The sequence below is a fragment of the Episyrphus balteatus genome, chromosome 3 (genome assembly GCF_945859705.1).
Source record: "Episyrphus balteatus chromosome 3, idEpiBalt1.1, whole genome shotgun sequence".
NCBI lineage: Eukaryota > Metazoa > Arthropoda > Insecta > Diptera > Syrphidae > Episyrphus > Episyrphus balteatus.
In genome coordinates this window covers 43854694-43976589 of record NC_079136.1, presented here as the reverse complement: position 1 = coordinate 43976589, position 121896 = coordinate 43854694, and the positions used below count along the sequence as shown (strand labels likewise).

The 121896-nt window shown below is 30.1% G+C and overlaps 3 protein-coding genes across 3 annotated transcripts; 1 reads left to right on the top strand and 2 right to left on the bottom strand.

The window, feature by feature from the left end:
- Positions 1–248: 248 nt before the first annotated feature.
- On the bottom strand, positions 249–1708 carry LOC129917132 (60S ribosomal protein L15). The gene is made up of 3 exons (XM_055997498.1): positions 1580–1708; positions 848–1185; positions 249–646 (listed from the first exon to the last, which is right to left on the bottom strand). Exons 2-3 carry the CDS (start codon positions 1154–1156, stop codon positions 341–343), a joined length of 615 nt encoding a protein of 204 aa, XP_055853473.1. The 5' UTR covers positions 1157–1185; positions 1580–1708; the 3' UTR covers positions 249–340.
- A 4188-nt stretch (positions 1709–5896) lies between these two features.
- LOC129917130 (pinin) lies at positions 5897–11213 on the top strand. The gene is made up of 3 exons (XM_055997496.1): positions 5897–6187; positions 6265–7259; positions 10909–11213. Exons 1-3 carry the CDS (start codon positions 6057–6059, stop codon positions 11028–11030), a joined length of 1248 nt encoding a protein of 415 aa, XP_055853471.1. The 5' UTR covers positions 5897–6056; the 3' UTR covers positions 11031–11213.
- A 7313-nt stretch (positions 11214–18526) lies between these two features.
- Positions 18527–79810, bottom strand: LOC129917133 (uncharacterized). The gene is made up of 2 exons (XM_055997499.1): positions 79340–79810; positions 18527–18720 (listed from the first exon to the last, which is right to left on the bottom strand). Exons 1-2 carry the CDS (start codon positions 79721–79723, stop codon positions 18712–18714), a joined length of 393 nt encoding a protein of 130 aa, XP_055853474.1. The 5' UTR covers positions 79724–79810; the 3' UTR covers positions 18527–18711.
- Positions 79811–121896: the final 42086 nt, after the last annotated feature.

The window sequence follows — 121896 nt, the reverse complement described above, 5'->3', positions numbered from 1 at the left end:
GACCATTTATTGCTTTCTGGAGGAAAAACCGAAGAATTTTTCGTTTCGTATTTTGCGCTAACGACGGATTCTTCGGCCTATGGAAGTTAGTTAGCAATTCATCTCTATATACGAATTGTACGTGAATGCATATCACCTCAAAAGCAAGTTTCCTTCCCAACAATTTTAATGTGTCTTTCACCAAGTTTCAATTCTTCAAACCATTTAAAAGATAGCATTTTTCTAAAAGTTCAATCAAAACACAAGTATTTTTTTTTTAGATTTTTTCAACTTTTTTTTTTATTATACTACCACTATCAAGAGGTAAAAATATAAAACACCAATTTTATCATCAAACAGCTTATCGCTTCCTGCGCAAGTGCAGACGATTCTTGCGCTTCCAGGCAGCGCGACGTGAACCACCAATGGTCTGAGAGTACCTGTAGCCTTTTCCAATGCCACGGGAGCTCTTGCCAGCTGAAGTAAGTCCACGCAATTCACGATGCTTGTGCACGTGCTTGCAGATCCAGTTGATTTTAGGATCACGACGAACGGCATTGTGATGGGTATCGATCAAGATGACTTCGAAATATTTGTACGAAGCATCTTGAGCGATCCAGTAAGAGTTGAGTACTCTCAATCCACCGAGTCTGCGACCAACACGTTCCTGTTGTAGAAATATGGATTAATTATATTGCAAAGGAAAGGCATTTGTATATTTTAAAGAGAAAGCTTTTCAGACATCTAAGGAAGGTTGATAGATGGTCAGCATGGTGTCCTAAGCTACCATACAGTTTTATCATCAGACAGACGGGGTAACAGGAGCAACAAGCACATGCTGCTTTATAATAGAACAAGAAAAACTCACCTCAGCAATAGATTGCAAGCAACGAGTAGGCTTCAATTCGTTAACACCATGGCTCTTGGGTTTACCATAAGTGCAACCCTTTGGCACTGGACGTTTACGACCTCCACGGCGAACACGGATACGGTAGATGACGAATCCTTGTTTGTTCTTGTATCCCAGACGACGTGCCTTATCTGGGCGAGTTGACCTCGGCGAGCGGTGCAATTTAGTCAATTGACGATATTGCCACACGCGAATACGGAGCAAGTAGCGCATAACATCGCTCTGCTTCTTGCGATAAAGTTCTTGCATATAACGATACGCACCCATTTTTGCGACCTTTCACGACGGCGATAGACCTAGTAACAAAATAGTTTTTGAAGGGTTAATTGATATAAATAATATCAATAACTGTCACATCATCGGTCTATCGTTTTACGGATATTGAACCGACATCTTGTGGAAGTCATTTTCTTTTAGGTTTTTTTTTTTTTTTTCTTTTTCTAGAAATAAACAAATTTAGTTTATAATAAAGAAAAAAGAAATTTTATAGAAAACAACAAATAAAATGGAAAATCGTAAGTTTCGTTTTCAGCTAGCCAAATCGACATCGTATATTAAGAGTGGTGCATGGCGATAACAAAAGGATATCATCATATGAAACACGATTTTCACATTTTTATTTTACTTCCTTTTATAAACTTCTTGGATGATAAGAAGTTTTGATAGATTCACTCAAATTTTAATAATTACCTCTTGGGAAAATTCGCCTGCAAAGAAGAAACATTTTATTAGTATTGTAATGTATTAGGTAAACTACACTTGATTTAATTTGAAACTTTGTAAAATATATAATGATCTCAGAAATAATATGAAATTTAATTTAAGAGAGGTTTCTTAAAACACACCTTCACTCCACAAAGTTAAAGTGAAAAAGAACGGAAGTTGATGAAGTATTCCGCAAGTCAAGTCGAATTTTTTTTATGTTCGAAAATATGGCGGACTGGAAAGTGTCAAAATTGTTTTTAAGGTGTAGACACAAGGAGTGTTCGAAATTGGAAGGCTTAATACCACGTACACACTTTAATAGTATATTTTTAGGGGCACAACACACCATCAATGTTGTTTGACACCAAGTCTCGATTGAAGTAAAATTAATCATTTTATCAATAAGTCAGCTATTACATGAAGCCTCAAGAGGCGCGCCTCTTTTGAAACGTAATGAGTGCAAAAGAGAAAAAAGATGAAACAAAAAATTATCCGACCAGAGAGTCGTGGGTCGGAATTCTGAGACTCTTTTTTGACGTTTCTTTTTCCACTTATCTTTTTTTTCAACATTCTCTTTCATTTCTTTTTGCTTCTTGGTGCAATACAACAACAACAAATTTTAAATCAAAAGAGAAATGTCAAATTTGAGTCCTGGACTCAAGAGGCATCGTGTAATAGTACGCGCCTCACAGAATGATTATCAAAAGAAAATTAGAAAAAAGAGTCAAGCCTCTTGAGGCTTCATGTAATAGCTGACTAAGCGTGTTTTTTTTTATCCATGTGGATCTAGTTCAAGACCAATTTTACACGTAAAAAAAATACAAAATTTAATCCTACTTTCATCGGGATCATTTCTATTTTGATAACAAGATGCCTTTTGTACATCGTCGGAAGAGGGAAAAATAAGAGATGGAGCAGAAATTGGATAATAATAACAAACATGAGCGAAAAAGTAATGAATATACAAATCTGCATCCATATTGATCCAGATCGTTTTATCTTTGTATATAAAATCTGTAGTATAATATAATGCAGTAAGATTTTTTAGTTTGTTCGTTAGCAGAGTGGTCGCGAGGGTGCTTAGATCGATTTCAATAATGGGAGTAAAGAGATGAGATATACATTTCTGCTTTAAATTTGACATATTTTTTAGTTCGTTCGTTATGCCGACTTTTCAAGAGTCGAGTTTTGCCGTGCGGTGAAGCTTTTCGGCTCGTGTGAACGTAAGTCGCAGGTGAATAAAGTGACAATCTCCATAAAAAAAAAATCATAGTCGACTTAAGCCGTGTGACATATCGTGCGGCTAAAATCAACTCGTGAAAAGTCTTTTTTCTCCATGATAGTACTACAAATTTTATAATACAAAGGTTTTTTTTTGCAATCATGACGTATTAGTCTGCTTTTACATGAAGACGCAAGAGTCAAGATTCAATGAAGAGTAAGGGAGAAAGAAAGTTCGAAAAAGAGGGATGGAAGATTTTTTACCCTGTGAGTCTCCGGTCGAAAATTTTGAGACTCATTTTGACGTCTCTCTTTGATCTTGTTCTTTTTTTTGCTGTTTTGCTTTAATTGATTTCGTCGGTGGCAGAGTTCGCTTCGTCGGATGTATATTATTTGGGTGTATACTAACTTTTATTAATTTATTTAAATGTTTTTGTTGCACATAGAGCCCCCTGATGTTGTTTTTTGTATATTTTGGTGCTTTTTTTTTTAAATAAAAATAGATACGAAAACGAGAACAAGATAAAATAAAAAAAATAGCTGTCAAATTTGCGTCTTATAAAAATTACTAAGTGTAGAAGCGCGCGACCTACCGAAGGGAAAATCAAAAGGAAATTCGAAGATAATTTCTGCGCCTTGCGTCTTCATGTAAAAGCAGACTTATGGATCATTGGTCATAATAAAACACAGCCATTGACATAAAAAGTGAAAAAATAAAATAGTGAACATTTTCAAACTGATTTTGTTATGATTTCCCGAAATTAAAAATTTACAAAAACGATGCAGAGAGATTATTTTATGGTTTAAAAAACAATTTGTATTCGCTGTCTTACAAACAAATTGCGCTAGCAAGAAAAAAAATATTTTCAGTGACCAAATTGAATACTTAAGCATAGTACGCAGCTGAAGCGAAACGCAATTTTCCATACAAAAATAGCATAACGAAATCTTGAACGAAAAATTTGTTTTGCTTTTCGTTTTTCAGTACGCATTTCTAGCGAAATATTGGAGAGTTTTGACTCATTTGTCACTTAAGCCCTGGTACGCTGCTCGCGCTAAATTTTAGCCAAGATAAAATTCCCATACAAGTTATCGATAATTTGTATGGGACTCATTTTTGCTCGGCTAAAATTTTTCGATAATTTGTATGGAAGCTAAAATTTAGCGCAAGCTGCTTACCAGGCTTTACTTTTTACTGTCCTGTGCATTTTTCTTGACTCCAAGAGCGATATGTTGATGGTTTTTTCATTTTTAATTAATTTATTATTTTTTTTTTGTTTTTTCTTGATTTTAAATTAATTTTTTATTTTTTTTGACTTTGACGTTGTCGACTTTGGAGACTTAAAAATTTTTCGAAAAATTTTCTAGTCTCCAAAGTCGACAACGAAAATGCTAACGAAAAAATATCATCGAGTATTCTGTCAAAGTCAAATAAAAAAATTCCCTTGTCTTAAAATTTTTTTTTTTGTTTTTCTTGATTTTAAATAAATTTGGAATTTTTTTATTTTGACTTTGACAGAATACTCGATGATATTTTTTCGTTAGCATTTTCGTTGTCGACTTAAAAAATTTTCTAGGCATAGCGGAAGGAATATTCCTTCCTCTATGTACAATGGTACTTGGCTTAAGTTAAGTACGCAGCTAAAGCGAAACGAAGTTTTTCATACAAAAATAGCACAACGAAATTTAATTTTTTTGTTTTTGTTTTTAAAATTATTTTCTGATATTTTTTCATGAATTTTGTTATTTGTATTTCTATAATTTTGACTTTGACATAATACTCGATGGCACGAAAAATTTCGAAGTCTCCAAAGTCAACAGCGAACATGTTAACGAAAAAATACCATCGGATATTATAGCAAAGTAAAAATAATAAAAATAAAGGCTTGGCCACACCGGAGAGGTACGGGTAGAGGTAACGGTACTTGTATGAAAAAAATTCCAAACTGACATATCAACGTTCAGATGTGGAACTTTTTTCATACAAATATCGTTACCGCTACCCGTACCGCTACCGCATACCCTCCGGTGTGGCCAAGCCTTAAAAATAAAAAAATTCAAGAAAAAACATCAGAAAATTAGTTTTAAAGCAGTTTTTTTATTTAAAGTTTTTTTTATTATTTCTTTTGATTTTTTCTGTTTTGCATTTTCTACATATTATTTTATTTAATTTAATGTTAGTAGGGTATGCATACTTTCAGGTGAAAACATTGCATACCCTACTAACAATTTTGCTTCTATAATGCTTTACAGAAGCAAAAATTGCATCTGTAAATCTTTATAGAACCAAAATTGTTTGTCGGGTACTTACAAGAACCTCTTGGAACAGGTCTTATAGGGGCCTTCTGTCACATGAAAATACAAGGCTTCTTTAGAACGGTTCAAACAGGTCTTATAAAGGTCTTCCTGACTGATATTTACAAGGCTTCTTCTAAAAGGCTTGGCCACACCGGAGGGTATGCGGTATAGCGGTAACGATATTTGTACTAACAAAATTCCACACCTGAACGTTGATGTGTCAGTTTGGAATTTTTTTCATACAAGTACCCTCACCCCTACCCGTACCGCTACCGCATACCCTCCAGTGTGGCCTTAGCCTTAAGGAAACCTCCTTTCTTTCCAAAATGGATGACTTGCGTAAGTAAGCCTTAAACTAAACCTATACAAACTATAGCTTGTCGAATCGGACAAAATGGACCTTATGCAAGTAAAATTGTTACTTGGGAGGGAAAATAAACTCAGAGTGGTCAGGGGTCGAATTACGGCATACGTTCGTTAACGTATGGTTGCTATGTGTCCCTATCTTTTTCTTCTAATTAAATAGAGACAGAAATAGTCAAAAAGTTAACGTATGCGGTAATTCGACCCCAGGACTTTTGATTTGAAACGACCTATAGCTACGTATTAAGCCTAGTTCCAAATTTCCATTCATATAAATGGACCATTAATAAATATTTAATGTGCACTCACCCTCAAAAATATTCCAATACTCGAAAACTCAACTTTCCAACGAGTCTCGTGTGTCCTAAAATCATTTCTTGTCCCAAGAAACAATTTGTGTGACATTTCGGGCTCACACATAAAAAATGACAGCTGCTACTTTTTTTTTTAGCCTACACTTTTGACTTCGCCATAGTAAATATTTTTCTTAAAACGCTGTGTTTTTTTGAATTAAAAAACTAAAATAAAGTGAACCAAAATTTAGAAGAAAAACTTGAAATTTTTGTAAATAATATATAAAATGGGAACTGATGTAATTAAATCTTATGATTCACTCCAACAAGAGCTAGATCGTGCTAAGAATACACTCGTCTCGTTAAATGACAATATTCGGCGCATCATAGGCCGCGACCCAAAAGAAACTAATTTAAGGTTAGTGATTTTATTTTTTTTTAATTATATTTTTTGGAAACATTTTTAACATTTCTTTGATGTTTACTAACTTAAAGAGGTGATAGAAAACGCCACTTAAACGACAGTCGTCGCTCCTCCAACGATCGACCGAAAAACCGAGACATTGGCGGCGGGAGTCCTCCGCCCGCTAAACGGCGCATTCAAGACGCCAAATCAGTGTTCAGCCGATTGTCTGGACCGCCTCCGATATCTCCGTCATCGCGTGACGACGACCAGCCAGTCAAACCACGTATATTCTCACGAGTCATTCGCGAGCTTCCGTCTCGCGAAGAAATCGTGACTGCACAAGGCCCCGATGCCGAATCGCGTGCTCGCAATCGTCGAATGTTTGGCTCATTGCTCGGCACTTTACACAAATTTTGCCAAGAAGAGTCTCGCCTTAAAAAGAAGGAAGATCAAAAGGCGATGGTTGAGAAGAAAGTCGAAGAACAAGAAATCAAAGAACGCGCCAATCTTAAAAAAGAACGCGAATCCTTGTTCATGGATCGCAAGCGTAAACAATTGGAAATTCGCAAGCTAGAATTAAAAATGCATCGTGTCAAAGATTTTAAAGCTTGGGAAAAATCCAAAAAAGATTTGGTTCATTTTATTCGAACCAAATCAAAACCACACATTTATTTCCGACCGAAAGTACTCAATAAAAAAACAGAGAAACTTCTCGCCGAAAATCGAGCTGCAATTGAAAAAGAAATTGAAAAGAAACGAGCTGCTTTTAATGAGGAAATTATAGAAATTGATAATCGTTTTAAAATGCGCGAAGATAACCAAGATTATGAGCCACATAATAATGGTGGATCGTTGAGGAATTCCAGCAAACATGATCGTCAGAAATCGAATAATACACGAGATGATGATGACGACGATGAGGATGATGATGATGAGGATGATGATGATGATATTGAGGAGACAGAACAACAGAAAGTACAAGAAATTGATAGCGATCATGAGGAGCAGAGGGAAGTTAGTCGTGTTATTAGTAGTAGCAACAATCACGAGGAGCTGTCATCTATACAAATTAAGATTCAGAATGGTAAGCTTGTTGAGATGTTCATATTTTTAATAAATCTATGCATTTGTCCTTGAACAGGTTGTTAGGTAAATTAGCCCTCTTTGTTGATTGTTGAAATATTTTCTCAGTTTGCAGTGGCCTGTAAGGAACCCTGTTATTGTTTTCAGGTTGTTGCTGCTCAGATTGTTTTTTTTTTTTTTTTTGTTTTAATTCCAAAGTATGTAATAATTTTGCCCTCTTGAGCTCAAAAGTATCATTCTAAATGTTTATTCTTTTGACCTCATAATTTTTTATCATTTGTTTGATCATGTTGTCTCCAATACCGCAAAATTGTTCTGCACCCAATCGAATTTCTATAGTGCCTGCCTTTGCTAAGGGGTATGTTAGTTCGTTTTCCGTAATTGCAGCATGACCAGGGACCCATTAGCGTGTTATGCTATTAAAATTGCAAAGATTTGTTTAGCTTCTTCACAGATTTCCATAGGAGTTTGGAGTTGACATTATAAGAGTTTATTTCTTTCAATGCCGCTTGGATATCTTATGGAAATGTTTTGGTTTTTGTACTTTCTTTCGAGATTTCGTTTAGCACATTTATCAAAAGCGTTTATTTCTGCTTGAAATATGATACGATACTATCTTATTGAAATGTAAAGTTTGGTTCTAGGTCCCAATATTCCTGCTCCAGTTCCATCAGTGGTTCTCGATCTACCTGTGTTCCAGTTGAAGGCGTTTTCATTGAGAGTGAGGTTTGTGGATTCACTTACGCACTCAAGTTTGAAAGTTTTTCTCGAAATTGTATTTCTTTTTCATGCAATCTCTTGGGATATCAAGGAGGGTTTTAACTGTGGTTTTCGATATCGAGTCCCTCTCTCAGAGACCTGTACATTTGTAACTACCAGTTGACTACCTAATGATTGCTTCTATAGCAGTACATATGTACATACTTTTTAATTCTTTATGTAATAATTTCAACATTGCTGCCGTAAGGCAAGTTCTCATTTAAACCGTAATACATATGCAATCTTGCTAGTTTCTAAACTTTGTTTAGTGCCTGTTTGGTTCTTTTGAGCCATATAACAGCCCCATCGGTGATAATGGGTATCACCATCATGATATACATCCACCTAAGGATATTTGGCTTGCATCCTCACGATTTATTTGATAATCTTAGGCATATCATCATGGCCTTCGTAGATCTCCCGACTGTTATTTCGAAGTTTTTATTCCAGAAGAGTTTACTGTCTAGATAATTCTTTGCCGCCGGGTACAAAGGAGTTAAGTCATAAAATTGCACTTTCCGGGTTTCGATGAAATAAGAATAACCTCTTTTTTCTCTTTTATTTGGTATCAAAAACATAAATTTAGAACAACTCTTTTCTATAAAAATAAGAGGATCAATGCTCAAAAGTTCATCGATTAGCTCAACTTCACATTTTCAGGCAAACTATCAATTATGACTTAACCCCTTTGTACCCGGCGGCAGAGAATTTACCTCCCTATTCAGTTCTACAACATTAAAAGTGGACTGGGTAGGCTTTATGTGAGGCAAAAGCCTTTTCCTACTATAAAGTAAAAACTGTTTTTTTCTTTAACCAACGGATTAACACTATTAATTTGTAATATCGTCGCCTAAATGCAAGAATCAGCTAATTTGATTTTCGTAGTTTTGAGAAAAATGCAAAACAACGTATTAACCTGCTAGACAGACTCCTTTTTTCCTGAAAATATTAACTAATAAAAGAATACTATAACACTAAGTTCGGAAAATTAGTTATCTTATACAAGACTCAACAACAAGGGTGATAGTACTCCTCCTTTTTGAGAGCCTAATGTTAAAATTTTCTGTGTTGTTTCACCTGTAGTTGCCTCTGCCATTCTTGTGAGCAGCATTTTCTCAATGCTTTTTGCTATGGTGAGGGCTACGCACTTTCTTAAAAGAGCTTTAGTTAATGATTCATGGGAGATGTCATCGAAGACTACCTCAAGGAAAGCACATAGTGTAGTTTCTTTAGTTACCTAATGCTGATTGTAGGGGTTCGTTAAATTCCTATACGCTGAAGATTTTTCTGAGACACTTTTATACGTACTTGTGTAGTTCAGTTCTATCATCCTCTCCTATTTTGTGAACGAAGATATCTTTTGCTCTTCTCCAGAGATTTGCTATGTACCCAGGTGCGATGCTGCTTCGAGGGATATAATGAAATATGGCAAATTTTTCTTGAAAAATTTGTAGCTATGTCATATACTGCTGGCGATTTAAAGGTTTGTAAGGTACTTATTTCCCATTCAATACTATTTTCTAAACAGATTGCTGAAGGTGTCTTACAGTCTGATATTTTAGGTTTAGCAGGTATTCTCTCTACTAAGGGGAATAGCTTTCCGGAAAAGTTTGGACAACAGACAATAATGCCTTCCATTATTTATTCAAATGTAATTGAAAAAATCCATAAAGAAGTTGACTTGTTTTCCCATAAATTAGGGTTTTAAACACCAAATTTTTTCATTTATTAACTATGAATTGAAGCGTTGAGAAAAGATAGGGGTTAAGTGACATTTTTGTGTTTTTTTTTTTTAAATTATTTTCAGCGGATAAATATGTCGAATGACAACTTAAATTTCAATGTTATCGGCATACATCTAGTGTCAATAGTTTAGAAGTCAGCTTTAGATTTTTGTATCTCTCTCATTTCCTTACAAAAAGTAATACTCAAAACTACAAATTTGGCACTTACTTCTTCATCTCAACGTTTCAATTGATAGCTATCAACTATCGCAATACGGGTGTTACATTCTGTAGAAAGCTTCTGTTAGGTTGGATGAAGTATCTGTCGATTTTTATGGTTTTTGCTTCGTCATAGTCCCGTGGTGTTAAAGAGTTTATTTCGCATTGCATTTCTGTGCAGATAGACTAGATCGTGATAAAATATTTGATAACCTGCTTGTAAAAAAAAAGCTTTGTATTTTAGCAGTTGCTTTTTTCGCGTTATTGGGTGAATTGGTTGGAAATTGAATAGAAGAGGAGCATTGCTGCCCATGCACTCCCATAGCAATCTTTGTTCATATGGAACAGTTCGTCCTTGTACCTTCTTCTCTAATCCAATCAGCACCAATGCAGACGGGACCAAAAATTGCTTAAAAAAATCTTCCTCTCCAGACAACGTAAAGGGTTTTCTTCCACATTTAGTCATTGCCTTTATTTGTTCGACAGAGAGCCTTCCTGGTTAATTGCCTTCTCACACCAAATAAGCAGTGGCTGGCAAAGTGGCAAGAGTAATGATTTCAGCGCTGGTGTCGTTATTGCTTGAAATTTAGCATTTTTTTGTGAGATCTGGGGGAAATAACCGAAACAATTTAAGGTTAAAATAACGGTAAAACATTTTTGATTTCCATCAATTAACTTTTCACTTTGGGAATTAGGGCAATGGACTGGCATGCCATTATCAAAACTACACAGACTTTTTAGAATTTTACTCTTCTTGTTCAGTATTGGTAGCCTTTGATCACATAACTATAGAAAAGTATAAAGAATGTTAATTTCGAAATGAAATTTATTAGTATGGTAGTTTTAGTTTTTAATTATTCATTGTTCCTAAACGAATAAAAATACTAACATTAAAATAAAATAATAACATATCTGATAATAACTTTTAATTTTTGTTGTTTAATACAGACATAAAACAAGAAGACATAGATCCAACCGAAGAAATCGAGGAAAGAGATAATTCGAATGAAAGAACTCTGCCAAGCAGCATCATAATTCCCAATAAGGAGATAAAACGATCGTTAGATTGATATTCTCTGTATGGTGAAGCAAAATCACGTTGATGACCAAAATTATGTAAAGTTAAATCGAAATCCAAGATTTACCATCATTTATCTAGTATTTTACAAAAAATAAACTTGTATAATTGAATTGCTGTTTCAATAGAGTAACCAATTAAGAAAGAAAAAAAAAAAGAACAAAATATTAAAAAATAAACATCAAAAATTTGGAAAAAAAATCTGTTTTTGTTTTTACTTTTAATGTTGCATATTATTTTGCAATAATGTCATTTTCCATTTGCTTTGCAGATTTTTGTGTAAAATTCCCAATTTTTTTTTGAAATAATCTTGTTTTGTATTTTGTGTACGATATCTGTTAATTAAAAAAAAAAACTCATAAAAATCAGTTTTTTTGACTATTTTGGAAATCAGCTATTTTCGGATCCAAGACTTTTTAAATTCGGTTCCTTACCTCTAAATATTCTGGTTATACTGAGCTTACAATAAGTAAGAATCAAAAATTCAATATTCAAAAAAAAAAAAAAAAATTAAAAAAAAATCCGAAAACAGGGCAACAGGGAAATTTCTTTCGGTTTTAGGGATTCAATATCACTGTGCTTAAAATGCACATATTTTTTAGAAAAAAAAACGTGTTATTGATTATTTGCTAAACGTAAAACTTTAGTTTTAACCATTTAAAATTAGTCTTCTCTAGTATGGAGAAATCACTAAATATACATATGTATTTTAATTACGGTTCTTCACGGCTTATCTCCAATATAATTAATTATATTTTTTTAATTTTGTTAAAGATTAACATTATCAACTATATGCGACATTAATTTAAATAACTACAAAAATATAGGTATACAATTTAATATGAAGCACCTGCAGCTGCATACTTAATTTTTAATAAATTTAATTGAAAAAATATCACACTTCATAATTTTTGTCCTTTAAATAAAACAAACGAATTTATTGCTTGTATCATCATTTCTGGCTGTATTGGGATTGTGAATTTTTTCCAAGATTTACCCTGACACTATCATTATATTATCCTTAATTAAAAAACAACAAACAACAAAACATAATATTATATTCATCGTCGCACAGGTTTTTAAAGCAGGGACCCTGAATGCAGCTAATTGTTTAAAAGGTATGTAATTTCATGTTTCTGCCATATAAATAAAGTATCTACATTGGGAAATTTTGTATTCAAAGTTAGCCAATTTCTTTAAAATTTCAATGAACTTCTAGTTCAATCGCAAAGTTCACCAGATTAACCTGTTTAGATTAGTTCTTAATTTTTGAATTATTAAAAAAGTTAAGTATTTTATAATTTCAAATTTACAAGGCATTGGATGATACGCATACAAAAAACAAAATTAAGCATTCGAAAGAAAATGGATAGATTCTACAGTGCCGTAGACATAAATAAGGTTTAAACATACGAATACGAAAGTTGGTTTTCTGTAAAAAAAAAAAAACCAAAAAAGATAAAAGTTCATTGAGCCCACGAGAAATTTGAATACTATATTTTGGGTTAAACTATACCTACAACACGCTCCACTTAAAAAAAGAACTTTTAATTTCAGAGCCTTTTTTTTATTTTGAAGCTGCTAACATAATAGTCGACAAAGGTCACCTCTGAATAGTCGCTCGAAAATATAAAAAAAATGTATTAACCGTTAATAGTTAAAAATAATACGCATACGCTACAGTGACCCTGATAGGTTATTCTAAGTAAATAATTAAACTATTTGACCTTTTTGACTGAACAGTTTAAAATTACAGCAACATGCTTTGGTATAAGGGGTTCAATTTTATTTTCAGAGACACTTTTTGTGTGCATGGACCTATGCGAATGTGGAAAAAAGCTATCCGACGAGCTGTCAATAATTGTCAAACAAAAAAAAAATTGCGAAATATTTTTTCCGATTTAAAATTTAATTTTAGCCACTTATAAAAGTTCTAATAACAACGAAGAAATAAGATATTAAAAACAAAACGCTGAAACCCTGAGTAAAAATAGAATCCCGCCGATCATTCTGGTTTGGAGCCGTTTGCTCTAACAAAACTAGAGTAAAAATTCAACATTAGCGTAATTAGGCGTTTATGTTCAATTTAATGTTTTGAGCAGCAAACGACACTTACTTATGTATTTATTTGATCACGTCAAATTGTTGGATATCACAATCAGCCTTGCTCATCTTTTTTTTTTTTTACACTCAAAATGGTCACCCTATGAAGGTTTTTCATGTGCCGTGACTACAAATCTTAATTTTTCTCATTTTTACTTGCGATATAGGTACCTACTATATATCAAGTTATGCATTCGTACCAAAAAAAAAGTTGAGATAACATTTTTTCATGACATTACGATGGTAGAGAATGCCAAAAAAAAGGGTCCCGGAAGTCCGTCTGTCTGTCTGTCTGTCAGTCTGTCTGTCTGTATAAGGAGCTACAGCTTAAACGGATGGGCCGATTGACTTCAAACTTGGTATGTAGCATTTTTTGGAGACTCTCCAGAGGGAATTTTGGAATTAATTTTTTTGGACCAAAAATAACGGTACTTGTCATATACCGATTTTAGTAAAGTTGAAATTGCTCAAAAACGGCTCTAACGATTTTGTTTAAAAAATTCAAATGTTAGTTTTAAGACAAGGTCTATCTTTCAATGAAAAAATTTTTTTTTGAAAATCATTATTAACGGTACCTGCCATAGAACCGTTTTTTTTTCAAATCCGATTATCTCCGAAACTGCTTATTCGATTTCAACGAAACTTTTTGTGAAGTAGCATACATATAATTTAAATGTAAGGCAAAAATAAAATATTGAAAAAAATTATTTTTGGATTTTTAAAAAAAATTTGAATTTTTTTTTTGAAAAATCAAATTTTCGAAAACGGGACATTGAATTTTTTTGAAATTTTGTGTGTAGATGTTGATTAGTGGTTTCTACATAATGGCATACCAATTTTATTTAAAAACTTTTTTTCCAAGAAATTATTTATAAAAAATTAGTTTTTTAAAAAACGGCTCTAACGATTTTGAAAGTTTTTTTTCTAAAAATGCATCTTAATATATCAATCAAAACTGCATACTTGTTTCGGGGGGCAATTTGATTTCAGATTTTATATTATTTTTTTAAAAACCGAATTTTATTTTTTTTTTTCTATACCCATGTAGTAGGTACCTACATTTTAAAAATTTCTATATAAAAAGTCTTAAAAATGTAAGCAACTTGAACTCTAAGAGCAAGTTCGTGCGACCCAGTCGTGCATTTTATTTTTCTTTTGTTACGGAACCTTGAATAACCCTGCTACCAACTAAGTACTAAAAATTTTTACATGACTCTAATTCAATGAACCGTAGCATACAAAAAATACAACTACGATGTTTCGGCAAGTTACCTTAAAAGTTGGTGTGTTCAATTCTCTTTTCAAAATGGTATAACATTGTTGAAAATATTCCATAAATAACAGAGATAAAATTTATTTTCTTAAGAAATCCGACTTTTTTATTAGGTAATTTTTAAATATTATTTAAGTGTTTGTATTCTGAAAGGTTCTGAAATGTATCTACGTTTGAAAAATTTATGGTTACTATATGTAGATATAAATTTTAAATACTATTATTTTTTCTTGCCCATGATAACATGGGCCCACAAAAAAAAAAAATGCCAATACTTTTGATCGGATCTGCCTATCTTTATGTATTTTGACGTGCTGAATCCGAATCTGAAGTCAGTTTTGTCAAAATACCCTCAAAATTATGAGTAAATTGCAGAAATACCCAATTTTATTGCGTTTTTTTACCTATTTTTTTTTGCACCGTTTAAGTTCATCAGCTCAGCTAAGGACCTTGATCCTATTTTAAGGAATTTCTAAATTTAAGCATTTGTTTTAGGCAGATTCGTATATATAACTGATTAAAATTTGGCCTAATAAACTTGATCACATATTCCAAAGTATAAATTGCCAAAGAGCCATTGCACGGCAGCAATCAGCCCAATCCTCCCATATTTAAGGTAGCATATCACTATGGCGCGGGTTAATTGTTAAGGATGTAATTAAAAATGAATAATGTGAGCTGGGTTGATGCAGTTATCTTTCTACTTTAGAAAGGATATAATGAATGTGTAGCTTTGTATACCTACATATTTTCATAATGTGTATACCAACACATGTACAACACAAAAAAAAAAAACCGAAATAATAATTTAATTTTACTGGCCCGAAGCGAATTTAAACACTTTTACTCATTTTTTTTTTTAAATACCCCATCATAGCCCATTTATATGAGGGCATAAGTAAGTAGGTATACGTACAAATAAATTAATTTCCACGTATACAAAATATAAGGGCAATATCCTCATAATGCCACAATGATTCTCTTTTATCCTGGTCAGATATCCATATACTTACCTTACTTTAAAAAAAAATGTTGTTTTTATGCCCGTCAAAAGAGACCATCGGTCGAATGAACACGAACAGCGAACAGCCCTTCATTACAGGATTATAAATAATTAAAAAATATGTGTGCCAAAATTACTGGGATAAAAATATTAATCAATTTGTGAGGTCTAATTACTAAAATATTTAACAAATTAGCATGTTTTATATACGAAAATATACCGACGTTTTGGTGGAGACAACAATACCATATTCAGTATGAATGAAGGGTGCGACACGCAATAACGGTGTTTATTTCATAAATAATGCTTTTTTAAGTACGAGCAACAATATTCGTTTGAAGAGTATAGAGGCGAACCTACTCTCCAATCGATATACCAGATCTAATTATGAAAATTCTATTAAGTCCTCTGTGCTACCAAAAATTGTACATATAAAATTTATACTCTGTCTGTATCTTTTTATGTTTACCATATTGAATATATTTATATATATGTATTGGTTTTGTGGCTTGTGCTTCCAGATAAATGAGTTAATTATTTAATTTAAACATACAATTAGGGCATTTATATGAGTGTTGATTCGATTCAATCATCAATGATGATGATGATGGGATCGAATTTAACTTTATTATGCGGCAAATTCAAACATTTATTTTATGTAATTTTGTTTTTTTTTTTTGTATGTTAACATTATCTTGGTAATTAAAGTACAACGTAAAATGGAGTATAGAATTAGTAGAGTTCAGGCGAAATTTTTTTCCTATTTATTTTTTATATCCAAGTGCCTACTTCAAATTTAATATTTTTAGTTGTTTTTTTTTTGTCACATGTATTATCTATACACCATTTTTATCTAATAACAATTAAGAAAAATTACTCTTAACAAAAAAAAAATATAATGCACGTTTTTCAAATTTTGATAATGTAAAAGGCAAATAAACTTAACATTTTCTAGCAAAATCTAGCAATAAATTTCAATAATGAGTTTTCGACACTTTAATCCCAACAACTGTAAAAAAGAAGCTAATTCTCTAAGTTTTGAACTAAGTGTAGCACAAAACAAGCCTGTTCATTTGAGCTAGAAATTCTATAGAATTCTAAGATTTTTTTTTTTAATTTCTATCGATTTAATTTTGATATTCATTTGGCAATTTTTATTAAATTACCTTTTATTAGCTGCGTTCCTTTGGAAATATTTATTTACTTTTTAGTACTTAAAACTACTTTGAACTACTTTGCTATATTGAAAAAGTAGTTCAAAGCAGTTTTAAGTACTAAAAAGTAGATAAATATTTCCAAAGGAACGCAGCTAATTTAAGTTTTCTCTTGTTGCGATATTGTAGAATTTTTAATGTATGACTTTTTGACACATTAAATAAATGAAATAAAAAAATATGTGCGATGGATTGTCACACCCGAAGTTCTGGTTTCAAATCCATCCTCACCTCACAAAGAATATACAGTAAAACCCGGATAAGTGCCTCTCGCTTAAGTGCCTAACCCGCATAAGTACCTTTGTTTTTTTAGAACCAAAATTTTAAGGATTTTTTCCATATAAAATTCATCTTTTAAGTACCTTTCGCTTAACTGCCTTCCCCGCTAAATTGCCTGGCTTTTCAAATACTTATAATTGAATTTACTTGCAAAACATTCTTTTAAGTACACATTTGAAACAAGTTTGAACTGTAAGAAAAACTTCGTTTCCTAAACCGCTTTAAATTCAAAAATTCTACTAAAGGTAGAAATTAACTAGTTAGCTATTTTGAACTTTCAAAGTAATTTTGTTTTGTGAAGATTATGTTTTTAGTCATCAAATTTTTTTTTTTTTATTATTTAATAAATATAGAGATAAGTGCCTATAAGCACTTAAGCGGGTTCTTGTAAGTACCTTACCCGCTTTAGTGCCTGTCAAAATGGTGCATTTAAGGTGAGGTACTTATCCGGGTTTTACTGTATATCATTGTTACACCGAAAAAAAAACCAATATCAATTTAACATTTTTTAAATATCAAATTAACATTTTTTAAATATCAGCCAAAAATGCTCTATAAAATGTGTTTTATGATATTTAAAATGTTAAAACAACATTTTTATTATCAGGATGATATTTAAATGTCAAATTTTGGAAATTTTTTTTGATATTTTATTATCATTTTTTCATATCAATTTCTCATTCCAAATTATTGAAAAATATTAAATAAAAAATTCTTAATGTGTACTTATTTAAAGGCGCTTTGTGTTTTTTCGAAGTAAAATGTATGATTTACTGAGATAATTTGATCGGCACTAAGATTTTACTTCACATAGTTTGGGAGAAAATAACAAAACAATTATATCACCTATAATTACGGTGACCATATTTCTGAAAGCCAAACCCGGGACGGCTAAAAAAAATTCGTTGGATCGTTTTGAAAATATTGATTTTTCAAAAAAAAATTAAAATATTTTTAAATGAGTTTTCATAGTTTTTCCTTTTTTTGATATTAAGATTTCCTAAACGATTTTATGGGAGCGTTTTTGTTGAAATCATTTAAGGCGTTTACGAAATCAGAAATCAAGAAAATGGTTTTTTAAAAATATTTTTTAGTCAAAATCGGAAGATCTGTTTTTTAACATTTTTATATAAAAAATGGTTTTGAAATTCTACCTTAAGAAAACTTTTAACATGTCCTTAAAAGTTTTGAAACTTATTTTTATATAAAAAATGGTTTTGAAATTCTACCTTAAGAAAACTTTTAACATGTCCTTAGTTTTGAAACTTATATGGGTTCTTTACTCTTCCATTATGTTGTTCTTTATTCGAAAACATTTTTCCTGGTGTACTAACCTGACAAACAGAAGCTGGAACTAAATAATTGACGAACATTTAAAAAAAAAACTAAAACCTTAAACTAGAGGCAAAACGAAAATTTTCATAAAAAACCAGCACAACGAAATCGTAAACGAAAATTTTGCTTTTCGTTGCACAGTACGCAGCTTAGGCAACGAAATTCTTACCTGTGCTAGAATATATAAAGAGTTTTTAATCGGTTTTTTTACTTTGGAGACTTAGAAAATTTTTCGTTTTGCTTCAGCAGCGTACTAGAAAAAATTTAATTTCCAACCACTGTTTTCTTGTTTTCCGTACAAAGTTTTTAAAATATTGTATACAAAAATCAGAGAATGTGCAAATACGGGACAATCACGGGACAAATTACAAAATACGGGACACTTATACGTCCCGGGTTTCTTAAATAAAAACCCGGGACAAGCTGTAGAAATACGGGACAGTCCCGGGTAAACCGGGACGGATGGTCACCGTACCTATAATAGAAAAAATAATATCACCATTATTTTGTAAAGAATATTCCCTTTTAGTAATGTTTTGAAAAAAAGAAAGAAAATTCTTAAAATAATAAAAATAATAAAAATGAAAAGGAAAGAAATAGGTTTCATTATAATAAACTAAAACGTAAAATCTAGTCAACATTGATATTTTAATTGTCAAAGTGAAATTTTCACTATCCACTTAAACTTAAAAAAATGTCAAAATGATATTTTGATTGTCAAAGTGAAATTTTCACTATCCCACCTGAAATTAAAAAATGTCAAAATGATATGATAAAATATCAAAATTGATATTTTAATTGTTGGACGACTTTTGTCACTGAAAAATGTTAATTTGATAGCTGTTATTATCAAATTTTTTTTTTCGGTGTAGGAATACATAGTAAGTGCATCTCTTAAGAAGTTCAAACTTACAGACCGCCTTCATTCTTGGAAATGATTTACACGCACACAAAAATCATAGAGGAAGGAATACCTAGAGACGCGACTTCGGTTGGTTTTTCTCTTCCACCCTACAAGCTGCAATGAGAGGAAAAACTCCACAGTGCTTATATGTGGTAGTTTTCCCGTGCATTTTAAATGGCACCAACACATTCAACTGTGGAGTTGAGCTCAAAACAATTAAAAACAATTTAAGTGCTCAGTAGGAAATAAATTCATAAAAAAATAATATAATAAACTCAAAACACGAACCTTTTTTTTTATTTATGTACATATTTATTGAAAGGTGGGTGTCTGGAGTGAGCTATTTGAGCTATTCAAGTTCATGTACAAACCAAAATCATGTTTAAATTCAAAATTTGTGAGGACATCTACTGGTGAAAGGAAGGTATTAAACGAATTGTACTTTTCACACGTATTCACAGATAGGAAAACAAGAGAAAAATAAGAGAGATTATCTGAAATTAAATTTGCGGGTGTTTTAGGTAAGGGGGGTACGAGTCGGCTCTCTAGGTATTCCTTCCTCTATGGATTCATCTAGCATCAAATTTATTTGTTTATTAACTTAAAAAATATCAGAAATGGTAGTTACTCAAATTATATATTGATGATAAATATGAACAATGAACGAAATGGTAACGGAGTTATGAATACCATAGTTATGAGCGACAAAGTTACGCGCGTTCAGTTTTTGGCTGTCCAAAAACATACAGTACGTTACTTTTGGCGTAACCGTTGATTTTAAATATTTTTTTCCATATTAAGTAATTTTTTTAGGAAATCCCCCCTCCCGGCTAAATGGAGGGGAATAGACACCCCCGTCCCATAAAATTTTGTTCTTGCCAACCCAAAAACCACGTTTCATTGCTTTGGTGGTTTTTCATAATTTAGGTGTTTCATAACTTCGGTCTTTCATAGCTTCGGCTTTTCGTAACTTCGGTTTTGCGTAACTTTGACGCGTGTAACTCTGTCGCTCATAACTCTGGTATTCATAACTTCGTCGGTTTCTCACAATGAACATGTACATTATTGAATTATCCTTAAATATTCAAGCAATGGCTTGGAGTTTAGAGTTGGTTTTTCTATTATACAACTGCTACATGCACTCCTCGTCCTTAAAAACAATAAATAAAAGAGGAAACTGTGTAGCTACGTACAAACAATAAAATAAACATATTTGGAGGTCACTGTGGCGTATACGTACTATTTAAAAATATTCTGTTTTTATGAATTATGAAGTATCTATAGTTTTTAATATTTTCAACAATTATTGATAAAAAGTAATTATTAATTAGGAGAACGAAATACAAGAAGGATGTTTTTTTTTTCAGATCTGAAAAAAGTGTGTTAGAAAAGCTTAAATCCTGGTTATTTTAATTTTGTATTTTATTAGTTTTTGGCTTTGTTCTCAGTCCATAATTTTTTGTCACCATAAAATTTGAATAATTTAAACTTTCCAAAAGTTTGGTACACTTTTTAAGTCCAAAGTAAGGGAACTTTGATACGTTTGAAGAATATTATATGGTTTTTTCCTTATCAGATCGTGTTAGTTGGTAAAAAACAGGTATGTATGGAAGAGGGGTAGTTTAAAAAAAAATTCTTAAAATACCAAACAAATAATACAAAAATACCAACACCTACAATATTGGGCTTAATCCTTTTTTTAAACCAAAAACCCATTCTTTAATGTTCTTCTTTAGTTATACTTCTGTATCTTATTTAAAATGGCTTTAAAATTCTTTGGTTTATTTTTTTTTTGTGCTTGCTTAAAGTTTATCAAGTTGAAAATATGCTAAACCACAACAGTATTACCAACCAAAAAAAGATGAACCAAATTTAGCAATTCAAGGTCTGAAAACTGATATTAAAATAATTTTTGTTTTTTAAAAAATAAAATTTAAATAAATGGAAGTAAGTGACAGTTCTTTCCAATACGGCACGTTCAGGAAATATTAGGGACTAGATATTTAGGCAACATCATTTTCTGAACGGAAATTTGAGAAAATTGACTAAATTAGTTTGGATACGCCATTATTGTCAAGTTTTGAAATTTACTTGAGAGTTTTACAGATCATGTGGGGCAGACAATAAATTTCACTTTACTTTAATTAATAAATATTATTAATTATAACCGATAATGCACTTTTTACACGTTTATGACACAAATAGATTAAATTCTGTTGTAATTAAAAACAATCATCTGTCATGTTGACAAAAAAAACTTTCCTAAATTTTTAGGGAAAATTTTCTTGCCTAACTTTCCAGTAAAATTACCTAAATTGGAAGGTTTTTTTTTGACAGTTGACCAATCAGAGGCCGATAAATTACCTAAATATTTAGTCCCTAACGTTTCTGAACCTGCCCATTAGGAACTAAATATTTAGGTAACGTCATTTTCTGAACGGAAATTTGAGTAAATTGACTAAATAAGTTTGGATACGCCATTATTGTTAAATTTCGAAATTTACTCGAGAATTTAAGAGATCGTATGCGGCAGACACCAAATAATAATAAATAAATAATATTAATTATAACCGATAATGCACTTTTTACACGTTTTTCACACAAATAAATTTAATTCTGCTACCGTAATTCTTTAATTAAAAACAATCAGCTGTTATGTTGACAAAAAAACTTTCCTAATTTGTTAGGGACAAATTTCTTGCCTAACTTTCCAGTCAGCCTTCCAATAAAATTACCTAAATTGGAAGGATTTTTTTTTGACAGTTGACCAATCAGAGGAAGAGAAATTACCTAAATATTTAGTCCCTAACGTTTCTGAACCTGCCCATTGTCTCCTCTAGCGCATATGGCAACTTGGAGTCGTCGTTTCGTTCCACGAATTAACTTGTGAAGATTTTGATGTATCTTTTCAGTTGATCAAGACAGCTTGGAGGTGGATTTCGGTCGCGAATGCATCTCCTCAACATTTCCTAGACATGTTCTGTTGAATTTAAGTCCGGATTTCTGTGTGGTCTGGTCAATCCAAAGCTGGCATGTTAAAATCTTGAAGATATTCTCAAACCACTCTAGCATGCATTATCGTGCATCAGACTAAACTGTGTACCAAATCTGGTGGTGATTGGAACCGCATGCTGTTCGAGGTAGGTCTATAGGAGAGCTGTAAAATTAACTAATATGATTTCAATTCAACAATAACTCTCTCTTAAGACGCTTTTCCAACACCAGCAAATTAAATATTTTCAAGAATGCCCCCATATAATTTCTCCTGCACCCTCATAACATAAGGCAACGTTTGTCGATAAGATGTTCGTTTTGCATTCCCTCAACTATCTACACATCTTCACAGATAAGGACAAATAAAAGAAGAAGACTTTTGAATTCCAAAACTCGAAACTAATTTGATAGCCCAGGAGAATTAAACATTTCAAATGGAAAAAATTAGATCGTGCAATTTTTTTTCATAGGACGGTAGAGGGGATCACTGAGAGCTTAAAACCAGTTTTTCGGGAAAATCGACCTTGTGCTTAAGCCGCCATCTTGGATTAAAGGTAAAACACGTTTTAGTGAATAACTCGGCCATTTTTGATTATTGACAAAAATTATATATATAAAACTTGTAGAAAATTTTATTTTCTATAACTTTTGTCTTAATAAATTTTTCTATATGACCCATATATTTCGAGTTAATTTGAAAAAACTATACCCCTACTCAGCTTAAACTTTATACCCGCTTTGATTATAGATTTTAAGATCAACGCAATATGGGAGTGTTTTTATATGTTTTTGGGGATGATAAATCTAGCTGCAATGTTAGTTTTTACAAATCCATAAAATTTTATAAACAAAAGGAACTATCTCAAAATCGGTAAGTGTCGTTTTAAACAAAATTAGTAAATATTATAATTGATGTCTAGCAAGACAAGCAAGTCTTTGAATTTTTCAGATCGGTTCATTAATGCCTGAGATATGACCAATTGTTTATAATAAAAGCTTAAAAGAGAGAGAGTGAGTTATAAACAATTGGTCATATCTCAGGCATTAATGAACCGATCTGAAAAATTCAAAGACTTGCTTGTCTTGCTAGACATCAATTATAATATTTACTAATTTTGTTTAAAACGACACTTACCGATTTTGAGATAGTTCCTTTTGTTTATAAAATTTTATGGATTTGTAAAAACTAACATTGCAGCTAGATTTATCATCCCCAAAAACATATAAAAACACTCCCATATTGCGTTGATCTTAAAATCTATAATCAAAGCGGGTATAAAGTTTAAGCTGAGTAGGGGTATAGTTTTTTCAAATTAACTCGAAATATATGGGTCATATAGAAAAATTTATTAAGACAAAAGTTATAGAAAATAAAATTTTCTACAAGTTTTACATATATAATTTTTGTCAAAAATCAAAAATGGCCGAGTTATTCACTAAAACGTGTTTTACCTTTAATCCAAGATGGCGGCTTAAGCACAAGGTCGATTTTCCCGAAAAACTGGTTTTAAGCTCTCAGTGATCCCCTCTACCGTCCTATGAAAAAAAATTGCACGATCTAATTATTTCCATTTCAGCTTAATTTTTTGTACATCCCGACTGGGCTATGATCCGACTTTTGTGGGTAACAGAACTAGAGAGAAGAGGGCGGTGTTGTAGCACTGGCAGGTAGGTGACGACAAAAAGAACATGTTTCATTTAAAGTTGAATCGATAAGTTCTAAGGAAACCCTTTTATCCTTTTATCCTTATTTTATTTTATTTTTTTTTTCGTTTTCTTGTGGTGAACATGAAGCATCCCTCTCAAAAGATGTCGTGTTCTTGAAAGTCGAAGCACTCGTTTTCGACATCTTCTCTCTCTCTGGCAGTCAAATTAGATTTAAAAGTTTTGTGGCAATGGAGTGTTCGACAGAGTTTCCTTTAACCGGCAAAATGTCATATAATTAGATTTCTGCGGTAAGCAAAAGGTTTATTATTTATGAGAGGCTTGTACTCTGCACACTATACCAAACCATCCACATCACCACACCGCAACATACCATGCCATTGCTATCATATAGAAATGTAGAATATGTTGCATTTCGCTATGGCTACCAATATATACATGATGATGATGATGACGACATCGGTGGTAAAGAAGGACGATGAAGTAGAAGACGATGACGACGATGAGAAGCGTGAGAATCAAACATGCATGCTCGGATACTGTGAGATGCGATGAGGAATGCTTGGATGCATCTGAAAATTCCTTGAAAAGGTTTCATTTGAATAGGATTAAAGTTGTAGTCTGTGGAGAGGAACTCGAGGCATCAAGATCAGGATGATGATGGGAATGATGATGATGATGATGATGATGAAGAAGATGATGATGATGATGGTGGTGGTGGGAGAAAAGGAGAACTTTGAGGTTGGTCTCATTCAGATTTGCTTAAATTAGTTCGTGAAAGCGAGTAATGAAACTTTGGCGGACACATTTTCTTGTAAGAAGATCTCAAGAGAGAGAAAGAGAGTGAGAGAGGGAGTATGGCTGAGTGGATGGATATATAATTAAGATGATTCAAAGGGACAAAGTTTCAAAATTGCCTTTAATTGAGCCTTGTAAATTTGTGACATAACTAAATGCTTCGTTGGCTCTCAGAAATGTTCAATTCGATTTAAAATACAGTTTAAGTTTATGAGGATTACGTTAATAAAGCAGCTCACACCGCGCGCCGCTCGCTCATTTGAATAGATAATACGATTATGTATTTTGACAGTGCATCATATAGGTATTATATCAGCTATTGAGAATATGACATAGAGATATCGCAAAACGGAAAGGGGAAACACTTGTGTTTATGGGATTAAATAGTTTGATATTATTTGTTTAATTAACATAATAATAAGGTAATTTTTTGTTGAACTTTAAACTATTTTTTTCAATCATAATTAAGGGTTTGAAAAGTAAAAAAAAAATCTAACTCTGAGATGGCAGGATCTTAGGTAAATGTCTCCTATCACCGAATCCAAATCTGCCGGTTCTTTTTTGCATAATAGGTACGCAAAGAGTGTTAAAAAAAAAAGATTTTACAAAGTGTTTTTGAACGACAAGTTGAATTGTATAAACAAAAGCCTTGAAGTATTAGAGCATCACGAAGTAAAAACAGTGACTTCTTTAAGTTAAGAGTTTCCTTGGGTAGAGATTTTGGGATTTTAAAAGTTTATATGAAGTAGGTATTTGAACTTGACGAAGCGAAAAGTGTTACTTCTTTGAGTCAAAAGGCTTCATTGAAGATAGCACAGGAATATTAAAGCTTTATGATTCTGTTTTTGTCGGGATCAAAGAAATGATTGCCATCGAATAAAAGTATATTGGAATGGACTATAGGTTAATCTTAGGATAGTATTGAAGTCCTTCAAATCGTTTTTAAATAAGATACATACTGCCCCGATTCTCACAAAACGTGGTCAGAAAGCCAAAGTTAAAAAGCGGTTGTCTGTAAAGTCAGTTTACGGAAGATAATTTTACTTGATAACGTGATAAGAAAACAGGTTGTGTGCTTTTGTTAAAAAATAGATCTTAAAATTATTTATTTGTAAATTTTCTTGTACAAAAATAATATGATAATAAATCTTATAGGTACTAAAGTAGGTACTTAGGCTAAAGATTTAAACCTTACATATTTACATATATCTGTTTGTAGAAAACCGGAAAAACTTTTTGAATCCTATCATAAATTATGCTAAAAAATACCTATTTTTACTTGCTCAATAGGGCAAGTATTGGTTTCGTGTCAAAAAAAAAATTCGAGGTTTTAATCAAAACTAACATTACGATGATGGAGAAGTCCAAAAAAGTGGGTTTCATCATGACGTCCGTCGGTCTGTGCGTCCGTGCGTCCATCTGTACAAGTAGCTACAGCCTAAACGGGTTGATGGATTTTCTTGAAATTTGGTATGGATGTTTATTTCGTAATTTCCAAGGTTGGTTTTTTTTTGTTTTTTAATATCTCGCTTAGAACGTATACCCCCCATACAAAATTTTCGAGTTATTGCAAATTTCTCGAAAACGGCTCTAACGATTTTGATTGAATTTAACACACGTAATGCTGTATATAGTTCTAACATAACTGCGTTTTTAGTTTTTCTCAAAAAATACGGATAGTGGAAATATGGTCATTATATTTTTTTTAAATCGCGGATGTCGGCTCTTCCGTACATCATTATGGAGTTATTGCAATTTTCTCAAAAATGGCTCTAATGATTTTGATAAAATTTTGCATACGTAATATTCAAAGTAATTGCAGTAAAATTGCATTCTTAGTTTTTCTCAAAAAAGTTAAGTCAAATAAAAAAAAAATTATTTAACTAACTAACTAATTTATTTAACCTCCATGCCGGCTCTTCCCCTACATCAATCAAATTTCTTAAAAATGTATATAGAGGCAGCTCTTATAATCTACAAGTAAGCTAACATAAAAGTGCTTTGAACTGCAAGAGCAAGTACGTGCGGCCCCAGTCGTGCATTTTATTTTTCTCATTATACCAATTTTTTATATGATTTTTTTCACTTTTTCTTGAAAAATGAATGTTTTCAATAAATTATTTTTAAACCCTTTACGCATTGTAAAAATTTAAATATGGCTTTATTCTTTTAAAAAATATTATACTTTTTTAAGTATCTATAATATTTTTTTTGAAAGAATAAATCCATACTTATTGAAAAAATCAAACTTTTTTTCTTCTAACACCATTAAATCCATTTTTTATATGAGTACTTGTTATAAATTTTATATCATCTGAAAGTTTATTATTTCACCTTTTATATGACGCTTCAATCATATTTCTACGATGCCTAAAAAAAAAATTAGAATTTTTTAAAGCCAACCATGTCGAAATTTCGAACTCTCCACAGGTATTTTGAGATATTTCTGAAGTTTTAAAATTTTACATTGTGTATGTAGCTTGTAGTAAAACACAGTTATTTTCAAGAAATCAAGTAAAACTTGTTTAAATCTTTGAGACCTTTGTGTTTTTTTTTGCTGCTTAGTTAAAGTTACTTTTAGTTTTCAACGAAAAAGTGCAGAAAAAACATGATCCTTAAGAGTACAATGGTTGAAGCTATATAAGTGCTACGGACTGTATGTAGATCTTAAGCACTTTTTGAAGGTTGGTTATTTTGTCATCGTCAAAGTGGAATGAATTTTTCTGCCTAGCACCGGAATGTAATCTATCATCGGTACCTAATTATTAGCTTGGCGCATTTTTCTTTTCAGAATCACTGATTGACAAACTGCATATATAAATACCCTTTTTTACGCCATCTAAAATCTAATAAAGTTTTCAAACCTTACTTTTGGCACAGATAATCTCATTAGTACCGATCGGATCGCTTGTCCCTTCTTTTCTGTTTTAATATTTTTAGAGCTCACGGACTCCTGTTTCAGTACTTATGTCTGCACATGGCCGTTTTTCTGGCCATATCATTCGACACCGATGTGGATTATAACAAGGCACATAAAATGAGATTGTATTAATATACTTAAAAACTGCTGAGTTGCTAACATTCGGATAAGTCTAGAAAATCTATAGGTCTTGCAAAGTAGAAGACACTAAAAATTAATATAATCCCATTAGATTACCATTTCAGCACACAGTTTTCGGTCATAAATAAATGGAATTTACCTATTTGATTTGTATTCTCTGATTTTAAAGGTATTCCTTTAAAAACTAAGCCATAAGCCATACATTTACCAAACATTCAACTTATCCTCGATTGTCCCAAAACTATTGTAGACACACTCGTTTGCAATCAAAGCAAAATTTTTAAGCCGTGGTAGCTTTTGTGGTCACATCTGCATAAAGTTTGAGGCCCTAACACGCAGAGAATAAAATCTAGGGGCTGTGTATTAACGCGTTCCACAATATTTATGTATAGTATAGAATCCACCCCAATAGCAACTATACTTGCAAGTTGCAACTGGGTTCTAACTAAACCAAGCTAAATAAAATTTTCTATCCATATCCAAGCCATTTATCTACGTTACTATTACACACATACTTCTAGCGAAGCAAATAATAAATTTCTGTAGTGAAAGTTTTCGTGAAACTACAAAATTTATGGAGCTTCTTCTTCTCTGTATACCAATTCCTCATCCCTTAGAGCTTCTCGAGAAGAGAACATGTTATCATGAGAGGACAAACTAAACTAACTAGAGAATACGCATAAGTTTACTAAAAACCAACACACTTACACACAAACTCATTTATATAACATAAACGGAAGAAACAGTGGTAAACTACCTGTGTTTTCAATGTTTTACCAGTTAATAGTACCGGGGTCCGGGAATCCTACAAGCTCTCCTGTTTTGCGGTATGTATGAGAAACTATATGGATTCCACATTATATAGACATGCGAGTTTGCAAAACCTTAAATAGATGCTAGATAGGATGTTTAGAAAAGTATGTGTGTAACGAATGTGCTTCTGCTGCTCTGTTCATATAAGAAAACTCTATTCGGTTCTTAGGAAAAGTTTCTACCAGCAGCATAGGATCCAGGAATGAAATACTTTAGAGTAGGATAATACATTCTCGAAGTTAATTTGCTTAGTTGCATATTTTAGGGACTCCCGGAAGCCTTAATTAAGTAATAACACAATTTTAATGTTTCAAATATTATATGCTGTTGGGCGTAAGTGTGTTGTGGAGGCCTTAAACAGAAAATAGGAGTAGAAGTATAAAAGTTTTTAAGGGAAATGGGTAAGGAGTTGGATATAGGTGAAGCACTTCGGATGTTATAAATGCGAACGAGCTTAAAACCAACTTGTGCTTGTAATGTGGAAAATGAAGTGTTTCCAAATAAAAACTTCCATTGAGAAAGGATTAAACGTACGTACGCATTATTTTAGTTACGAAAGGTCTTTTTAAGGACTAATTAAGATAAGATTTAAAATTCGTGGTTGAAAGTTTGGATTTTTTGTAAGTGAAATAGAAATAATATCCCCAGCATAGAGTCATTATTCAATATAATCAATATAGAAGGAGAATCAATAAATTGTTTTTTACTCATTTTTAAAACTGTAATATTTTGTTTTGCCCTGATGGGAAAACTCTTTGTAATTTAAATGGCTTAGAATTCTAATCTAGCTGAACTATAGGTTTTGACCCAAGTTATTCGTTTACAGAAATAACATGAGGCTGCCAGACTTTAAGTTTTTCAAATTAAAAAAAAAAAAAAAAAATAGTACGTATACGCCACGGTGTCCCACATTTTCAATACACTACCTGATACCTACATTTTCTACTTAAAAAAGGTCAAATTTTCAAATAAATACGGAAAAATAAATTTTAAACATCATATAACTGACCCTTTTCGTTTCAAAAAAATATTATATTATAGTAGGGGAGAGGGGAATACCTTAGGACACTTTTTACAAAAGTCTTCGTGTGTTTTGTCTTTTATTTTCGACATTTAACCTTGAATAACTTTTTATGCACACATAGGATTTTCGACATTTTACTTTTATCGATATTTCAATACTCTGTGTAAGTTTTCAGCTGTATGCGATTTTGTTCCAGGCTTTACGATACACTTAACTGTTTACGGATAAAATACAAAATACGTGATTTTTTTGTATAGACCTCCCTCTGAAAGCTAATATCTTCTAAACGATGGCAGCTATGAAAAAGTACCTACATCTTAGTCTTTTTTATGGAAAACATTATGAAATAAATTTAAAATATTTTTCAAAAACTGCCCTTTTAGAAGAGTTTATTATAAAAAACTGATATTTTTGATTTATGTCCAAATGAAAAAAAAATTGAAATATATATAATACAGTCAAATAATGTGAAAAAAGGGGTGAACCTCGGAATGAATGCTAATAGAAATTTTTTTGCTCAATATCTTCGTTTTGGCATTCTATAACATACCTCAAGAGTCTAGAAAAATCTCATGTCCGCAAGTCACGATTTAAGGCTCAAACCGCGAAATTTAGATTTTCGAAATAAACAATAAAAGACAATGGTATTATATGCACATATGGTACATGATTTCGAAGTATTTTTTAATGCTGATTCCAAAAAATCAAGGCAATCTGACGTCTATGAAAAAAGTTGTACCTGTTTTTCATCTGTCAACCCATATTATTATAACAGTTGCAAACTTACTACCGAAAAACCCTTTATAGTTTTGGTAGAGCAACCAAATTTTGCATGAAGGTTTTCATATCCATTATCATTAAGAATCAAAACAATGCAATGAAAAAAAAAATCCGTATCTATAAAAAAATGGTATTTTTTGATAGTTATAGTCATATTATAGAAGCTATGTACACAAATTGGCAATTTTTGAATTTTGACCAAATCAAAAATTTTTGTTTCTTTTTGAAAGACTACTTTAACAAAAAACAAAACATTTAATAATATAGAGAAGCACATTATCTACCAGTTTTTCAAAGACATCATTTGGATAGGACTCATAGTTTAAGAGTAATAGGTAAAAAACAAATATTTTCGACATTTGACACGTTTTAAAACCACGATATCAAACCATATCTCGTAGAAAAAAAAGTATCACAACATTTTTTATAGGGAATTGCAAAACCTACAAGTCATCCATATACTTTTTTTTTATAGCTTTTCCCGTTTCAACGTTAAATACGAAAAATCTAAATTTTCGACATTAAAACTTGAATAGCTTTTTATGCACTCATGGGACTTCTGGGGACTTTTGACATTTTACTTTAATCGACATTTAAATGCTGTGTACCAATTTTTCTGGGTTGAATGTCTAATTTGTCTGGGCTATAGTTATTAAGTGGTTCCCTTCAAAAGGTGAAATCGTTCCTATTTATGCACAAATGCTACTTGGAAATTGACCTAAAAAAATCTTGAAATTGTAAAAGTTTCTGTTCTCAAATTCTTAAAAACGTGCCACCTTAGTGTGACCTAAATCCAAAATTTCACTATGGACTTTTGTTCTACTTAAATAGTATGTATAAGTCTATAATTTTTGTGTTCACAGAGGGACATAAATACACAATTATAGCTCAATTGAAAAAAAAAGTTTGCAAATGAAGTTGAAAACATTTTAAAGGTTAATTATGCGTAAACGATGAGATTCGTATGGGCATTGCCCATATTTTTTTAACTTTGTCCTCGAACATGTTTCAAATGGTTACATATATTAATGAAAAAAGTTTATAAGACCTTTTTTTCGAAAAATCTGTTTCCTACAAGAATATGTCTTGTCCTTTTGATTATTATAACTTTTAAATTTGTTACAAAATAAGAACAAAAACTAATTTTTAAAGATTTTCTCAATTTTTGGACCTCAAATACATATCTTTTAAACGGTTAGATAAACGAAAAAAGCGTTTAAGGCCCTTTTTGTAGAGCGTTCAATTTCCTACAAGAACATGAAAAGAAATTTGCTAAAAAGTCGATTTATAAAAAACTGATTTTCGATTGTTTTTGAAGCACCCTAATGGGCAAGCTACACATTTTCAACCTCCCCACTTTGCTTCGCAATTCGACGTTATTTTGATCGTCATTTTTTTGTTTGCTTACACATTTCTTTAAATTAAAAAAATCCTAAAAAAAAACAAACTTTTTCAAGCTCCTAGAGTGGACTAATCCTTTAATTGATCATTATTTTCGTTATAAAGATTGAAAAGTTATAGGTTACAACTTAACAAACACGCACACCTAATAAAGACAGAAAAATAGTACACCACCCTTGACCTTAACAACGATTCAATCATAAACCCAACATTAAATACTATATAAGCCTCTCTTAACTTTGATTTTTATTTGATGACATTTTGTGTTTTTCTTTTTTTTTTCGTTCTTGAACTTGATTGAGTCTATAATCTCATTTCCTTGAAAAAAAAAAAAAAACTAGAAGAGAGCACTATTAGTTTTCATATAATCTAACAACAACTAATATCAACTTTTCTGCCACATTTGAAGGTAATGCATGTGAATGCTATATAACCCTTAGGCCTATAGAGGGTAGTTAAGGTATTTCCCATGGTTGGCATTAGAGATTGGAGAAGAAAATGTAACCAAATTGTTTCTTGTTCCAATTCTCTATGAATAAGCCTTAAAGGTTCAAAGTTTGTAGATAGGTAGAGAGTAGAAGTTGAGTTGAATATATACCAAAAAAGAACAAATGTATCTAACAAAGTGTATCTAAGTTAGAAATGAGTTTTATTCCAATTGCTATTATGGAATACGACACTCATTTGGAATTCACGCAATAAATGGATAAAAAGAGGACGTTGATTTGAAGAGTTTTGTGTGTCAAAATGATGAAAATTTGTTCTTTTGGGCTATTTTTGTCTTCTTGTTATATTTTTTTTTTTTTTCTTGAAGGCAATCCAATTTTCTTTTTAAACGGCTTTAGCAAGAATAGTTGACCTTTGACTCAGTCAAACAAGAAGTAAGTGGATAGGGTAAGAAAAGAAGTCCTTCAGGGAACTCATTACCTTTATTACTACAGGAAACCAAGTGAAAAAAAGTTGAAGCTTTATTCTATGAGAAGACTTTTGAAAGATCTATAAATAACTAGTCAGGATGTAAACGATGTTTTTTGTGCAAAATGGAAGCTAACAAAATAGAAATGGGGGTTGTAAAACGGACATTGAGAATTACAATGAAGTAAAAAGTAAAATAATAATTCAATTGAGGATGGAAAGTCCAATTTAATGTGGTAAACATGAAAAGGGTAAGTGAAGTAGTTGAAATAAATACAAATATTTTATATCGAACTATAATAACTACAAGGTCGCATTTTGCGAAGTTGTTCAATTATCAAAACATCTCTATTAAAAAATCGATAAATTCATAAAAATAAATATTATAAATATTTCGAAATGCAACCAATTTTAAGATTTTTGTTAAAATATTCGAGCCTAAATTAAGTTTGGCCTTATCTCAAAAAATTAGTCTGAGCAAATCAAATGTAGGTAGGTATACGATTAACAAATTCTTTTTGATTGCATTGGCATTGATTTTACTGTTATAACAATTTTTTTTTAATAAGATACATGGGGTTAGGGTAAAAACTCTGCAGGATCAGGAGCGCGCTTTTAAACATTTTCCAAACCTTTTTTTAATTTTTTGCAGAATTTTGTAAAATCATCTCCTCGATGCTTATTTGATAACTTACTCACTTTGTCAAGGGCAAGTTTAGGATTCGTAAAAAAAATCGAACTCGAGATAACAATTTTACATGACATTACGATGATGGAGAATGCCAAAAAAGTGGGTCCGGCAATTCTGTCTGTCTGTCTGTCTGTCTGTCTGTCTCTATCTGAAGCTGCAGCCTAAACGAGTGAAGTGATTTTCTTCAAACTTGGTAGTTAGCAGTTTTTGGTGATTCCCTAGAGGGGAAATTGAAATTTTTTTTTTATGACCAAAACTAACGGTACCTGCCATATAACGGAAATAGAAAAGTTAATTTTTTTCAAAAACGGCTCTATCGATTTTGATTAAAATTTTTGTGTTTAGTACTACACATAAGAGCCAACTTTTTAAATAAAAAAAATGTTTTTTGTACCGTTATTAACGGTACCTGTCATAGAACGGTTTTTTCGTTTCTGAATATCTCGTACAACATTAACCCGATTTAAATGAAAATTTTTATACAAATGTGTGTAAGTAAAGATAATATTAAAAATTTAGAAAATTTTCAAAAAACGCATTTTTGGATTTTTAAAAAATATTTCAAAATTTTTTTTTGAAAAATCAATTTTTTGAAAACGGATCAATGAAAAATTTTGAAATTTAGTTTTTATGTGTAAATTAATTATTTCTTCAAAATGGCATACCAACTTTTTTTTTGAAAAATGTTCAAAAATTTTTATACATAAAAAATTATTTTTTTAAAAAACGGCTCCTACAATTTTCGAAAATTTTTTTCTAAAAATACCTTTTTATACAACAAATAAAATGGCATATTTGTTTTTTTTTTAAGATAATTTAAAATGGAGTTTAATTAATTATAAAAACAAATTTAATTTTTTTATACAACTTATGAAATTTCTTCAAAATATCAAATTTTAAATTTCTTGAATAAAAAGCTTTAACGTTATAGTTACTTTAAGCATAAGAGCAAGTACGTGCGACCCCAGTCGTGCAATTTATTTTAAAAGGATTTCTTAATGAGGCAATTTATAGATTGAGGTTAATTATTGTCTATGAGGAATAGATATTTTTTGTTTTTCAAGGACATTTATTTTAAAATACAAAAATCTTCGGATATCAAATTGTAGGTATCTTTTTGATTAACTTGAGTCTGTTTTTTAAGGACAGACAAACCATTAAATATCTGTAAAATTGTAAAATTATTTCATTACATCAGTCAAATAAGGATTTAACCTCGTGATGAATGCTAAAAAGTTAAGTAATTTAAGTTTGGAGTTTTGCGAAAACAAATATTGTTCACAAGTTGCGATTCTTAAGGTCCAACCGACCGAGATGCCGGCTCATCTCATACTAATAGAAAGTATTTTCCTCCAAAAAGTTTTTTTCTTTGACAAGTTTTTTTTTTCCATCTTAAATACTGAACATTTGTACTTAATTCCGTTAAAGGTCCCAAAACGAAGTATAGTTTTAAAATTTTCGAATAAACGTTTTATATCTCATGGAAACTAAAAATTAAATGTGTCCTTCAATGAAAGGCTGTTTTTACTTGCGATATAGGTACTATATATCAAGTTATGTATTAGTAAAAATAAAAAGTTGAGATAACACTTTTCCATGACATTACGATGGTAGACAATGCCAAAAAAGTGGGTCCCGGAAGTCCGTCTGTTTGTCAGTCTGTCTGTCTGTCTGTATACAAACCTACAGCCTAAACGGATGGACCGATTTATGTCAAACTTGGTATGTAGCCTTATTTGGCGACTCTCCAGAGGGATTTTTGGAATTAATTTTTTTGGACCAAAATTAACGGTACTTGTCATATACCGATTTTAGTAAAATTGAAATATCTCGAAAACGGCCCAACGATTTTGTTAAAAAAATTCAAATGATAGTTTTAAACTAAGGTCTATCTTTTAATGAAATTTTTTTTTTGAAAATCATTATTAACGGTACCTGCCATAGAACCGTTTTTTTCAAATCCGATTTTCTCCGAAACTGCTTATTCGATTTCAACGAAACTTTTTGTGAAGAAGCATTTCTATAATTTAAATATAAACCAGGAATAAAATTTTCAAAAAAATAATTTTTCGATTTTTAAAAAAATTTTGAAAAATCAAATTTTCGAAAACGGGACATTGAATTTTTTTGAAATTTTGTTTTTAGATTTTTTTTCCAAAAAATTATTTATAAAAAATTAGTTTTTAAAAAAACGGCTCTAACGATTTTGAACATTTTTTTTCTGAAAATGCATCTTAATATATCAATATATATATATATATATATCAATATATAATATATATTATTTCATTTTTTTAAAACGAATTTTATTTTTTTTCCAAATTTCTATATAAAAAGTCGTAAAAATTTAAGCAACTTTAACTCTAAGAGCAAGTTCGTGCGACCCAGCCGTGCATTTTATTTATTAAATAAATGTTCACAATAAATTAAAAAAATATTAAGAAAAGGTTTTTAATGTTAAATAATTTCGAAAAGTTATTAGAAATTTATCAATTTATCAAATAAAAATGAATGTTCGAAAAATTGATTAAGAAAGGGATATTTCTTTTAAGTTTCTAATAGTTTTCTACGGTTTATAGATGTGAATTATAAGAAAGTCAGTCAATGCATTATTAAAAATATTTGTGATAGTTACGCAAAAACAGTTAGGAAAGTAGTAAATTACATTAACGGATTAATGAGACGTATATTTTGAAAAACATAATTTTTGTTAAGAAAAGCAGAATTTTGAAAAACAGAATTTTTGTCTTCTATCTTAATTTAAAAAAAAAAACTATATTAAATGGCTTATTTTTGTCATTGTTTTCGCAACACCAGGCATAACTCAAATTCCTCTCCAGTTTTTACATTTTATCAGATCTCATTTTTTGGAAACTTTACAATCAACGTGTGGTTATGGCTTATCTGAGGCGTAGTGTCGGTTTCGTTAGCAAGATTTTATAGGCACTCAACAACTAACCAATTAGGTCAACAAAAATAGTTAGTTTGTTTCAAATTATGAATGGTTTTTAAGCTCTTTTAGTCCAAGCGGCGAGCGACCGTCCTAAGAGTTTAAAATTGGTGCCGAATGAAAGAACTTCTATATGGCAACCCTATATGGCAACACTAAATAAATAAAAAATAATTTTAAGTTTCAAAGTGTATACAAAAATACAAAATAAATTTTTTTTTTGAATACAAAAGTATGATATTTTTTATTTAAAGATTTTATTTTGTGATCTTTTTTACATTTGAATAGGGCTGCCATATTTTTAGGCCCATATTCCTTACATTATTAATTTTATAAATTGTTTGGGACTTTATTTGGTATTTTAAATTTGTTTTTATTTGATCAAACTTATACATGACCAACTTAGTTTTAAATAGGGTTGCCAGATAGAAATTCCCATTTTAAAAGTGGCAACCCTATTTTTTTTATTTTCAGTACCAACTTATCTGACACCAATTTTAACCCCTTACCTTATGAGCTAAGTAACTCGATAGTAGTCGCCTCTCTGACTATTTTGAAAAATCTAAAGGTGGACGTGGTTTGGACTACCACTAGTAGTAGGGGAGCCCGAGATGCTAAATTTGCAGTTACTCGAGCGCCATGGGGACCTATTGGATTGCGAAGATTAGGTTCTAAAACGAAAAAAAGTATATGGAAGTTTTCCATTTAAGTGGGGATAAGAGCTTATAAACACGTTTAGGAAATGTAAAAAAAAACTGTCGCATTGAAATACTCGAGCGCGTCAGATATTAATAGGGTATACTCGCATTGGCTTTGTGATAACCGATATATATTAATCTGACGATAAGACAGTGGTGGGTGGCTACAAAAAGCGGTAGAAAAAATTAAAAAAAAAAAGTTATTCGAGCGTGTCAGATTTTGAGAGGGTACGTTCAGTAAACTCCAAATAGTGTTCAATTTGAATAACTGACGATTTGGACGTGGCCTACACTTATAAATTATTTTTGAAAATGTAAAAAAAAATTGTTAACTTAAGTTACTCGAGCGCGTCAGATTTTTCTACTGTAGGTTCAGCTCGATGTCAGAGTCACCCTAAATGATAATCTGACAATTATCTTAAGGTGTATTGCTAATCTGACAATTTGAAAAAAAAAAATTAGACAGTTTTTGAATATAAAACAATATTTTCGTTTCTTCTGGTTATTACCTACTGGATGTTACACAAAATTTATATTATATACATATTATATACAAAGGTAAATCAATAATTTAATATTGATAATAACTGGATTCGTTTTCCAGGTTGTTTTTCAACTTTGTCGTCATCTCGTGCTTCTGTAAGCAAAAATGGTTATGATACTTACTTGATAATCTTTCCTTCGAATGATAAATTATTATTAAAAAGTAAACGTAATTAAAGTCATAAGTTTTGCGCGTCTGGTTAACGAAAGAAAAAAATACCCCGAATCTAAGAACATTACGTAATGACCAGACGATCGGAGCTTCTATATTTATTAAAAATGGGGCTTTTGCTATAAAGTTAAGAATGTCACGTTATTCCTCGATACACAAATTTGAGTGTTGGACCGGTTTGGAAATTTTCCGATAGTGAATTCCATATAAAACGTCTTTTGGGGCTTATTCCCTTTGGCACGTTATTTTTTATCAACTTTAATGAATTCTGTATGATTTTTTTATGTCAATCTGTATCCACATAATAAGTGTAGGTAAATTAGATAAAACAATTAAGATATTTCGACAAAAACCTTAAAAACTCGGCATTATGAACCAAAAAATTGTATTTTTTTTTTACTGTACCTTCATGCTTTATCGATAATTTTGGCTATATTGCCCCATGAAAACCGTCAGATTATATGTTTTTCGTGTTCCTGATAAAATTCCCTTCAGAATAAAAAAAAAATTAATCGCGCTCGAGTATTTCGAGGTGACGTTTTTTTTTTACAACTTCGTGCCTCCGCCATTTTCTTATGCCTCACTCAAATTGTCAGATTATTGAAATATACACTTTTCTGGACGTACTTAACCTACCATTTCTTAATCTGACGCGCTCGAGTATTTCCGAGGATCGATTTTTTTTTACTAATCTGACGGGCTGCCCACAACACAGACCACTGTATCAAGCTTTTACATTTGGTAGGAGTACATTACTAAGTACAAGCTTTCTCCCCACATGATTTTCTGACGCGCTCGAGTAACGCACGAAATCCCTTCCTGGGCTCCCCTACTATAGGTACTTCCTTTGAATATTAGTCAAGGCTTATTAAGTCATCAATAATGTGGCTTATATGATAAATGTCTTATAATGACTAGTATAACTTTTTACTCCTAAATTTTATTCCAATATTTTTCATAATTCACTGTTTTTTCTCAAGAAAATTGTTGAAAAAAAAAATTCAATTTTTCTTCAAATATTCATAGTTCGAAGAGTACGCGATATGAAATTGATTACCTTGTATGGACATCAATCAAACACCTTCTGTGACATTCAAGAATTCAAATTATACAAATATATATGTATGCATTTGTAGGTAAAGAACAGAACTCATGATGACATCGAAATGTTTTTCTCACAACAAAAAGCTATTCCTATCGTCGTCGTCATATTCAATATATCAAGAAAAACACAAAAGAACACACTTTCCGTTCCGTTCTCGAAGTCTTATGATTCTGATGATTTCTTATTATATATATTTTTTTTTATTTTTCTTATTCAAGGTGTGAAATAAAACTTCACTCACTTTTTACCTTGACAATATATACATAATAATATGTGAGAAATTTCAATAAAAAAATATTAATTCAGCTCTGTAGCACCTGGAGCTGCAGACAAAAGTTCTTTATGTCTATATGGGGAGTCAGAGTCAGTCAGTGGGACTGGCGCTGGTGTTAGTTGCACAAAAAAAAAGAGCTCCACATGGAATTTTTAATATAGCAGCAGCGCATTTCAAAAAGTGAAGACAGCGAAGCTCAAAATGCATCATTTGCAACAGCACACCCAATAAGAAAAATCTTAAAAAAAAAAACTTTATAATGTACACCTAGATGCATACATATGAAAATGTACAAGCATTGAAAAATAATGTAGTGCGTTGATATAGGACTATACAACTAGATGGCTCTGCTGTGTCTTGAGAAACAACATCACAAAAACCAAAACTGCTGGTGCTGGATGCTGGATGCTTATGATGATGATCAAAAAGTTATATATTTCCAAGAAAGATGTATGCACAACTAAAATAACTTTATTTCATACTTCCAGCAGTGCGAGATCTCACAGAAAAAGAACCTACTGTTCTGTTACTTCTGTTAAGGGACGTAGAAGAGCAGGTACAAACCGTACCTTAAAGGACAAAGAGTTAGGATGAATATAATGTGAAAGGTGTATATGGTGTATGTAGGTGTGCCTTTACAAATTTCATAGCAGCAAAACTTTGAAATAGCAAACTTATTGTATTCGTTTGCTTTCCTATTTTGTGGCTAAATATAAACTGACAACTAAAATGAAAAGGTATATTTAATAGGTACCTATACACATACACACTAAGTGAAGCAATATAAATTTATAAAGAAATTATATTTATAATTCTCATTAGGGAATAACAAAATGATATTGAGAATATGATTAAAAAATAATTTCTTATTTAGTTTGCAAATATTGATTAAATTGATTAATAAAAAGGATAGTTTCTTATTTTATTTGTAAATTAAAGTTAGCTTAGTATCAATATAAAATTAAATTCTCAACTTTTTAACAAAAGCATGAATTTTGAATCGTTGGTATTAGTTAATAAAGAAAATTTGAGATATTGGACCACATTATTACGATTCCAATCCAATGATACAAGATTTTGAGATATTTCTACTTGTGATATTATAAGTAGGTACCAACTGTATGGTTAGTTTATTACTCTTAGAAGTGGTTGTCTGTAAAATCGGTACACGGACACGGACGATAATTTTGAGAGATAACGTCAAAAGAAGATTGTGTGTCTTTAATAAAAAAAAAATGATTTTAAGATAATTTGTTTATCAACTTTCTTGTAAAAAAAATCATAAGATAATAACAAGATTAAGACTTAACATATTTATATCTGTATGTTTTGTAGAAAAAACGGAATAATATAATCATGTTTTACATGAAAAAGCTTAAAAAAATTACATTTATTTAATTCTATTTATCATTTTGTGAATTTTTTCATATGAAAAGATTGCAAACAAATTATATCATCTTAAAGACTAATATTTTTTCTAAAGAATAAAACTAGTCTATATTAGTGATGGGAAGTATCGGATAAAAATTATGAAAATAACGATAGTTGTACAATATTCATTCATTCGATAGTTTAAAATCATTCATTCATTCATTCATTTAGTGACTATTTTCATTCGAATAGTTTTTTCGTTCGATAGTTTTTCATTCGATAGTTTTTTCATTCGAATAATTTTTTCAAACTATAGTTTTTTCATTTGAATAGTTTTTCTTATTCGATAGTTTTTTCATTTGAATAGTTTTTTCAAACGATAGTTTTTTCATTTGAATTTTTTTATAGATTAGATTAGATTAGATTCTTCCTTTATTCATTAGATAAATTACAATTATTTTTTTCTATTGGAAATACGGACATGACAATGCTGCCGTCTGCCGGAGAATTTTTTTATATTCAGTTACTGTTTTCTTTCAGTCTATTAGATTGTTTTTTTTTTTATTCAGTCATAATTTTATTTCTCTACTATTTTCTTTTTTCTCTTGATTTCACAATTTAATTGTAAATGATTTTATCTGCATTTGAAGGAAGGACTGACGAAAGATGAATGATGATACACATATTGTGTGATCTTCCAAATGATATTTTGAAAGTTTTTCAGGACTGAATTTAAGTGTTTTATGTATGAGTGCAAATATTTTCAAAACAAGGGCGGTTAAGAATAAAAAGAAAGGCGGTGCATGAAAAGAATAGAAGTTATCTGTCGGTCAGTGCGGTGTCATACAAAAGTGGCAAAAGAGAAAAAAATAACTCTTTGACCTGGAAAGCGGAACATCTTCATTGCTCAGCCAGTGTAGGTATAGTTTATGATCCTAATTAGTGGGAAAAACCCATCTTTTCAATCACTTGACGAAACATGGCGCAGGAAGAAGCAAACCATTCGCGCACGCACAAACAGCTGTATATGTGTCAACAAGTATATTTTGTAAAGGGTTGTTAATGGGTTAGACAAAAATATGATATGATATGATATGTGGTTGGTTTGGATTATTGTATATACTTTTGATATTTGTAATTTTGCATGTGGACGAGCAAAAATAGAAAGTGTAAGAAAAGGAAACAAATCCTTTCCAGTTGTCTTTTCTCGACTATTTTTTCCCCTTTTTTTTACGATTTTTATATTATGTACTTCAATGTATGATGGATGCTTCTTTAAGATGAAATCGGATGAAAAGTGAAAAACTTGATAAGATATTATTTTTAAATAGCAATTTTGATATCTAAAAGTTTTTTTTTTATTCGATACATTAATTGATATTCATTTTAATTAATATGTTTTTTTTTTATTAATTTTTGTTTTGTTAGTTTTTATAGTTCCAAAGTTTATAAGAATTTCTTTTTCTTTTTTACTATTTAATATTTTTGTTATTTTTCCTCAAATACATATATGCAGTTCTTATGTATTAAAATGAAAATTTTGTGTTTTATTTTTGGTTTTACGAGACATAATAATATTTTGTTTCTTTTTGTGCGCAAATGTTTTGCTTCAGTGTGAGTTTTCCACTGTTTTCGTTTTAATTTAAATCATATCATATTTTAGCAAAAATTGGGCTATCTTTTCGCAACATAGAAACAATTTAGCAACAAATATCTTCCTTTCTGATTCAGTACTTGTTATTTATTATTTAATGTAACCTCAGTTGAGAAGTAGTATTTAAATTCTAGTTAAAAAACTGCAAACAGTGAAATAAAGTATGTCCATTACAAGGTCAATATATTATTAAAAACTGGAAAATATAAATCGGATGAAAAAATTGTGAGTAAAAAATAACTGAATATTTGATAGTTTTTATTCGATAATTTATTCGATAGTTTATTCGATAGTTTTTATTCGAATGAATGAATGAATGAATGAATGAATGAATGAATGAATGAATGAATGAATGAATGAATGAATGAATGAATGAATGAATGAATGAATGAATGAATGAATGAATGAATGAATGAATGAATGAATGAATGAATGAATGAATGAATGAATGAATGAATGAATGAATGAATGAATGAATGAATGAATGAATGAATGAATGAATGAATGAATGAATGAATGAATGAATGAATGAATGAATGAATGAATGAATGAATGAATGAATGAATGAATGAATGAATGAATGAATGAATGAATGAATGAATGAATGAATGAATGAATGAATGAATGAATGAATGAATGAATGAATGAATGAATGAATGAATGAATGAATGAATGAATGAATGAATGAATGAATGAATGAATGAATGAATGAATGAATGAATGAATGAATGAATGAATGAATGAATGAATGAATGAATGAATGAATGAATGAATGAATGAATGAATGAATGAATGAATGAATGAATGAATGAATGAATGAATGAATGAATGAATGAATGAATGAATGAATGAATGAATGAATGAATGAATGAATGAATGAATGAATGAATGAATGAATGAATGAATGAATGAATGAATGAATGAATGAATGAATGAATGAATGAATGAATGAATGAATGAATGAATGAATGAATGAATTTTTTGCCCGTTATTCGGTAAAAAATAATTTTTAAAATTTTCTGCACATTTTCATGTGCACGACTATATTTCTCGTTAGTTTGAGATTAAAAAAAAAAAAACTTAAATTCTCTACAACAAAACAGCCAGATCTAATTTTGTCTGGGCCGTAAAAAAGAAAAATTAGATTTTTTATAAAACAGAATTATAAAAATAAAAAGAATGGTACCTAACATTAATGTTGTCTGATACCTGGAATCTTTATCATCATGAGAAAATAACAAATATGATATATTTTTTTTTTAAAACTATCCCCGGAACTAGCTATGACGTTTCTTAGTTTCAAAGTGTTTTTTTATCCAAAACTTTTTTTCAGGGAAGTATGATTGTCTTAGTTTTAGTTCCATGGGATACAGCATCGAAAAATACCCTAAGACCGATGCTGTTTTTTTTTTTTTTTTTTTTAAATTACGGTTGCAATATAAAACGCTTGTAAGAGTTTGAAAATTTTACGTTAACAATCTTCTACTGACTAAAACAACCAACATTTACATTTCTATGCGTCATCAAAAATATCTCACCTTTTTGCGAAAAGCAAAATCACCTTCTGAATGGATTATGTCATAAAATTGAGTTAATAAAGTTTTGCCCAAGGACCGAAAATTATTTGATCAAATTTTGTATTATTTGAAATTTTCTTCAAATGAATAATATTCTGTATACGATTGACGTGGCTACGTGGCGTCAGAGTGCAAATAGACAATAACACAAAAGTAAAACAAAAAAAAAAAAAAAAACAATAATAAACCGAATTGAAGGTGACGCTGGTTGGGTGATGAAAAACAAAGACAAGCATTGTATTTATTGGCAATGAAAATGATGATGTTTCCTCTCGAGTGTCCTGACATAATTTTACACAAAACAGGCTGACACGATTTTATTATACCAGCAGCCACCTCCTCCGCAGATAAATTAAAACAAAAACACCACCAACAACAACAATAACTACACAACCACCCCCACCCAACCCCTCTTCAAAATTGTGTATCTTAGCTGGGTTTTATTGGAAAGTATGGAAACAAATCAAATGCCTCTGACCTGGAAAAAAAAAGAAGCATAGTGAGGTCACAGCTGTGAAAAGATTTATTACAATTCCGCGGCGTGCATAAACGGAAAATACGGATTCCACCATTCATCTGAAATAAAACGCGAGGCAAATAACATTCATTCAATGGTTTGTCCCATCGCCGCTTAAGGGTATGGACTTTTTTTTTTTTTTTTTTTTATTTTTTTTTCTATTTCACCGTGAAGTTAGTATTTATATACAACTCACTGACGATGGCAGTAAAGTGAAGAGAAATCGTAATATGAATATCGTTCCCTGAGGGATTTAATTACGTGTCGGTGTGTCCTAGTTTTCTACGAGAATAATTAGCTCTGGTTTTGGGTTTACTGTTTTCTAGGGTTTGCATAGGGAGAGAGGTACTATGTACCTTTAATATGTAAGTACTTAATTCAAGTTGTCTATTTACTGAAGAGCTTTGAAGGGTCGAAAGTCATAAAACGGTTTTGTATTCAATTTGGATCAGTGTCGCGGAATTGTTAGCTTTTTGGATTTACATTGACCTATTTTTGGGCAAAAAAAAAAAAAAACTGAGGGAACAAAAGTAATTACAAAAAGTCTTTAAATCAAATAAAAGAATAGGTTCTAATGCATCGTAGGGTTTAATTTATTTATTTGGTTAGATAATTATAAGAAGGGGGGTGCTTAGAATTGAAATGACAACAGATCGTTTTAAATTAAAATAAACATTGACGATTTTATGGTGAACCCTTTTGTTATGCTTTTTCCGTTTTTTTTTTTTTGTTTTTGAGTTCTATTTTATTTTAAAGTTATTTTTTGAGAAACTTATTTCAACCGTTCTGGATCCTTTATTCTTTAATTAATTTTATTAATTACCTTGACCCAAAATGATTTTTCATAAATTACACTTTATAATGATTTCTTGATCTGCTTTTTACAGCAGATTGTTTTGCAGCATATTGACATTAATTGTATACTATACAAAAATAAGATACATTAAAGACAGCCATGCTCAAAAACTATTTAAAAATTCTATTTATTGTTTTTTTTTATATTCTTCGGGTCACTGCGGCGTATGAGTACTTTTTTTTTAATGAATGAAAATAACCTTAACTTACTTTAAATTAAAATTAATTTATTATATGATGGCGATAATTGAGTGCTGCTTTCGAGGATTAATGATACAAATTGAGGCCGTTTAAAATATCAAGAAACAAAGTTGTTGCCGCAAAGACCCCGATAAACTTGTTTTAAATAGATCTTGCAAATAGAGTAAGACAGCATTCTTGGTGTGTCCATTCCTTTTTGTATAGTATATATTCTTACGCATGAAGATTTTCGAGAAGTGACTTTGGAAGTCTGTTCCTCGAAAGTACCATAATTTTGTATATGTATGAAAAATGCAACTTTAAAAATTGCTTAAAATGCCTTTGGCTTTTGTTTTATCATGCAATAAATAAATTTGAAGTTAATGCGGCGAGTAGAAAACATCTTTTCAGAGCGAAAAATTCGAGTGTTCCTTGCAACCCTATACTTTTGAGCAATACAACATTACTGCTCAAGGAATTGAGGCATCATTTATTTTAAATGCGACTGAGTGATAAATTTATTTTTTGACGATGACGTCTTATAAATCAATGAACCACGGCTGCATCCACGAAGAAGTGACGCCATTTTCTCCCGTTATGTCTGAGGTTGTTAGTAGTGTGGTGTAGATTGCAATTAAAAATTAAAAATAAACTATTAGAGATAGGTATAAAAATCTACTATAGCTTATAGGTTATAATCTAAACGTGAATACTAATAAACAGGGGCGGATTAACAAATTTTCAAGGTATAGGCTTTTCAGTTTTTGCCGCCCTTGCTTCTTCATTTTTTTTTTTTTTTAATTTATATCTCTAGCAAAGTACTCGCAGACGGCTCTAACGATTTTGATTTAACTTTGCTGACGTAATACTCAAAGCAATCTCAAAAAAGTCAAATAACAAAAAAAATTTTTCTTTTTATAAAATTTTACCCTAAATGTCGGCTCTCCACCAACATCAACATTTTTTTAAATTTACATATATAGAGCGAGCTCTTAAAATCTACAAGTAAACTAACACACACAGTTAAAAATTCTGGAGCATTTTTTAATACTTTTTGGGTTACATATATGTAGGTCTACACCAAAAATGTATTGAAATTTAATAAATGACAAATATTAAAATTTTTTTAGTTAATACAAAATGTATTAAAACTTGATAAAATTATATTAAAAAATAATTCAGTTTTTATTAGAATTTAATATCAAATGTATTAAATTTCAAGTATTCCATATTAAAATTTAATCTTTTTATATTAATATCTAATATAAGAATTTTATTAAAAGATAATACAAAAATATTTCAATTCAATACCAAATATATTTAAAGTTAATAAAATTCATTCTTTTTCCAAAATTCATTACTGAAAATAAATATTAATCATAAATAACACTGGTTAACAAAATTAAACTTTTTTTTTTGTTGCCGAAACAAAAATCTACTTTTCTGAAGGTTTTCGGTGTGCTGAACTCGAATCTGAAGTCAAAAAAATTAATCAGCTCCCGTTTTTGAAATATTACCGTTAGAAAATGCAGTACTTCGGACCTTATTCTTTTATATAAGGAAAATTTTTTGAGCATATTTAGTAACGGTTTTCATAAGTACTATTTACCACCTTTTTAAATCTGTTTAAATCTTTCCGATATCTTTTTTACTGCCCGAGATATCCTAAGTTGTTTGGTATTTTTATAAATTTTATAACGTCATTATCTTCTTTATGATATATGAAGCCAAACCCACTTACTTCAGTTTGAGATATATCGGGCAATTTAAAAGATATTGAAAAGATTTAACCAGGTGTCGAAAGATGGAAAATAGTTCTTATAGAAACCGTTACTAAATATGCTCAAACAATTTTCTTTATACAAAAGAATAAGGTCCGAAGAATTCAAAAAAACGTATTTTTGCATTTTCTAACGGTAATATCTCAAAAACGGGAGCTGATTAGTTGTTTCTGATTTCGGATTCGAGTTCAGCACACCAAAAACCGTCAGAAAAGTATATTTTTGTTTCGGCAACAAAACCCTTGTAAACCAGTGTAATATAACAATGGTGATATTATTGTCTCTATTTTATATGTTTCATAAACTGTGGCATGTAAAATCTTATTGCCGATCAAAATTCATCCACAATGAATGCATTTTGCTTTGAAAAAATACAAAGCGCCTTCAAATTAGTACAAATTTACAATTTTTAATTTAAATTTTTTGTAAAAAACATAGAATTTGTTCAATTTTAAAATGGCTGCGGCTGTTGTTTTATTAAAATTTAATATTCTTGTATTAAAATTTAATACTTTTAATATGAGTTAAATGTAATACAGTTATATTAAAATGTAATACAATTATATTCAACTGTAATACAAAAATATTAAAATCTAATACAGCGGTGTTAAATAAAATTCATACAAGACTAGAATTTAACCCACGGAGGTAATTTTCTAATAATTTTTGTATTATAAGTAGTAAACTTAATACTTAAATATTGAAATTTAATACAAAAAAGATTAATAATAATTTTAATATTTTGCAAGTATTGAAAATTGCTTTAATACAAGAGCTGTATTAAAAAATGCTCCAGAATTTTTAACCGTGTAAAAGTGCTTAATTTCGTGCATTTTATTTCAATGAGTTTGAGTTCCGCATTAAAATGATGGGTTGCCCGAAAATCAGGAGTCACTTCGGTTAAACCACAGGTTTGTTCTTAACATCATGAAAATCTTGGGTAAAATCACAATGTCGCATCAGTAAAATCACGGGTTTCCCCGATAAACGGATCACTCCGAAAACATCCCGAATTACTTTGGAAAAATTACATATCTCTACACTTTAAGAATGGGTCGCTGCTTTACAATTGTGTTTTTTTTTTTCTTTTAATCACGTATTGGTTTGGATTTTTGAAAATTCAACCATTAAATAGGGTAAAAAAGGGTAAAAGGAGATGGTACAAAAAAAAATATTTTCTAAATGGTAAGTTGTACCCGTTGAATAAAACGCGTGGGCATAAGATTAAAATTTCTGCGACAACGTGCGTCAAGAAAATGCGTGTGGGAACCCGCGATAAAACTCGCATAAATCTACCATACACAAAGAAAAAAACAACCATATCTACCAATCTTCAACCATATGGTTCCACTTTGAGTTGTAAAATAAAATGAAAAACTCCATTTTTCGTTTTGAATATTTTCATTTACACCCATCTATACATTGCAAGTACACCATTCTGGAAACCTTAACTACAATTTAAAATTGTTCCATCCATATTTTAATTAACAATATACCACGTTGAACAAAAATAACAATGCATACCTTACCTATACATTTTCCTTTAAAAATCAACACAATATAATTTTATCTATAAAACAAAAAAATGAAAAAAAAACACAAAAACGAAATAAATAAAAAGAACTCTTTCCGAATTCACATCCTCTCTCTCTCACACTCTCGAATTCGCATTCTAGCATTCTGCATGCCAATAAAAATATTTTTACCAGTTAAGCAACACTTTTATCCTGCTTGTTCCCAAATGTTCCTCTCCGCCAATGCCAATGCCATCGCATAGCACACCTACAAACAAACACACACCGGAAATGACTTCATAGCGACAAAAAAAAAAAAACAGCCACGATTTACACCCGCATTTGTACATCCAAAGGATCCACACCAGATTCCAGATCCGCACCATATCCAAAGAGAGAGGTCCCACATCACCCGCGTGAAACTTAATACATCCTCTTGCATACAGTTACCGAAGTTACATCCGTGTTCATTAAAGCGGTGATTCCGTGTAACAACTTCATTGTGTTCTCAAAATGGAATATGAGATAAAAAAAAATCAAAAAAAAATAAAAAAAACCACGACAAAAATGTAACGGTTCACACACGAACGTGTATAGTTTGTACAGGAACATCCGTAATGAGAGTTCACACAGGGAAATGTATTTTGTATCCTTGTCGGGAGATTACAGTTTAATGGGTAACACAAATCCATAGTGGTACATTGTGGAGGTACTCTATCGCCATTTTTTTTTTGCTTTGCTTTACTTTGCTCTTCTACTATATACGTCCTTTTGCTTCTTCATTTTGATTCTATTTTATTTTTTTTTCTTTCTGCAACATAATTGGTGTTATTCTCCTTTGCGCTCAATGTAATTAGACTAAAGCAATGGAATCGTTTGAAATTTGCTTTCGGAAACTTTCGAAAGTTTCATGTGGGAAGAAACGAAGCGAACAAACATAAAAAAAAACTGTTCCCGAGGACAACTGGGAAAGGGATTTATTTGTAAGTTATTACTGTGTTCAAATGGGAACATTTACAAATGGCACCATTGTTTTGGGTAAAAGGAGTAAAATTTAATTCTCATCAGCATTGCCAAGAGGTGAGGGTTAATTTGTTAAAAAGAGGGAGATTTGTTAGACGTGGATGTTTTTGATGAAAACGGTTTTTTTTTTAGAACAACCAATCCCGTAGGTTACCTAGACTACAGAGTTGAGTCTTTGAATTTATGTGTATTTACCTATAGGTAAAAATGTACATGAAATCATGTATTTTGAAGCGAATATAAACAAAAGCATATTATAACATATTTTTTTTTTAAGTGGATATCTGGCAACTCACAACTTTGACAATCTTTTCTTTTTTTGGTAATTTAATTCTGCAAATACTTTGGTGCTTTGAGCTGTGAACTGTGATGTTTTCATTAAATGTACCAATCTATGCGACTTGTCAATTAATTGCTGACGAAAAACATATTTGATAGAACAGGGTGGCTCTGAGACACAGGAGAAGAAAAAAAAAACGACATATTTAATATATATACTGTTTTCTCGATATTTCCTTCTGTTGGTTTGTAATAATTGAAAAGTGAAAACTTTTTTTTTCATCTGCCAATGTTGTCAAAATTCGGTGATTATGTTCCTCGGATAGCACCATTCCGGGTTTGGTGAGCTTGTTAGCCATTTTGTATAGAAATTACCCTAGTTTACAAAAAAAAAAATACTTTTTTTTGACATCAAGTGCCGAAAATCATATCTAAATAAAATGCACGACTGGGTCTCACGTCCTTGCTCTAATGGAAAAAGGAGCTGTTGTCTTAAAGCTTTTTATTACAAAAATTTAGGAAAAATCATTATTTTACTTTATTAAAGTATTTCTGGTAATGTTAAAAAAAGTACATAAAATCTGTTTTTATAATTAATGAAACACCGTTTTTAATGATTTGGATCACAAAACGAAGTATGCCATCTGATTTCTTGAATGAAAAGGAATTTTAAGAAAAAAAAAATTTAGTTAGTTTTCTTTTTAAATAATTTTAAATACATTTTTTCCTATAGACAAATTTTTTTAACATAAATAACAAACAGAACGGCATTTTAAAGAAATAATATATTAATTAACACTTAAAAGCGAAATTTCGAAATATTTCACCGACCTGTTTTCAAAAAATTGATTTTTCAAAAATAAATTTTGAAATATTTTTAAAAAATGCAAAAATGTGCACTCAGGGGAAAAAATAGTTATTTTGTAACTATTTGCATAGTCACTTTATAGAAATCAAAGAAATTTTGCGAATAACTTATTTTGAATCGAAAAATAGTCAAAAATTAGTTTTATAATAGTCACATGCCAAAGAAAAATAGTTAAAAGTAACTATTATGTATAGTTACAGATGACAAGATGTCGAAGCGTGCCAGTGCGAGTACAAGTTTCCAGTCGTGTTAGTACAAAAATGGAGACTTTTATTTAAAAAGAATTAAACCTGTTGTTCGTTTAATTCTTTTTAAACAAGTCTATTTTCGAGGAAAACCAGTGTCAAATAATAGTAAGAAATTAAATAAATTAAATTTTATTATTAATTGTTCAAATGTATTAACTTGTTTTTCAGGGAAACAAAAATCAATTATGAACAGGGAGTGCATGCAAGCTGCCAAATGCCGTGAGCCTTTATTTTGGCCAATCAGCATGCTTCGTTTGAATTATTACTTTTGGGACATTGTTAAAAACGATTCTAAATTAAAAAAAAAACTATTTAGTTATTATTTTTTATTCATTTTTAGTGTTTTTTTTATATATGTAATTTCCCCTCCCGTAAGAGAAGTATATCACCCCCTCTCCCCCTGTAAAAAAAATGCATTGGAATTAGGGTGCTTCTTAAAAACCAATTTTCGAAATTTTAATGGGACACCCTTTCATTTTGTTCTTCCTGCCTTAAATATAAATTGGGTACAATTTGGTCCAGTTTAAACACGTTCTAGGGGTCGCTACCACAATTCAAAGTTTTGAAAAATACACCAAATTTTGTTTTATTTTTCTCAGAAAATTTTAAAATTTGTTATCAGAATTAAGTACTTTATATTAAATCTTTAACTGTTTTGAAAGAAATTTTGATAAAAACACAGCGGAATAAAAATGAAGTTTAATTTTGAATATTTTTGAATTTGAAATTTTTTTTTGTGTTATTCTGTAGAATAGCTAACTGAGTGATCTTTCTTAATTGAAAAATTTAATGATTTTATCTGATTGTTTATGAGCCTAATATCTTTATTCGACAGACAGTTAACTGACTGATTATAATTATTAGAAGATTGAAAAATCGGGTCTTAAGCGTACTTTGTAATGTAACAAAAAATATTTTGTTGAAATTGATCTTTTTTTGTACTTAAATCTTTAGTGAATGGTAGCGACCCCTAAATTTTAATATTAAAATCGGAAAAAAGTACCATATACTATGCTAATGTGGTAGAACATAATGCAGGAGTGTCCCATTAAAAAATCGAAAAAGAGATTTTTTCGACCATATAAGAAGCACCCTATTGGATATAGTCCCATAGTCCCTCCCTTCATCTGACTATTCAAACAGTCACAAATAACTATTTTAATAGTTAAAATTGACTATTTAAATGCTAATTTGGAAAATATTTCGATTGACTATTAAAATAGTCACAAATAATTATTTTCAACTATTTAAAATAGTTATCCCGATTTTAACCATGAAAATAGTTGAAAATTAGTTAAAAATGACTATTTTTTCTCTAAACGCTACTGTATTTTATATTTTCGCCTAAATCGGGTTAGTCGTGTACGAGACATTCAGAAACAAAAAAAAAACAGTTCTATCACAGGTACCGTTAACAACGCAACCGTTCAACATTTTTTTTTTTTTTATAAAAGTTGGGTCTTCTTTGTACTACTTCTTTCTACTTTCGCACTCAAAGCTATTTCTTCTTGAGTTATAACAAACCCCTGAAAAAAAACTACAAATCGACATTGACAGCACGCTATTCGGAAAGTTGAGCTTTTGGTGATTTCTCTGTAGAGCCAAGAAAATCCACCAAAAGCTTAAGTATTTTACCAAGAATTTGTAAGTTGCCCGTCTCTTAGTGAATGTGCTATAAGTGAATTTAGGTACAATGGAACTATACTTAAATTTAGGCAACTGTTTCATTGTTCCTGCTTATAAAATAAAATTCCAACTTAACGAAAATATTCATCCTCCACTTTGTTTAAAAATTGGAAACCGTTTTCAACCAACTTGTACCTAGACCAACAAACTTGTACCTATGAAATATTTTCTAAAATCAAAAAATTGATCACACACAGGTGAGTTTAAATGGATGAGTTTGGACTTCGTCTACTCCAAAATAGTATGTGTCCATTTTTTGAAGTTTCAAAAAATAAAAATTAGGAAAAAAAAAACATTTTTTGAACACTTCGTTAAAATTCACAACAACAACAATTCGTGTGGTGAAAACATTTCCACAATTCTAACTGTTTGCCAAACAGAATTTTCCAGTTGGTTAAATTATTCATGACAGGGTGATACAAAATTGGTAAAGTGTGGTTTTGGGGATGGAAAACATCAAACCATCACCAATCTCACTAGACTAGACCATTTCGCCCTATCACCATAGAGAGGCAGAGTGCTGGCGTTTTATATTTCCATTTTTGCTTCGTTTTTTTTTTTTTGTAAATGCGAATTCGTCCAGTGAGAAATATTCAGGGGCGGACAGAGGTAAGATTGGGCCCTTTTACAAAAAAATGTTTCGAGATGCCATTCTCATTTATTATCGAGTGGGACATTATTGAATATCGATGGCGGAAAAATTATATGAAAAGCACTGATTGAATACAAACTTTGACGAAATTCTCAAATATATTCATGTTTTGGCCATTTTATTAAAAATTTTGTAAACTTTTTTGACAATTTTCTTTTTTCACCTTCCTGAGTTTTTTGACGTGATAACGTCTTATAAATCGATGAACCATGGCAGCCACCACGAAAAAGTGACGTCATTTTCTAGCGTTCCACTCTCGCACTTTCGCAGTGCGGCAAAAATTTCAATTCAAAACTAAAAATAAACTATTAGAGATACAAAAATCTTCTATAGCTTATTTTGAGAGATAATAATCTAAAGTTAGATACATTTGAAGGATTTTAAAAAATTCTATCTTTTAATAGGGTAAATAGGGGTAAAACAAAATTTCAAAAAATTTGTCTATTTTCTAAACGCGACAATGTAAAGAGTTGAATTTTTTTTGAATCAATAGATAAATTTATTGCAAGACTGACAAAGGTATTGAAAAAATTCTAAAGAATTTCAAAACCAAGCTATAAATGGTTTTCTAAAACTAAAACATGAGGCAGACCTTTGTCAAAGTAGTGATTATAGGTAGTGGAATTTTTTTTTGACAATTTGAAAAACGTCATTCGAAAGATAATAAAAAAAAAGTTAGGGGTCTGATACGGATTTTTTTTTTTTAAGTCTCTGCGTTTTGAAATATGCATTTTTAAAAAACACCTACCTACTTATTTTGATGTATTTTTGGGTGAGTATTTATTTTTTTAAATTTTTTGTAGCATTCAAAAAATCTCAAGCTTATAGGACATGTAGTCTATGACCGTGCGCATACATGTGCAAAAAATTGGTATTTCAAAATGGTTTTTGACCGAATAACGGGAAAAAGAAGTTTTTTTGCCCCAAGTTTTTTTTACCTTTTTTAACCGTTTTTTATTTTTATCTTTTTTTCTTCAGATAAATAAATGAAATTTATATTGTAGATAGATAATAGACAGGACTATATTTGTGCAAAATTTCAATCAATTTTGTAGTCACAATTTTGAGATAACGGTAAAATATTATTCGGTTTTATTATTCAACAGGTTCTATCTTTTGATCTAAAGCAAATACAAATTTGATTTAACTTTATTGAGCATCTTGATGATGTTTCCTTTCATTTGGTATATCACACATAACTGTTCATTCACTACAAGCTACACAATGTTAAATTGAAAAACTTGCGAAATACCTCAAAACGCCTGTGGAGATCTGTTGATCATGAACAGCCACCAGTGTGGGAAGTACCGTAATCTCAGTTTGGAATTTCTACATGGTTGGTTTTAAAAAATTCTAACTCTTTTTCTAGACATCGCAGAAATAAGATTGAAACGTCATATGAAAGGTGAAATTATTAGGCTATTGATTATGTAGTTTAGAAAGGAACTAAGACGTTCACGGGTTTTTATTGCAGGAATCGTTCAATGGGTTATAAAAGAAGATAAAACCCCGGAGTGCTATTAAATGAGAGGGTGGAAACTGAAGATAGGGGTGCAAAAGCCCCCTTTTTGGTTTTTTCAATATACCTCGTAAACCAAGCAAAATTTTGATATATTGCACATATAACTTTTTGTAGAGAATTAAATTTCCTATTGGAATAATGTTTTTTTAAAAATTGAAAAAAAAAATTTCCATACCAAAATAGTCGAAACAATCATAAAAAAAATATCAAAAAAATCGATTTTTTGAGTTTTTTTGCTTTTTTAGTTGTACATTTTTTTTGGGTTGAGATAGACATAAACATTGCTCCAAAGAAAAAAAGAAGATTAAATTTCCTACAAAATGCTGTACTCACTAAATTTTTTCATTGAAAATTGACCGAAGTATGGCCATTTTAAACTATCTTTTTTTCGCATTTTTAGTTTTACTTAAGTAAAACAGAAACATTTGAGGGGAAAGTACGATTACTTAAGCACCAAGAACTGATAATGAGATTTTGTAGAGGGGTTAAATACAATCATTGTTTACTATAGGAGGGAGGGTCAATGTCCCCCCGTTTTGGAGGGAGGGGCAATTTTCTAAAAAAAATACTTAAAATTAAAAAAAATTATTAAAAAACAACGGCAACACTTATAGTTTTGATTGATACTTTTTTCAAAAGCTAGAATTATAATCTTAATATTAATTTTAAAATGAAGTTATTTTAATCAATTCTTTTTGCAATACCCGATTTCAAAGTCAAAACTTGTATAAAAAATGTTTAAAAAGCACATTGAGTACAATTTTCACAAAGACTGTGGACTTCAATACGACAAAGTAAACTGCCTTAATTGATTTCTTATCAAATCATGAAAATCATAATGTTCCTATGCCTTCTACTTTTTGAGAAAATTGAAAAATAGACAAAATACTTTCTTTATCGGAATCACTCGTTTATTTCAAAAAGAATTGATTAAAATAACTTCATTTTAAAATTGATATTAAGATTATAATTCTAGCTTTTGAAAAAAAGTATCAATCAAAACTGTAAGTGTTGCCGTTGTTTTTTAATAATTTTTTTTAATTTTAAGTATTTTTTTTAGAAAATTGCCCCTCCCTCCAAAACGGGGGGACATTGACCCTCCCTCCCATAGTAAACAATGATTGTATTTAACCCCTCTACAAAATCTCATTATCAGTTCTTGGTGCTTAAGTAATCGTACTTTCCCCTCAAATGTTTCTGTTTTACTTAAGTAAAACTAAAAATGCGAAAAAAAGATAGATTAAAATGGCCATACTTCGGTCAATTTTCAATGAAAAAATTTAGTGAGTACAGCATTTTGTAGGAAATTTAATCTTCTTTTTTTCTTTGGAGCAATGTTTATGTCTATCTCAACCCAAAAAAAATGTACAACTAAAAAAGCAAAAAAACTCAAAAAATCGATTTTTTTGATATTTTTTTTATGATTGTTTCGACTATTTTGGTATGGAAATTTTTTTTTTTCAATTTTTAAAAAACATTATTCCAATAGGAAATTTAATTCTCTACAAAAAGTTATATGTGCAATATATCAAAATTTTGCTTGGTTTACGAGGTATATTGAAAAAACCAAAAAGGGGGCTTTTGCACCCCTATCTTCAGTTTCCACCCTCTCATTTAATAGCACTCCGCGGTTTTATCTTCTTTTATAACCCATTGAACGATTCCTGCAATAAAAACCCGTGAACGTCTTAGTTCCTTATTACCCTGTTTTTTTCGACATAATCAATAGCCTATATAAGCTTTTACATGATATAAAATTTTTTATAGGTTGTCAAAAAAAAATTGATTCAATAGCGTGAGAACATAAAATTATGTGTTTTTTTGCTTTTTTTGATGAAAATTGATCGAGTTCAAAAAATACTAGTTTTTTTTGTAGATGCCTAATAGACATGATCGATATAAATATTTTGAGCTGAAGCAATAAGCTTTCAGGTGGTATAAAATTTATTATAGGTTGTTGTATCAAAAAAATGAATTTTTGGGTGATGGAAATGATTTTTTCACTTTTTTCATAAGAAATGATTGTTTTTAATAAATTATTTCAATACTTTTTGTGCATTGTAAAATGCATTTTAAAAATGGTTTTATTATTTAGAAGAAATATTTGGCTTTTTAATGGTATAATTTTTTTTTGTAAGCTTTTAAAATAAAAAAATTAATATAATGAGAAAAGAAAAAAGGTAATTTTTTTAGCTTTTTCTTGTAAATTATGATTGTTTGAAATAAATAAACGCTTCAATTGACTCATTTTAAAAGCACACAACCTGTTTTATTACGACGTTATCACGTAAAATCATCGTCCGTAAAGCGGCTTTAGAGACAACCTCTTTTTGGTAAACAAAATCAACTCAAAAAATCCCTTAAGAATTTCTGACTTGTTGGGACTAAGGTGCTTTTGATGACCTAACCTAGAAGATATAAACAGAAAACACTACGACCTAGGAATTTCGGTAAAAAGGCTCATCTCTCTAGCTTTTATTCCCTTGCATTGTTTTATTGCTAATCCGACACTGGAATTGACAGTGACGATGAGAATAGCGACGACTACGATGTCTATGCTTGAATAAATGATTCATCTCTCGATTTGTTTCTTGTTTACCTTTCAGTGCAGTGCTAGCCCGTGTATAGGATAGGTACCGTTGTCTGCCACTCAAATTTAGCCCAGAAAATATGCTTCATTTTTTCTGTTTGTTTTTTTTTTTTTTTCTGTTGGGTGTTTGTTGGTAAAAGTTTTGCTCGGGGTAACGAGATTATGCAGACCCAAGGAAAGGACACTCGAAAATTTATCCACCATCATCGCCCACTAATGTAGTTGCCGCTGCCACTATGTCTACTCTCCATTGCCCCTTCTCACACTCCCATGACACCATAGCTATCGCAATCGCCACCCAATCTGAACACACACACAAACAATGATGAATAAATTTTATTTGTATCTAACGGTGACAATTTAACTTTTGAATTAAATCGTTGGTTTGGTCCTTTGTGTCGATTTGCAAGTGAAATGGTTGGAAAATAAGAAAAGATTCGAAACATGCAGCGTAAATTTGAATATTTTTTTTTGCTGTGTTGAGTCGTGTCTGTTTCCTTTGGGTTTTTATCTGCAAGGTATATCAAATATTTTTATGTGTTTGTGTATGTGAAGGATATTCCTTTTTTTTCTGTAAAAGGATCATCGCTCTTGAAAATGTCCTTGTTTCGATATCAAAAAATACTTTTCGTAATATTTTACAAGGAAAAAATCCCTGAATAATATCATTATTTCAAGCACTTACCTGCTTACTGAGTTGAATAGTTCATTCGCTTAATTTGTTTCGAATGTTCGAGTAAGGGTAGAAATGTAATTGATTGTAAAATCCCTTTCTTTATTTTTTTTTTTGTTTGCTGTATTTTTGTTGTGCTGAATGAATTTTTGAATGGAAACAAGAACGACGATGACGGAACAAATATTTGAGAACATATTATTTTTTTATTCAAGCCAAAAAATGAGGATAAGAGGATGTTTTTGTCAACGGCTGATTTTTATAAAAAAAAAAACAACAAAATAATGATAAATATTTTTGTTGTCTTTTTAGAATTTTGTGTTATTTTTCTTAAATCTTACATAAGCTTTTAGTTTATATATATTATAATATAAAGTGCGGGACAAAAGCAGTTTTTAGATTTTTGGACTCTGAAATATTTTGATATCAAACTCAATCATATAATCTTGATCAAAGGTTTAAAATAAAATATGAATCGTCTTTTGTATCAATCAACAATTTTTTAAATTAATGGTCACTATGTTCCGTGTCGAAAAAAAATTGAGGTTTTAATCAAAAGCAACATTACGATGATGGAGTAATTCTCGCAATTCCATCCGTGCGTCTGTGCTTCCATCTGTACATATTTCCACAGCCAAAACGGTACAGATAATTTTCATAGAATTCTGATAGTTCCTTTTTTTTATGTTTCACTTAGAAAGTGTGCCTTACAAATTTTTCAAGTTGTACCAAATAACTCAAAAACGGCTCTAAAAATTTTGATAAAACTTTGCAGACGTAATATTTTAAGAAATTGCAATAAAACTGCATTTTTAGTTTTTTTTTTTTCAAAAAGCGAACCAAAAAATAATGTTTTCATTTAATAAAATTTTGCCCTAAATGTCTGCTCTTCCCCAACATCAACAAAATTTCTTTAAAATTTATGTAGAGATAACTCTTAAAATCTACAAGTAAACAAACATAATAGTGTTTTGAACCGTAAGAGCAAATAAGTGCGACCCAGTCGTGCATTTTTTTTTTTTTTTTTGTTAATAGACTTTGAAGCAACCAGTCAAATTTTACATTATAAGTTCTAGTACCCACTGACATTTTTAGACGGTTACAATAGGCCTCTGGTGTACACATGCGTTTTTTTTCAGGCCATATGATTTTACAGGGCCTTTTTTCTAAATAGTGGAGTCAAATTAGCTTTATACCTCGGAATCCAGGGAAAGTCGATGCATCTGAAAAACGAGTATTGGGCTGCATTATAATAGGGTCAAATAAGAAAGTTAAAAAAAAAAAATTCACCGCTCTCGATTACAACAGTTTTTATAGACCGTTTACTGTCATTCCGTATGCAAGCGTCAATCGGAATTGCTGTCTCATTTTAGATTTTGATCAAACTTTGTAGGGATGTTCTCTAGGACTGTAAGGAAGCAAATCCATTATGATTTAATTTTAAGTTGCGTGGTTTCCCCGGTACCCGCATTCGAACTTTTTCAGAAGGTCATTTTTATGTTATTATAGCTTTGCGTCTACTAAAGATATCTTTTTGTTTGAAACGCCATTTTAAAGCTTAAGAGTAGTAATTTTTGAATATATATTAAAAAATTACGTAATAATTATCCCTGAATTAAAAATAATTTTTGAAAAACTGGTAATTTTGCTGATTTTTCATGGTTTTTGACTCAGAACCTTGGCTATTATATGTAGGAAGCTTATACTTACCAAATATTAAATATAGATATTTTTCAACAAAATAAATCTAAAATGAACTCGATGGCTGTGTTCCTTATGCAAAAATTTTAAGTTCAAAGTTTTGAGTTTTTTGAAAAAATATTTTTTTATACTATGATTTTTTACGATTTGACTAAAGATAGAAACATGAAACTAACAGTGTGTTAAGTTGAAACTTTTAACTTTAAGTCCTCTAAATAAAATTGTGTTATTTTCATATCTTCTTAGTGTACCGCTTGTTTGAAAATTCGCAAAAATGCTAAAAAGCCAAAAAAAACCCCTATTTAAGGCTATGATTGCACTATGTTTGACATAAGATAGAAGCATGAAATTAATAGTATATTTAGTTCGTACTCTTAGCTTAACACACTGTAAGTTTCACATTTCTTCGTTAAGTCAAATCGTAGAAAATGACAGTATAAAAATTAGCTTTTTTAAAATACTCTATACTTTGAACTTAAAATTTTTACATAAGGAGTACAGCCATCGAGTTCATTTTAGATTTATTTTGTTGAAAAATATCTATATTTAATATTTGGTAAGTATAAGCTTCCTACATATAATAGCCAAGGTTCTGAGTCAAAAACCATGAAAAATCAGCAAAATTACCAGTTTTTCAAAAATTATTTTTAATTCAGGGATAATTATTACGTAATTTTTTAATATATATTCAAAAATTACTACTCTTAAGCTTTAAAATGGCGTTTCAAACAAAAAGATATCTTTAGTAGACGCAAAGCTATAATAACATAAAAATGACCTTCTGAAAAAGTTCGAATGCGGGTACCGGGGAAACCACGCAACTTAAAATTAAATCATAATGGATTTGCTTCCTTACAGTCCTAGAGAACATCCCTACAAAGTTTGATCAAAATCTAAAATGAGACAGCAATTCCGATTGACGCTTGCATACGGAATGACAGTTAACGGTCCATAAAAACTGTTGTAATCGAGAGCGGTGAAATTTTTTTTTTTTAACTTTCTTATTTGACCCTTTTATAATGCAGCCTTATACTCGTTTTTTAGATGCATCGACTTTCCCTGGATTCCGAGATTTTACAAATTTTATGTCTAATTTGACTCGACTAAAACATCATTTTGAAAAATTATTGACCATATACGGGTCAAAATCATGGAGGTGGAAAATTTGATGTCCAGGAATTTATTTAAATCAAAATAACATTTATTTAAAGTTTTTTTTTTTTCATTTACCAATTAAAATAGTTGGCACGCATCTACGAATATATTTGTTTCGGTTAGAAAAGTTTAAATTTATTTTTTATTGCATCTAATATACCCAAAAACAGCGTTCCCGGACATGTCCACAACTCAAAAACTTAAAACTAAATGGCTTAAAAACACATTAAAGTCAATTATTTTTAAGTATTTTTTTTCTAAATACTACATAAATACACAATACTTTTTATAAATTGGTACATCTCTTACAAAAAAAATTAAGTTTTGCTATTTTTTATTAATTAATAAAAGTTGTCCCAAGAAAAATGACGCATAAAACCACCATTTCTTAATGTATCAATATTTTAATCATCTAACGTACAAATTGTGCTGCAAGGTGTTTTAAAAGTTGATTTTATATAGATTTATCATTCCACGCTTATTTTTTTTGGATAAATATATAAAATGTATGTTAGAAGCTAGTTTTAGTTTCATTTTTAGCGTACATCAATTAACCGTCATTCCGGGAACGCTTGTTTTGGGGTATAGTTAGATAGAAATTTTATTTTTTTTTTGTGATATTATGATCAAAAATCGAGGCCACTACAATATAATATCAAAAATATTTCGTTTTACTTTGTGACATAAAAAATAAAAATAAATTATGGTCAAAACGTCATTTCCGGGAACGCTCTTAGAATCTGAATAAATAATGCAGTCTTACACTCATAATTTTGCATTTTTTAGGTTTTTTTACTCAGTATCCTATCTAAGTAGGTATGGCTGTAATATACACTTTTATCAAAAAAGTTACAAAAAAAACAAAAGAAAAAATTACTTATGCCCTGAGTGTTTCGGACGTGCATATAACCATTTTTTTTTTGTAGAAATCGGTCTCTGCCCCAAGAAATAAGTTATATTTGATTTATTTAAGACCCACTATCTTAATACATACCTATAATAACATATCATTCACATTGATACTATTTCTAGATCCCTAAAGTCGTTTTGAAGAGATCACCACCATTTCGAGGAACGTTTCTCTAAAAAAAAATATACATTTTTGTGCTCTGCCCGTTCCTGAACCGACAAATTATGGCTAAAGCGAACATTTGAGCATGATATTTGTATCATAAGACAAAGTTGATTTTTTAAGAATTCGGTCAACGAAATTTCCCACCTCCATGATTTTGACCCATCCACATACATATTTTGTGTATTTGATAAATATTTAATAGCAATATGATAAAATATCCCACAGTCACTGCCCCAAATGAAAACCATGGATTACTGGATCATTTTAAGTCGTTTTCTCGTTTTCGTTCTGTTTTCGAGTTATGACTGTTTTTATGATGCTCTCTTTTCCCTTAACTAGCTTTATCTTTGAAAAACTACGTCTGATTCAAAATTTGTTTTTACAACCAATTAAGATCTTATCACAGTTTTAGTTTATTCCCAAACTTTTTTTTTCTGCGAACAACCGTTTCTCTGCAATTTTGCATCAAACTCAAATTTCTTCGTTTCTTAAGGGGGGAAATCCCTCTGGACAACAGCTTTTTCAATAATTTTGTTTGGAAAACCGAAAGCATTTATAGGTTTTTGGAAAAGTATATGATATTATTGACATTATTAAGTATTGATACAATTTTTTTAAGTACAAAAAAAAAAACAAAATGGCGGCTTTTCAGTTCATTAAAGTTTACGCCTCGAGTTTGCGCCGTGCAATGCCCTGGTCCAGAAAATTATTTATAATCAAAAAAGTAATTTTTTTCCAATAAAATATATTTATACGCATTGCATGAACCTAAATTTACTAAAAACAAGTGTAAAATAAAAATTAGAGACCAAAAAAACGAAAAAAACACAATGTTAGTTTATAAACAAATTGTTAAAAAAAATATTTATTGTAAAAATTTTGTTGAACTTTTAGATTCATGCAATGGCCAGTAAGTGAACGAGTAATTTGCACTTTATTTCAAGTCGAAAGCTTCATTGGTTTTTGAGTTACGTTGCACCGCGCGGAAAAAAACGCGTTTCGAGAAAAATGCGTTTAAAGTTTTCGTTTTCGTACTATGGTAGGCTCGGAGCGCATGGATTTCGGGACTATTTAGGAACTTATGACGCTTCATTTAAGGCTAAGACCACTGAAAATTGTTTCTTCGGTTGATAAATAAATTTATTATCGAAAAAAAAAAAAAATAATGCAAAAATAAGAGATTTCAGAGGGATTTCCCCCCTTAAATTGTTTTTTTTTTTTTAGCTTATTATCAAAGCTAAGTTTATTTTCTTAAAAAAAAAATAAGTTTTTTACTATAAAAAAGACTACCTACCGATAATTTAAAAAAAAAATAAAAAACCTGAGAATTAAAAAAAATTATTTTTAAATACAAAATTAATTTAAATGAATAAAAAACTTTTTCTGAGCTATTGTGGTTAACCCTTTCGGGCCCAGCGTTACTCTCATGTAACATTTTTTTAAAAATTCGTAAATAATATTAAATTAAACAATTTTTTAGGTTACGATGGCTTAATTGAAAGATAATTATGCCTAGTTACTGGATTATTACAAAAAGTTAGTCAAATATCATACCTTTAATTTTTTTTTATCGAGAAAGGGACTGAAATTTAAATTTTTTTTTTTTGCAAAAAAAATTTTTTTTTTATATAGGTATGGTCATAGTTTTGAAAAAAAGATATAAAAAATGTTAATGCAGAAAGTGTTTTGTTTTTTTGCTTAGAAGAAGAAGCATACATTATAGTTTCATAAAAAGTTATTTTCTCAGTTCTCCGACTTTTTTTGGTGGTAATAGGCAGTGCATATAACTTATATGTAACACATTAGTTTTGCTATTTATTATTTTGGAAAATAAATTTTTGCTACTTATATTTCTAAGGGCCAATTTTTCAATAGTCAGTTAAACAGTCAGTTAGTACTTATTCCTAAGGATAGAGAAAAAATCAATTTTTCAACAAGCAGATATAGCTTATTCCTAAGAATAAAACTATCTGCTTCTTTCAGAAACGAATAAAAATTATTCAAAGGAATAATCTCAACAAAAATATTGTGTCAGTTGTCAAAGCTGTTTTGAAAAAATTTTGAAAAAAATACGGTGGAACACAAGAAAACAAAAACAATCATGAATAAAAATGACGTTTAATTTTAAATATTTTTGAATTTGACAATTTTTTTTTGTTATTCTGTAGAATAAATTATTCTTGATTGAAAAATTCAATGTTTTCATCTGATTGTTTATGAGCCTAATAACTTTATTCATCGAACAGTTAACTGACTGTTTATTAGAAGATTGAAAAATCGGCTCTTAAATTAATTTTATATTTTAAAGTAATTATTTTTTTTTAAATTAACTCAGTTTATTAATTTTTTCTAATTACTTTCAGTACCTAGTCTTTTATATGAAAAAACCTTTTTTTTTTTATTTTTTGATTTATGAAATGTGCCCATGATTATGAAAGTGGACTAAGTCACTTTTTGCATTGTTTGAAGAAAAACTTACATAATAATTTTCTTATAACGATTTAATTATATTTCTTTTATGAAATCATTAGAGGAGCAATAAAGAAGAATATTTACTGCAATTTCGCTTTCAAATGAACTTTGCCCCTTAAACAATAATTATTTTTAGGCTTGATTTGATGCCATTTTTAGGAGTGACTTAGTCCACTTTCATAATTAAAGGGCACAAATATTCCGTTGAAATAAGTCTGAAGTGAACAATAGGTTTGTCTGTGGCATTCAAGTTTGTAGCTTTTTAAATACTTTTCAATTCCACAAACTTCGTTTTCATAGTTTCTGTTTTTAGTTTTTCAATATTCCGCCAAAATAAGACTGAAGCAGAAGAAAACACTTATTTTTTTGTATGTCCAAATTTGTAACTAATTAAACGCTAATTTTGTAGCTCCATCCAGTCATATTTTATTTCAATTTTAGGCTGTCTGTGAATTGCGTTAGAATTATTAAATTAATATTGAAATTCTTTCTAGACTTTGAGTTATATCCAAAATAAATAATAATCACTTTGTGTGGTTCAAATCTGCTTAACATTCAAAGAATAAATTACCAAACAATACAACTATAAATTTATTTTTCCTCTTCAACTTTCGACCAAGTTTTAAAATAAAATTAATTTAAATTGACCAAAACAACATGTCTTTGTATAACCGTTATTAAATAAAGAATACCCTTGTTAAAAATACAAAATCTAATTAGACTGTTTTATAGAAACGTCCAATTTGAATCATTTTTGAAGTAAAAGGAAACTAACATATTGACGTAAAGTGCAGCAAACAGTAACAGAACTTAAAGAAGTGATAACCGTCAGTGTTGTTAAAGGAACCAATTTTTTCATTCAAATTTTATTTTATTTTGAAATTTTGAAGGAATATTTTTCATGAGATTATAAATAATTTAGGCCATTAAAGCCAGAAAAGACGAACTTGGTTTTTAAAAATCAAGTGATCTTGATCCTTCGACCATTTTAGCGAGAAGAATACAGCAACTTCTTAAAACAAATGTCAGTTAAAAGGGCAACCATAGCCAAATTATTGATTTATGGTAATACGAAAAATAAATCTATTCCAAAAAAGTTAGTAACCAGTTATAAATAAATTGGCCTTAACGCGTGGCATTTACCATCACTGCTTTAGACACCAAACTATTGTGTCGAGCTTTGTCCGCCTTTAAGCGGGGTGTTTCCGGTTTGTGCGGTGATGGTGCTTTTCTTTTGTCCATGTATGTAATGTCCTGCACACAAAATCCTTATTGCGGATCTGCCGAGGAAGTTAATTTAAATCTCTCTCTCTCTCTATGACAATGGCGTTGTGTGTATACCAGAACACAAACAAGAGTGCCCGCTCCAGTTCCAGCCAGCAGCATAGTCACCTACTACATCAGCCCTAACCCCAACATTACATTTATTTTCTGCTGTGTCCTTTGGAAATGTTTATTTTTTTTTTTGGTCCGTTTTGGGGGTCCAGTGAAAATGTGAAAATGTAGAGAAGCACCGTTATTCATAAATATTCAAATTAAATTGTTATTTTTACGCTTTCATGAATCTGGCAATTTGAATTTCACATCGTTTGAGTCCTCCGTCGTCATTGTTGTCGTCCTAGTCGTTGTCATTGTCATTGTCGTTGACTGCCTGTTCATTTGATTGTTTGTTTGATAGTTGTTGTTTCCTCCCACTCGCCCTAACTATCCTATACCTATATTGTTTGGCAGAAGGACTTCTTTGTTTTTTGTTTTTCTACTATTTCGTTCAAAGTTATTAAATTTTTGATTTTTTGTTTTTGATTTTTTCTGTCCACCGAAAAATAGTTCAAATAAATGCTTATAAACAGTTAAATATAAGGATTTGTGAATATTTGAAGAGGTCCTTATTTTCATATTGTTGCCAGTTGATTATATCACTTTTTATAGATGTCCTACCTATTCTTTTTGTCTCCTTATCTAGATACTAGTTGGCGATGTTTGCAAAGAATACTTTATATCTCCAAGAAATGTTGTTGTTTGTATAGAATATCTTCTGTGCATCACCCACAAAGATTACCAGCTCAAAGAATTTTCAAAAAAAAAAAAAAAAACTAAGAAGAAAACTTCTATGCAGGATATCGAAGGAGTGTATTGTTCAATCTTTGACTCTCGAAAAGGAAATTGAAATTATTGTCTGTTTGTTGTGTTGGTGTATTTTTTGAGGATGGCATAGTGTAGTGTAGACAAACAACAACAACGATGTTGCAGATTTTAAGATCAAAAGGATAAAACAACATGGCTACGACTATCGTAGCTTAAATCTGCTGGTGGAATGAATTTGGACGGGGCGAGAGTGCAAACAATAGTTGTTTTTCAATTTGCTGTTTGAATAAAAAGGAGATCAAAAGGAAGGACTTCCAAGAATTTATATACACACACAATAAGAAGATGGTGGAACTAAGTAGATTTGTTCTGTTATTTTATCTAAATAAATTGAATACTGTGGTCGAATTTGGTGTTCCTATGAATAAATGGTAATAGCGAGAGAAGAAAATAAAGGGAGAAAGAAAGAAAGATAGGAATTACTGGATTTTACTTGGAAATTAAATGACAATTCGTCAGAAGATTCCACTTGTACAAAATAAAATCGATGGTTGAGATCTAAAAAAAACAAAAATGGACTTTCTTTAATACAACAAAAGAACTACATACTAAAAGATGGTGATATTTTGACTTCCAAACCCATCTGATGAAAATTTTGGGATTTTAACAGTTTTCCGTTTTTCCAAAAAATTTTGTCCGGAGGCCTTATATACAATGGAGTCAGCACAAAAGCATTTAAAAGGAATCCAAAATCTACAAAACCACTATTTCCGTGAATCACTAAAATCGAATAACAAAAAATAATTCAAAACTAAACAAAAAAAAATGATTAAAAAACGTCAAAAATTCTGCATACTCACAATTAAATTTTCAAAATCTGAGTATGCAGGAATTTGTAGCTAATTAATTGCTCTGATATCGAATTTGTTGATTCACAATTTGACCTTCAAATTCATTTCAACAGTTTTCAGTTTTGTCAAAAAAGCTAAATTTCCCAAAAATGACCGCACAGTAAAAAGAATGGTATCAAATTAAAGGACTTCTCAACACCTTTTCAAAAAGGTCCAATTCAACTATTGAATACATTTTAATGTTCTAAAAAATGCATTGTGGAGCTTGTGGAACATAATCAACACTCATAACATAATCAATACACAAAAGGAAAAATAAAAAAAAATAAGAAAGCAGGAATTTATAAAGACAGTTTCTTCCTAATTTATACCTCAAATCTTGAATTTTTTGCTCCAATCCTTGTCCCTTAAAATTAGTAAAACGTGTGTGGGTGTTATCTTGACGTTAAGAGTATGTACACTAGTACGTTCGTTATTTAGGTTTTTTTTTCGAGAATCAAATTCCCTAATTTTTTCAGATTTTTATTTTGACGCTAGATGGCTCCCCAAGTTAAAGTTTTTTTCTCATTTGAAATAGGTATATGTTGACTTATTAGACTTATTAGGACATGTAAAGGGTTAAAATTTGACAATTTTAGTTTGAGAATGAGACAAGCACAATTCTAGGTCTTCGAGGTCTCCTTTTTTTTCTTTTTCTTTAATCTCGATTTAGAGGGAATCATGCGAATCTGCTTCACATTCTCAAGTAGCACACTGGTGTATAAATTGGTGTAAATTCATTAATTTTGGTGTAAAATTGAGGAAACTGAAAAAATATGGTGTATTTCTCAAAATTATTGGTATACAAATTATACCACTGTCTTTTCTGTAAAAAATTTAAACATTTTTTTAAGATTCAGTGCAAAAAATACACCTATTTTCAGTTGTTTTTATAATATACCATTAATGGTGCATAAAATTATTCGATTCTGAAATCAACCAAAACGGTATATTTTGTACACTCTCTTTGGTGTAGGAAGTACACCCTGTGGACATAAAATTCACCAGAATGCATAAGTGGGAGACGCCATATTTTTCAATGGCCGCCATTTAAAAAAAGAAGACAGCGATTAATTATTTTACTATAATAGTATATTTATCGACCTAATTATCCCGCATTCTTGGTTTTATCGATTCGGTTTATTATATTACAAAAGAACTCTTCTAAAAAAATGTAAGAACAGCAAAAAAGTTATAATTTTTGAAAATCTGATCTTTAAAATCGAAAAAAAAAATCATTAATTCACTGACATTTTTGAGTCGCTCGATTTTTAGAGGGGGTAGTATCTAAAATTAGTAGACAGAATGTGTTTCGTTTTAAAATTTGGCAAACAAATTCATATTTAACCATTAGTTTCTTATGGCAATATTATAAAAGTGAATAAAAATTCATTTTCATTTATTTCATTACAAATGGTGTGAATTAGAATTCATCAAACTGTTTGAGGTAAAAAATAAACTTTGGCTCAAATTTTAAATCAGAATAATTTAAATGGTGTATTTTATCCATAGATTTATTGTGTATTTTTCAATTTCATAGGGATAATTTTCACCAAAAACCAGATCATTTAATATACCACTAGCGCCATTTATACACCAAAATCGGTATATTTTTTTAACCACCGGAGTTTATTATGTACGAGAAAATGGCTTATTTTTTATATTCAAAATGGATATCACGGAAGTGCAAAAAATACACCAAATATTTTGGTGTATTTTAGACTTTTGTGCTACTTGAGTTAAATAAATTTTTTTGAAAAACTAAATACCACGTATACACCACAGTGACCCTCAATTATTCAGGATGTCCCGTAATAGGATAAGAAAATTTAAGGGATGATTTTTTTTGTATTTTCTTAGAAAAAAATTGTTCTATTCAAACGCTCTATCTGCAAAGCTGATACCACTTACCGATGATTTTTGAAAACTTTTACTTTGGTATGTCTAAACTCATGTTAATGAAAATTTCTTTGTTAATACTGGTCCTAATTTTTTTTTAAATGTTTTTCTATAAAATGTTGAAGATTTTGAAGTTGGTTCCTCAGATCTTAATCTTAAAAGACTGTTAATTTTTTTTAATGCCTACGAAAATTTTGAACTTTGAGCCAATTTTCTTCAAAAAATCTGTGATAAACATAGTGTTTTATTAATTTATTCTTATGAAGAAAGCAAAAATAACCGAAAAAAAACTCATTCACAAGCTTACCAAAAAACCCATACATTTTATGATAAAAATTCACAACAGTATTTAAGTAACTTTAAATAACTTATTACACTTGGTATTTAAATTAAGTACAATTTTATTTTGCACACTTAAATAATCATCAAAGTGCAAACATTTTTGAACTTTTATTCATTTATAGTTTGTTCCATTACACCTCAACTATACCGAAAAGAAAGCCATCAACATTTTATTTTTTTCATCACCACCACAATCCTATATTATTAGAATTTAAAATTTCTATTTTATGCCCAAATAATACGATAGTAATTGCATACACAAAAATCCTTGTGGGTAACTACATAATGATGTCCTGGTCAATTTTAAATGTCCTTCTATAAGCCAAATAGCATTATTATTTTTGTTGAATTGTGGCTACAAATACTATAGTGTGTTCACATCATATACACAATACAATATCGCACATAAAAGAGAGAAATTTGAAGCTTGTGCGGTGGTGATATGGTGGTGGTGGTATGCATGCATATTGCATATTATAATAATAATAAAAAAAAGGATTTCCACATGAAGGATTACAAATAATGTAAAATCGTAATTGCTGATGGATTCATTGTACTGCGAAAAAATCTTTACCTGTGTGATGGGGTTTTTGGTTTTCATTCAAAAATCAGAAATCAGAAAGAATATAAAATGTTATTGGTTTGCCTCTAATAGAACACACGGTAGATTTTTTTATTAATTAAAGTATTGCTTTTGGGTAACATTATGTTTTTTGTTATTTTGGAAATATGGTTTTCAATGTTATTTGAATACTTTTTTTTTTCTTCTCTTTTTGTGATACAAATTCCATGATTTAAATTTTTTAATTGTGATATTTTTGGTTCTCAAATTTTATATTTACGACTTGTTTTTGATTAATTACTGAATTTTCGGAAACAATGCATGGTATTTGTTAACAAATTTTGATCCTAATTCCCTACGAAGGAAGATCTTGTGCCAAACATGGAATCATTCTATGACTATCTCGAGAAGACATGTGATATTTGTCTAAGGACAACGTCAAGATTTGTGTTCTCATTTTTATTTGTTTAGGTAAATAAAAATAAAGGAAGCTTTGGTTTATGATGTGCTTTTTTGCCAAAGTTCCCTTTAAAATTAAGAGTCGCTCAAATAAAATCACGGATTTCTTCTTTAAAATCACCAATTGGCGAAGTAAAATCATAGGTTTCACGGGTTTCTATTTAAAATCATGGGATGCTGAAGTAAAATCATAGGTTTCCCAGGGAAAATCAGGAATCGCCTCGATAATATCACGGGCAGCGATGCCAACTGAGGCATAATTAAATTATGCCTTTTAGGAATAATTTTATTAGCTAAGGCATTGAGGCTTATTTTTTGCCAAAAAGGCATAATTTTTTACATTCTACTCCTGATTTATATTTTAAAAGTTTCTTATAATTTTTTAAATATTTTGATAAAAAAAGACAAAACTTATATATATTCTATATCTATTAAATAATAAAGGTTGTTCAAAATTTTATGTACAGAATTTGTTTTTACCATTTAACTCTTGGTAGTCTTTAATTTTTCGAAGAATTTTGTTCACACTAATCACTTTTACTAGAAAAGAATCTAATTTTGTTGCTGTAAAAAGGTCTAAAACGCTTGCAAATAGGCTAAGATTTTTTATTGGTGAAAAAAATTGGCCGCTAATTTCGTCTAATTATATGAAGCAACGTCTTGAAATATTCCTTTCGAAAAAAATAAGTTGCCGTTACGTTGCCTTAGCACTGATTTTTTAATCGTCAGTTAGACTATCAGAAGAATAAATTTCAATATAAAAAATTTTTATTCCTAGGAATAATCTCTATCGGAGGTTTATCTGACTATTGAAAAATTGGCCCTTAATGTATAAATTAATTAAATAAACATTTTGTTTTGTGTACTTGCACTTTTTCTATATAATTTTTAAAAATAAACTAAGAAATTTAAATTGAGGCATAATTTATTTGAAAACGCATAATTTTTTTCGAGTGAGGCATAATTTTGACTGAATGGGTTGGCAACGCTGATCACGGGTCACCTTTTTAAAATCACGACTCACTCAAGTAAAATCATAGGTTTTCTCGAGAAAATCACGAGTCTTTTCGATACAATCATGGATTTCTCCTTTAAAATCACGGATCACTGAAGTAAAATTCACAGGTTTAACTGGTCGCCTAGAACAAATCATAGGTTTCTCCTTTGAAATCACAGATTGCTGAAATCACAGGTTTCTCCTTTACATTCACGGATCACTAAAATCACTGGTTTAATTGAGAAAATCACGTGTCGCTTCGATAAAATCACGGGTTTCTTCTTTAAACTCATAGGATCGCTGAAGTAAAATCACAAGTCTCCCCGAAAAAATCACGAGTCGCTTGGATAAAATCACGGGTTTCTTTTTCAAAATCACGGACCGCTGAAGTAAAATCACAGGTATCCCTGCAAATGAACGATTATACGGGTTTCTCCTTGAGGATAATAAGGTATCAGGATACTTAAGGACTTCTGCAATGTGTTTCTGACTCGGTACTCACTGTTTTCTAAAACCTATTTAACTGTCAAAAATCTTTAATTTGTGAGCTTTTAGCGTTTTTCAGTCGAAAACTTTGCCAAATTTAATAGGAACTAATTTTATTGTCATGAAGAATTGCATCTCATCTTAGCCGTTTAAAGCATAGAACTGAGAAGAAATTTTAAGGTCTTTTTTATTCCTTGTTGTCGCACTTTTATGAATGCTGCTATTTTCTATTGAATTAGCATATTTAAAATTGTAAGGAGTTTGAAAACGATATTTAAATTAGGTATAAGCCAAGCAAATAAATATAACCTCAAAAAAATCTCCTTTCGATTTTTGTTTACCTAAATCCTGGACATGTGAAATTAATACCTACCCCAACTTGTGACAAAAAATAGTCTATATCGGTAGCTATAGTATACATATACATTAGGCTGGGTCACAAATGTATGGAGAAATTTTTTTTGCTGATTTTTTTACGGACACAGTGATGAAAAGGTGCCAAACTGTGAATAGAACAATTATATAAAGTTTGGTTATAATCAGACTTTGTCTTCTGCCTCCGGTTGCCCAGCCAAGTTCTCTATGAACTGTGGTCCTTAAACCTTAGGAAAAAACTCAGGCCTTTTTCGAACCATTCTAACTTTTGTTTCAATAATTACAAACATTTCACACTCGTTTTATTTGTTAACATAGTCCAAATCAAGCTCCTCAAAAACTTTCAGCTACGTAGGGTTAGTAGTTTCGAGTAAAAGGCCTTAAAAAATCGCAAAAAGAGTAGCTGATTTACTCACTAACACACTAAAAAACATATGATAAAAATTATGGCAAACTTTTAGTTTTCATAGAAACTTGTTATGGTCATGGATCTTGAAATACATACAAGGAAAAAAATCGAAAAATTGAAATTTTACTTTCAGGGGGCGTGGTAACCGCCCATTTTGGCAGAATTAATATCAATTATTAAAAAGCATACTTCTGAATACCCTAGAATCTTGAAACTTGGTAGAATTGTAGCTAATGCAAAGGAAACATATTCAAACTTACGATTTTCTACCTTGGAGGCGTGGTATCGACTTAAAAATAATAAAAGAAAGATATAATGTTTCATAAATTAATTAACAAGTCTTAGAAAAATGTAGTTTTGGTTTTTTTTTTTTAATTTCTCAAAAACGACAAAACATTTTTGCATCCGGTTTTCTGTTTTTGCTTACAAACAAATAAGAGCATTGAATTTTGAAAACTTAAATAGTACTTAATCACATAAAATTAAAAAAAAAAAAATTAGTTCGCAAACTTAATAAAATTTTTTTTTCAAAATTTTGATTTTGAAAATTAATTAATTTTTGAAAAACTGTTTTATAAAACAGCTTTATTTGAAAGCAAAATAAAAAAGAGATTTTGGGCTTAACAAAAAGGTATAACATGTTGTTGTAGGTATAACCGTTGATTTTTAATAATATTTTTTCCTAATTAAATCATTTTTTTTTAGAAAATTGCCCCTCCTGACTAAACGGGGGCGAATATTAATCCCCTCCAATACGATTTTTTTCTTGTCCGGACCCAACCTACACGCTTTAGCTTTTTGGCACATGCTCTTGAATTAGATTTTATAAGAAATGAGATAATAATAAATTAAGCAAAGCATGTGTGGTTTTTAGGCAAAAATCAGCTTTTCAAAAATTAACCCACAATCCGGAGGCACTTAAAGTTAAAATAATGAAATGAAATTTTACTTGTAAGCTAACCGAACCATTTAGCACCTTTTAATCGCTGAGCCTTTTTGAAAATCCAAAACATTGTATTTTGACCCACCCTAATATACATCTTCTTTTAAATATATCAAATTGTAATCTGAATACACTCTCATTCTCATGATGTACTTGTGACATTTTGTGAAAATTGTTTCAAATTGAATACTCCAAGTGAATTCTTCTACTCAAAAGCCTCAAATTAGATTTCTTCAACATATAAGTACTCATAAAATACTACCCACACACACATACTCACTTATCTTATCGAATCTTTAAAGATATAAGAGCCATTTATGTATTTTCAAATTCAACTCAGCTACACGACCGCAATTTCATTTATTATCCTTAGCATCCTTCTCAATAGTATCAACACAACAGCAAGAACGAATGTAAACGATGCCTACGTGAGTCCTTCAATATTAACCTTAGGTACTTTAAACTTCAGTAGACTATACACATACCTTCTTCTACTCTTGCCGTTGTCGTTCTCCAACAAACGTTCGACCCAAAAATGTAAGCTTGTTTCTATAATTTGGTTATGCACACACATTATGGCTTTTGCCCTGTTTTTCTTTTTTTTTTCTCGTTTTTTATATTCATTCAAATCCGATAAAATATACGTTCAGGACATTCCTGATATCCTGAGAAAAAAAAAACGAAAACATTTCCATAATTTTGATCTTAAAACTGAAAATCATAGAATTGACTTTTTTTTTTTACTAAATAGAGGTCTGTTTCTTTGATATTTTAGGGTATCCTGTTGTAAGAAGAGAAAAAAAAAACGCGTTTCTAATCGTAACTGATGATAATTTGAGATGTCGATTTGCTATGCCACTGGAAATTATATTTACTTTCTAATAATTCATTGAATTATATGACAAAAAAAGTATAGCTACCCATTGGATAAAAGCCTTTTTCTTTAAGAAATTGTTCACAATTATTGGTTTGCATAAATTTGCATTACAAATTAAATTCCTGCATAAATGAAATGTGTTTGTGTTTGTTTGTTTGTTTCAATAAAATTATCGATTTAAATAATTGCAGAAATTATGTAAAAAAAAAAAAATTCTATTAAATAATATACCTACATAATCCTCCAATTTGTAGAGTTCAAGTGGCTAATTATAAATTATTATACAAAACTCAATCGAGTTAATTGCATATCCAATATAATCTTCTAATATAAGCTTTTTTTTTTTTGAATAATTATGAATTCACTCAACCTTTACTGACCTTCGTGTTTCTATCTTTCGCCACTAATTGGTAATTTTCAAAACTCTAACCAACTCAGTTATCTTGCAAAAAAAAAAAACACTTTGAGGTGAAAATGCATGTTTTCAATTTGTTAAAGACACAAAAGGGGCCTTTAAAATTGGTAAATATTTGATTCATGCAAAAATTAAAAATGGTTTGATGAAGTTGCGCTAAATGAATAAAAATCCGAAGAAGATTTTTAAATGCAATATCTTTGATTTTCTGAAGGATTACGTAACCAAAAGTTCAGAAAATTAAGCGAATTGTGACCGCTTTATAAGATATTCAAGGTCAAATGCCGCAAATATCAGTTTTCCATAAAATTTTCAAACAGTAAAAGCTATCGAAAAGTAATACAAAATCAAAATCGAAACTTAGATTTATGGTTTTGTTTTGGATTCTGTAGTATGAACTTAACGAAATTGAAATGGGACCAATTAAAATAAAAATAAGAAGCTTAAATAGAAAGAAAAAATATTGTTTTTTACAGAAAACTTTTTATTTTTAATGCATAATATTTTTATTTGCAATAACATTTTTTTTAAGCTGCTTATGTTCGGTTTGCATTGATTAAGGGCTTATTGCACTGATTACAAAATTGTATGTAGAGTTTATCTTACAATAGACCAGTGCCAATTTTTGAATATAAAAAAATTATTAGCAGCATATGGGTGGTGAAAAAATTTAGAAGAAATGGTATATGAAAGGGGAAAAATAAATTGCCCACAAAAAAATTGGGGGAAAGGGGGTGGGTGGGCGAAAAAGTGGGGTGGGTGTCAAAAATCCGGTTTTTTTACGATTTCTGTCAAAATTAGACGTCCTATCGAAAAAAGCCAAATACAAAAGTTGTAGGTAGTATAAATGTCTACAACTTTTACTCAAACAATTTTTTTCTATAACCTCAAAAATATTGAAAAAAATGCAAAAATACGATTTGTTTATTTTTTATTTTTATCTTTTACAAAAATAGTTGGATTTTAACAAAACTTGGTTAAAAATTACTTTGCTATGTTTTCTATCTATTAAAAATGTTTGAGCAAAAATTTTTGGATTTTTGACGAATTTAATTTGAAAAAATAGCCTATTTTCTAATCAAAAAAGTTACCAAAAAAATTTTTGATTTTTGAAAAGTTTGGAATGCAATTATTTAGCTTAAAACCGTTTTTTAAAGATTGTGTGCAAAAACTATACTTTTGTTTTTGAAAATATTGAGAAAAATTGAAAAAAACTAAAAAACGATTTTTAAAATTGATTTTTCCGTAAATGACAGTAATATTGGCGAGAAATAATTTTCTATAGAAACCAAATTATACTTTTCTAATGGTCATTAACCTTTTTAATTTTAATCAAGCACTAGAATAGCTCTAACGTGCAAAGTTTTTGAGATATTGAATTTTGAACGTCGCAAATACTATTTTTCTGATTTTTGGCATGGTAATATGTCAAAAACATGATGTGGTAGAATTTTTCTGACTTCAGATTCGAGATCAGCGCACAAAAAACCATTAGAAAAATATACTTATTTACATATTTTTGCATTTGTTTCAATATTTTTGAGGTTATAGAAAAAAATTGTTTGAGTAAAAGTTGTAGACATTTATACTACCTACAACTTTTGTATTTGACTTTTTTCTATAGAAACCACGTCTAATTTAGACAGAAATCGTAAAAAAAACATGATTTTTGACACCCACCCCACTTTTTCGCCCACCCACCCCCTTTCCACCAAATTTTTTTGTGGGCAATTTATTTTTCCCCTTTCATATACCATTTATCATAAATTTTCCCACCACCCTTATGCTGCTAATAACTTGTTCAACTTTTGCCTTCTGAAAACCGGATTGGCACTGGTCTACAAGTTTCATTACAAAAAAAAAAAATGTCCCGCCAATTTGCAACCGATTTTTGTTGTTTTAAACTTTTTTAGAAAGAAAAATTATTTAAATTAAAACAATTCTAAACAAAAATCGATGTCAAAGTTAAAAAACTGTTAAAAAAAAAATCAGTATTTTTGAAATTTTTGAGCTCATACCTAAAGTCTAGTATTTTTTTTAAATCAAAAACTACATGCCTCATCCATCGTTGATATTTGAAGGTCGAAAAATAGTATTTTTTGTCCTTAAATCCAGATTTTGGGGGTGTATTGAAAAAAGCAAAATATTTAATTTTACTACTCGTACCTATGTTCAACAAGCCCTATAAAACGTTCAAAGTCCTGAGAAAAAAAATGTCTGGTTTTTTTAATAGGGTTTGTCACAGTTCTTGTCATAAAACCGTTTTCTTGGTTTTTCTTGGTAATTTCTTAACAATGACATTCCATTTTTAATTTTTGAAAATTTTGAAAAATTTGGAAAATGGGAGTGTTAGAGTTTATTTAAAAAAGGTTAAAAAGGTATCTGTGTAGATAAGTACAAATTTAGATTTTGTAACTTAAATTTTATTTCGGAGCAATGGAAGCATATTTTACATTGTAAAGTGTGTTCTACAACTTGAATCAAGAAAAATTACGTCTTAAAATTAGAAAGAGATTTTTTTTTTTTTTATAATTTAGCATGAAACTGCGGACAACATAATTTCATTACTCCGAAATAAAATTAAAGTTGTTAAATCTAACTTTTCATTTATCTCTAAAAAAAACCCTTCCACTTTGTATAACAGAATAACCTCTTTCGGTTCTTGGTTACCATATCAACTGCAACACTCTTACCGAGTTTAATAGTCACCATAAATTTTCGATTTTGATTTTTTTTTTGTATATTACGTCAGAAAATTAAAAATGTACTTTTGATTTTTTTTAAATTTTTATATGCAAATTGCGATATTAGATTTACTGTTTCCCCTCTATAACTCAGAAGTAAGAAAAATGTAGTTAGGGCCTTTACGAGATTATGGGGAGAATAGGTGTCGCATTTTATTGTTCCGTTACTACATAATTGCAATTTTCGTTAATTGTAATACACCTTCAAAGAATGTTTTGGCTCATGCTTCTCATCAAAATTTTATACTTTTCGGTTCTCGTACCATCTCATAATAAACTTCAAGATTAAATTTCATTAATATATTCAATTTATTCATATTGTAATTTTATTCATACATAAACTTGCATGAAGCCATGATAGTTAATATTTTTTTTTTTTTTTTTAGAAATATCTTTGTAAAGAATTCTTGAGTTTTTTAAACATGTTAATAGACTAAAACTTTAATATTGCATAACTTAGCAAATTCCTGTTTTTTTATAATTTAGAATGTTAAAAAAAAGTCTCCACATACCTACTAATTTAAAAAAGTGTAGTCTTATAAGAAAATACAAAAGAATTTTTAAAAAATTAAAACAAAAATCTTTGAAAATAACTTTTAAAAAACAAATAAATAGAAAAAAAAAAATTCTTCTTCTTCCTTTTTTCTCGGCGCTGTTATGATCTCGATGTCGAGGGGATCATAACCTTCCCACGTTACTGCTTCACACTAGTGATCCGCCTGTGGGGTTCGCCGGGTTGACCTCAGAAATCGGCGGCAAGCCTCCCGGTTTTGTATTGTTCCGTTTCTGAGGCCAACTGAATGCTGGTGTTTTTGCATTTGCTTGTACCAGGAGTTTTTAGGCCTACCTTTCTTTTTATTTCGTGTTGGAACGTTATATGATATTGCTTTTTTGACGGGGTTCTCAGGATCTCTCCTTTGAACATGGCAATACCAACTGAGTCGGTCGTGTTCAATTTTTTGGGAGATGGTATTTTTAACATGAAGGCTTCCTCGGATCTTCGTACTTCTAATTCTATCAAGCTTTGTTACTCCTGCTGTCATGCGAAGCATCTTCATCTCAGCTGCCGTTAACTTACTCTCATACTTTTTGTACATTGTCCAACATTGTGAACCGTATGTGAGTGCTGGACGCACAACTGCGGTGTAGAGCCTTCCTTTCAGCTTAGGGGGCATTTTTCGATCACAGAAGATAGCAGAATTTTCCCGCCACTTCATCCACCCTGCGCTTACGCGATGATTGATATCGTCATCACAAGTACCTTCGTTATTTATCATAGACCCCAGATATTTAAACTTTTCACACTTGGGAAGCACTACACCATTCAAATAAATGTCAGGAATAGGCCTGTGTGGATCAGAAAATGGGCAGCATAGGTATTCTGTCTTTTTCGCGCTTATGCGGTACCCACTACCTTCTAGAACATCCACCCATACATCAAGTGCTCGTTGCAGGGATATCGGGTCTTCACTTATGATGGCTCCATCGTCAGCAAAGAATAACTGATGCACTTTTGGGTCCGTCACTTTGCCTTGAAGCAGGTAATCAAGAACGGTAATAAAGAGCAGAGGACTCAAGACGCTTCCCTGGTGTACACCTACTGTGATTTCGAATTCTTCGGTGACTCCAGCTGCACATCTTACTTTAGTAACTGCTCCATCATACATGTCCATAATTATCCGCACATAGGTTTCCGGAACTCCTCGTTGTCTGAGGGCCACCCATATCAGATCTCGTGGTTGTCGATCGAATGCTTTTTCAAAATCAACCAATACCACATGCAAATCCTCCAAGGAATCTCGATGTTTTTCCATAATGATTCTGATACTCTGGATTGCATCTGTGGTTGATTTACCCGCAACAAACCCGCACTGGTCATCAGATAGCCTTATTATTTTTCGCAGTCGGCTACCCAAGACTCGCTCAACGATCTTAATGGTGTGTGACATCAGCTTAATCGAACGGTAATTATTACAGCTTCGAGTATCACCCTTCCCTTTGTATATTGGAAGAAGATAACTTTCCCTCCATTGATTAGGCATTCGATCACCTCGTAAAAAAAAAAATTAAGCATACAAATTTATTGTAAACTAGCGGACCCGGTGAACGTTGTCCCGCCTTAGAGGAAATAAGGAAGAAATTAGGATAATTCACTGTTGGACATGTATTTTGGTGCATGGGTTGCACACTTCAGTGAAACACCCTGTGATAGACGACATTTTTCGGTACGCAGATGTTCTTCTGACTCGTGAACAGTGACCCTGAACATGACACATATAATTGACCCCATGGTCAGATTCAGACCACAAATTTTCAATGATTGAACTTGTGACTTATTAATGGTAGTGGCGAATGCAATACGGACCTGAAATTGAAGTCGTTTAAAGACAAAGAAGCATGATTTTTACGGAGCCAACCTTTAGTCGTAAAGTCATAGTAAATTGATGCTTTTTTTTTCAAAGTTGAAAGAACTTTGATTTAAGGATGTTTTATACTACAAACCACTTTAAACTAACGATGTTCTAATTTGATTTTAAAATTATCGATCTAACGTGGTTTTCGTTGATTTTATGTTGTTTTTTTCCCTCAGTATATAGACGACATTATGTTTATTAATCAGTTGCGTTTTGTTATACCATTTTTTAACAATGAACGGCTTGAATGATGTTTCGACATAGGTACCCAAAAAAAAAAAACAGCATCGATTAAAATGAGACCTATATGAGACCTATGTGCCTGAAACTTGCTATGCCGAATCTTAAGTAAGTGTTTTTTATGCAAAACTATTTTAAGGGAAATCAGATTGTCTTGGTTTTAGTGCCATAAGATCCATCGTCGAAAAATACCCTAAGTTTATGTGCCATAAGTTCAGAATTTTTTTAAATGATGCTTTTTAATAGTTTTTACACAAAATGCACATGATGGACATGGTCAATTTGGGTGATAACATAAATTGTATTTTATTTGGATGCATTAGATGCGAAATTTTTGTAGTGCCTAGTGGGCTTATTCCAAATCAAAATGCATTAACAATGCATTTTTTGTAAGCATCCTGCATCCTTCTCCTAGTGCTAATCTACCTCTTCACCAATTTTCAACTAAATCTGTCCAGCCGTTCTTCAGTTACACTTAAAATTTACCTAATAAAAATCATTACAAAAAATAATAATAACAATTTGTTTGGAGTATTCAAAATAGATATTTGCCGAACCTTAGACTTACCTGATATGTACACAAAAGTTCATAATAATATTTCCAAAAAAAAATTGTTGGCCGACTCTAATGGTTTTGTAGTTTAGGCTATAGCTTGCCATAGATACAGACGGACTGACAGACAAATTTAAGTAAACAAATGCATTTATAATAAACTTAGCTTTTTTAAATTATGTGCCCTTTTTTTGTTTATATATTTTTTTTTTCAATGATTTTTGTTTCAATTTATTGATAACCTCATAATTTTCAAAGCTGAATCAAAAAAATTCAAAAAAAAAATATTCGACCACCCTAATTATTGTGTGTGAAAAATAGATTTTGGCCGAATCTTAGACCTACCTGATGCTGATATGCACACAAAATTTAAAAGAATCGTTAAAAAAAAAAAAAATTAAAAATATGTTTGTTGGACCACCCTAACTATTAAGGCTAGACGTATGGTATGACCTTTTAAACCTTCCATTAGGAAAATCTGTCAAGCCTTTCTCGAGTTTTAGCGAGACTAACGAACAGCATTTAATTTTTATATACATATATAAGATAGATTTGTTCACGAATCCTAAACTTGCCTTAAGAATATATTATATCGCATTCCACAACAACAAAAAAAACTTTGAAACGCAGCTAATTGTTGTGAAGTATTTGTGCGCTTTTAACAGACCTGAATGATGAATTCTCTCATTGGAATGTAAATCTTTACATAAAAGAACACAACCATATACACACACACACTCTAACACTCACACCACACAAACACAAAAACCATGTAATTATTCATGAAACAAGACATGATGTTCCTTTGAATGCATAAATTTAAGGCATTTTGTCGACAAACTGTAGAGGGAGAGAGATCAACTGTGAGATTGGTTTTGTGGGTTAAAATTTTTTTTTTTTGTATGTGTTTTTGTTTTGTTTAAATGAAAGTGGAGACAGAGAAGAAGAGTCTAAAACAAATACACTACTTCATAATATGAGAAGCATAATTAAGTGAATAAGTCATGCGAGTCAACAAGAAACCACACTAAGAGGGCACGTGGGAGATTATAAGTTGAGAGCTAACGTACTTAAGGGAATTATCTCTTACTGATGTCGATGTTGAGTGTTTTTACACCACAACATACCTCGATACGATGCTGGTAATTTTGTATAAGGACTTTGTTTATTTTTTGAATTTTATTTTGAGAAAAACTAAGGGCTGATAAAATAAAAGCATATAATATAGATAGGTTGCATTTCATAGACAATTATTCAAAATTCGTAGAGGCCTCAGCCGAAAGGCTCTCTTGAAAATTTTAAGTGCAGTAATTTCTAAACGATGCGTGATAGAGAAAAACTTTTTTGGAACAGCTTTATAAAAAAAAATGTTACGCATACGCCACAGTGACTATCGAATAACTCTAATTAACAGAAACTCGAGCGTTAAAATTTCAGCATTTTCTGACAAACGTTGTGCTAGTTTCTGTTTAAGAATATAGATTGAGGCAGTGTTCCAAAAATTCTTTATTTTTAACCTTTTACATCAAAGATTTATACATATTTTCTGTCGATTTGGCAGTAATGAAAGCTTAAAATTTTAATTGTTTCGGAAAATGTTGCTGCCTGTGTGATTCTTTTTTTTTAAATGAATAAATTTGTAGCAAAAAATTTCATTAGCAAACATTTTTATATTAAAAAAATCACAAAATGACGTCTACTTGAAAAAAAAAAATTAAAGATTTTAGACATTTTTGAACTTTTGATGGTTCAAATGTGTGCGTTGTGGGCAAGGATGTGTTCTAGAATTTAAGTGAAAATATTTAAAACTGCTTGGGTTCTTTAATAGAGCAAGTTTTACGATTCAGAAAAGAAGTGGATCTCGAGAACTAGAATTATACAATTAGCAATTCTAACTGTCTGTCTCAATCTCAATGTAAAGCCTGACAAATGACCATGATTTGGTTTAAAGTAAGAAGTTAAAAGTTATGGGAGATACTCTAAAGAGGCTTTTGAAATTTTATTGAAAAAATCGGAATTTATAATATACTTTTCTGTGCCTGGTGGAAATCGCAAATGAAAATTGGGTGTCGTGGCATAAGACCAAGTTACATGAGATCAAAAATCTAAACTTGTAAAGAGTTAATACAAGGCCAAGACTTATTTTATTTCACTTTAACCATCTAAATGCTCCGTTAGAAACAGTGTTATGCCGGTTTTATACATCGAGTTTTTTACATTATTTCTTACATGTAAAAAAACTCGATGTAAAAAACTTGAAAATTACATACATGTCAAAACTCACTGGTGTAAAAAATGGTAAAAAATGAAATATCTTGAGAAAGTCAAAACAAAAAGTTAAATAATTGAATTCTTTTATGTTTTTTTTTCAACTATTTGGAGAACAAGAAAAACACAACAATTTTTGAACGATGGTTACTTACATAGTTAATTTAATTAAATTTGGTCCTCTTCTTAATTCAGAGGAAATGCTTGATTTCGTTTGTTGTTCACCGTAAAACATAATGTGAATTAAATTAAATGTTGAACAAATACAAATAATATGAAGAAAGAGTATAATCAATCGGTGTTCTGTAAGGTTTGCAATAAATTTTGTTTTGAGTAGCACAAAACTTAACTCTTCGAAGTTTATTTTTTGTTGACCTGACATTTCATAGCCTGTTTTTACTAGAGCCCAAATGAGATAATTTAACAAATAATCTCATTTTGAATGTCAAATCGTTAAAGAAATTATTTCGTAATGACATAATTTGCGAAATTATTTCATTTGGGCTCTAGAGAACAAAAGACCATTAATGACTTTGAAAATATTTTGTAATTTATTATAATTTATAACCGTTTATTAGCAAAATGAAGAGTGTTCTATACAAAATCTATATACTTCGAATGGCAACCTGTGTTGCCATTTTTAAGCTTTTTTTTTTTTACATTTTTTACACATTATTTACCATTTTTTACGGTTTTTTACACAAAAATGTAAAAAAAAGTATTTTTTACACGAAATTAGAAAGTGTTGATCTTAAGGAATAAATTAAGTTACGGCCAAAGAGTGACTTCGTAGAAGGTCTTTATTTTTGAAAACGAAAAAAGCTCGTTTTCTACCAGATTTAAAGGTGCAATTTGTAAAAGAATAATAAATATAAAAGTTAGTACCCTCGTTTAACCCTTTTTTTTCTTCGATTGTTTCTCGAGTACATTTGTACATTTGAGGAGGTGATTTCCAAAACCAGCTACCTGACCTGAAGGTAGTTTTGAGTAAAATGCCAAAAACCTTTACTTCGTAATACAGAAGATATAGGGCAAAATAATCTTCTACAAATTTATTCTTTACGAAATTTTAATAAAATTAAAGTTTTCAAAATAAATATATCTAAAGTCTTTATATTGAAAATTCCTTACTAAGAAGTCGGTATATCTGCTTTTGGAAGTATAATTGAAAATTGAATTATGTCTTCTTTTGGAAGTAAAACTATTAAAAAATCTTCTTTTGCAGGTAAAATCGCGATTTTTAAAAATTTTTTTGTAAATAAACCTTTATCAATATCAGTATTTTGGTTTATAACAAGAAACAAAAATACGTTTTTATAAATGAAATTGAATTAAAATACGTTTCTGGATCGCACGTACTTGCTCTTGTAATTTGGAGTGTCTATTTTGGTTATTTGAATAACTCTATATTTCATATTTTTAAATGATAAGAAATAACATTCTGCAAATTTTGAAAAAAAATTGGTACGAAATAAGCCAAAAAATAAGTCAATTTTCGCAAAAAACCACAACGCCATTTCCATTATCCGAATTTTTGAGAAAAACTAAAAACACAGATTCTTAATATTATTTACTAAAACCCTTAAATACACAAAATTTAATTAAAATCGTTAGACCGTTTAGGTCCTACCACGGTGTACCATCATCGTAATGTGACATTTTATCATACGCCAAATTGATATTTTTTATACTGAAGAGGCCTCATTGGAAAGAACATTTTGCAAAGGCCATTTTGGAAAAAACATTTGGTGTTCAATAGGCTGTTTTGGAAATACAGTCGTTTTTTGACATTGAATAACTATCTCTGTGCGCTGTTTAGAAAATTATTTTTGATTGAATCAGACGCGCGTTGAAAAGACCTAAAAAATGACATGCATATCGCATTTTCCGATTTTTTTCCGATAGCTGGTTTTGGAAATCAGCTCCTCATTTGTTTCAAACTATTTTTTGCGGTTCTTTTTTTGCTTTAAAAATATAATTGGTAGGTACGAACAGACAATTCTTAAACTAATCAAATGTTTTAATTTTTCATGGTGATTTTGACATACCTATGAGATGCAATACTATCGGAACAGTTCACAATTTCTAAAAAAAGGCTTTAAGTAAAAAAAAAGCAGAATTTACGTAAGCCCCGAAATTATAGTGATATAAACGAAAAAAAAAAAACTACATTCGAGCAAAAAATGTTTGAGGTTAAAAAGAACATAACATGGTAACTTAAAAAAAAAACAATAAGAGTATTTTTAGACTTCGGACCAGGGATGAGAATGCTAAGCCCGAAAAGTGAAACATATTGCCCAAAAAAAACGAAGTAGATTTGGAAAATATGTAGCAGATAATGAAAAAAAATATACATATAAAACAAAGGAGAATGCCCAAAAATAAATATATTTAAAAAAAAAGCCTAGCACCGATTTAAATGAGGCCATGGCTTGAAGGCGTATCACTCGTACATAACAAATATGAACTTTTTTCTCAAAAAGCCATCCCCTTAATTGCTATTATGATTTTTAATTTCATTCAGGGAAGTCAGATTAACTTGGTCTTAGTTCCATGAGCAAAGATGTGCCATCTGCCATAAAATAACCTATGATTGTTTTTTTTAAATGCCGCTGTCTATTTTATTTTATGCAAAATGCATGACCGGACCCACAGCCATTATGTGGATCTGGGCGGTTACATAAAATATTTGATATCTTGGATGGGTCTTTGATTTGGATGTATAAGATGTGAAATTCTTGCAGAGCCTAGTAAGCTATTTCACAAATAAAGTGCACTAACAATACATTTTTTTAAATGACTTTTTCGATTATCAAAAAATGAAACAAGACGACACATCTTAAATGAAATTTTGTTCCTTAGAAAAAATTTGTCAAACGAAGTAGAAATAGGTTGCTACGTAGCAAATACATCAAAATAAATTAATGAAGTAGATCTGCTACATATGAAGTAAATACTCATCTCTGCTTCGGACCTGCTATTTATAATGAATTCTGAGAAGTTAAGTTTGGTTTGGTTTGGTCGTACCTATAGTGAAAAAATTCTCTTAACATGCTTTTCATATTACAGAAAGGATGATTGGCATTGTTTTTCTTGCATACAATTTAACCTAATTTTCGAAAATGATAGTGGCATTCATTATTTATAACTTTTACCTAGTAACTTATACTACGCTTAAATAATTTAATACTTTGAGTCAATGCTTTTTAACTAGAAAAAAATATATTATATTTCAATTCATAATGGAAAATTGCTAACCTTTGTCATTTCGTAACAAAAAATCTCAATTTCAACGATTTTTTTTCATTGGAAAACCAATTTCATAAACAACACCGTGAATTTGGTTTGTTAAAGTGAACATTTTATCATACAAATATTAAAATAAATTGACACAAACAAAAAAATCAAATAAAAGCTTACAAAATCATTTAATATTTTTGTATGTATGTACATCAAAAAATTTGTCATACATGTATAAAAGATATTTTTTTTGTTTAACTTTATAATCAAAACCTTTACATGTTGAATTTTAATTAAACCTTATATTTGAGCTCAAACGAATGAATTTTACCCCTCCGAATTGCAATATCTCATTTCACCCTCTTTGTGTGTTATTTAAAACACAAAAAAATTAAACCATTTTTTTTTGTGATTAAATCACGTGTAGATGTAGTATACTCATATTCCCATCTATTCACATGAAGAGGTAATTGTAAAAGAGAAAGGAGAATATTATTTTACATGGTTATAATTGTGTGTGTTAAGCTGAACAAAATAATATATAACTTTTAGTTGCACAAACATTAGTATAAAAACATGTTCTTTTGAGTGAATTATCCATATCCTAGTACAAAAACAATAAACATACAAAAATCTCCTCTGAAACGTTTCTTTTTACAGGTAATAGTTTTTTTTTGCAGAATTCTTCATTCATTTCTCTTTTCGAAAGATATTTGCAAATGTGCTCTATCCATGTTTCAAACTTAAGCTAGAAGAAGTCTAACCAAACAAATATTCGTATCTACAAAAGCATCTAATTAAATTGGATTTGTGTTGAGAGAGAGAGAAAGAGGAAAATTGAAAAATGACATTTGCCATATGAAGCACAGAAAAGATGTTATGTCAGTCAGTCAGTCAGTCAGGAGTGCGAGTTTTTCTTCAAACTTTCACCATCACAATATGGAAAGGGACCTTCGAAATCCAAGGTTTGCAGTGGCGGATTTAATCAGATAAATAAATCTTAGGCTATTAAAATCAGATTAAAGTTGGTCTTGCATATGGAATGGAAAACTAACAGGAAGAGGCATTTTAATTAATGTTTTTACTTTTACAAGAGTTGTGTATGTTCTTCAGACGATGTGAGAGTTCTTTTTACATCTATACGATTTAAATCTAACTGCTCCATTTTCTGAAGTTCCTCAAGGTAGTCATATTGGACCTCTTCGATTTGTATTACTTTTAAATGATATGGGCATGAAAATGAAAATTTCATTCTTGGATTACTACAGCTCTCGTCATGTCCTGGTTGATATCGCTGTCAACAAAATTGAAACAGTTTCTACTTATCTTCCTCTGCCATCTTCAATAAGATTCAACTCAACATCTTCTGCAGTATTAATGAAGATTGAACTCCTGCTATGTTTATTAACGCTGATAAATTCAGTCAAGGAGAAAATATATATGAAATAAAGTTGTGATTTAGGTAAGTTTGGAATTTGGATGCAATATTTTAACTTTGTCTGTGAGAAAATTTTACACAATTTTTTTTTTTTTTAATATGTATTGAATGAAAATATAAGGAATAACTTTTTGAGCGAAAATAAAAATCTTTATAAACATGTTCTTAAAAATAAAAATAAAGAGAGAAAGAGCGCCCTACGTATCATTAAAATCAGCAATAGGGTGGGTCAAAAAACCACTGGCGTTTTGAAATTTGTCGTAATAATGCAAAATTCCTATTTTTACGATATTTTTTCATTTTTATGGACCATTTGGTAAATTATTATTTTTATAAAATAAGAAGTAAAAATGAAGTTGACACAATCAATGAAAGTCATGAACTTGCTGAAGATATAGAAATCTGTCGGTCAAGCTGGCTTTGACTTTTTATTATTGCCCTCGCCACACCACCACTGTTTGGTGTTTTATGGCGTCAAAAATTATTTCAACAGCCATTTCTTGACGAAAAGTCATTCAATTTAGGACACTGAAGCATATTAGTATGAGAAATACGAAAAATCTTAGAACTTTTCAAAATGGTGGTTCCAAAATGGCAGACAGAATAAGCGTCCATAGAACTTTCTTATTCAAAACTGTGCATAATTTAGAAATTTAACTAAATGAATTTAAAAAAAAAATAAAATGCACGACTGCACAAGTTGCTTAATTTTTTAAGACTTTTTATATAGAAATTTGGAAAATGTAGGTAACTTCTATATGGGTAGGTACAACAAACAAAAAAAAAAATAAAATAAAATTCGTTTTTAAAAAAAATAAAATAAAATCTGAAATCAAATTGCCCTCCAAAACAAGTATGCAGTTTTGATTGATATATTAACATGCATTTTTAGAAAAAAAATTTCAAAATCGTTAGAGCCGTTTTTTAAAACACTAATTTTTATAAATAATTTTTTGGAAAAAAATTTTTAAAATAAAATTGGTATGCTATTTTGTAGAAATCACTAATCAACATCTTAAAACAAAATTTCAAAAAAATTCAATGTCCCGTTTTCGAAAATTTGGTTTAAAAAAAAAATAATTTTTCAAAATTTTTTTAAAAATCCAAAAATTATACTAAAATCATATAAATGCTTCTTTACAAAAAGTTTCGTTGAAATCGAATAAGAACTTTCGGAGATAATCGGATTTGAAAAAAAACTGTTCTAAGGCAGGTACCGTTAATAATGATTTTCAAAAAAAATAAAAATTTATTAGAAGATAGACCTTGTCTTAAAACTTACATTTGAATTTTTTAAACAAAATCGTTGGAGCCGTTTTTGAGCAATTTCAATTTTACTAAAATCGGTATATGATAAGTACCGTTATTTTTGGTCCAAAAAAATTAATTCCAAAAACCCCTCTGGAGAGTCGCCAAATAATGCCACATACCAAGTTTGACATCAATCGGTTCATCCGTTTAGGCTGCAGCTTCGTTTACAGACAGACAGACTGACAGACTGACATAGACGGACAGACAGACGGACTTCCGGGACCCACTTTTTTGGCATTCTCTACCATCGTAATGTCATGGAAAAATGCTATCTCAACTTTTTTTTTTGTACGAATGCATAACTTGATATATAGTACCTATATCGCAAGTAAAAATTATATTTATGTAGAACTGTTCATATTTAATGAATAAAAAAAATAATTTTTTAAATTTAAAACAAAGACCAAAAAGCTTCAAACTGACCGAAAAAGATAACTAATTTTGCTTTAGAAACTAACTTATTACATTCAAAAACAGATCGATATAGTAAATTAAAAAATTGTTTCCTGAAAAACCAAGTAGGTAATTAAGCGATATGTTAATAGGTACTCAACCAACATTATTTTTGTATTAACCTTTAACAGGTTAAGTTTAAAGACGTTAAGTTAAAAAGACGTTTTAAATCTTCGAAATTTCAAAGATTTAAAACGTCCTTTTCAAGGCTTTAAATTTAGAATTTTGAAATATTTGAAATTTAAAAAAGAAACCAATAACCAAAACCGACAATTTTAAGAAAACTCTTAAAATTAAATAGATAGCATACTAGTCCTGACGAAGAACGTAACCACGTTTGAAACGTTGACAGTGTTTTTAAGTATTCAATAACGACCTAAAGCCCGCTTAGGATTCAATATCTTTTTTTTATACCTTTCACTACTATATTCAATGATAAAACTTTTTCTTAAACTTAGAGACCGCTTAAGGCTGCACATAACCTTAATCAGGCCCTGTAGTCCCCTTTACATCTTTGCATATCGCACTGGGTGCACATCTGCACATGCACACACAAACAAACATTTCTTCTATAGGTTTCTTTTCTCTTCTTATTTCAGTCTCACATGACTTAATGTCATGAATATTATTTTAATATTTCATTCACTTTTTTTTTTTTTTGGTTGCCTTGCCACTGCAGCAGAAACTCGCTTCATCTTTCAAGAATCCAAAGATCCTTTGATCCGGTATGTGTGTTTCTTTTCTAATTTGCCGCCTGAAAAGTTATTTATCAAATTATAGAAGCCAATTTTCAAGGTACCTTACCTCCACATCTCGTATAAAGAAGTAAAGGGTTTGGGTGTGGTTATAAGCATATCCCATTTATATTATATTCTATGTGAGCTAATACCTTCGTGCATGTGTTTGTTTGTTTGTGTGTAGCCAAAAGATAGAAAGTTGCACCTGAGCTAAGGAACTTATTGCACACTTCATATTCTTCAAAAAGTTAACCAAACAAAATAAAAGTTTGTGTGAGCCTTTTGTTGTTTAAAACTATGTCTTCACTTTACTTTATGAGAAACTTCATTCTCTCTACCCACTTTCTTCTTTTTCTTAGAATATGATTGTATGTTGAGTAATTTATTAGTACTATATTCGAGTAGTTTTTGAAAGCTTCAAAAAGTTATTCGAAAGAAAAGGCAGGCACTTTTGGGGTTATGAAGTGATGTGTTTCATATTATAGTACACCTATGAGTTTAATGTTATTTTAAGTTGGCCTTCAAGAAGACAGAAGCTATATACATGAATATTCCTATGTACATACATATGTTTCTAAGAAGAAACTAAGTTCACTTTCTAGAAATTTGTAATTAAATTTTGATCCTGTTTTTTTGGATGAAACAACATATTTGAAGATTCTATAATTAAAAAGCATTTTGTTGTGATTCTACGAACAATTAAAATTAGTTTAATTGTGGTTAGTCGTAAATTTTATTAACTGCATTTAGATAGAATAATTATAGATTAAGGTGAAGAAGTTGAAAGTTTTCATATAGTAGAGTAACTAAAGCAAATTATTAGGGAACCCGGCCGAACAGCTCTGATTTTGACGATTTTTTTTTTCAAAAGTAGGTAATTAAAAATACTTTAAAGTCTATAGATTAAAAATTGCCGGTGTTGCCGTATTGTTTTTTAAAATTAAAATTAAATTTTTTTTTAACAAAACCATTTTTTTTTGCTTAAATTTCATAAAACAAACTATAGCAAAAGAATCTCTAGGTAATTTAAGGAAAATATATAAAAGGCTGTAAGGGACAATCTTCCATCGTTTGCGATAAATGCTATTTTCTAACATTCTGACCTCAAACACAAAAAAATATTTTGAAAACAACGGCAACACCTACAATATTTTAAAATACATTTTTGTGTTTGAAGTCAATTAATAAGAAAATTGCATCTATCGTTTGAACTATGGAAGATTGTCCCTCACTCCCATACATTTTTTTTCCTTGAATTTCCTAAACAATCTTTTGGCATCAATTAATTTATGAAATTTAAGAAAAATTTGTGAAAAAATTTGTTTTTGTTCATAAAAATCTTCAACTAAATTTAAAAAAATCAAAACGGCAACACTGGCAATTTTTAATCTATAGACTTTAAAGTATTTTTAATTACCGACGTTTGAAAAAAAAGATCATCAAAATCTATGCTGTTCGGCCGGGTTCAATAATATTGCCAATTTTTGAGCTTTAGTTACTCCACTAATAAATGTTTTTTTATTTATTGTTTTTGCTAGAAATTGAGTCCAGAAAGGTCATATTTCTTCCGAAATATGACCTTTTTTTAATGTTTTTTTGTACTAACTCTCATTATATTAATAAAAATAAAAATACTTAACAAAAGATAATACGTTTTTCAAGAACATTTAACAAAAAACGGTCTTGCCCCCACACAGGGGTAAGACCGCCCTATCAAATTCTGTTGGTAGTAAAACCATTTTTTTTCTGTAAAAATTGATTTTTTTTCCAGTCTTCATCAGTTAAGACCTATTATTATTATAAAAAAAGAAAAAGTTAAGTTTTTTTTAATTATTTCACTTTCAAAAGTACTTAATATTTTTCACATAAATGTTAAAGATTTCATGAAAAAACACAAAATTTGCCGTAACTTTTTGTGGTTTCAACCGAGCTTGCTCATAATTGCAGACATGATCTATCGTACCACAAGCCACTTATTTTAGATATATTAAAAATGTTGTCAACATACAACATAGTACAAAAACGGTCTTGCCAACGGCGTATACAGGGGGGGGGGGGGTCACGGGGTCATGACCCCCCCCCAAGAACTCAAAACTTAAACAAGAAATTGTTATGTGCTACCAAAAATTATTTTGAGAAAGATGATTTTCAAAATGTCGAAGTTTTAGAACATGAACGAAAATGAAAAGTGAAAAAAATGTTCGGTATTCAAACCAACTATTTTCCCATATTTGGGGAGGTGGGCATATTTTAGCGACTGCTATGCTGGATTAGGATTATTTTGATTCGTTCGGTAATAAAAATAAGGCATTGATAGGCTACAAATTAAGCTGTGTTGTAGAGTTTTGTATGGATTTAAAATCCAAATATTTTTTGACTAAACCGATAATAGATAGAAATATAAGCAACCTTGTCTAAAGGCAAATTAAATATTTAAGCAAGCTTAGGTCACTTAAAATAACCTTCGAAAATCAATTTAAGAAAGTCTAATAAATATAACTGAATATGTTTTATATTATAAACCGCTAATAAATACCTGAATCCTGAAAGCTGACGAAATCAGAGCCGAATATTGTAAAATCCTTAGTAAGTGATCTAAAGCATTTCTTTAATTAGTATTGATGTTTGAAATTTCGAAAAGATATCTACCTTAAAACTAGCATAATTTTGTTTAATATCTTCTGTTAAGCCAAAAATATTTTTATGTCTTTACTATTTTGACAGAGGTATTTGAATCCTGTAACTTCCTCGTGTTAAAGGAAATACAAATTCGCGTACAATTTTAATACAAAATTTAAAAAAAAATTGCATTTTCAATTGCAATTGTTTTTGCAAAACTTTGCGATTCGTTTGCCTGAGGTTAGGAAGACAATTAATTTGAAAGTTACCAGTGTTATTTAATAAATATGATTTTTATTTTAACTTTTAAAATAATTCTGGGCTAGCGGAAAACAATGCGTTGATTAAATGAGTTGTTTAAAGGCAAATTATTCAATCGAAGGACTTGTACATTACTAGGGATCGGGTTTCCTTGCAAATGCATGTTTTTTTAGAAACACCTTGCAAGCATGGCAACGAACTATGTATACGAATCAGGAGATTTCCTTTAAAATGGCAATCAATTGTTAGAGCATATTTTTGCATATTTTGCATTTATTTGCATTTTTTTTGCATATTTTAATATATTTTGGAAATAAATGCATGTTTCTCGTGCATATTTTCGCAAAAATTAGCAAAAATAACGAAACTACATTCTTGAAATTTTTTACTAAAAGTGACTGAAAGTCAATTAGAAAACGTAAGCAAATGCTGTGCAAAACTGACAAACCAACGTTGTCCAAACTCATAAAAAACACGATCAAATGATAAATTGGATTATTTAAGAGTAAATTTTCTACAATTTTAGTTATTAAAAAAAAACCAATATTTCCAAAAAGTTACATCTTTGAACTCGGAAATGGTTTCGTATACAGATTTCATAAAAGTTACGTAAAATCTTTTTTTATAATTTAAAAGAAATATTGATATTTTACAAATTCACGTGGCCTTGCTTAAATGCATATTGAAAGTGCATATTTATTATTTTAAAGTTTTAAGAGCACATTTTAAGCGCATATTTTCGGTTTTTAAGTGCATAAAAATCCATTTTATACATTACACTGTACTTTAAGGACAGGATGGTCTTAATTGATCAAACTTAAGGCTAAACCCTAAACAAAAGCGAACGAATCACACAACGTTTTTGTTTGGTTATTCTTAGAACTCTTTGAACTGTTCGATTGGAAATGCAAAACGAGCGAACTTTAATATTTTTAATTCAAATAGCACATTTTTAAGTTTATGCCTACTATCAAAACTTTTGTAAAAAAAATTTGGCACTACCCACCCCCCCAAGAAGAAATCCTGTATACGCCCCTGGGTCTTGCCCCCACTTTCCATATATTAGGTAATATTTTTTTTTTTCTGAAAATGAAAGATTAGTTTATTCTTTAAAAATCGTTTTCCATTTTTTTTTCTTATAAAATATAAATACTTCAATTTTTAAACACGAAAAATTAAGAAAAACTTAAAAAAAATAAATTTTTTAATTATAATTAATTTTAAACGGATTTTTTACCGGTAATACAAATTTCTTTTGAGTATTTGAGATTTGTAAAATTAACAACAGCTAGGTCGAAGCGTTTTATTTTGTTGTTTCTTTGTTCAAAATGTAATTCTTTTTTATTTTAATTAATTTGCTTTTTTGTTTAATAAAAATGAAAGTAGCTCTAATGTTAAAAATATAAAAAAATAGGAAAACATTATATTTTGATGTTTTAAGGAATTTGTAGCTACGAGTAGTAGATATTGTAAAAAGTTGGTAAGTCATTTAAAAAAAAAATATATCAACATTTAAAATCAAAGTTTCGACAAAAATTCATCAATCCGTTTTCAAAAAAAATGACTTTTCAGAAAAAAAAAACAAATTTGAAATATTTTTTAAAAATCCAAAAATGTTTTTTTTTTTTAAGTTTTGTAAAATTTATAACCTTAACGCTTTTGCTTAAAGAATTTCTTTGTTTAACCGGAAAATCAGGTATTAAAAAAAAAAAAAAAACAGTTCTAAGACTGGTTCCGTTAACTGGGCCAAAATACTATTGAATGCCTAAAAAGTTGTACTTTTGGTTCAATTTCACTTTTCTTGAAGAAAAGTACAAATTAATAGAAAAACTACATTGAGTTATAAAATTAACACTATTTACGTTTACAAGAATATATAATAAAACTCCAATTTTGATTGAATTGTTTGCAAATCACGGTAACATTGCGGTTAATCTTGGTAACGCAGTAGTTTTTCATACAAAATGTTGTTGTCCCAGAGCATCAGTTTCATGACATTGAGAAGAATTTCTTAAAATATTTCGTATACGTTGCCATGTGAAAACAAAATCAAAGTTACGGTAATTTAATATATTGTACCTAACTTAGTTCGACTTATTGTAACGCTTTAAATAAATGATGGCCATTGGTCAGGGTGAATAAACTAGAAACATTAATAGTTTCGAAGTCACTGAAAAGGGGTGCGAGTGTTTATTGTTTAACCACTGCGTTACCCCATTTGTGAGATAAGTATAGATAATATTTGTATTGTTGTTATACTTACATATTGATTTTATGCTAACAATTTCGACAGTGACAACATTTTTGTGTTTTGTTTTTCAATTAATTTCATATTTACGATATAATAAGATATTTACAACTGCGTTACTGCTCCAATGCGTTACCAAAAAAAGTAAATTGGTAGATTAGCTGTTCTAGAATTATTTTTAAGTTATTAAATTCAACAAATTTCATATAAATAAATTGAATTCATCTTGTTGTGGAGTGTAACTATATAAATATCATTCATTTATTACAATTGAACAAATTTAGTACATGATTATGCCAAGTCACTTAACATAATCAAAATATGGAGGAAATGCAATAAAATTCAATGAAACCTTCGCCAAAAGCTATGGATTATACTTATACAATTTTTTCACAAAACCTCAAAATTTAGGTGAAAAATTTAAAAAACCGATTATTTGGTTTTTTATTTTTATCTTTTTCAAAAAAAAAAAGTTTTTTTTTCTACGAAATTTGGTGACAACTTACTTTAGTATGTCTCAAATAAACTGTAATTTATTTGATTTAAAATATTTATTTTTTCACCTTATTTTCACTTAATAGCAAAAAAACACAATAATTTTCAATCGAAAATTCACGTGTCAAAATATCAGTTTTTTCAAAAAGTCGGTGGGTATTTTGTTCGTCGAAATATCTACTTTCAGATGGTAAAATAAAAAATTTACATTAGTACACTACAGTATACTTTCTCGGAAAATTCAAAAAATTAAAAAAAGCTTGAATTCGGAATTTTTTTTATCATTATTTAAAATTTTGGCCCATTTATTAATAAAAAAATTTACACCAAAATATGGAAAAAAAAAATTGTTTTATAATTTTTGGAATTGTGCCTCTGTTCTATTCTAATAATCTTACTCCTCTAAAATACATTATTTCCATCGAAAAAAAAAATTATTTTTATGTAGGTACATAAAACCATGATGTGGAAAACTGCAACCGACAGGCACATTTTGTTGGATGATTTTTTTGACTTTTCATGTTTGCTAATTCCAGTTGTGCAAAGCAAAAAAGCTTTCCTAAACTAAGTTTTATTTCCATTGTTACGTTCATTTTTTTTTATTCATTCGCATATCTATATTTTTTTTTTCCTGCTTTCCTAGAAATAAAACGAACATCAGTTGTTGGAGGCAGTTTTGTGAAAGGATTACGAAAGTAGAAATGGTCTTAAAGTTTTTAAACAATATTTTGTCAGTTGGCACAGCACATTTGTAGGCTCTGTGGTAAATCGGGTTAAAAAGTCTGTGATACCCTTTAAGTTGTGGGTAAAACTAACAACGGAAAAAAAAAAAAACTAAACTAAAATAAAAACTACTCACGTCCGTTGGAAATCTTCGCGGAAAAAGTTGCGCTTTTTCAATTTAGTTTTTCTGCATAAGCTCGAGGAAAATTTAGTGATAAGTTTTTTTTTCACTTTATATTTTATTTTTTTTATTTTTCAGCTGTTCAACCGCAGAATGACAGATGTTTGATTTCTAGAATGTTTTCGTTAGCAAAAAAAAAAAAAAACTTAAAACTTTTAGATATTTTTTTCTGTTAGTTTTGAGAGGTAAAATACAATTTGCAAATTAGATTCTATTTTTGGTTAAAAAAGTTAAGCAAACTCAATGACAAAGTTGAGAAGAAATAATATTTGCTATGCAAGTTTCTAGTGCATACTCAAGTGCATCTTAAACACCCAAAAAACTACTGAATAAACAAATTCACTGATCTGTTAATCAAAATTATTTTAACAGAGAATACAGTAGAACCCAGTTATATAGCGAAAGCAAAAACAAAAAATGAATTTGTGATGTGTGGAAAAAATGGCTTCTTGTAAATAAAGAAGGTAGGTACAAACCTACAATTTACCTCCAAGTCTGAAGGGATCGGCCAAGATGCACTTTTTTATGACAATGATATTCTTGAAGGTTTGTGATTTTATCGCAAATGGCTGGGATTCGAACCCAGACCTCTGGCGTGGTAGTTCATCGCACTTCCCATTGCGTCACGGGCTTGTTGTACTGTTCGAAATTAAATCAAATCAAAGAGTTATGTTCATACAGGTATCAGTTTCGGTATGTATTACTTTTTTCAAGCTACTAATGCCTTTTATTTGAATGCAGTAAAAAGATTTTTTAAGGTCTAAAGAAATCTTATGAAATTAAGGTTTAAAGAAGTACCTTTAAATACTTCTGTTTTTAGGCTATAACCTTTTTTGAGAACCAAATTACAAAATTAAATAATTTGTTTTGCATATTTTAAATTACTGTCCGAAAATTTCTCATCGAAACGGCAATTAGTTCAAGATAAATTAGTGTATTTGTGAAGACATTTTGACTTAATTTACATGGTTCACAAAAATTTTAAACGCGTTTTCCTGGAAACTGTGTTTTCAATGTCGGTGAGGAAAATTTCTTAGATACTTATTCCAGGTAATGAATGAAGGAATATATTTTTCGTTTTTTTAAGCCACTTTAAGGTTTTCTTTCTAAAAAAAACAATTTTTTTTTTGAGAAGCCGCCTTATGTAAAAAACAAAAATTTTGACTATTCCTTTAGTACAGGTAAAAAAGGCATTAAAAACATTTGTTAAACTCATGAAATTTGGAAAAAAGTTTGCTTTTGGGATAAGAACCAAGGATAAAAGTCTATAAAAAAAGTTATGTAGAAGGGTGTTTTTTCGTGGACAAGAAAGAGGGGGTGAAGATCAAAAATATAGTGAAAAAAATTGTTTGTCGAATATCATCATATGACACATGTTCTTATGGTATTTTTTGATGTTGAATCCAATGACATAAAAATAAAGTCTAGAAGAAAAGTTATTGCCGATTAAAAACAAGGGTGCTTGTTTTTTAACTTCAACAGCTAAATATTATCGAAATCCATGTGAAAAAACAAGTTACATTGATGAAATTCGGGATGAAGGTTTAAGATAAAGCAGGGACAAAGGATTCATAAAATTTTTAAAAATATTTTTGGTGAGAGGGTGTTTTTTTGATGGCTTGAAATTATGTGTGAGAAAGGTATCGTAACAGCTGACATAAATTTTATTAATTTTTTTAAACTTGATGAAAAAGTTTCGTTACTTATAAGATTTAAGAATCTAAAAAGTCTACAAAATTATCTTGAGTGAAAGGGTATTTTTTTAAGAAATGACGAAATTCGGAATTAATACCACAAAAACTGGGACAAAAATGTTACACCAACAAAAATTGGTACATTATGTTTCATTTATAACAGAAACCAAGCTGCCTATACAAATATTTTAGGTGAAAGGGTGATTTTTTTTTGGGTAGTTAAGGAAAATTCGCGATAAGTCCGATAAAATCAATGGTATAAAAGTTACCCTTACGAATTTTATTAAAATTGTTGTCTTTCCCATCGGAACTACGAATAAAAGAAATCTATAAAATTTTTTCATGTGAAAGGGTGTTTTTTTTAGGTGTAGAGTAGTTATGGGTATATTTGAAAAAGTGTTTAATATTAGTGGTATCCCATTGAAATTCACAATTATGTTACTTTTAAGATTAGATCTATAAAAATATCATGGTTTAAAGGGTGTTTTCTTGAGTGAAAACAAAAGTAATGGGTCACCTTAATGAAATTTGGTAACATCATTGAGTTTGGGATAGAAAACAAGAATAAAGAGTTTCCATAAAAAAATTTACCTAGGTTAAAGGGTGTTTTTTTTTCGAAGAGACAATAAAATCTGCAATCGGTAGCAAAAAGCCAATGATTTTATTTTCGATGGCAAATTGAACGTTTATGCTCAAGTTCTTAGACGTTTTACACGAATCATTGGCTTTTTGGGACCAATTACAGATTTTACTGTCTCTTCGAAAAAACACCCTTTCACCTAAAATTTTTTATAAAAACTCTTTATGTGAAAGCCTCTTCAATAAAAATTCCAATTCTAAAACATCTGACAAAATGTTAAAATTGCTTTCCGATCAGCGCGAGAACAGATACAAAAATGGATGCCTTCATATATAATATCAAGTCAGTTTTTTGAGCACCCGAGTAATAATTTATGAAGACAAATTCTGTATTCAAATAGTCCATCATATTTTAATTTTTTTATTCATATCATTTTCCACATATTGAAAATATTTTAAAATTTGATCAACGACATTCCAATTTCAAGTGCCAATGCATTTTATTCATGTTTCAAAGGACCAATAAAAAAATATCGAAGATGAAGTTTTGTCCTAGTTTGACCTCCATGTGAAAAACAAAACCTTTCACCCATACACACATGACAAAAAAAATTAAAGTTGAAGAAACGTTCATAAATGAACTCAAGTCGAATACACACACATATCAAGTCTTACATTGTTATTTGAAAAAAAAGCATGCATTTGAACAGAAAAAGACGGATAATTTTGTTGTAGTCGTGTCATCGACGACATTTTTGCTTTGGCCAAAGTGTAAAAATGTGTGACATTGTAATTTTTCTCTTCATTGAAAGTAATCAGTGAAAGGACGAATCTGTAACAAACACCAGTAAGAGACATTCTCGTACTAACACCAACACTTTAAAACTAATATACATGTATAACATTTGATGTACTTTATGGACCACTTTAGAATTGGAGGAGGCGACAGAAAAGTCAACCGAGGTGTTGCAAGAAATGAATGGAAGCGCAATGATACCACAATAACTCATGATGTCAGTCACGTTGTTGGGTTGCCTTTTTTGCCAGGAAACACGTTTGGCATAGATGCAAATTCTTGAAGTGTTGCAATCAAGCAATAGCTTGTAACAAGAAATAATGTTGTATGTATGTATGAATGTATGTATGTATGGGAAAAAGATGCAGGAATTGCAAGGACTCGTGGAAAATTTCTTTGACGATGTGTTTTTTTTTTCGTATTTTGAAAAGAAAAGTTTTTACATTTTTGAAGGATGAGTGAGCCAATTATTTTTGTTATGAGAAATAATTGAAAGAAATTATACATAAATTGAAATTCAATCAATATACTCGCGAGAAGTACAAAAATTGAATCAATTCTTGGAAAAAGTTTTAAAAAACACTCACTTTTAACTTTGTTAGTTACAAAGAAACAGGCTTTTTTCATTTTTATTTACACACTTTACTTTTACACACATAATGTTTAAAAGAAGATACAAATTATTTTTATAAACGATAAAATAAATAAAATAAAACCATAACCTTTATAACAAAAAAAAAAGATTGGAATCAAAATTAACAAAAAATACCTCCACCATACGAGTTAAAAAAAAAATATTAAACTGAAATACAAACCAAACATACGAGAATACATATTTACATTTTGAATGGTTATGCTTGAAGCAATATGAAAAAAATATCTCAATAAAACCACCGTCTGTTCCCCTGATTCCATTATAAAACAGATTCAAAGGTCCTGGCTCTCGAAGAACCCGAAATTCAGCTTCAAGCTATACACTCTAATATCTAATTCAAGTGGGAATGATGAACCTTTGATTGTTTCTGAATTGGACAAAATATTTTTTCTTCTTGTTGCAAAAACACAGACTTTGAAACATAATGTTATAGTCCGGAGGCGTTATGTTTTTAAAATTAAAAAGAAGAAAATAATTCACTTTGCTACAAAATAAAAATCATGTTGTTTACTTTGGAAGTGACCTACCAGAGGTTGTAGATATTACTGAGTACCTACATCATATTTCGGCACTTAAAATTTTTCATAAACCTTCAAAATTTCAAGTTTTCGTCAAAAAACCGTTTTTCAATGTTTTCAGATTTTAGCGATTTTTTACTCAGTCAATTTCAGATTTTTTTTTACAGTTCTTAACAAAGGAGTACTTGTTCTTTTGGAAAATATTTTTTTGTTACAAATTCGGTGTAGATTTTATGGACTGAATCGCAAAGTACAACATTTTTTCTAAATTTTTTAGAATTCGGAGACCGTTTTAAGCTCTATTTATATGTATCAAATAATAATCTTTTATTCATCAAAATCAGTTATATTAGAAATTCTGGAAGTTATGATTTTTTTTACTCGAGAAAAAAATTTCCATTTATTGGGACAATCGAAGGAATGAAAAACTAATTTCTCTATTCATACTAATGGTAGACAATTTGTTATGGTCTTAATTTTTAGACAAAATGTTATTCCTTTTTGATATATTTTTTGGTTGCTCAAATATAATTTTTTAAATACTGTTCGTTATTTCTTGCCCATGCTAACACTTGCCCACACAAAAAAAAAATTGACAATACTTTTGGTCGGACTTGTCTGTCTTTATTTATTTTAACGTGCTGAGTCCAAATCTGAAGTCAGTTTTGCCCTCAACATTTTTTGTCGTGATAACGTCTTATAAATCGATGAACCATGGCAGCCACCACAAAAAAGTGACGCCATTTTCTAACGTTACACTTTCGCAGTGCGGCAAAAAATTTCAATTCAAAATTAAAAATAAACTATTAGAGATGCAAAACTCTTCTATAGCTTATTTGAAAGATAATAACCTAAAGCTTAATCCAAATGAAGGATTTTTAAAAATTCCTTCATTTAATAGGGTAAACAGGGGTAAAACGGAAAGATAAAATTTGGCCTTAAATCTAAACGCAAAGTTATAGATAAATGAAATTAATTTAAGAATAACTGCATTTAAGAAAAAATTCTAAAAAATTTTGAAACTAAGCTATAACGTTTTGTTTGAACGTTGTACACGTGTTGGGGCTATGACAAAATGATGATTTTGGGTAAAGGAAATTTTTTTTTGACAATTCTAAAGATGCCAGGTGAAAGCTGAGGGTAACAAAAAATTAGGCATCTGATACTGATTTTTTTTCCACACTCTGCGTTTCGAAATATGAATTTTTGAAAACACCTTGTTTTTTAGGGGTATTTTTGGGTAATTTTTGATTTTTAGCTTTTTTTTGGAGTGTTCAAAAAATCTCAAACTTATAGGACATGTAGGTTTTGGCCTTATGCATACATGTGCAACTTGGAACTTGGAATCGTTTAGTGAGTTTTGACTGAATAACAGAAGAAACAAGTTTTTAAAAAAACACGTTTTTTGACCGTTTTTAACCGATTTGCTTCATTTTTTATTTTTATATTTTTTTGTTGAATAGAACGATTAATAAAGTATATCAAATATAGATAGACCACGACCACGGCTAAATATGTGCGAAATTTCAATCATTTTCGTAAACACAATTTTGAGATAACGGTAAAATAAAATTTTTGAATTCAACAGGTTATAACTTTTGACCAAGAGCAGATAGAAATTTTATTAAACTTTTATGAGCATCCTGATACTAACTACAAGCTACACAATGTTAAATCAAGGAACTTGCGAAAAACCTCAAAACACCAGTGGAGATCTGTTGCCCCCCGAACAGCCACCCAGTGTGGGAAATACCGTAACATCAGTCTGGAAATTTGACATGGTTGACTTTAAAAAATTCTAACTTCTCTTGTAGTCATCTTTGAAATGAGATTGATACGTCATATGAAAGGTGAAATAATAAGCTTTCACCTGGTATTTTTATAGGTTGTCAAACAAAAAAAAAATGATTTCATAGCCTGAGAACATAAAAATAAATGTTTTTTTTGCTTTTTTTAATAAAATTTGATCGATTTCAAAAAATTCTAGCTCTTTTTGTAGATGTCTCATAGACCTGATCGATATATATATTTTGAGCTAAGACAATAAGCTTTCAGATGGTCTAAAATTTTGTATAGGTTATAAGGGAAAAAAATGAAATTAATAACGTGAGAAGATAAAAATTCATGTTGTCTTTGCTTTTTTTTTGATGAAAATGTTTCTTATAATTGTTTTCAATAAATTATTTGAATACTTTTTACGCATTGTAAAAATTTAAAAATGGTTTTATTATTTAGAAGATATATTTGGCTTTTTAATGGTATAATTTTTTTTGTAAGCTTTTAAAATAAAAAAATTAATATAATGAGAAAAGAAAATATGTAATTTTTTTTTAGCTTTTTCTTGTAAATTATTGTTTGAAATAAATAAACGCTTCAATTGACTCATTTTAAAAGCACACAACCTGTTTTCTTACGACGTTATCACGTAAAATCATCGTCCGTAAACCGGTCTTTTTTTCACCGAATTTTTTCAAACTAATTCCATTTCTCTAAAAATCAATAAAAATCAAAAAAAATCTTCACAAAAAATTTCAGCCCGATCGGTTAAAAACTGTATTAGTTAGTTGGTCACCCGATGGAAAAACACGAGTTTATGATCATCCTGAACTACGCGCCGCCATTTTATCATTGAAAAATTTCACATTTGACTATTCTGTAACCTATTTATATACTTAATCAAATTAAACAAACCACAAAAGAAAATAATATATCTCCTTTGTATTATACGCTGATGAAAATGGTAAAACGATTTCGTGCCTACAAAGTGTTATTACCCCTTAAGTTGGTCTATCAGCATTATTTTGTTTGAACCATTATACTTTTGGTACATCCTGCATATGCATTTTTCTTGATACTCAAATATTCAACAATATTTCTCAGACTTTAACTGGATATCAGGCACAAATGTTGGCATCGGGTATGGCAGATTGTAAATAAGACACACAATCGCCGTTCCTATGGCTATGGCAAAATACTCCTTTCATTTTTTTTGTGTTCTTCTTTATGTTTTTTTTTTTTTTTGTTATGTCTTGTCTTGGTCCATTTTAAAATGTGTTTCTTTTATTATTTCTTCGTCCTTTTTAAATTTTATTATTATTTTTTTTGTTTTTTTTTTCGTATTTGTTTTTTGGCCCAGGAATCGTCCTCGTGCTTTTAGATTTCAAAAAAGTAAAAAAAAAAAAAATTTTAAGAAAAGAAAGAAAAAAATGTGAAATTTATTTTGTTTCTCTTTGTTCCGGCAAAAGAAGTGTAAACAAACTTTTTGGAATATGAAGCGGAAATTGACAAGCAAATAAACAAACAGTTTAAGGAAACGGAAATTCGTGGAACCTCTTTATCAATTTATTTCTTAAAAAAAAAAAAAAAAACAGAAAAAAAAACAGAATATTTTGGCTAGATAACCTCTATTATGTGTGTGTTTGTATATATTTCATGTTGTTCATGTGTATAAAACCGAAATAAAAGAATTTAGAGATTTGCTAAGGCTTATTTGTGTGTTGGTTTTTATTTTTATTTTTTTTGTTTGTATTCTTGTTTGTTAAAAAATAAAACAAAAATTTCCTTTATGATGTTAAGTAGGTATTTCACAACAAAAATAAATAGATACTGGAGGTTGTTCAAATCGTGGAGCAACGATCTATTCTATTTTATTTTATATTACTTTGAAAAAAATTATTTATTATCCTGCCTACTTGAAAAAAGTTCTTATTTTAGAACTTTCAAGAAATTTAAGAAATTTTATTTTTCACAATATTTCGAAGTAAATCAGATGCACGTTGTTTTTTTACCTTTGAAGAGGATTATTTATTCGGATTGTTAAATTAAGTTAACCATTTTTTGGCATTCTCTGATGTCCAAGCGCGATGTCTAGAGCTCAATTTGCGCTGTTTTGCTCCCTTTTGATACCATAACTTGTGTGACCTCAATTGTTTGCGGAATGGTTTCAGCGCTGCCACCCCAGAGATAATTGAGCGCAGTATATTTCAAGAAAAAGCGCAGTAGATTGCAATATATCGCAGTAAATTTTTAAATATACAAACAACATTCAAATAACAGAAATATATTTTGCTACAACACAAATTAAATAAAATGCACGACTGCGGTCGCACGTACTTGCTCTTATGGTAAAAGAAGATCTTATCTTAAAGCTTTTTATGAAAAAATGAGGCAAAATTATGATAAGATTTAATTAAACTATTTCCCATTATGTAAAAAAGTACATAATATCTGTTTTTATAATTAATAAAACACCGTTTTTAAAGGGTTTGGTTACAAAACGAAGTATGCTTTCTGATTTAATGTATGAAAAGAAATTTTGAGAAAAAAAATTTTGAAAATCGTTAGAGCCATTTTAAAAAAAAATTATTTTTTATATACATACATATATGTAAAAACTTTCTAACATTAAAAAAAAAGTTGGCATGCCATTTTGAAGAAATAAAATTAATTTACATTAAAAACAAAATTTCGAATAATTTCAAAAACCCGTTTTCAAAAAATTGATTTTTCAAAAAAAAATTTTGAAATATTTTTTTAAAAATCCAAAAACGTGTTTTTTGAAAATGTTTACATTTTAATATTACGGTTAACTAAACGCTTTAGTATGAAAATTTTAGTTGAAATCGAGTTAGTCTTGTAAGAGATATTTTGAAACAAAAAAAAAACGGTTCTATGGCAGGTACCGTTAGTAACCTTCCAAAAAATATTTTTTTTAATCAAAAGTTGGGTCTTGTTTGTAAAATTATACACAAAATTTTTTATCAAAATCGTTAGAGCCGTTTTCGAGTTATTTGATATAACTTGAACAATTTCTATGGGAGGTTCACTTTCTAAGTGAGATATAAAAAAACAAAAAAAAAACCAACTTTCAGAATTCTATAAAAATCATCTGAACCAAATTTGAATAAAATCCGTCCACGCGTTTAGGCTGTGGAAATGTGTACAGATGGACGTACAGACGCATAGACGCACGGGCGCACAGACGCACGGACGGAATTGCGAGACCCACTTTTTCGGAATTCTCCATCATCGTAATGTTGGTTTTGATTAAAAGCTCAAATTTTTTTCCGACACGAAACCCATACTTGCCCTATAGAGCAAGTAAAAATGAGCTCAACAGTAAAAAATACAAAACAGCTCTATCTTCGGTTCCACGTCGTTTCACATCATTTTGTTGGCCCGAAATCTTATTAGGTATTGCGATTTTAACTTTTCACCAGTAGCCAAAATATAACTGAGCAAAAAGATGTCGGTAGCTTCTCAAATTACCTGAAAAAGAGTTAAAAATACGGCTTGTTTCCCGAACATGAACAACTTTTCGGCCGGAACTCACAAGTAACAAGTGAAATTCAATTTTTCGTTTGGAATTTTGTTCACGCAAAACTCGCATTTTAATTTTTTAGTGAATACATTTAGAGTGAGTGAACGTGTCTCAGTATTTAAAATTTTGAAATGGACAACAATCAAAACTTTGGTTAGGAACTACCTATTAAAATTGTTAAAAGGGGAGTAGATTCGTTTTGCTGCGCAGTAGATTTTCATTTGAGCTAAAACGCAGTAGATCTACTGCTAAAGGAGTAAGGTCTCAGCCCTGAATGGTTTATTATTCCTCTGTCCATAAGAAGACAAAAACCTTGTGCAGATACTTAAATGATCTTAGGTCCATTTTCTTCACTCGGAGTTGAACATAACTTGAGAATTTTTAATATAAAAATTCTCAAGTTTTGTTCAACTCCGAGTGAAGAAAATGGACCTTAGTAGTGTAGTGGTGTGTTCAGTAACAGAAAGGATGCCAAATTTGTGCTCTTAATGGCCTGTCATGATGAAAACCGCTATTACTTGGTTCTGACACATCTTCAAAGCCCAAAGTCGAGTTCATCCAGCATAGGTCCCAGTTAGTAAGATTTTTTGTTTTAAAGCGATTGTGTTCAGCAGTGAAGTCAGTGCTCAAATGTCTTACTCAAAAGAGTTTCTGGGGATTTCACTGGGTGATGTCCTATTTGCCATGTGGAACAATTGAGTTCTGTTTCGGAAAATCATAGGTTAATCATAATTCTTTTATCAGAGAGATAGTTTAGATCGTCTAAAATCTTGATTCTTGATTGGAAGAATAAAGCGGTCTTTTCAAACTAAGAGTTAGAAATGTTATCTGGTACTCTTAACTCCTTTTGATAGCTTCTTTGTAGAGTTTACTAAATCCTTCTGGAAAAAGTGAAGTCAATTGTAGGGTTGTTAGTGATATTGATGTCGCTGAATTTCCTGATTTCAGTGATCGTTTGGGTGCGTTGCGATCTGATGTTAGAAGGCCTGGGCTTCATCTTTCAGCAATGGAAACTTCACCATAAGGAGTTGTGAACGTAGCTAGAATAGAAGGCTTCTTTCCGGTGACATTGTTAAACTTCTTAAATGTGTCACAACCTTTTTTGAATGCTTGGAGTCTCTTTTGAAGTTAAGTGTTTTTGAAGTGCTGGACTGAGTTTCTTATCATAACGTTTACACATTTTAATTCGCTCAATGCAATTGGCAGTTGTTTTTGTTGTAATAGTTCTCTCTTCGAAAAAGCTTCCAACAGTATTTTGATAAAAAATTTATTAAAAGATGTTTTCAAAATCTAGACAACCATCTAATATACTGATAAGAAGCTTATCAGCAGTTCAAGACATTTCGACCTTCGATAATTAATAGCTAAGGATTTATTTGGTACGAAATTTCGATTATATTTTGACTATGGATCAGCAATTCAGCACGCTACCATGGCTGAAAGCTTATTAAAAACCAATTTGACATCTCAATACTGAATTCTAGCCGAATGTGTAGCATCAATTTAAAACAAGTGGTTATCAGTTTCTTAATTTGGAAGTATTTTAGTTCGTCAATGATTGAGTTGAACTAAAAATCAGGGCTAAAGTTAAAAGTTGGAGAGACTTTAACTCCTGCTAAATTGTCTTCACATTCTTAAAAACAGACTTTATTTCTGGGTCAAAAAACCCAGAAAGTACAAAATACTAAGTCTCACATTGACTGATGCTGTACTTATCTACCCCATTTCATTTCAAAACGTTCTCTCCTTATCTTAAATATTGTATATTGTTGTATCCAATTTGAACAGAAAAAATGCTTAAAAAAGGGTTACAGAAACTTTCTTACTCTACTTTTCTTTTCACAAAAATACACACGCACACTCAATTATTTCTAAGACTATTTATAGCAAAAGTTCCTTACAACAAAAAACCCCTAAACTTCTTCCATTATACCTCTATTCTTGCAGTCAGCTCATCAGGGTACGAGCAAAACTCTCAAAATACAAAAGACCAATTGAAAGCTTAAAATGGTCTTGCACATTAATCATATCTTTGAACAACATTCACATTCACAGTACCAGTACCAAGTATCCTTTACCCCCGGTATCTACTAAAGCTATACCTAAAACCCTTTCATTCAATTGTGTTTTTCAAGAAACAACAATGAAAAGTTGTGGGTGGGTGAGCAAAATAAGTTCGTTGAGTCCCTGATGGCCAGCAAAACAATTTCATCGGGGAAATAAGGTAGTAAATAAGTTTTCCAGCAAAATCATTGGGGAGGTATCATTTCTTACACACAACTCCTGGTGCGGAGAATAAAAGCCAAGGTTCTGTCAGAAATTAATTGAAAGTAGGTATCCAATTCAGACCACTTCAAGTTCCAAGGAGGAGTTCTCGCTCTCGGTTGGTGGTGGTGGTGATTTACAGGGATTGGTATGGAGATCTTTCCATCGTTGTCGCTCGTCGTCACCAACCGCCACCACCCGCTGATTCTAACGTCATCACTCGGTTGTTTATTATCCAATAGGAGGGTTAACTAGAAATGGTGTTTTTTTTTTTGCTTCGAAGACATTTTCTTGTTTCCAGGTTCTGGCCAAGAGTGATTACGGGTGAATTTTTACACGCAAAGTGGGTGATTTCGATTGAAAAAGAAAATATCCTGGGAAATCTATATGAATGGGTTGTTGGGTGTTTTTTTTTTTTTTTTTTATGAAAAGTCAGTGTCATACTTGTTGAAATGTTACATTCAAGATATGAATCATATGTGAATCATGTCTGCAATCAGTTTTCGGAGAAGAGTTTTAATTGAATTGTTATGTTTTTAATGGTATCAAAATCAATTTGTTCTTCAAGTGATAAATTTTCTGTTGAAATCACATTTTATAAGGAAATTGGTTATGAGTTCCATAGAAATACACCAATCAAGAATGTGATACCTTCAAATCTGTTACGGTAATACCAAACACGTGAAATTATTTAGAACTTCTAAAATGAGTTTATTAAATTTCTTAAAATCGTGAAATAATGATTAAATGTGACAAACGTCACATTTTGTATAAAGTCTTATACCTGACTCTTCTTAAAAAAGTAAGGATTTCTAAAAGAACTCAAAGTCTCCCTCCGTTTTCATTGGATCCATTGTGCTCCCCAAAGTTTAGGTTTGAAGAATTTGGATGTATAAGAAAAGAGTTTAGTGGAATTTTAGGTATTTGGTATGAAATTTTGAATCATGATCATCTTAGTGTCAAGGACAAGCCGTCATCTAGCTCGTCAAAGAAGTATTTTTCGAGAGCTGGTCACAGGATAAAAAAAACTTACTTCCAAAATAATTTTTAAAAAAATGGTCAAGTGCTCAAAATATATGCTAAATTTTAGCTAACATAAAAAATTCTATCCAAAATCTTATATCAAATGCATTTTCGAGAGGATTTTGTTTCGGAGCTAAATTAAATTTAAGCTAAATTTTTGACAACACATTTTTTTAGAAAAAAGTTTTCACCTGTCAAACATTTACCTTGCTCTGGGACCCGGTTAAACTTTTATCTTTCTTCAGAGTAAAAATTGTTTGCAGAAGGATTGATGTATTTTTTTAATAAATAATCAAAAACTGAAAATAAAGAAAAAAAAAATTGGGAAAGTAATGCCGACTTTTCAAGAGTCAATTTAAGCCACACGATAGATTACAATAAAAACAGGATTTTATTTTGTTATTGTTTCGCAAATAAATACACTGATCTGATCTGGATCACGAGAAAAATAAAACACAGCTTTTATTGATGATGAAAAAAAATTTTAAGTAAATGTAACCGCAAAAATAAAGTTCACAAGTCAACGCTTGTTTGTAAATTGTTTCATACACCATTAATTCCTAAATTTTGCAACTAAGAAAGTATTTAGCCACTTCAAAAATTTATCCCAATTCTCACAACTAAATAAAGCTAAGATAAATTCTTTATTAAACAGACATAGATACAAATGTCAAAAAATTAACCTCGGCTAAAAATTTAACCAAATTCACACACGACCTAAAACTAAGACTTGAAATATATGTCCCGTTTTCGAAAAATTGATATTTAAAAATATATGTTTATATTTTTCTTAATCCAAAAAATTAATTTTTCTATATTTAATTTTTAATTAGTAGGTACAATCAAAGCTTTTGTTTAAAAAAATCTGTTGAAGTTAATGAGGTTGTCATTTTAAACAAATTTAGAAGTTAATAACCGTTCTACACTGTGTGAATCTTGAACCTAGTTAAAATAAACAGAAACCACTTTTATTAAACTATTTTTCGGAATGATTTTTGGTTTTTTTTTCAAAATTGAATCAACGTTGACCATACTATATTTTACATTGCGATTGCAGTTGAATGTTTTTATCAAAATCGCAGTGACCGGTTTGGAGAAAATTACCTTTATTTTTACAAAATTCTTACGTGGAAGGTACTTTAATTTATGGTTCAACTATACTAAAAGTACGAAAATAATTCAGAAATGTTTTTCTTCCACATTCGTGTTTTGGGTAGAACTCGCCTGGTGCGCTTCACTTAAAAAAAAAAAAACTGAAGTTTCGATTACATCGATGTTTCCAAGAGTGATGTTTTCAGCATCATTATTTTTTTGCGGAAACATCACAACCATAAATATTTTTTTCTATAAAAAAGTACCGAGTAAAAATAGTATAATTATAATTATTTTTAATAAGCATTTTAAGAAATGTGATCTCTGAAAGCAAAAGTTAGCTTTAAAAAGAAAAAAAAATGTACAAATTAAAAAATACATAGGTAGGGGAGAAGGGGGTACATTTGACACTTAGTTTTTAAAGGTCTGTATTTTCGAAAACTGTTAATGTTTTCCAATGTTTTGTTTTGTATTTGATTTATTGACTATTCAAGATTATACTAACAGTAATTTTTTTTGTTTTAGAATATTACAACATTTAAAAAAATTATGTTCTCTAAAAATGTTCAAAAAATCTCTCCATTTAAATCTTAATCAAAATTAATCGATGTCGATTTACTTTTAAATAATTTATTAAATAAATAATTCCCCAAAATCAACGTAAAAATGTGCCCAAATTGCAAAAGTCAAAGGTGCCCCGAAGGAGCTTCATAACTGTTTTTCTTTTTTTTTCAATAACTAATACTATTTTTTTACAAAGCTGGTTTTAATTTACTTAACTTGAAGCATAGTGATATCAAAATATTGATTCAGCATTGAAAAAACTTTTTATTAGGTTCAGAAATCGCTTACATACCGGTGGTCAAAAATAAGATCAGAAATACAGAAAACACGAAAACACGTGGTACTCCGCGAAAAGTTAATGAAAGACTGCAAAATTTCGCAAAATTTCTTTAAATCAAACTAAGCTTCTTTCTTCATCCAAACTATTGTTAATTAAGGGCACGATCATACCGAAAAACGCAAAGTAAAATGTGCCCCGGTGTCAAATGTACCCCCGCTTACCCTATGTTTAGGATTTTTTTTTTTTTGACGGGAGGAAATCTTCAAAAGACACTTGGCAAAAGACACTTCGACACCAAGTAGTAAGGGACTCTTAACCACTTAAACTACCCCTTTAACAGGACCAATCTTGAGAGATCGGTATCAGATTTTTCTTTCTTAACTTTGTAAAATCACTTTGGGGGAAGTTTAAACTTTTAATACTTTCCCATGTTTTTTTTAGACCATAAGCTCATGAGGCTTTATTCTTCTTAATCTCCGAACATGGTTTCTTGTATTCAAGACGGACACCATTTCAGAATTGGTATGACTTTGCAGTATGTTTAGGATGAAATAAATTTCCTTTACACAGATTTGTTTCAAAGAAAAGCGTATATATTTTAATAAAGAAAGGTCACGAAATAAGGAAGAATTTGAAAAGCGTATATCTTCTTAAACCAAAATATCAAATTAAGTTATTGCTATTAGTTATGATTAGGGCCCGGATTTGTATGCCTTATAAAACACGAAATATGGAAAATGACCTCTCCAAGTCCACAGACGTTAGTGGAGCATTTATTAAACAGCTAATCTGATTAATAGAATATTGACTATCCAGGCACTCTTCATTTTCATTTAGGTTGGAGAAATTCTTCATTTTTATGTATCCTTCGTTTTTTTTGAGAACATTTTCTATTTTTTTACAAAATGACTGACCCATTGAAGACTCTACTGCATTTATTTTCGTAATTGCTTCCTTCATCAAACTTACTTGTTTACTAAGCGAGTTCCAACCCTCTAGTTTTACTATAGTCTCACTGATAAACCCATAGTTTAAACTTATGAAAGTCAGCTGGAATTGTGTTTAGTGCTGCCAAGTTCTCAACAGTATTCTTTTCCAGATGAAGATAGAAAAATGTTTTATCGGAGAAATTAGTTTAAGGTCCTTAAAATTTATTTTTCTTAAAATATGCTCGAAAGTTATGCATTTATTGTGAAAATATGGTCACTAAGCCAGAATATGTATTTATACCAAAATATGCGCTAACGATTGAATGCCACTTTAAAGCAAATCTCTTGATTCGAAAAACTATCTGATTCATTTGTTTCTAAGGCTGTCCAAAAAAAAAATATGCATTTGCATAAAAATCCGGGCCCTGGTTATGATATAGCGTTCGTGGATCGGAATACATGTAATCATGTAATAGTTATTAATTATTATATCATGGAAAATTGTATGATTTTTCAGGTTTTAAAAGTTTTCATTAAAAAAATGTGTAAGTATCGAAAATTTTTTTTCATGGCCTCATTATACTTACAACTAAAAACGACTTCTTGCTAATATGCCCATGAATCATTTCCTAAAGCATAGTCATACAATAAAGAAACCCTCCTTATTATTATTTATACCAAAAAGCTCGTTTCCACCTTTTTGTCTTATAATTTTCTGTTTTTCATCTGAGGTTTTGGGGGGGGGGGGGGGGTCATGACCCCCACGACCCCCTCTAGATCCACCACTGCACCTGTTACACCTGTTCGAACATTACAAGTCCAATAAAAATAGCATAAGATTCGATTAACGTTATTTGACAAATCAATTGATTGAAAATCAAATTAGAATTTGTTTTTAAAATGGCCAGCCAAAGTTTATTTTTCCGCACATATTCCGCGTTTTTAAACTCTTTTAAGGCTTGACCACACCGAAGGGTACATGAGGTAGCGGTACGGGTAATTGTATGAAAAAAAAAAAAAAATTCCAAACTGGAACAACAACGTTTAGGTGTGGAATATTTTTCATACAATTACCCGTACCTACCGCTACCGCATGTTCTCCCTTCGGTGTGGCCAAGCCTTAAAAAGTAAATCACAAATTTTTCTTCACAAAAAAACTTTCAAAATTTTGAAACTTATTTGTTTGTGATTTTTTTGATTGACTTTTGTTTTGTTTTTTTGATAACTCTGGTCGGCAAAAAAACTAAAAAAAGTCGGGAGCAAGAACTTTATAAGGTGATTTTGATTGACTTCAGTGTGCTGAATTCAAAACTGTTTACAGATTTTTTCTATAACATCTAGTTTTTGAGCTACATATACTCATCACTATTTTCGCTATAAAGCTTCAAAAACTAATTTTTAATTGAGTTTTTTGTTATGTTTAGTCAAAAATATATATTTTCCGTAATATATATATATATATATTTTCCGTAATAAGTCCAAATCAGAAGACGCAAGATGGAATTTGATTCAAAAAAACCATTCATTACTTTGAAAAAAATAATCAAGATTTTGAGATATCTATCATAAATTTCTTTTTTCAATATCTTTGAGAAAAAAAAAATAATTTTGAAAAAATATAAATACCTTTAGGACGTGTTAATATGGCGTTTTGAGAGTGCATAAGTAGTTTTACAAAAAAAAAAAATTAACGGTGATGTAATTCGATGTCAAATGTACCCAAAAAAACGCGTTTTTGACCTATTAATATTCAATTATTTCAAAAACGTGACGTGCCAGTTTAATTTTGACTTCAGATTCGGACTCAGCACACAAAATTCCTCCCGAAAAGTAGGGTTTGGTTCTTGATCTATATCCGTTGCCGACCAGTGTAATACGCACAGTATATTTGTTTCGTAATAAAAAACCTTCTGCCTTTTTCGCACAGTTATCTATCGGCTTTTTGGCTTTTTGTTTATTTTGTGTACGCGCTCACACTTTGTGTTATTTTGTATTCCAAACATGTGGTTCTGCTCTATTTTATTTGTTAAATCATTTAAAATAAGGAAAAAAAGAAGTATCATACGGTCTTAAGAAACAAACACAAAACAAATAGGTCGTACTAAAACAACGACCAAAATTATCGCTTTTCATAATATCTATATTACAATTGCTCAGATTTAGAAATTATAAGGTCGAATATTTTAAGCCTTGTTCATTAACTTAATAACAAAATTTATTTTATTCAATTTATAATTATCTTTTCAAATGTGAAATTTATTCACCAATTTATAAACGTTGATCCATTTATGTGACGGTACACCCTCCCTTAACAATGTGATAGGTGCTTTTAGATCCAAGAAAGCCCACTATCGACGAAATATTCACACTACGGCAGATCTTGGAAAAATCCAGAAACAACAAGTCGATACCACCTATCATCTTTTAATTCATTTCAAAGTTTCATATGACAGCTGCTAACTTGTTGTAAGTTTTGTATCTAGTTTTAGTATACCTGTCAAGTTTTTCGACTTCTGCAGAATGCAGCTGTGCTGTTCCATCAGGGTCGGCAAAACCCTCAATAATATCTCGATGTGATTTATACAGAACTCTTACGTCACTACCAGAGGCACCATCATCAGGAAAATACAGCTTGCTTTGAAAAGAATATTCGCAATCGATGTTAAGCGACTATACCTGTGATCAAGGCTTCTCGGAATCTGAACACACAACCCTAAATAATCTAATACCCGCATCAATGAGATTTGTTTAAAAAAAAAAAACTCGGAAAGTGCGCTGTCTAAAAACTAAAAAAAAAAAACATACACAATCTGCAGTAAAATACCGACCATTGCAATGCAGCCCAGCTAAACAACAGTTAAACATCTATAGTATCACATACGAAAAAGCTTTGAATATACTGCATCCAGAAAAGTTTACATTTTAACACATTCAACCAAAGAGAGGTAAAACAAAACAAAAAAAAAATTGAAAACGGAAACAACTAACCTTTTATTCATGAACTCAAGCGGAAAGCAATGAAATTTTGCTATGTTGTCAAAAGGATCAAAGGAGCTTTGATGCTTTGACACTGGCGGCGGCGACGATGGCGGCGGTAGCAGCCACAAAAAAAAAGTGTCGCTTGAATAAATTGACTTAATTAATTTTGCAAATGTCCTTTTCCCATGAAAAGTTGGGTGAGAGTCAGTGAAGAATTGGCGCGGGTACTGTCGAAGTTGATATTTGATTCTTTTTTTCCAAAAAAAAAAAAACAAAAAAAAAAACAATAAGTGAGGTAAAAGTTTTTTCGTTTTATTTTTTTTTTATGAAACCATGGCAACGACGACACGACACGAAGACAGCATCCAACCACAGTCGCTGGGTAACCAGAAGGATTAGATATCACAAAATAATTGACACTGAACTTCAATTATACAGAAAAGTGGAGTTTTAATAAAATGCTTCACTGGATACTCCAGGGGACTCATTAATCAATGATGCGCTAACGTCATCCTTGTTGTTTTTTTTGTGTGTGTGTGTGTGTGTTTTTTTTTTTACTGACTACTCATCCAACCTGAGGTATCCTGCTTTCCGGTGCGGTTTTATATTTGCTCACCTGTTCGTCAGTGAAAGCATCAGTGGTTCCCTACCGTTGCAGAAGTTTGCCACCACCATTAATAATGAATGCAGTGGCAAGTTTGCAATGAGTTTTTCAATTTTTTTTTTACTGTTTTTGTCGCTTCAACTATTTTTTTTTTTTTTTTGTTGTGTGGGTGTAAGAAAGCTGGCAGGATGTGAAATTGGTGCTACTAACGTGTTTGGCATTTTTTGGAAATCTCTTCTAGTGGGTATATAGTTGTTGTAAATGCGCGTTACGTCATCAGTTTTACAATACAACACAAAAAAAAAACTTCAATATTTATCAACTTGATAGCAGGTTTGGTAGTTTTTTTTTTCGTCAAAACTAACAGACTTTAACGTTAATATTGAATGAAGAGGAGGAGTAAGAGATAAGAGAAAACATAAGAAATTAAGCTATTTTTATTACTGTTACTTTGATGTGTTATGTCAGCTTTTGCAACCCATACAAAATGGTACAAAATCTTAAAACCAATTACTAAGGATCTGGTACAATGTGGCCTTAATATACAGAAATATCCACAAGGAACATAATCAAAATTATCGAATAATGACTATAATAATTTTGTTTAAAAAAAAAGTTACGCATACACCAGAGTGACCAGTTGAGCTTAAAATCTAAAAATTGATACAAAATTTGCCGTCAATGCAACAAAAACGAAAACCATTAGACTTTACTGAGCTTTCTTTGCAAAATGTCAAACTGGAATTTGCGATTTGAATGTCATTGAAATATTTCACACTTCACTTTGCACTTTACATTTCACACTTCACACTTCATACTTCACACTTCACACATCACTCTTCACATTTAACACTTCACACCTTACACCTTACTCTTCACATTTCACACTTCACATTTCACATTCGACATTTCACATTCGACATTTCACATTCGACATTTCACATTCGACATTTCACATTTCACACTTCACACTTTACATTTCACATTTCACACTTCACACTTCACACCTCACACTGCACTCTTCACATTTAAAACTTCACACCTTACTCTTCACACTTCACATTTCTCACTTCACACTCCACAACTCACACTTCACATTAAACACTTCAGACATCGCATTTTATATATCATATCTCACACTTCATATTATTAATAGTTTCTTCACTTTAAGCTTAGCAATGAATGGCTAGTAAAAATGAGATGAGAAAAACACTCACCTTGGAAACGGTTCATCAAAATAAGAGTTGCAGTTTAGTAACTTTAACTTGAAAAACTATTTTAAAGATATCACCAATTTGAAAACTATTTCCATATTTTAAACAACGTATATGGCAACCTTCAAAACTTAACAAAACAAATTCCCAGTTTTTGCAATATTATTTAGAATTTTATCGCAAAACCAAACCTTCAGTAAAATGAAGTTGTAAATTAATTAATTTTTTTTAAAAAACTATGTTCAAAAAATTTGTTTATTGTTCAATGTTCATGGGTGGTCTTGTTTCCCCAAAAATAAAAAAAAAACAAAAAACCAATAACAGTAACTTTACAAACTATTTCGGGCTCGAAAATAAAACAAAGCTATAAAATGTCACCTGCATAAGTTCAAAGGAATAAAAATACACAAAAAGAAAAAATAAAGGACAGTTCAATGAAAACTACTTTAATAATAAAATATATAAAATAAAATATAAGAAAATAAAATAAAAGTTTTGCTGCATCACAAAAAAAAAAAAAAAAAAAAGAAAAATAGAAAAAAAAGTGTTCTTTTGAGCACTTTTACTGGCAGTGCGAGAGTTAAGTGTTTTTCCATTCAGTGCCGGGAAGAATAATAAAACAAAAAAATAAAAAAAAAAAAAACTACTATAGTCTTAGAAGACTTTTTTAGGGTTTGGGTTGTAAAGTAAGACTTTGAAAAGTTTTGTTCTTAGAGAAGTTTAAAGTTTTTTTTTTTTTTTTTAACATCGACATACAGACGTCTGTTGGGACTCTCTGTTCTGTGTTGCAATTGCAAGTAGTTTTTAGTTTCTGCGAATAAAAGTTTTGTATGAAAGTTTTTCAGATTTTTTTTTACTTTACTCTTGTATGTTTTGTGTTTTCTTTTGTCGTGATAACTTTAACGGTGTCGTGAGATTTTTTTTTTTTTTTTTAATTTTATTTTTGTTAAAGATTTACATTTCTGGGAGAGTAAAATTTTATGATTTTATTGATGCTAAGGAAAAGCTTTGTGAATTGTTTAAAAACTCAAGGGATTTTAATGTAGTAGGTATAAGTAATGTTGAGATTTGAGAACATTAAAACTATAACTGGCTTTATGGAGATAATGTATAATTTGAATAGATTCTTTTAACACTCAGGGACCACTAGCAAATTTATCTTTGAGAGAAGTTTATAAAACTGAATCCGAGGTTTGTATAGTAAAACCGGGTCATGATCACACCATTTTTACTTGACGAATGACGTTACACAACTTGTTGACATCAACGTAACTGTGCTCTTGGTACTTTTTAATCATGGAGTCGAAAAGAAAAAAAAATGGATCTTCTCATAATTTATACAGATTAGAATAAGGCATTGTTTTTCTAAACGTTTAAGATTTATAATTCGTTTTTTTTTCAGGGATTTGGAGCTTTTTCACATTTAAATTCAATACATCTTACAACTTTATCCATTTATTGAGAGGATCAGCTAAGAACGTATTCAAAATCTTTTTCATAATTCTAAAAATATGAATTTCAAGTTCGGCGCTCAGCTCTTTTGTTTCGCTTTAAATTTATTTTCTGCTCTAATAAATCATTTGATTCATATAAAATACAAATGAATTTAAATACTTGTTAACATATCATGATGTGAAAGTTGATTTCTTTTTGGAAAAATGGCAACTTCCGTTGCACTACTTCTATGACATAGCTGATGATATTTTAATTTTAATATTTTTTATGAAATATCACATGCAACATGCCAGGAGCGTAATCTAGTAACAAGAAAATTGTAATCGAAGGCAAAAAAGGACATATGCAGAATCAAAATTCTTAAGGAAAGAATTTTGAGTATTAGACCAGTGCCGATGCCTTCAAAAACATTAAAAAGTACAAAAAAATCATAGTAGGATGAAACCCATTGGAAAAGGAGGTGAATATGATAAAAATGAAAGGAAAAATAAATTACGGGCGAACCAAGTTCGGGAAGTGGGTGGGTTGAGTTTTTAATGGTAAAAAATGGTATATCTCGATTTCCGGCAAAACTACAAGTCCTATAGAAAAAAGTTGTATGGCAAAGTTGTAGGTAATAATAAGATCTACAACTTTTGTATGAACAATTCTTTCACATAACCTCAAAATGTATGTGAAAATTTCAAAAAATCGAGTTTTTGGTTTTTTATTTTTATCTTTTTCAAAAACAAACATTTTTCTACGAAATTTGGTGAAAACTTGCCTTAACATGTCCCAAATACACTGTAATTTATTTGATTGAAAATATTAATTTGTTTACCTTATTTTGACTTAATACCAAAAAAACACCCTAATTTTCAATCGAAAATTCACGTGTCAAAATATCAGCTTTTTTCACAAAGTCGGTAGGCATTTCGTTCGTTAAAATGTCTATTTTCTGATGGTGTAAAAAAAATTTACATTAGTATACTATAGAACATGTTCTCGTTAAATGCAAAAAATGAAAAAAAGCTTCAATTCCCAAATTTTTTTTTATCATTGTTTACAATTTTGTTCTATTTATTCAAATTTACACTTTAATTACTCAGACAACGTAAGATTTATCAATGTTACATGAAATCTTACGTTTTTTGAGTAATTAAAGTGTAAAGAAGAATGGGCATTTTGGACGTTGAGCGGCCATCAATAAAATTGGTATCAAATGAAAGAATTATAACCCAGGAAAAAGTTTTACTATGGACGTTTCGCTGTATTGCGTTAAGAATGCAAGATAATGCAGTATTAGTATTGTTAATGCATTGTTCAATGTATGAAGGAAAAACTGATTTATATTTTTATATGGAACATAAAATATGATGCTCTGTCATTTTCCCTGAACATGAAGACATTAATCTTGAAAATCCGACCAATAGAACTCATAATATAAGATTTTTAAGACAACCACTTCAGGTTCGAAAAATTTCAAACAATTCAAAGTAACAAAAAATTGAACAACGTAACTCTAAAAATAGGCTGGAAATTGTTGTTTTAAAATGCTTATAGTTTGGGTTCTAGTGGTTGGATATTCAAGATAAAGGTCTTCAGACTCTGGGAAAATGACAGAGAATAATATTTTCACTTAAAATACATATTTGAGTTATAAAATTGAGACATATATAAAGTGTTTAATGCAAAAATGCATTTTATCCGTTATTGAAATACGTCACAGGGATAAAACTTCTGCACAATATATGTAAACCTTAATTACATCAAAAAATAGCAATTTCAATCCTGGCCACGTAACGTCCACGTTTCATACAAACTTGCCCATTCTCCTTTGAATAAATAGGCCAAAAATTGTAAACAATGATAAAAAAAATTTTTCGAATTCAAGCTTTTATCATTTTTTGCATTCTACGAGAACATGTTCTATAGTATACTAATGTAAATTTTTTTACACCATCAGAAAATAGACATTTTAACGAACGAAATGCCTACCGACTTTGTGAAAAAAGCTGATATTTTGACACGTGAATTTTCGATTGAAAATTAGGGTGTTTTTTTGGTATTAAGTCAAAATAAGGTAAACAAATTAATATTTTCAATCAAATAAATAACAGTATATTTGGGACATATTAAGGTAAGTTTTCACCAAATTTCGTAGAAAAATTTTTGTTTTTGAAAAAGATAAAAATAAAAAACCAAAAACTCGGGTTTTTGAATTTTTCACATAAATTTTGAGGTTATGTGAAAAAATTGTTGATACAAAAGTTGTAGATCTTTTTACTACCTACAATTTTGCCATACAACTTTTTTCTATAGGACTTGTAGTTTTTCCTGGAAATCGAGATATACCATTTTTTACCATTAAAAACTCAACCCACCCACTTCCCGAACTCGGCTCGCCCGTAATTTATTTTTCCTTTAATTTTCATCATATTCACCTCCTTTTCCAATGGGTTTCATTCTACTATGAATTTTTTTGGTTTCAAAAATTATCGACCCTGGTCTATATAGTTCAACAAGATTTAAGAAAACTCAATTAAATAAGTACGGAAATTAATTTTGTCCAAAAAGTGTGTTGAAATTCTGCAACAAAATGAGCAGAAACTTCCTGATTTCAAAAAGAATGTGGATTAAAAGAGTACAAACATTTTCATGAAATATTAACTTGTTTAAAGAATATGGTACATGTCAAAAGTAAGACTTTGCTTATTACAGACTTAGACTTTGAGGGTCAAAATTTCAAACAAATTTTAACGACTGCGAACTTATAATTTACTTAAGAGAACCAAAAATCAACAATGATGCTGGATTCTAATTTTTTGAACGACTTGGTTTTCTCTTTAAAATAAGCAAA

Coding starts and splice junctions, on each gene's coding strand:
- LOC129917132 (XM_055997498.1), bottom strand. CDS start 1,156: ATGGGTGCGTATCGTTATATGCAAGAACTTTATCGCAAGAAGCAGAGC. Junction 647..847: donor GCTTGCAATCTATTGCTGAG/GTGAGTTTTTCT, acceptor TTTCTACAACAG/GAACGTGTTGGTCGCAGACT.
- LOC129917130 (XM_055997496.1), top strand. CDS start 6,057: ATGGGAACTGATGTAATTAAATCTTATGATTCACTCCAACAAGAGCTA. Junction 6,188..6,264: donor CCAAAAGAAACTAATTTAAG/GTTAGTGATTTT, acceptor ACTAACTTAAAG/AGGTGATAGAAAACGCCACT. Junction 7,260..10,908: donor ACAAATTAAGATTCAGAATG/GTAAGCTTGTTG, acceptor TGTTTAATACAG/ACATAAAACAAGAAGACATA.
- LOC129917133 (XM_055997499.1), bottom strand. CDS start 79,723: ATGGAAAAACATCGAGATTCCTTGGAGGATTTGCATGTGGTATTGGTT.